The 141987-nt window shown below is 42.4% G+C and overlaps 8 protein-coding genes across 15 annotated transcripts in view; 6 read left to right on the top strand and 2 right to left on the bottom strand.

Moving 5' to 3' along the window:
* ITGAE (integrin subunit alpha E) overlaps window positions 1–7557 on the top strand; it is a 58789-nt gene extending 51232 nt beyond the window's left edge. The window contains exons 31-35 of the mRNA XM_029912532.1: window positions 959–1033; window positions 1956–2054; window positions 2897–2992; window positions 5259–5369; window positions 6101–7557. Of these exons, the coding sequence (XP_029768392.1) occupies window positions 959–1033; window positions 1956–2054; window positions 2897–2992; window positions 5259–5369; window positions 6101–6157 (438 nt within the window). The 3' untranslated portion in view covers window positions 6158–7557. The remainder of the gene's footprint in view (window positions 1–958; window positions 1034–1955; window positions 2055–2896; window positions 2993–5258; window positions 5370–6100) is intronic.
* A 12974-nt stretch (window positions 7558–20531) lies between these two features.
* On the top strand, window positions 20532–39934 carry P2RX5 (purinergic receptor P2X 5). Its single transcript, XM_024211209.2, has 12 exons — window positions 20532–20668; window positions 23904–24054; window positions 27484–27555; window positions 30324–30399; window positions 32093–32189; window positions 32754–32834; window positions 34092–34230; window positions 35391–35527; window positions 36335–36428; window positions 37112–37177; window positions 38459–38541; window positions 39746–39934. Exons 1-12 carry the CDS (start codon window positions 20532–20534, stop codon window positions 39852–39854), a joined length of 1242 nt encoding a protein of 413 aa, XP_024066977.1. The 3' UTR covers window positions 39855–39934.
* Window positions 39935–40825: 891 nt separating this feature from the next.
* EMC6 (ER membrane protein complex subunit 6) lies at window positions 40826–46876 on the bottom strand. Of its 3 annotated transcripts, none has more exons than XM_024211214.2 (3): window positions 46797–46876; window positions 45918–45989; window positions 40826–43939 (listed from the first exon to the last, which is right to left on the bottom strand). In XM_024211214.2, the coding sequence occupies exon 3, from the start codon at window positions 43900–43902 to the stop codon at window positions 43570–43572; it is 333 nt and encodes a 110-aa protein (XP_024066982.1). In that variant the 5' UTR covers window positions 43903–43939; window positions 45918–45989; window positions 46797–46876; the 3' UTR covers window positions 40826–43569. The 3 variants fall into 3 exon arrangements, with proteins under 3 accessions (XP_024066982.1, XP_024066984.1, XP_024066983.1); XM_024211216.2 differs by having other exon boundaries at window positions 46807–46828; XM_024211215.2 differs by lacking the exon at window positions 46797–46876 and adding an exon at window positions 46385–46481.
* Window positions 46877–46933: 57 nt separating this feature from the next.
* Window positions 46934–59245, top strand: TAX1BP3 (Tax1 binding protein 3). Its single transcript, XM_024211212.2, has 4 exons — window positions 46934–47059; window positions 52016–52135; window positions 52458–52535; window positions 58219–59245. Exons 1-4 carry the CDS (start codon window positions 47021–47023, stop codon window positions 58354–58356), a joined length of 375 nt encoding a protein of 124 aa, XP_024066980.1. The 5' UTR covers window positions 46934–47020; the 3' UTR covers window positions 58357–59245.
* A 2353-nt stretch (window positions 59246–61598) lies between these two features.
* CTNS (cystinosin, lysosomal cystine transporter) lies at window positions 61599–71898 on the bottom strand. The gene is made up of 10 exons (XM_029912506.1): window positions 71731–71898; window positions 70277–70355; window positions 68940–69024; window positions 68730–68833; window positions 67442–67573; window positions 64164–64263; window positions 63953–64072; window positions 62905–63075; window positions 62323–62440; window positions 61599–61848 (listed from the first exon to the last, which is right to left on the bottom strand). Exons 1-10 carry the CDS (start codon window positions 71795–71797, stop codon window positions 61718–61720), a joined length of 1107 nt encoding a protein of 368 aa, XP_029768366.1. The 5' UTR covers window positions 71798–71898; the 3' UTR covers window positions 61599–61717.
* A 989-nt stretch (window positions 71899–72887) lies between these two features.
* Window positions 72888–84192, top strand: SHPK (sedoheptulokinase). Of its 6 annotated transcripts, none has more exons than XM_024211223.1 (7): window positions 72888–73460; window positions 74995–75136; window positions 77617–77800; window positions 79892–80044; window positions 81245–81420; window positions 82046–82156; window positions 83335–84192. In XM_024211223.1, the coding sequence occupies exons 1-7, from the start codon at window positions 73266–73268 to the stop codon at window positions 83727–83729; spliced, it is 1356 nt and encodes a 451-aa protein (XP_024066991.1). In that variant the 5' UTR covers window positions 72888–73265; the 3' UTR covers window positions 83730–84192. The 6 variants fall into 6 exon arrangements, with proteins under 6 accessions (XP_024066991.1, XP_024066990.1, XP_024066992.1 ...); XM_024211222.1 differs by having other exon boundaries at window positions 82046–82246; XM_024211226.1 differs by having other exon boundaries at window positions 73379–73460; window positions 74995–75075; window positions 82046–82246.
* A 10049-nt stretch (window positions 84193–94241) lies between these two features.
* On the top strand, window positions 94242–106051 carry TRPV1 (transient receptor potential cation channel subfamily V member 1). The gene is made up of 15 exons (XM_024211218.1): window positions 94242–94558; window positions 95183–95349; window positions 95683–95835; window positions 96351–96491; window positions 97352–97650; window positions 98311–98487; window positions 99141–99305; window positions 99590–99685; window positions 100422–100492; window positions 101261–101426; window positions 101961–102027; window positions 102520–102836; window positions 103622–103749; window positions 105132–105247; window positions 105820–106051. Exons 1-15 carry the CDS (start codon window positions 94242–94244, stop codon window positions 105969–105971), a joined length of 2532 nt encoding a protein of 843 aa, XP_024066986.1. The 3' UTR covers window positions 105972–106051.
* A 17070-nt stretch (window positions 106052–123121) lies between these two features.
* The window catches only part of TRPV3 (transient receptor potential cation channel subfamily V member 3), a 22350-nt gene continuing 3484 nt past the window's right edge, over window positions 123122–141987 (top strand). The window contains exons 1-15 of the mRNA XM_024211229.1: window positions 123122–123246; window positions 123862–123984; window positions 127682–127786; window positions 129517–129603; window positions 132487–132644; window positions 133346–133522; window positions 133740–133880; window positions 135003–135283; window positions 136683–136859; window positions 137742–137900; window positions 138407–138508; window positions 139208–139281; window positions 140217–140382; window positions 140947–141013; window positions 141459–141730. Coding sequence (XP_024066997.1) covers window positions 123122–123246; window positions 123862–123984; window positions 127682–127786; window positions 129517–129603; window positions 132487–132644; window positions 133346–133522; window positions 133740–133880; window positions 135003–135283; window positions 136683–136859; window positions 137742–137900; window positions 138407–138508; window positions 139208–139281; window positions 140217–140382; window positions 140947–141013; window positions 141459–141730 — 2214 coding nt within the window. The remainder of the gene's footprint in view (window positions 123247–123861; window positions 123985–127681; window positions 127787–129516; window positions 129604–132486; window positions 132645–133345; window positions 133523–133739; window positions 133881–135002; window positions 135284–136682; window positions 136860–137741; window positions 137901–138406; window positions 138509–139207; window positions 139282–140216; window positions 140383–140946; window positions 141014–141458; window positions 141731–141987) is intronic.

The raw sequence follows: 141987 nt of genomic DNA, 5'->3' as shown, positions 1-141987 counted from the left end.
CCCCCTCCCCCGTTCCCGTCACCCCTTGGGTTCCCCGTGCCCATCACCCCCCGTGGCCCTTGTCTATCACCCCTCCCCCGTGCCCGTCGCCCCTCGGGTGCCCCGCATCGGTCACACGCACCATACCCGTCGGGTGCCCCGCGTCGGTCACACGCACCATACCCGTCGGTCGCCCCGCGTCGGTCACACAAACTGTGCCCGTCGCCCCTCGGGTGCCTTGTGTCGGTCACACACACTGTTCCCACCTCTGCGCTCCCTGAATGACTTTGTCCCACCCCCATGAGATGATGAGGCTCCTTCGCTCTTAGTGCTTCCCACAGGGCACTTGTGACTCTGGGAGGAGACGGACTAGTCCTTCACTGCTTCCGCCCCATCGAGACCCTGCTGACAATGGCCATGTTCTGTATTGGACCAGCTAAGGCCTTCAGGCTCTCACCTCCTGGGGCAGAGAGCTGTGTCTCCAGGACTGGCTGTACAGCACAATACATGCTGAGCGCGGACAGCACTATATAAACAACAGAGCACCCACCCTGAATGTAGTGAGTGCCGAAATGTTGATTTAGCTTTGGCTTTATCATATAATCCAAGAAATAGTCTCTGCTGTAGTGAATTCTGTGGACTCCACTATCCTACAGTGCAGATGAGTCCTTTGTGCTCCAGGCAAATCCTTGGGGATAGATCGCCAATACACTTGCCCCACATACTGCAAGTAGGTTGTGGCCACACATCTCTAGGTGAAGACAGCCAGACCAGGGACACTTTGGAGTTCATCTCTCCTAAACTGACCAATTGGTGGTGTAGTGAGCATCTGACCCTGAGCCTCCCTTCCTCTGCTGTCTTGGGAAGAAGGTGGCAGACAATGGGATTGGGCTTCTGGAATTTTGTGCATTTTATTAGGCATGCTCTGGGCAAATGGTGTGTGAGAAACTACCAAGACTGTCCACTACTCTCTTTCCAGAATACAACAGTCTGCACAAACTGGAAGGATTTGGAATATCATCCTCAATTCTGTACTGGAAAGACCAAAGTACAGGTGAGTGGTTTCTTGGTATTTGCTGTTACACAGATGTACTAGGGAAACACAAACTAATTACTGTTGGTCTTTCCAGAAATGGGAACTGCAGCACCCAGCAGATACTCTGCTAGTCAATCTACATAGAATGTAATTACACAGGCTCTCTATGGTGCAAGCAGTGAACTAAATCCAGGAGTCAGTTTAGTTTGGCTTTAACACACAGGCGCATAATGGTTCTGGATGTTTAAAAAAAAAAAAAAAAAGGAAAGTCCTGACCTGATAGACTATATTTTTCTAGATCCACATAGTGATCTTGTAACTTTAACGTTGGGGCACTTGTTTTTGTGTATCTGATTACTTGATTTGAGCCTGTCATGGTGCTTGGTATGTAGCCCTTTAGTTTTCTTGGTTTATGATATTAGGGTTGCTGGTGGTACTGACAGCTACTGCAGGGCTGTGCAACATCTGCTGTGCCATGCATATCTAAGCATTAGAATAAATTCCCTAGGGAGGTTGTGGAATCTCCATCATTGGAGATGTTTAAGAGCAGGTTAGACAATCATCTGTCAGGGATGGTTTAGATCATACAGTACTTAGTCCTGCCATGAGTGCAGTGGACTGGACTAGAAGACCTCTCAAGACTTTCCAGTCCTATGATTCTATGCTGGGACAATGGCTTTGTAGTGGCCAATGCAGTGAGTCACATGACATTATTGAAAAGTGGAGTAACAAGTGTTGCATGCTGTACCCAAGAATGGCTCGCTTTTAATAGACACACAACATGCATTTAGTGAAATGGCTTGTACATTCTAGAAGTCTCAAACTATTTCCATGCAAACTGCAATCGTGAACCCCCTGCTTAGAGTGAAATAGTTAGATTCCATGCCATACATTTTGCTTTGAGAAATATTTTCAGTGTTGATATCCCTTTCTCTTTCAGGCCAGCAAAGGGCAGTACCAACATGTGCACTGTGCTATCACATCCGACAGAGAGAATGTTACTGTGATAGCTGAGTTGCCTTTAATTGATTCTCAGCAGGTATACACAGAAGCTGTGTTTCTCTGTCTTTTCTTGCTAAAAATCTGTTAACCCACATTTGCGGGATAGAATCTCTTCAGGGACATCTCTGAAATCCTTACCCTGAATGACATTTAGATACTAAGTCTCAGAGGGGTAGCCATGTTAGTCTGGATCTGGAGAAAGCAACAAAGAGTCCTATGGCACCAGAGCAAGGGTGGAGTTTTTAATCATGGTGCTTTCAGCTCTCAGGAGAGACTCTGTTCCTACGAGAGATGTTGCCATCTCCTCTAGTCATCCACAGAGGCTATTCCTCTAGAGGATGGTACTTCCAGTGCTGCAAACATTGATTTTCTAGGTACCGTCTTATTATTGATACTGCCATAAGTCCAAGCAGAGCAGGGGGATGCTGGGTAACACAACCTCAGCACATTAGAGTCTCAGTTGTGTGAGTGGACTGCAGTTATCCCATTTTAACACTCTGGCTAGAACAACATTCAGCAGGTCTTAACAGACTTGGAGGTGAGAGGTCTGAGATGTAGGGGGAAGAGATGCTCCTTTTGTGAATTTCTTAAATTGATGAGCAGTCCCCGTAACTAGAACTGCAAAATCTGGGCATCTTGGGTGCAGTCTTATCTGGAATTTGGTCAGTCCGAGCTCCAGTACGGGTTCGAACACACTCAGTTGATTGGGATGCAGTGGGAACTGGCTGACACAGCTGAGTTCTGAGTTTGGAAAACCACCATGTTTGTGGAGGAGGCAGAGGACCTCTTTGCTAGACTATGATTGTGCCAGCTTTTCTCTGAAGAACTGAAAGGTCTAAAATAATAATTTGCTTTGTCTTTTCCCTCCCTCTTTTATAGTTCTTAAAAGACAGAACTGATCTTCTGGTCATTGGGGAAATCACCTTCAACAAACATCTATATGAGGGCCTGAAGGAAGAGAACCACAAAGCTGAGGTATCCAAGCACCGTGTAGGCAGCTAGGGCCCTTTCTCAGGATGGAAATGAAAGAAGCAGCTGAGGAGAGGAATGCAAATGTTTTTGCTGAACTCTTAAAATAGAGTGATTTAGGAGGGCCTGGACTGATTGGTTGAGTTCAACTGAACCAGGATTCAGACCACAGAGAGAACAAAAGGGAATGAAGAGAATGTATTGGTGCACACAGAGAAGTTATCTGCCTGGTTGGGAATATGCCTACTATATTCCCAGTCATGCAGAGAACTATCCTAAGTCCAGAAGGTAATTTCTAGTTGGAAACACAAATATATGTCAGCTTCAAAGAAGTTTCAATTATAGTAGATAGATTTAAGCACCTCCTGGAAGCCTGATGGGTGTGGGGGAGTGGGGAATACAGCCAATTAGGGTGAGCAGCTGTTTCATCTTAAAAAGAACAGGAGTACTTGTGGCACCTTAGAGACTAACAAATTTATTAGAGCATAAGCTTTTGTGGGCTACAGCCCACTTCTTCGGATGCATATAGAATGGAACATATATTGAGGAGATATATATACACACATACAGAGAGCATGAACAGGTGGGAGTTGTCTTACCAACTCTGAGAGGTCAATTAAGTAAGAGAAAAAAAAAATTTTTTTTGAAGTGATAATAAGAGAGAGATTCTCCCCTTGTAAGTATTCTCACACTTCTTATCAAACTGTCTGTACTGGGCTATCTTGATTATCACTTCAGAAGTTTTTTTTTCCCCTCTTACTTAATTGGCCTCTCAGAGTTGGTAAGACAACTCCCACCTGTTCATGCTCTCTGAATGTGTGTATATATATCTCCTCAATATATGTTCCATTCTATATTCATCCGAAGAAGTGGGCTGTAGCCCACGAAAGCTTATGCTCTAATAAATTTGTTAGTCTCTAAGGTGCCACAAGTACTCCTGTTCTTTGTGCGCATACAGACTAGCACGGCTGCTACTCTGAAACCTGTTTCATCTTAGATGAGCTGCATTCATGTTCCCTCTTAATCATCTATTTGAATCTAAATCCCAACATTTTTATATATGTCAGGTGGAAAATTGGCCACTTGCTACAGTTATATTTAATAGGCCCATTTGTCCTCTGACATACATTGATGTAATTCAGGAGAAACGCCAGGGAAATCAGCAGGGTTGCATCGGTGTATGTGAGAAGACAATTCACAGTTCAGTAGAGGCTGTTAAAGTAGTGAGAGAAACTCAAGCAGTGTATAACTGTTGTGCTTTGAGAGATGCACTAGGTAGCATCACAGAGTGATTATCAGAAATATAGCTCTGTTCATGCTCTGATGCCTAGTGTGAAGAAAGACAAGGGGCGTATACGGTGGTACTGGAGCATCATTTCAATAGACAAAGTAACCTGTGTCACTCAACTGTATTGTCTCTATTTTTCAATGTTTCTTTTTAGTTAGCAAATACTTGAGCCTTTTCCTCCCATTAGTGGAAACCTTTACCAGTGAGCTCAGCTCAGTAGAATCTCCTTTCTTGCCAGCATCGCAGCAAGAGGAGTTTGAGGTATTTACTCCTTCCACAAAATATGGCCACATCTGTATGTGGAAACAAAGTGTATTTTGAACACGTTAACTAGGCTCCTTGGTAGGCTTCAGCTAATGTATTAAAGCTACAACTGCCTTGTGTTCACTAGGATTTCAATATGTGTTAGTTAACATGTTTTAAAGTTGCACCTTTTTTCCCTAGTGAAGACAAAAACTATATTGTAATGGGTTGTCATTAGGGGACACTGATACAGTCACTTCACCCAGAGACATGTTAAGGAGTCTGAGTGAGTTTAACTAGAAGTAAAATGATACAAAATTAGGATTGCACCCGTTAAATGGATTAAAACTGTCTAATTGAAAAGGACTCAGATTGGAAATGGGAATCTTCATCGAACAGGTGTTATTCTAGTAGATGCCTGTGAGAACTGGTTCTTGGCCTACACTGCTTAATGTTTTTTATCAATGACCTTGAAGAAACCATAAAATAATAAACATAAAACTGAGAAAGTTTGCAGATGAGACAGAGATTGAGGGAGCAGTAAATAAAGAAGAGGAACAGGTCACTGATACAGAGTGATCTATATCGCTTAGTAAGCAGGGCACAAGCAAATATTATGAGCTTAAGATGGCCAACTGTAAAGTGTCCCTTCTGGCATTATAATCTGTGAACTCTCTCTCCTAGTTAAGACAAAGCAATTAAACTGGAGCATTTGCTAAACCACCCTTGATTCTATTCTAGATCACTGTCGTCTTGTTGAAAACACAAGTAATCAATACCTTGCCTGTTGTCGTAGGAAGCTCTGTTGGTGGATTTTTGCTGTTGGCTTTCATTATTTTCATCCTTTTTAAGGTAAATATATTTGTTGACATGATTACAAGCACATGTCATTCTTGTTGATTAAGATCCCAGCAATCCAGCGAATATACTGCCCTCAGTGAGAGTTCACATTCAGCTGTGGATATTCTGATATGGTTTACTGAGGGAGGGAATGCAGGTCATTGGGGTTCTCCCTTACAGTTTTTTCAGCAGGTATATTAATACATTTTTAAAGTTTCCCTGAGTTATGAAAGAACTTGTTTTAAAAAACAAACAAATCCTGAAGGATCCCAAGGTCTTTCATGAGGCCTCACTGTCCTGGCCAGATTACAACTCAGGCAAATGAATACAGCCTCATAAAATTTCCTCCACAGTTACAGCTGGAGACAGTATTCATTTTCATTTTCTCTTAAACTGTTAAACAGCTGCCAGGTTCCACTCCAGAAGTGGCTTCATTTTAGTAGAGTGTGGGGGTATGTGGAGGCGGGGGGAGAAAATCGTGGCAGGGGGTGATTCCATATCTACGTGCCTATACCTTTTGACGAGTTTAAGGATGTAAGGTGCTATAGAACTGTAAGACATTATAATTGGGCCAAATTCTGAGTTCCTTACTCAGCTTTTGCTTAGTCCTTAAACTTCCACTGACTTACTGCGACTTTAACTGAATAAGGGGAACTCAGAATTTAGCTCATTGCTATAATGTATATACACAAACACAGAGGGACCCAATAAATGTTTTTAATGCTCTTCTTGATGTCTTTCAGTGTGGCTTTTTCAAAAGAAACTATAAAAATATGATGGAGGAGCAACATGATTCCTGAGGATCAGGCTGACTAGAGCAGGATTCTGTACAGGAATTGCACACTCTTCCTGAGAGCTCCAATATCAAAGACCAGCCAGAAGCAAAGCAATTCAGTCTGTGAGCTGGGATGGATCTGAGGGTCCTGAATTTTGAGACTGCCATGGTTTGCTCCTGGTTTAATTTAGGGATTTTGCACTCTCGTATGACCCAGCCACCTGCTTGTGCAGCTAGCTTGGATTTGCTGACTACTTGTCAAAATTGGACTTTCCTAGATTAATAAACCACAGAATCCTCATTTCAGATTTTGCCTAAATGTAAATATGCTGGAGACAATTTAGTTTGGATTGTGTGTAATTTATGCATTGTTATCGCATTCTTTGTTGTTTTGATGCCGAGTTGGTTTTAAATGGACTTTAATAGCATACAGCCTCAAACGAGTTTGAAAATAGAAGTGGTTGAATGGAGGCTCCACTCTGCTCATTGCGAGTGAAGTTGGCAAAGCACCTCTGATGCATGCACGCTTGTACTTGTTTGATTTAACACAGCAGGGCAGGCTCGTTGCTCTCAGCCATTATTCTGTTAGTGGGATGTGTGGATTCTTGCCGATTGGAAACATAAGTGTGTACAGAGGTGACCATGTAAACAAGCAGAATGGTTATAGGAGAAAGACTCTCCTCCCCACACCCAGAACAAAGAAGGTTCTTGTATGGCCTAGTAACCCAAAATGCTTTTGTGTTTTCCATTGGGATCTCCAGAGTCCCATGAGAACAAAAGGTTAAAAATCAGATTCATGCCTTTCAGTTCTGGGTTAATTGTTTTCAAATTCTGATTAGGTCACAAGTAAAAATGAGTTTGTTAGGTCTCATACTAGGTCCTGATGGACTATTTCCACATCAGAAATCACTACACCATGGTGGCATGACTGGCGATGCCTGCTCAGAAGAGTACAAGAACTAGAATGGTAGCAGTGTTCCAGGTCTTGAGTCACTGGCAAATCTGGAGTTGAACAGAGCAAGATTGTTGCAGGTCAGGATTGTGATTTATTGCATAGCAATGTGGAGTCCCAAGACTGGAATAGCAGGTCAGAGGTAATTGCATTTACAGAGCAGTGTGCGTGGGAAGTTTGCTTAACAACTGCCTGTCCTGTGGTTGGCTCTAGCCAGCACCTCAGTCCTTGTCTTTTCTGAGCACTAAAATGACCACTGACCTCAAACATTTTTTTGAAAGCAAAAATACCTTTAAATATTTCCACATTTGGCTGTAGTTGTCCCTAACTGTGTAGTTTGCTGTTTTATTTCTGTCACATTTACTTAACCTAAAACCACTGAAACTTGAGTGTGTTCGCTTGAAACTGACAGAATTAACCTAGATGGGGGGAGGGATAGCTCAGTGGTTTGAGCATTGGCGTGCTAAACCCAGGGTTGTGAGTTTAATCCTTGAGGGGGCCATTTAAGGAACTGGGGTAAAACTCTGTCTGGGGATTGGTCCTGCTTTGAGCAGGGGGTTGGACTAGATGACCTCCTGAGGTCCCTTCCAACCCTGATATTCTATGATATGTTTATTCTAAGAGGAGGAAAGCAGATTAGCCCACCACCTGCTCTTGTCTTAGCCAATACACACCATTTCATGGTTAGCTAACAGCTTCTATGTAGCCTGTGGAAGCAGAGAAAAGGATAAAGGGAATTTGAACGCAGATAGCCTGACTCTTACTTTATTCCTAAAAGTTAAGCTAACACTAGCTCTAATAACTTGAGATTTCAGGCAGGGCCTGGGCAAGTGGAAAGCGAGTGGAACAAAAAAACTGTAAGAGATACTGTTTTTCGACCTTGTGTTAGATAAGAATGGAATACAGACTAGCAGGAACTGCTGAGAAAAGTAAGATATCAGAAGGAATACGTATAAACAAGATGCGGTTGTTGATCATTATTGTCTGTAACAAAAGGTATAAATGCTTGCCCTAATTGTTTATCTAACGGAGACCTGCCTGGGACGGGGGGAACCCCTGTCCGGGTGTACTCCCTCCTTGCAAGTGTCAGGAAAATAAACTGTCTCTGACTTGTTGCAACCAACCTGAGAGTGAAGACTCTATTTTCTTCCACACTGTGCTGGGTTTTTTTTTAATGTCTTGGTGTAGCAGTTAGTATGTACTGTTTCGTGAGAAACTAACAGCTGCCATGTGGCCTGCACTGGAGTGTCTTTAATATCTTGGTGTAGCAATTGGTCGGATGGCAGAAGTGAGCAAGTCTTTTAAAAGTTATAACAGAGGCCAGGCTGTGATTTGGTGGCAGTGCAGCATGACAGGAACCTGAGTTTAAGTGCAATGTTGGGTCTCCTCAGTCTACGCAGGTCTGAGAAGGTAACAAGATACTCTGCAAAAGCATGTCCTAATGGGCAACTCACAAAACCACAGTGGTAATGGTTGTTGAGTAGACAACACATCTGTTCCCTCCAAGGTAGAGCTTAAGCAGGAGTTTTGAAGCTGTGGTCCCAGGATATAGAGGAGCTTCAGAAACCTGCCAGGCCTTTGGTTAGTGCCAGAGTTGGCAATCCAAGAAACTCATTTGTGGTTGGTTGGTAGGGAGGTTAAAATCCCCATAGAACATCAGATCAGAAAAAAGACAGACTGTTTCTTTCTTTTTGGGCTCTAGCTGTGTGTCACAGTTCAGGACGAGCTGTACCTCTCATTCCCTCTCCCTTTCTGTCCAAGTGCCTCCCCCTTGAGGTCTCAGGCTCATGCCTTTACCTCTCTGGGATGGAATCCTGTGAGTCTCCCACACTTAAATCAGGGTACTAGGTTACAACCCCCCTGCGTACCATCCATGCTTACTCAGCATGCCCAGCTGGACAGAGTACCTGCAGTTCTTCCCTTCAGGGGTTATGACCAGTAATGAATACAATGACCCAAACAGCCTTCTAAAGCAAAGTGTTATTTAATCTTAACTGTAAGAACACAGCATAACAGGAGAAAAGAATTAAAACAACAAAAGGCCTACGCACACATCTATTTTATCAAGAGTCATTCCATCTGCTACATAGGGAACCTGGTAGGTCTGTCTTCCTAGACATCTCCAACCTCTCCTGGACTCCCTTTTAGTCAACTGAATTCTTGAGAGCCTTGGTGTCTTTAAACCCTAGTGAGTCTTTTGTTCTCTTCCCCCCCTCCCCCCCTTCCTCACAGGACTGAGACATTGCTGGAGAAACCTGCTTAGCAAGCCTACAGGGGGGATCTAGCCAGAGCATCACAGCACTGTTCTTCAAATGTTGGTCCCTCTTTTCTGGGAACATTTCTTGACAAACCCGATAGTGAATTATCACAATGTATGAATACAGTACACAACTTTACAGTACTAAGACAAACTAATAGCACATATAGTATTTATCGATTTATTGCACACAAATCCCAAACCATCATACTGTATGAGGCATGAGTGTGGTCCTGCTGCGTCACCTTTAATAAAGCTCCTGAGAGACGGGTCAATTGATGGATGTGAACACTGCCTATGAAACAGAAAAGAATAATTCTCAGCCATCTGATTTCTGGTTGACATCAAAGGGAGTTGAGGGTACTCATCACCTCCCAGGATTAGGCCATTTGTATGACCTTTGGGGCAGACACCTGTTATCTGTTTGGCACTGACCCACAGCTTTATAGTGCTGTGTGCTCTACAGCACTATATAAATTAATAATAATAAAAGCAACATTATTTACTGCATCAGTATTTCCAGTGAAAATTGACCGGCAGAGGATTATTCATTCTGGTTCACAGGCAGGAATCACATCCATAAAACAATAGCATCTCTTAGAGAGCATAATTATATGTGACTCAGCTGGCCACATGCGCATTTCTAGAGATCATTCAAACAGATGGTAACTAGAGAGGGAAATGGCTTCCTCCACCAAGGAGAGCTCACAAAACGATTAACCTTGTCATTTTGTGTGTGTGGGGGGGGAATAATGGCTTAACGTTGTCACTAATTACAGTCAAAATAGATGTATGCACTATTGAAAAATATGTACCGGGAATATTGCAAATAGCTCAGGAAGATATTGTAGTGGATGGGAAAGAGTTCTATCTTCTGTTGACTCCTTGTGGGTTTGAAGCTAATCTGTTCCTCCCCTCTCAGTTTCCTAGAGTGGTCTGTTAGTCAGCCCACAGGAGGCACTTTGGTACGGTGTCTGTTACCTTCAAAGACTTGAATAGACCAGAGGCACAAGGTTGGTCCCATGTTGCACTGCCACCAAATTATGTAAACTTCTTCCATACAAACTATCTCTGTGGATGAAAGCAGAAGGTGCTCAGCATGTTGTAGGTTTGGTCACTAGTGGCAAAAGTGAAGCCAACCAGAACAAGAGAAGATCAAACACAGGGTCTGAACGTGGAGTAAATCTTGGGTAACTACGGTAGTTATACCAGTGGGAGGCTAGCATCAGGCCCATGGAGCAGTGGGTGTTGTAGTGAATGTTGATTCTGGTTGACTTATTTGTGAGGCTTTCAGGTGTCATGTCCCTGAGAAGGGACCTGATCACCGAGAAGAGAAGAGATGCTCTGATAACCTATAGTGTAGATGAGCCTATTTGTTCATGTCTCAAGATTTATTAACATAGCCATTCTGCTTGACTGCATTTCTGTGACCATCACCACAAGCTGTTCATATAGGCCCCAGCAGAGAGGGAGTTAATAGCTAAACTAGCCTGCTCCCCACACTGGAGCAGGTGCAAAGGGTTGAGTTAATGAGGCTTCCTAGTGAGGACTCAGAAAACAGTTTAAGTGAGGGAATCAGCTAACTTAGGTTCTTTAGCAAAAGTGGCTCTGTAGCTGAGCTTGGAAAGCCTGTGTTTTTGTTTAGCCTGAATGGCCTTATTTCCCTCTCGGTATAAAATCTCCTATTGTTTATTTTTAAAATCTGTTTAACTGTGGCTTCCTCACAATAAAAACCTGCAAGAGAGCTCTGTTTGTGCATGACTTTACTGCTGGCTCACACTGGCCCAACCTTGGGGATATGCTGGGCTTGTGCAGAGCAGATGAGCTGTGTTGTGACAACCTGTGATGTTCCAGGGTAACTGGAATGTAGACTGTAGGAGAGGCACTATCCACACTAGTACTTGGAGTGGAGGAATAATAAAGGGCTGCCTTGTTTTGAGGTTTCTTAAAAAAAATTTTTTAGCTGATAATCAGATGGACTCACTTTGGGAGAGGGGAGTCTGTTCTCTGCTTTCTCTCCAGCAATCGGCAAACCTCACAGTGTTTGGAAGTTCAGTTCAGACAGGCATCTATGAATATTTGACTGTGAAGAGACTGAAAGAAGCCACCAGTTCTTCCAGCAGGCTCTCCTTGTTTCCAGTTTTCCCTAAATCACTCAGCACCTTGTTACATTCAGATACTCTCCATTTCACACAGAAGAGACTCCTGCTGTGCAGTGCAAGACCGCTGAGGGGGATATCTACCGTAAGATCATATTTGGTAAGTCTGGAGTAAAAAAAAAAACCACCCTGATATATGTCTCTTGGCTGCTCATCACATGAAAGAAGGTTATTTGTAGAAGGACATGCTAGGAATAGGAAATGAGTTAGTGGTGCAAGTTGGGGTCATGTGGTAAAGGGGTTTCTCAGATACAGTCCCCTCTTTTCCCAATAAGCAGATGATGATGATAATCTAAGTGCTCTAAAACTTACATGTGTAGGGAGAGTGTCTTGAAAACTGGTATGCTGCAAGAGAGGCTGGGGTAGAGTTTGATCCCGAATGCTGAGTTCAGCTACACTTAAACCTCTAAAAACCAAGAAATACATAATTAAGGTGCATGCCGCCCTTGCAACTCAACCTTAACTCTGCCTCCTTTGAGCAACACACCAATAACACACATGCTAGCCCTCTACCCTTACAGATGCGACAGCATTCTTCAGGAACAGAGCACAGGAACACTAGGGCAAAGTAACACCTCTTTGCTAAGGCAAATCTCGGGGTTAAGTCAGCAATCGATAGCTAATTGCACCTGGCCTACACTCAGACACTGAACTTACTCCACCCAAACCACCCCAGACTTACAAAATGTTCCCACCCCTTCACCTTGCCCTGAGGATTCCTCTGAAACATTGCCTTCACTCACCTCTCGCTAAGCCCTGGAGACCACTGTCATGTATCCCAGCCTGATTGTCTTCTTGCCATGGGGATTGTCAGCACTCTTGTGCATCTCTGCTGACACAACCTATGGAATATGGTGTTGAAATGAGGCATACTTACACCGCTCCGCATATCACAATGACAGCTCTTCCAACTTGATCCAACTGATCCCAATGCAGCTACGTGGCATGGAATGCAGATAAATGCTGGATTTCAAATTTGCGGAGTGGAACACAACACAAAGAATGACATGTTCTTATAGTCCTTCCTCATGTCTGCTTATTAATGGAACCACCCTTTCTGAGCCATTCCCAGTGGCAATTGCTAGCTCAAGGGGTCAGTGTTAAGGTGGCATTGCAAAGGTGGTATTTACCTTAATGTTGTATTTCCCTGGTTTTCAGAGGTTTTAAGGGTAGCTGCTTTCCAAGTTCTGGAAGGGCACAAGGCAGCAATGGCAAACCTGAGTCTGTGTTAGCAACATTTTGGGGCAGCTAATAGCATCTTACTTATGGTGGGGCCAATTGTCAACTTTAGAGATGATCCAAAGCCCATTGAAGTCAGTAGAAAAACTCTCATTAATGGGCTTCAATGGGCCTGGGATCAAGCCCTTGCCAGAAAGGAGAATAGTAATTTTCTACTAGTTCTGTACCTAAAGGTTGCTGACTCCAAGGGTCGGGAGAGGAATTCTTCAGGGTCATTCAAGGGGTTGTAACTACGAATAATGGGATAAAACTAACCAAAGAGAATCTAGTGGGGGACATAATGGAAAAAGTCCTGAAAGCGAGATCTGCATCACTGGGGAATAGCTTCCCAAGGGAAATAGTGGTACCAGAATACAGGCCATATTCTGATCTCAGTCACATCAGCTTTAAATCTGGAGTAACTCCATTGACCTACTCTGTATAACTGAGGTTAGCACATGTCCAGTAGTAGTACTGTAAACCAATCTTGCATTGGGGAAGTGGGTACATTAGTTCATTCAATCCTTATAGGCCTCGCCCCTCTTTAACAGCTCTGGTTCTTTACTCTGGTGTTCTTGCATCTTCACCAGGGCTTTGTTTTAGATTATGTGTCTCTGGAGTTTTGCTCTATGAATCCCCAACCTTTAACTTCCCTTCTGCATCAAACGTGCCTTTAGTACAAATGAATCTGTTGTGCTGTGCATTGATTCTGTTCCATCCATCATGTCTCGATTTCTTTATTTACCTTTGTGATATTGGTGATGGATGAACGAGGAACAATATATCTTGATCTTTCTAATGTCTGCTGTTCTTCCTGCAGCATGAATCCTGCTTTGGCAAACGGTACCTGGCTGGAGCTGGAGTTTCCTACATACAGTAGGAAACAGGCTTTGCTAAATGTATAAAGGACTTATTTTCCACTCTCTCCTATAGTCGTGTGCACTGTAGTACTGCAACAGAATAAGGGCTAGTCCACACTGGGAAATTGACCAGAATAAACTATTCCAGATATAACCCCCCCATGTGGACACTCTGATTCTGGAATAAGAGTGTCTTTTTCTGATTTAGCTTAATCCACTTTAGAAGCAGATTAAGTTAAACTGGAAAGAGGCACTCTTATTTTGGAATAAAAGTGTTTACATAATTGGATTATTCCAGAATAACTATAGTGCTGTAAATTCACATCCTACTTTATTCTGGAATAATTTCCCTGTGTAGACAAATCTAATCCTTGCTGTGGTAAGGTGTTCTGTCCCCAACAATGGCCATTGCTAACTGCTTCATAGGAAGGAGCAAAGCTCCATTTTATGCTGAAACATGCTAATGGTTTGTCCAATAGGGTTTGTTGATGTATAAGCACCCAGATGAGATGTTCATTAAGGAAACTTGTGTGGGTTAAAGTACTCACCTTTGTGGGGCACTTAAAGCTCTGAGGCTCCTTTGAATTCCAAAACAGCTGCACAAAAGGAAAGTTGACAACCAGGTTCATCTTGGAAGGCCACAGAGGAGGAGTTTTGAGTTGAAGGGGTTTCCCAGGGAAAATCCTCAGGAGTTGGGGGCAGGGAGAGAAAACTGTATTTAATAGTTAGTTTTGTGTGAGACCCTAGAGAAACGTAGAGGCCCAAGGCAGCGGTTCCTTTCCCTAGGGTTTCTGAAAAAGGGGAGTTGCCCATTTGTTACCAAGGAAATAAAATGGGTGTAGATCTTGTAAATAAACAAGTTACAAACAAAATACTTGATTCCATTTCACCGATTTCTGCTCCAAGCTGGAAACTGACCTGTGACATCCTGCAGTCTGCTTCTGCTCCTGCTCAGCAAAGCGGCAACAGCTCTACAACACAATTAACAGTGCAATACTATACTATGGAGGAAATGCATGAGTGGGAGAAATGGTTCCTAACTCCAGTTGATGATCAGCAGATTATGGCTTGAAACATGAGGATTTTTGGTGTTTGTGTATAACTACAGAAGCAGTTCTTTTTAGGCATCTAATATTTTTTGCCTCAATGACATCCTGCAACAGTGAGTTCCACAGTTTAATTCTGTGTAGCTTTTTAAAAAATAGTTCCTCTTATTGGCTTTGAACTCACTGCCTTTTAATTTCAGCATGTGTCCCAATATTCTTGTGTTATGGGACAGGGTAAAGGGGAGCCAGCCTTCTCCATACAATTCATTATTTTATTATATCGCCTCCTACCCTTGTCCTTTCCAGTGTTCCCTTGTATGTAACTTCCCTGATGCCTCCAGTCACTTTTGCTGTCTTCTCAAGCTGTGAGCTGGGAGTATGGCTCTAGCTGTGCTCCAACCAGTTTTCCTTTCAAGCAGCTTTTCTTTATTAAATGCATTATAAGGCTCCTTGACTTGTAAACTGGACGTGCCCTATCTGATGATTTAATTCCCCACAGTTGCTGCTGCTGTAGTGAATGCCAAATCCATTCACAGTGATTGGATAGCACTAAAGAGATTAGCCAGGACTGCCAAGATCTTCTAACAACCCAAACCGCAATCATGTATCTCATAGGATCCTGTGTATTCCCCATGGAAGCTTTGCTGCATTTTTTTTTACTTCAGTTACAATTAAAAAAAACTCACCAGCACTGAGGTTTGTATATACATAGTCCCCAAGAGTGTGGTTAAGATCAATTCCAAAGCCTGACAATCCCCCCCGTCCTGCAGGAAAGGGAGTGTTGGGCTGTTATTACATTTTCATTTTGCATGAGCTCACTGTTATTCAGTGGAATTCTCCCCCCCACTCCCGCCAGACGCGTGGACCACATAGGGAGTGGTTAAAACAGGAAAGCCAACTGGGCTAAGGTTAAAGGCCACTGACCCTTGCTCTTTATTGCCTTCTCAGTACTTACGCGCACACACAAGGCAGCCATACCATTATAATATAGTGGATTTGTGACACAGCCATATTCCCATTTGGGATTAGACTAAATTCACCATATGTCCTGGCGTTACCTTACCCTGGACTCTCTTGGAGAAAACTTAGCCAGTTAGTGGAATCCTCATCCCATGGCTGGACTTGCTTTGCGACCTGCTGCCACCTGAGCCAAGCCTCAGTTTAGGGCTCCCATCGTCCATAGGTGGGTGGCAGTGACGTCTTTCCCTGTCAGATGCAATGCTAGGCTTTATCTGAGAGCCATTGTGCACCATCACTTTAGGTCTTCGGTGATGTCAAACTGGTTCACACTCTACACCTTATTCTCCTATCTTATTCAGCCATCTTTCCCTATTGATTTGCTCAGTCCTGTCAATACACAGTGAGGATCCATTCTAAAGGGAGCAAAGGGAAAGAGGCTGCTCTCTCTGCTGAAGTTGCCATTCAAGAATAGAGACTTGCAAATGACATTCAGCTTCTTTAATTGCTGGACCCTAGCTGGACTCACTCCCAGCTGCTTGTATTGGGTCTGTCCTCCCTGTCCCTCTCCCCTTCCCCCACCCCAAGTATTGGTAGAGTGAAAAGATATGCTACAGTGGAGATCCTGAACCTCCCTAAGCATTCAGGTGGGTTTGCAACGGTGCAATAGGATGTTACCCAGACCTCCTACACAGGGTGATGCAGGGCTTAAGCTTTCCATGCAAAAAGGATTCTTGATTCCTGAGTGAGCCACAAACAACCTATCTAGTGTGGGCCATACCTTAACTCCATTCCCTGTGGAGAATGCAGTCTGTACTAGGTAACTTAGAAGAGTATATGCTATCTAAAGAGCAGCCCAGTAACCTACAGGGCACCTCCTGTTCAGAATTCCAGAGAGCACTTAACAGTGCTAAGAGGTGACTCAGCAATGCTAAACTTCCTGGAAGCCAGTGCTCATGCTGCATCTGTGAGGTGGTGAACATGTGTGAAACTAATTGGAGAGTAGAACATCATCTGTAGGGCACTCCAGAGTTCTGTTGCAATTGGGACATTTGAGCCTCTTGCAGTGATTCAGTAGCATGTAACTTGCTCATTGCAAATATTCCACTTCTGATCATCACTCTGCATAGTCAGCCTCCAGGTTTGAGACAGGATCAGAGGGGACTGATTGGCTCAGAGGATTGCTAAGGAGACAAGAAACTTTTTCTTATCCAGGTCACAGATTTGAGTCCTGCCTAGGCTGAGTAATGACTGGAATGTGTTACCATCTGATGGTAGCCTGTGATGAAGGAGTTTGGTGAGCCTAAGTCCAGTTCCTAGAAGTATAACAGGACTAAAATCACCACTACTAGTTTGGGTCACCTTGTTGGCCATCTCAACAGAGCAGCCATGGGTTGCATGAACTGTGAAGATTGGATTCCTTTCTCATTCCTCCATGTCTATCATGAAGCATGTTGGCAAAGAGGCATTCGTGTACACACTCCCCGACTTACACAAGCGTTCTGTTCTGGAACGCCTTGCGTAACTCAAATTTTGCGTAAGTCGGGAACGTATACATGACCATTATGCCAAAAAAACCAAAAACTATTTCTAGCTTACGGAACGTTTTCAGTAAGTGTGGATTTGCGTAAGTCGGGTTTGCGTAACCCGGGGGGCGTCTGTACTAACAAGTGGAGCAAAGACCTGCCACACGTAGACAAGAGCAGGATTTTTGCCTTGAGTCATTAGTTTAACATGAAGGCAAGTTTTTATTAAAAACTGTCAGTTTTCAGGCCACTGATTTAACATTTCCCCCAACAAGGCGTTTGTTGGCTGGCAGTAGGAGGTCAAAGTACTGGAATGCAGCATTGCAAAATTATGACTGTTCCGTCTACTGCTGCACTCAGTCTTCCGAATGATTTTTTGTGTGTATTTTTATTTCATTTCAGTTTCCCGATATAGTACCAGCAGTTTAATCCTTCAAGCACTGTCTTATGAGAGCTTCCTCAGCTCCACAAAATTTCCCCATTGTTTGTTCACAATCCTTCTCCACTGATACCTTGGATCCCCGGGAAGGGGGAGGGGAAGTAGCAAGTACTCAAGCCGGTGATGGTAAAAAGGCCTTGTAGAGTGTGCTACATGCAATACAGATAATTCAAGGACTAAGAGAGCACGGGAAGAATGAGGACATGATGTAACCTGAAAGCCGGTGAACTGTAAGGTAGCTTGTTCTTTAGGTTGGGTCAGCTTGTACATAATTAAAGGGTATCAGCACAGCTGTTGGTGAGAGATAGTTGTGTCACAGGTATTGTTTCACCAAACCAGAGTATTAACAAGACTGGGAAGCAACCTACAGAGCTGAGATTCAATTCTGCTCTCTTGGAAGCCAATGGGTGTTTTGTCATTTGGTTTAATGAGAGCAGGATTGGGGAGATAACTCAAACAGAAAATACCTGGCTGTCTCCTGGATATGCTCCCATTCCCCACCCTCGCAGGCAGGTTTGGGTGCCCCCTTGGAGAGATGGAATCCCAGTTTTTTTGGCGTGTTGCCACTCACTTTCCATGGAGATGCCAGAAGATATTTCCAGGTGCTCCTTTTCCAAGAGCCTCTGGGAATGAGATAAAATAATTCACTCTGCCAGCCAAGGTGGAATTGGTCCCGTTGGTTCAACACTACAAGGAAAAAAAGAAATGATTCAAAAAGTAAAAATGCTCCAAACACCTTTTCAGTGTTTCTCTGGGATTCTGTCTCCTTTTCCTTTACAGACCCCATGATTCAAGGACATGACCCATTTGGGTCGACACTAGTTAGAAGGACAAAGGTTGCAGTTCATTTTATCAAATTTCATTTTCATACCTCTGATTTAAAAAAAAATCCTTTTACTTTTTTATTACCATGGCACCTTGCAGCCTGATTCTGATTTTCATTATGTTACACAGCACTGACTGCAAAGCCCCAGGCAGAATTAGAGGAGAAATCCAATGGATTATATTTAGAAAATTCTGCCTTGGCAGATTACGCTTGTATTTTTCTCTGTGCTCTATTTCAACCAAACGTCCTCTCCAGAGAGAACCAGCACTCTGCACTTGATGCTGCTATTTTTCACCCTGTTTTATATTTCAGTGTGCACATCCTGTAGTCTTAGAGCAGCCATCTCTCTCCATCCTAAAAATATCACATTGTGTGAAGAAGGAAAAATCACTAAGGAGGGAGCCTCAGCCATGAGTGTTGGTCCCTTGCCAAGATCTGCAGCTCTGGACCAATGTTGGGCACAGCAGTGTCCTAGATAGAGAAAATATGTGGCAACTCCCATTTACATGCGTCATGTTCTCTGCCTCCCATCATCTCAAGAACCAATCTGCTCCCCATCTGTAACTCCCTCCTTCAGAAAAGTGTCCCTGTTTTGGTCAGTTACTTGTTGCAGGAGCTCCTAGAAAGCCTCAGACTCTCTTATCCCAGCTGCTGTGCCTCTGAGGCCCAAAGTTGGCTTTAAACAGACTGATCAGAAAAGGGTGAAGTGAGAACCAGGCAGAAAGTTAACATCTGGCAGAGACTAGTTTGGGACTGGCCTGAGTTCCCAGCACTCATGATCTATAAGGCTGCCCCAGCTGCAAGTTCTTCCAGTTTATAAACAAGGTCAGAGTTGGAGTGGTGTTCCACTGTGTGCCTCCCTGGTGGCTGCTTGTTTGACCACAACCAGAATCTGGTCCGTCTCAAGCCATTGCCATAGAAAAGAACATCATGCAAATGGGGAAAAAACAATTGGAAGAGTATAAGAACAGTATATGGATCTTAAGACCCCAAAATGGAAAATGAAACTCATCCACATTGTCGTGTTTGTATCTTATTTCGGGGCAGGACAATGGCGATAGCTGCTGCCGGAGAAAACAGAATGAGAGAGAATTGCTGAGGGAGTTTTTATTGCATTTTCAGGGTATGCATTTGGACCAACATGTAAGTCTTGTGAAAAATAAGCTTTTCTAAAACCTAAGACCTATAGAAACGTTTCCATTATTGTTTTTAAATTATTCTATCCAAAACAGCCATTTTAAAAACAAATAACCATTCCCCTGCTTGTCTGCAAACCTGGTATTGCAACATTCTTCTAGACAGTTCGAAAATGATATTGACTAGACACTGACCAGTTTATTTTCACCAACTAGTGCGAATAATTGACCTACCAAATGTACAATAAAATCTATCAGTTGGTTAAAATACTTTGGTTTGGTAACCCAAGGTGCTGATTGTAATATAAGTAAAATTATTTACTTTTCTAAAAATATGTTTTGTAACCTGGCCATATTTATTTTTATGTTTTTCAACTCCAGTTGTTTAGCCACTTGCTACAGACAATCATAAAATCTGTTAGTCTTTAAGGTACCACCGGACTCCTCGTTGTGTTTATAGAATCTGTAGGTTAGTCTTCTACATTGCTCTTTGTGCTGGGGGAGGGCGTTTCTGCCATGGTGAGATTTGGGATTATTCCAGATGGGCCAAATTCTCCTGACTTCAGCACACTCCCAAGGAAGTCAGTGAGAGTTTTGCCAGAATAAAGACTGAATACAAGTAAGCAAGGACTTTAGGATTTGGCTCCTCAGGTTGAGAGAGAGAGAATACAGCTCTCTGGTTTTAAAGGCTCAGCCCTAAGTCTGTTTTAATGATAATTGTTTCTGGATTGTGGGGAAAGGAATGAGAGAATCCAGCACTTTCTGGGGCTGACAGAATTTATCAGGGACTTGTGCCTGGGCAGGTGAATTCTTTGCTTAGGAGGTCAGTGAGAATCCCTTTCTTGTTACTGCAGTGCTGGCTGTAAGGAAGGTGCTTCTGCTTGCTTGACAGCAGCTGAGAAGGAGGGTGGAGATAGGCAGTTTTTTACAGCGATTGGTGTGATCAGGTTTCAATGCAAAGCACGTGTGAATAATCCAGTGCTGCTTTTTCGATCTGTCATTGATGCAGAGTGAGCAGGGAGAATGGGGCAGGTCGGTTGGAAGGGTCTGTGTCTGTCGCTTTTTGATTATAAAACTGAAAAATATGTCATTGCGAAGAACAAGAAGGTGGGAATTCTCTATCGAGTGGTGCAGCTGTCCATCCTGGCTTATCTGGTGGGGTAAGTGCGGTCAGGGTCACTCTGTGCATATGATACTGTTACTTCGCAATGGAACTTGGTGCCCTGGCTGTTACGAGGGACCGTATGTACAGGCTCTATAATGCTTTACCTGCCTGAATATGAATGCTTGAATTTCCTAATCAAAATAGGGATTTTGTGTAATGTAAGAGGCTAATATCTAGATTCCCCCAGTAGAAATACTTAGCTTTCCCCTCCCCCATTACCATTTAAGATTATCATTAGGTTTAAAAATAGAGCAAATGTTATTATTGCCTTACGATGTATTATTTATATCCTATTTCAGTATTCTGTAATTATGGTCCCAAGCCACTGTAGCTAACCTCTATTAGAAGCTGAAGTGTTTGTGGCTGTTATTGCTGACACTCGGGATGTGCCAGGTGAGGTTTGACTCCGTGTGACTCTATTAAATGCAGGATTCTGGGTGTGATAGTAGCTGTCTGATTGAACTGAGAGCAAAACGGGCCAGTACTGAGTGGCAAATTCCTTTGCTGAGCAAGCCGGAATAGGGGGCAGTGATGGGAATGCGGAGAGAGGTGGCATGCATGTCGATTCAGAGCAGGACTGGTTGGCATGGTGACGGCTCCAGCACTGCTCAGAGAGGATCCAGTCCTACAACATCCTGAGCGCCCTCATCTCTCATTGAACTCAATGCTTTGCGCCTCACAGGATCAGGCCCTGAATTACCAAGCTCCATGTCCCAACAGGCTGATGAATTATGTGTAATGCATGTGCTGTTCCTCCTGGAGTGTCAGGGGCTTCCCAGGATGATCCAGGATACTATTTGTAAGAGTCTTCAACCAAAAACACCAGCTTAGCTGTTTGTCCTTTGAGTGACCCCGCACCAAAACTGAATAACTGTAGCAGAGTCACTCTGCCGCTTGGGTTTATTTATAGAAAGGTGCACAGTTGCTGTCTGTGTGTACGTTAGTTAGCAGAGCAGGGATGGGTCTCAGAAGCCTGGCATGTGTGAGCTGTAAAAGGAGGAATCCTGTAGATATGATACCCCCTCCCCTGAGAAAAGAGGATACTAAAGTGACTTCTGCCTGGGAGACATTGAAAACACTGGGTGAATGGGCTGTTCCCATTGGTGTGTATAGCCCCATGCATCTCTGTAGTACCATATAACTGAATGTGATTGTTGTGTTAACCCCTTTGCTGCTAGGCTGGGCTTGCATCTCAGGCACAGTGATCAATGGCTTTAGTATGATGATTTGATTATTCATCAGTGTGCATTCAGATGAGCAGCCCTGGAGCTCGGGCACATCTGCCCACACCGGATGCCCTGTCACATTCGAATGGGGGAAACTAAAGACCTGCCTCAAACTGGGTCACTGTCAAGTCCACGCTGCGAAAAGCTGGTTTTCTTGGGAAGACGAGGAAGTTTGAGAATTTGCAAGGGGGGCGGGGGGACTTTCTTGGTTTATTCTTAATCTGCCTCTAAAAGCAGGCATGAGTTAGGCATGTGATGTTGCTATCCCCAGCCCTCATGGCAGCTGCTTGCACTTGCTGCATTCAGTGGCATGCTCAGTGCTTGGTGCATTCCAAGGGTTCCTACAGACATTGCCTGCTCCCCGCCTAGTGAAACCTGCAGTCTGTAACCTGGTCATTTAGCTTGCCTGAGGTTCTCCCTGATACATTGTCTGGGTGACTGACAGCTGGCAGGCACCTCACTCAGTTCTGCAAGGGCTTTATGTCTCCATTCCCCCCCAAACCGTTGGGTCGTGGTGGGAATCAGGAAGGGAGGCTAGTTAGAGCTCTGGTGTGCAATGAGAGATTGCAAAGCTGAGGATTCGTTAGCTCGGGAAGGCGAAATCAGAGGGGACGGGACAGCAGTTTAAGACTGTGATGGGCCTAGTGCAGGGGTTCTCAAGCTGGCTCGCGACCCTGTTTTAATGGGTTCACCAGGGCTAGTGTTAGACGTGCTGGGGCCCAGGGCCGAAGTCCAAGCCCTACCACTTGGGGCCGATGCCGAGCCAAGGGCTTCAGCCCTGGGCTGCAGAGCTCAGGCTACAGGCCCCCTGCCTGGGGCTGAAGCCCTGGGCTTTGGCTTTGTTCCCTAGCCCCAGCTTGGGGTGGTGAGGCTTGAGCTTTGGCTTTGGCCCCCTATCCAGGGTGGCCATGCTAAGGAGGGCTGCAGGGGTGATCCCTCCTCAGCTGTGTGGGTTCAGCTTCCAGTCCCTTGGGTCTGAGGACTCCTGTTCGCTACATAGTGTCTTGGTGGGTGGGACTCATGTTCCCAGTCTCTTGAGGAAGGTCTGTGCCACACACTGAAAGTTGTTCCTCATGCTGGCAGCGTCTGAGCCATCCGAGGTACGCGCGTTGCTCAGAAGATGGCATTGGTGCTGAGGTGATGGCTCCAGGATAATGGGAATATTCCCTGTGGATTTCTGTAAGCAAAATCCCTGCCCACCTTCCTGGGCTGCATCTCCCTAGCAGTGACCTGCTGCAGGGCTGGAATTTTGTGGCAGGTTATAAAATGCATCTTGTGTATCTGTGTGATCAGGCAGAGTCCTGGGGGCTGCGTGGGTCTCTCCAGTAAATACATCTGCCAGATGCCAAAAATGACTCTCCCAAAACAAATGTCATCTATAATAGGAGTCAGTAAATCCCAGGTATATAGCAGAGCAGGATGATACTAACAGATAGAGCGAGGGCCTTCACTCATTCCTACAGAAGTCAATGGGAGCTTTGCCTGGGTAAGAATTGCCTGGGCTTGGACTATATATGCTACCAAATACGCAATACCACCCCCTCGACCTGGCTGTGGATGGTCAGCTGAGCAGGGGAGCTGGAGTCTGGAGGCCTGGGTTGTATTGCCAGCTCTGCCACTGAGTTAGTGTGATGCTGGGCAAGTTGCTTCCTTCACTTTTCCCCATGTGTAGAATGAGAATAATGATACTCTGACCCCTTGGCAAGTGCTGTGGGATTGACGGATGGAAAGTGCTGCATATTCTGTTAGCCACAGTATTTTGGGTGCACTGGAAACATTTAGGAGTTGAGGTCATTAGGGGATTTGCTGGACCGGTGACTTGCATCAAAGGGCTTAACCTAAATTTGGAGCTGTGGTTGAGAGGGGTTTGGTATCACTTGTATATTCTGATTTACCCTTGAACTGTGCTTTACCTTGGCACAACCCTTCTCTAGCTAACTTGCCACATTGGTCCATTCGGCTGGCCATCCTGGCTAATGCTGCTGCCTGCTGTGTTGTTCACAGGTGGGTATTTGTCGTCAAGAAAGGCTACCAGGACTCGGACACCTCCATCCAGAGCTCTGTCATCACCAAGCTGAAGGGTGTGGCTTTCACCAACACCTCGGAGCTGGGAGAGAGGCTGTGGGATGTCGCCGACTACGTCATTCCCCCACAGGTTTGCACAGCGGCTCTGTTGCTGAGTCCCCTTTGCTTTATTCCTCACTTTCTTTAGCTAGAAAGACTGGGGGCTAATTCCTGCTCGGTCACTATTGGCGACTGGAATGAAGTTGCCAGTCCCTGTAGCTCTGTGAATGCCCAGGAGAGGGGCTACCAGAGAATCTCAGCTCTGTGCCTCCTTTTAGCTCTTTCCAGCAAATGCTCAACCAGCCTCCTCTCGGCCTTGGATGGATGTCAGGCCAGGGTGCTGATCCAGCAAAGCATTTAAGCATGTGCTTAAATTTAAGCAGGTGAGTGGTCCATTGACTTACTTGAGACTGCTCACCTGCTTAAAGTTAAGCACATGCTTAAGCAACATGCTGGATTAGGCTCTACCTGAACAGAGCAGGCATGAGTAAATGCAGTGCCTATCTGAGAGGGAAGCCCAGAGGAGGAGGCAGAGGAATCAGATGATGGTGGCGCTGAGTATATGAGTTGCTCTGGTTTAACCCTCCTGGCTCCTTGCTCGATTAATTCAAGTATCACACATGCCCATTTCCTTGGCCAGCTGTACCTGCAGATGTGGGCTGGCCCCTGTTTGGGGGCAACCCTTGTGAGTGCACATACTGGATAAGTGAGGACTGGGTTGGGAGCTGTCCGACTTGCACTCACCAGTGGCCGTTTGCACGTCCACTTTTGCTTGCACAGTCAGTTGCATGTGCACAAAAGCCTGTGCAGAAAAAAAAAAAGGGGAGGGGGGGGCACAGGGCTGAAAGTCTGACCCTTCCCAGTCCGTGACGGACTTTTACAAGACAGCAAACGCTGAGGCAGTGCAGAGGACAGTAAAGCGAGAGCAATGTGCTTGGCAGCATGTTGCAGTCCCTCTGTTGCTACCCTTTCTATCCCGTGAAGTTGTGCATGCCAACAAGAGCTTCCATCTCGTGCCCCAGTCTGTACTCACCCAGGTTTGGCACCAGTGCTCTGCTCTGCTCACTAGCCCACCCGGACTTTACAACCAAATCTCACTGCTAATGTGAAAAACGCAGCCTCCAGTCAGACGCTCGGCATGAAACGCGCAATAAGATTCTGTGTGGTAAATGGTTGCACTGCCTGAAACTCTGTCCGCCCTAGGGGGTGTCCAGGACTTTCATGCCCACTGGACCAGGTGTCGGGTGTGTACGCCCATCCGCATGAACCAGGCAGGGACACTGATAGTTATTTTCAACAAGAGTCATGCACCAGGCTTTGCCACTGGCCCTGTTACTATGTCAGGTTTCAGAGTAGCAGCCGTGTTAGTCTGTATCCGCAAAAAGAACAGGAGTCCTTGTGGCACCTTTGAGACTAACAAATTTATTTGAGCATAAGCTTTCGTGGGCTACAACCCACTTCTTCGGATGCATAGAATGGAACACACAGAAAGAAGATATTTATACTTACAGAGAACATGAAAAGGTGGGAGTAGCCATACCAACTGTAAGAGGCCAATCAATTGAGATGAGCTATCAGCAGCAGGAGAGAGAAAAAAAACCTTTGAAGTGATAATCGAGATGACCCATAGAAGGTGTGAGGATATTTTAACATGGGGAAATAGATTCAATTAGTGTAATGACCCAACCATTCCCAGTCTCTGTTCAAACCTAAGTTAATTGTATCTAATTTGCATATTAATTCAAGTTCAGCAGTCTCTCTTTGGAGTCTGTTTTTGAAGTTTTTTTGTTGCAAAATCGCCACCTTCAAGTCTGTCACTGAGTGGTTAGAGAGGTTGAAGTGTTCTCCCACTGGTTTTTGAATGTTATGATTCCTGATGTCAGATTTGTGTCCATTTATTATTTTGCTTAGAGACTGTCTGGTTTGGCCAATGTATATGGCACACAAGAAGGGACTGTACTTTGAAAGGAGAGTGAACGGAGCTGGTAAATGCTGCTTCCCTAGGTCTCCAGAGCTTTTGGTTTATCCTTTTGATTATGTTCAAGGTTAATGCATTTCACTCAAACCCACTCCCAAATGCCCCAGATGCTGCTGGTTGCTGGCCCCAGTAATAATCGATGCAGCAAAACAGGATGTGATGTTAGAGCCAAATGTATTTTTAAAAGCCAAGTAATGTTCCACTAAATAAAGTGTATTCCATCGGCAAACACAGTGCATCAGAACCCCTCCCTGGTGTGGATATAGAACATCTCTTCCAGCATATTTCGCCAATGCCATTAATAATACAGAACCAGGATGCTTGTGTCTGTATGTCACTGCAGCAATTCAAATCTATTCTATCCTATATAGGTTCTTATCCCACGTCCATCACTATAGTGTCTGAGCACTTTCCAGTAGTGCATTAAGCAATGTGACCAACATCTGATGCACATGGTTTAGCCTTTCTGTCGTCCTCTCTCTCCAGGGAGAATTGTATGTGCAGTGGAGCATTTTGTTTTGGTAGCAATTGTTTGTTTTTATGTGCCTGTTGCTCTGAGTTTATATTGGAGAAGGCAGGTCAGAGAAGTGCAGATGGCATTTGGAGCAGGAGGTGGTGAGAATTTGGGATGGTCCTTGGTTCTGGGGGCGTTCATTCCACAGTCTGGGACCAGCCCCCAAAGAAGCACTGTCTCCTGCACAGGTGAGCCTTACCTGTGTGGCGGAGTTGTTGACCACAGTCCTTATCCTGGAGCTTTAGGCTCCTTTACACATACTTATTGAGACAGGCCATTGAGCACCTTGAAGATAAGGACCAAGACCTGGACCTTGACTTGCTGTTCTATAGGACGCTAGTGTAGATAGAGTGGAGGAGAGTTGGCATTTCTTAAGCACAGAAGGCTTCATGCCCAGGTCTATCCCATTGCTGTAGTTCAGATGAGATGTGACCAGGGTGTGTATAACAGGCCAGGTCATTGCCTGCCAGGATGGGACGGAGTCTCCTCATCACCTGGAGATGGTAGAAGGCATTACTTGCTAGTCTACACTGGCAATGCTAAAGCGCTGCTGCGGCAGCCTTTAACGTGGCTTGTGTAGTCACGGCAGAGTGCTGGGAGAGAGCTCTCCCAGTGCTCTAAAAAAACCCACCTCCATGAGGGGAATAGCGCCCAGTGCTGGTGCGCTGTCTACACTGGCACTTTACTGCGCTGAAACTTGCTGTACTCGGGGGGGTGTTTTTTCACACCCCTGAGCGAGAAAGTTGTAGTGCTGTAAATTGGCAGTGTAGACAAGCCCTTTGTGCCAGTGAGGATTCCAGGACCAGGAGCCTCCTAAACTATGGACTGAATCAGATTAGTGGGAAAGCCTGATCAGCTGAAGACGCTACCACCTGAGAAGTGCTAGATAAGAACTAGGTTTTATTATTATAAAACAACACATATGCTGTGATGGTTTCTTATTAGCACTAATGTTTTAAAGTAGATCCTAGGAGTTAAAAAGGGCTTGTAAATTTTCTTTTCTTCTTTTTTTTTTTTTTTTTTTTTAGGGTGAAAACATTTTCTTCGTTATGACAAATCTGATTGTGACCCCAAACCAAAGGCAGGACACGTGCCCTGAGGTAGGAAGAACTGCCCCCACTTCCTTGACTCCCCCCCCCCCAAATATGGATAGGAATGGACAAAGAGGAAAGTTGAGAAACTTGAATACTTGAGAGGCTATGAACGTAGCTGGGAGGCAGGGGTTCTCTCAGGCCTGTACAAGAGTAACTCGACAAGGGAAGAAGTGGATTAGGCCTTGGGGAGGGTAGAATCAGCTGGCTTTATTTTCAGAGGTGCTAAGCACTTTACATCCTCCATTGACTTCAATGAGAAGTGCAGGACCTCAGCACCACTGAAAATCAGGCCATAACAACGTACGGTCATTAGAGAAAGGTAACCTTTTAGCTAAGGGAGAGTGGTCATATGAGGAGATCAAGTGGAGTCCAAATGAAACAATCCTGGGTTTTGCGTAGAGAAGACTCTTGCAGTAATGCCAGAAGAACGAGCCCATAGCCAGGGGTGGTCTCAGAGCACCCCCTCATGGCGTGAGGTAACCCTGCAGGCACCCAGCCTTATATCCCTATTAGTTCTTTACAATAATTTACAGTCAGGCCGGAATACTTAAAATAGGATCCCCCTTTCTGAGGTCTTATCTATTTAGTCTTCTCCCAAATACAAACTCCTTTAGCCCGTTGGGCCAACAACCCTTCTCCTTCATTCTGGACTCCCCAGCCCTCCTCCTGGGGCCTATGTGCTGATTCAAACAAGCTTCCTCTCCTTTGTTCAGGAGACCCACAGACGATCTCCTGGGGTCTGTGTGCTGTAGCCTTAAACCAGCTTCCCCCAGCTTTGTAGTTCAGTCCTTTTCTCGCTGGGCAGGCAGAGGGCAGCAGTCCTTCCGCTATGTGTCCATCGCACAATGTCTACTGCCCTCTTTCCCAGAGCTTGCCTTGGTTGGCTAGGAGAGAGGGGAGCCTGTCCCCATCCTACACTACAAGAGACAGTACCCTGGGTTTTCTGCAAACTCTAATTATTCCCCGAGATCACTTCCTCTCTCCCAACACTTACCTGACCCCTGGTCCCTGCTAGCCTTAAAGGGGACAGTTCCCCTGTTACAGGCCCCAACCTGAGAGGTGCTGAACACCCGCAGTTCCCACTAACTCCTGCTCAGCACCTTTCAGGATTGGGTCCTAAATTAGGCAAGGAACAGGAGTTCTTTCCAGTCCTATCATAAAAGACTCAGAGGAGTCCCAGTTCAATAGTGCCCAGAGCCTGAGCTGGCGGGCTGCTGTCGGTCATAAACATGTAGAAATGTTTTGCTTCATTATTTTTATCATCTCACCAGCATCCTTACTAACTTTGCCCTATCCTGGGCCAATTTTTGTAGCAAACACCAGCAGTGGTTAACCCATCAGGCAGTTGGGAAAGCCAGTGTGTTGGTAACAAGCTCTCAGGGCTGAGGGTCATTTCCTCTGGCTGGGCTCCATATCTGTCTGAAGAGGTCATCTGAAATTAAGCACTCTGGAGGCCTGCTAGACAACAGAGCTTAGTTGGGTAAAACAACACTGCCCTCAAGTGGCCAGGCTAGCACAGCATGCAGAGATGGAAGAGGAATAAGAATGTGTCCAATCTAAGGGTACGTCTATACTTACCTCCGGGTCCGGCGGTAAGCAATCGATCTTCTGGGATCGATTTATCGCGTCTTGTCTAGACGCGATAAATCGATCCCGGATCGATCCCGGAAGTGCTCGCCATCGACGCCGGTACTCCTGCTCCGCGAGAGGAGTACGCGGAGTCGATGGGGGAGCCTGCCTGCCGCGTCTGGACCCGCGGTAAGTTTGAACTAAGATAGTTCGACGTCAGCTACGTGAATAACGTAGCTGAAGTTGCGTATCTTAGTTCGAAGTTGGGGGTTAGTGTGGACCAGGCCAAACAGGATGTGTCTGCTTTATTTCAGAGTGAGAAAGTTTTTAGATTAAAGCAAAGGTGGCGTTATCCCATCATCTTAATAATAGTTTGTTTCCTCCTGCTTGTTTTTAGAGACCTGTGGGAGCCAGGGAGTGCAATCTGTTTTTCTCTCATTTTTCTCTCTCACAATTGTTCAGATGCTAGTGATTGGCATGGCATAAAAAATAACATGATAGAGAGACCCAGTCCCTGGGTACATTACTGGTTTGTTACTGCAGGGCTGCTCTTGAGTGCTAGCATGCACACCCATTTGTTAAACTATAAATTTCCCCCAGGACAATGATATTTTATATGTTATCCCCACTGCATAAGGGATGAACTCGGTGGCTCTTTGTAAGGGTGACCTAATTACCCTACTGAAATCATTCTTGTAATCCTCATGGAAGTATGCCAGAGAGAATTTAGGGATTTCCTAAAGCACCTACATGACCTAGGAGAACAAGGGACTCAAGTTTCTAAATGACTTAGTATCAGAGGGGTAGCCGTGTTATTCTGGATCTGTAAAAAGCGACAGAGTCCTGTGGCACCTTATAGACTAACAGACGTCTGTTAGTCTATAAGGTGCCACAGGACTCTTTGTCGCTTTTTAAATGACTTAGGTATTTTTTGAAAGTCTCACCCTATTACTGTGATAAGGAGGAAGAAAAACGTAATATTTTACTCCCCTATCAAAAAACTTGTTCATCCAGCCTGAGTGAATTTTGGGAGGCTGACATGAGTTCAGACGTATCCCTTTCACTTAGTTCTTCACCCCCACAATGCAAATCTAAGTGTTTTTGGGGTGGCGGGTACATGAAGTTCTATGTGGAGGAGCATTCCAGTGAAAGCACATCATGCTTTCTATCACATGCCTTACTTGCTGCAATCATCTGCTTTGCAGAGTACTGGCATTCGAGACGCACTGTGCAGCAAGAACAGGGACTGCCCTGCGGGGGAAGCTGTGATAGCTGGCAATGGTAAGAGATGAGATCATCCCCCTGCACTTCTTGTGCAATGAGCTTGCCTTCTGTGGAAGACAGTTCTCCACTTAAGAACTTAGCTTGAGAAGATGATTGGAGGAGGAGGGAGAGATTTATGGGAGTCCCTGTCTCAGAATAACGGGGATGTTGCAAGTCAGGACTGAGGTGTCTTGGCAGAGCTTTATGGGAGTCTCTCCGTGAGTAGCGGGATGTAGGTCAGGATTCAAGTGCCTTGGGAGAGCTTGAGAAAGTGGCCATAGAGGTGGACCCAGGACTAGAAGCTGGGGGTCCTGCAAGATGGAGATGCATCAGCAGAGCTGTGGGGAAATCAGGTGCCGCACATGGTCCTAACCAATGTTCTTAGTCTTCTCTTTTCATGAGCACAAAGCCGACATAAATTACATTAATAATGTATTTTACCATTGGTAGCAGCAGCCGGGCAGGGTCAGCTGGCTAAGGCACCTAGACTGGGCCTAATAGGATTCTTGATGCTTGGCATTAGATGTATTGCAGAATCCCCAAGGATCTCCCCAGGGCAGAGATTTCACAGCATGTCTCTGGCTCTGAATGCAGCAGGCTGGGAGTCTGGCTCAAGAGGAGTTGCCCAAGGCATGTGGCATGAGTAACTGGGTAAAGAGCTGTGGAGGAGAGGTGTGCTGGAGTAGTGGCAAGGCCTGGGCACTGACCTGGCCAGTCAGCAAAAACTCTTTGGAGGCCTGGTTGAGGAAAGCGAAGTGGGAAATGATAGAGCATGAGTAATTCTGTCCTTGTGCTTTCCTGCACTTGGTCTGTGCACAGCAGGGGAGGGACAAAGGAGGAACACAAGATGAAAATGTATTTGCAACACATGATATCGGGAACACTCCCTTTTTAACAGGAGATGGCAAGATAAGGGATGTGTCCATTGCTCTCCCTGGGCAAGAACCCTGGGCACTCCAGAGCAGTTGGGACTGTGACCTTAGGTCTGGGCCGTAACCCCAGGAGGTTTTTTTGTTTGTTTGTTTTTTGGTGTGTGGGGGTGTCACTGCATATCCTTGCACATCTTGTTGGCCCTGAGCCATAGATGTTCCTCCTCCCTGTGTGCTGTAAAGGGTGGTTGATGATTCACAGCAGCCCAGCTCTTGCATTCCAAAGTGACCTGGCTTTTCCAAACTGAATCAACTGTACCAGGAGGCCCAGCCTGAGCCGGGCATTATAGCATGGTCAGCAGTGCCCCCCAACAGCCCTGAGACTGAGGTCAGCAATTAACAAAGGCTCAAGGGCTCCTTGGAAGAAAGGGAACCCCTGGATGTGCCATGTTGGACTGCTGTTCTCTTGGGAGATGAAAGCAAATATCATGCTGAGCTGCTGGGACTGTCATGGTCCCAGATGTCTCCAGTCAGTAACTGAGAGGGAGCAGCAGTGACTTCACTCTCAACCATCTTTATTTGAGATCACTGACTTGTTTACAGCCCATTTAAACAGAGCTCTGCTAAACCAAATGGTTTACAGTCACCCTGCCAAGATACCCTGAGGCTGCTCAGAAAAGCAACAACAGAGCAGTTGTTCAAGCAGGGAGAGAACATTTCACAGCTGGGAGGACTTAGGGTTACAATGAAGACAAAGTAACATTTAATCTGCCCTAGTGGGCCAGGGAAAAGGGAGGTGCCAGCCTTGAATGACCTTTTCCATGACCTTGTCTGCCCCACAGGGGTCAAGACTGGCCGCTGTTTGAAAGTCGGGAGCAACACCAATGGGACGTGTGAAATATTAGCGTGGTGTCCGGTGGAGAAAAAGTCCAAGCCCAAGTATGTTCCCCTTCTTGCACTGTTACTGAGCATGAGTTGCCTGGCTTTTGTCTTATTTTGAAGCATGACTTCTGTTTCCTAACAAGCAACTGAAGATAAGTCGCTGGGTTGTATTTGCAGAGATTCCCGTTGGCTTGAACGCACGAGGTTAGAAAACATCTGCTATGTTTAAAATGTGTCAGGGCAGCAGGAAATTCTGCATGAGGGTGCCTTGGGGCCCACACCTTGCTCCTTCTAAAGATGGTGCACATGCTTCTTGCAGGGCATCTTCCAACCCTTGCTATTCCCTGACTCCCTCTAACACTGCCCTTTTCTCAAACAACTCACTGACAAAACACGACAACTGAGGGAGGCTGGCCAAAGGGGAAGAGTGTGGAACAGAACTGCTTCTCAATAGGAGCCAAGGGTCTGGGAGCAGCAGCCCTTTCTCTGTCTTCAGGGGGCATTCTGCAGGATTGGACTCCAATTCTGCTTATTACATGAACATGTCCGTTTAAATGTCTAAACAATGGGCAGAAGAACAATGACTATAAAGCCAAGAGAACTTTGCCCCCTCTCTTTCAGGAAACCGCTTTTAGCGACTGCAGAAAACTTCACCGTTTATATCAAAAACTCGATCCGCTTCCCTAAGTTTAAATTCTCCAAGTAAGTGTCTGCCTGTCTCTGTTTCTTTCTCTCTCAGCAACCTTTCTTTTGTCAATAATCCAAATGGCTTCTGTGTTTTTCTCCTCAATGCATGTGGGCATGTGATCTGAGCACTCCTATCTAGGATGGTGACTGTTTCCTGTTGGTAACCGGAGGACAGTATTTGGTTTCTGGCTATGTAGGAGCAGGGAAGGTAACGAAGGATTTGAGCTTAGGGGAAGATTTTCAGTCTGGCGAGAGCTTCCCAGCCAAACAGTGGCTGGATTTAGACTGTCAGTCATGGAACGTAATCTTTGACAGCTGTCTGGCTATGTGTATCCAAGCTGTCACTGCACTGACCAATGGGATGAATATGACCCATAATTTCCATCACAGGATTGTTATTAATCTAACTGAATAACAAGCCCATGTATATGAAAATAGGGGTATTCCCCTCCCACACCTAGAGTACAACTGGGCTGGCAGCCTACCTAATAGCCTACATGATCTAAACCCAGCATGTCCATCAACCAGCAGTATTCGGGGGGAAAGGGGAGTGGACTACTTGGGCCTTGATTTAGAAAGAAACCAACTCCCCAAGCTGGGGGAAGCTGATGGGGGATCGCGTTTTCACCAATTAGGTAAAAAATAAGAACATTTTGCAGTTTCACCCCAAATTATTATGCTGTAAAAATGAAATAACCTGGGCAAGTTGTGTGGAAAATGCTGATTTTCAATTTTCCACTTGTAAGGATGGGTGTGAAGATAGGAACAGGAGATATTGGCCGTGGCTCTACTTACAGAAACCTCTATCGAAACGAGCATTTTCACATCACCGCTCTGGGTAGCTTCAGTTGTGCATTTCTAGCATGTTGTTATGAGAGAGAGCACGAGATAGAATTGCAATGGGCGGCTCTGCTTAAAATCGGAAGGAACAATCCAGGAATGGTTCCGAAAGTCACCGCCTAAATGGATCTTTCTTTAGAGCCTGATCTTGCCATCAGTTTTGCATGGGTCTAAGTCTGCCTGCGTGGATCTATTTGCGGGGTTTGTTTGCATCCAAGCACAGCAGGATGCATTCATTGGGGGTGGCTGCAGAGATGCTCACAGGATAATAGGGTTAGTGGCATGAATGCCCTTTCTGTCCTATTGGATTATTATGATGGGTGTTGAAGAGGAGACTCATCTCTGTGGCCTTGGGAGAGAATCTTCCTATGGCCGTTCTGTAGGGCAGGCAAAGAGAAAGGTCAGACTGGTTCTGTTGTTTCCCATATGCAGGACTAATGTGCTAAACACTGATAATGACTCCTACCTGAAACACTGCCACTACAGTGCACAGCACCTTTACTGCCCCATATTCCACCTGGGCAAACTCGTGAGCTGGGCTGGGAACAACTTTCAGGACATGGCATCTGAGGTATGAACCTTCCTTATTCTCCCATACACCGCACCAGCTAAACAAACATTCCTCTCTGGAAAAGCTGATAATCCTTCCAGTGACCAAAACTCTTCCCCTTCCCCTCACGAGGACTTCTCATTTCCAGAACTATGGCAGGTCATTGAGCTTTAAAATCATCTTGTCTCTTGCCTATAATAACCCCATGGAACTGAAGTATTTCCACCTGCCCAATTCTGCGTTACTGCAGGGTACCTTGTACATGTCTGGCTGAGCACCCTGGTTTGTTACTGTAGGGCTGCGCATGAGTTGCTCACAGGATTTTTTTTTAAAACATTGTTGAAATGTCAGTTTTGGGTCTATGTAAAGAACTCCTGGACCTTGCATGTTAAAATGTCACCATCCCTGCTCCAGCCAGCTTTAACAGTGTCCCTTGAAGGACAAGGTGGGTGAGGTGATATCTTTTATTGGACCAACTCCGGTTGGTGAAAGGGACAAGCTTTTGAGTTACACAGAGCTCTTGTTCAGGTCCCTTGAAGGACTACATTTAACTATACTCCCTAAAGGGAATGTAGCTTTCATGAATACCCCATTGACTGGTGCTTCCAAGTCCAAAGAAATACAGAATATTTTACTGTTGGTGCTTAGGGTGAAATTCACCCCTGTACAGAGGAGCCAGCACAAGACCTAAGCCCCTCTCAAGTCCCCGCACAGTTAGGGTTAAGTGCTACACAGACCTCATGCTGGCTCTCTGCACAGGGCAGAATTTTACCCTTAGTGAACAAATATCCATTTTGCTAAAGTGAACACGTCAGCTAATAGGAACTTAATGAACACCCTGGGCATGAAAATCCTCATTACAACAGAGAGTACAGATAGGGGGTCCTTCTAGGTGGGGGTGGGGTTGGTGTCAGGGCACTGTGAGGAAGCTCTCAGTGAAACTATCTCCAGATGCCCAGCATGGGAAGAGCCAGGGTGACTGTAGAAAAATATGATTAACCTCAATTGCCTAAGTTTGGCTCATCCTGATCTGAGTATGAGTTCAGGACCAGGGGACCCTACTTCTCCTCTTTTATCTGCCTCAAGGGACACTCAGCAGAGGAGCAGACATGATTTAAAAATGAACGAACCAAGCCAAGCTACAAACAAGCACACTGAAAACATGTCTCTCTTTCATTAAGGGTGGTGTGATAGGAATTCAGATTGAATGGGACTGTGATCTTGATAAAGCTGCTTCTGAATGCAACCCTCACTATTCTTTTAGCCGTCTGGATAACAAGTTTGCAGAAAAATCCATCTCCTCTGGATACAACTTCAGGTAATCAAAGGCAGTGATGGGAGTGGGTACCACTGTGTAATTCTCAGGCACAGGGGCCCTTGAAAATGCCACTGTAACAGTATCAGCTCATAGGTTAAATCAGATTCTGTTCCTAACTATTCCTGGCTAACTATTTCACCTGCGCCTATGCCGGTTCTCCGGTATACAGCCTTTTAAAATGTTCATCACGGTTTACTTACACACACACACACACACACACACACTCTCTCTCTCTCTCTCTCTCTCTCTGCAAAGCTAGTACCCTCCACACACCGCAGACACCGAATTCTTGATGTATTTGCAGTGATTCCTAATCTAGAATTACAAAGATTGTCTATGAGTTTTGCTGAGTCTTTCATATTCTGCATTAAGCACTGCTCCTGCATCATCACCCCCACCAGGGTCAGCCAGCCACTGAGAGTGATCCATGGGTTCCAGTCATGACATCGAACAGGTGTAGGGTTTTTACCTTCCAATTTCCCACTCTAATGATAAGGAAATGTACGCTGAGGCCATTACAGTGATTTCAGTGGGCTTAGAGCTACCCAGCAAGACAGGCTTTCCCATTAGTCTGGCTAAGGCTAGAAATGAAACATGTCAAGAACTGGCTGATACAGAACCCATCCACATGCTCCTCTGAGACCTCAAGTTTAGGACAAGGTCATGCTTGTTAATCAAATATACCCCGGATTTTTAAAGAGAAATATACCTAGGTTTGAACAGAGAGGGTGAATTCAAACTTGTTCTTACATGAGGGAGGCAGGGGACTGGGTTAAAATCAATGTTCTTGCATTCTTTGCTTTCTAGATTTGCCAAATATTACAGGGATGCTGAAGGAGTTGAGTACAGGACACTGATAAAAGCCTACGGAATACGCTTTGATGTGATGGTGAATGGCAAGGTGAGGAGCCTATGCCAGGATATTTCTGGTCCTAGAAGAAACAAGGGTGGAGTCAGACTTTTGTTGTTGGGTAGGTACCACCAGAGTGGGGAAGAGCAACCCTAGGGCGAAACCACCCCCTTGTTTGTGATGGGGCAGGATTCTTGGCAGGCAATGTTTCATTGGCACTAGCAAGTTGACTTGATACACAAAGGGAAGAAAAGAGCCTGGAGTGAAGCTGAAGGGATGCCCTGGGCTGCTCAAAGTAAGATCAATAGATTAGTCAATATCAGCCTGCAGGATCCTCTCTACACCTCTCATGCTCATTGAGGAAACTGGTCCATGTGATGTTCAGCAGTGCGAGGACTATGGAAGCTATTATTTGGTTTCCCTGCCAATACCCACTGTAGTATGAGAGTAGAGCTGGAGAAAGAGGATCAGCATTCAGGAGAGACCTAGTCTGGTGTGACGTCACAGGCTCAGGAAGGCAAGCAGGGCCAGGCTGCTACCAGACAAACACATGCCTCTTAGAATGTAGCACTAGTCTCAAAGCATGCTCAGTAACTCTGCCTGGTGGCTTCTATCACGTATTGCTAACCAAACACATGCATAGAGCCAAATTTACCCTACGTGTAACTCTATGGCCATCAGTTCAGCTTGTGGTAACTGCTCGGCTAGCACTAAGTGTTTTATATTTCTTTCAGGCAGGTAAATTTAACATCATTCCAACGATAATCAACGTGGGCTCAGGACTCGCGCTTATGGGTGCAGTAAGTAAATGTATCATCCTCTTTGGGGATGAAAGAAAAGTATCAGAACCTGAACCATGTCCAAATCCTGTGGTTGAGATGTTTCCAGGATAAACAGTTTGCCTGAAAAAATAGTCACGTTCTTTAGAAAGGCTGATTGGTTGGGTTTGTGCCTTTAGAAGGGAGCCATCAGTTAATACACTTTGTGCTGTGGGCACCCCAGTAGGGAGAATAGACACTGCAGTAATGAGCACAGTATAAATGCTTAGTTTATAAACAGTGCCATAGACTTTCAGTTTTCCTCCTTTAACCAGTGCCCACTGCAAATCAGACCTATTGCACTTGAGAGATGCAACACATGGTACAAGGAAGCAGCTGTGATATGCGGACATCTCTTAGCTCAGATACCATGGTGATGACTATGGTATGAAAGCCTAGACAAGGCAAGATTAATCCCATTATCACTGAATTATTATTACTGAGTAAACTTTACAATAAGCCTCCTATGAATTGTGACTTGGTGTCTTTTTTTTCTCGTTTGTTCCATTGTCTGAAACCAATTTGAGCAAGATACTCCACCTGAGGGAAATTGGCATATTGCTGTGTTAATGAATAAAAGCTAAATAGAATCTCACTACATTCCTGGTCCATGTGTAGAAAATGAGGATGTTGATGTTTGTGAACCCAGTGTGTTTTCCATGCCAACATGAACCTTGGGCAAGTCACGTACTTTCTCAATGCCTCAGTTTCCCATCTGCACAACTGGGACAGATAATACCACTGTCCTGCCTCACAGGGGTGTTGTGTGGTGCTCAGATGCCCTGGAGCTATCTAATTAAGTGATATCTAGTAGCCTAGGGTATTCTGGCCCCATAAAGTGGAAACAATTGCTTTGCTAAAGCTTTTCACATGCAAGGTTGGGATTGAAGACATGATTATTTGCTCTGCAGTAGTGCCTAGAGTTGCCAATCAGGACCCCAAGGTGCTAGGTGCTGTGTACACATAAGGCAAAGACAGTCCCAACCTCAAAGAACTTACAGTCTGAATGTGAGAGAACAGGTGGCTGCAATACGCAAACGAGAGCACAAGGTGACAGTGGGAGGATCGTGATTACCATAATAAGCAACAGTCACGGTACACTGGCTAAGAGTAGCCATTGTCAAACATTTTGTAGGCTTCACAGCACAGGTGAGTTTTCAGGAGAGATTGGGAGGAGGATAATGTAGTGGCTTTGGGGATTTTTACAGGGAGATTATGCATTTGCTTTCAGTTGCTTAATGTGCTGCCTACAATATTTTGCAGGGGGCTTTCTTCTGTGACGTGGTGCTACTGTATCTGATGAAAAAGAGCAACTTCTATCGAGGCAAAAAATATGAGGAAGTGAAGTAAGTGGGACTCTTGTTGCATTTATGTGTGTAGCATTATACTGTCCAATCATTAAATGGACAGAAATATAGAAACACAGGACATTTTAATTGCAGAGGGAGGGCATTTGATTCCAGGAAATTACACGCATACAGATGAGTATAGCCAAGCTGCTCCCTCTGTAAGTCATTGCTGGAGTCAGGGAAATAGGGAAGCTGCTGTGTCATTGTTCAGGCTGCAAATGGCTCCTGGCTCTCCATCCATAATGATGCCAAATGGAATCAATGGCAACTACTAAAAGCCCTGGATGCCTTTTCCTTTCACTTATAAAGATGAAAATCAGAACTCCAGCCCGAGAGCTGCTATGTTAAAGGGTGGCTTCAGGGCTAAGCTAACATAGGCCTGGCTGGGATGCAAAAGGGGCCATGTCCTCTCAGTTACGGCAGACTTAGACCCTGTAGATCTATTTTCTGGGCCACTGGAGTTCAGCCAACTGAGAATGGCAGAGTGAGTCACTCTGCTGCACCAGCGTCCATCTGATAAAACCTCGAGTACAAAGTTCCTGTAATAGAACATTGTCACAGTGTCAGCGCTCCATTGCTTTGAACCCTGAAGTCTGAGCGTCACGTTGACATTTATTTTTCATGTAGCATCCAAGGTCCTTTTGATTATATTTGTGTGCAATCTACTTGAACTAACAGGGAGTTTACAGATCTATATCAATGGAACAACTGACCCCTCTGTTTCAATCATGAAGTTGCCAGAAAATTGTGGGAAAGATTTTTTTTCTAAAAGACTTGACATCACACATTCAGTGTGAGCTTCGTGGAATAGATAAGGTTATTTGTGCCTGTGGCTATGTGCGGAGCTCCAATTAGAGCTACAGCAAGGTGCCCTGAGGCCATTGTGGGCATTATGCAAAAATCTATGACTCAGCGTAGCTTCTGTGATGCACAAATGGACCTTAAAAAACAATCAATTGAAACAACAAACGTTTGTTATGAACACTTATAGTTTAGTCAAAACAGACTACTTATGAAAATGGCTCAGTTCTGTCCATTAGCCAAGCCAGGGAGAAATTTACCCATCTCCAGAAGCAATGGTTTAAACATTCTTTGTCTCTGTCTCTTGGAAATGCTGAAGGTCCCACCAAGACTCCTCTTCTGCTTCACTGCAAGGTAAATAAACGTAAGGTACTGCCATTCTTGCCTTTTGTTCCCACAGGTCCAGTTCAAGAAAGTCTTTACCAGGTGGAACAGCGAATGGGAACCAGAACTCAGAATCGCTGGCTACATTAGAGCAGCTGAGACAACTACAGACAGTTGAGACCTAAGGGTCTGTCAATTGGAAAACATGTTCCATAAAGACTACGATGGTAAAACACAGCAACCAAACTTTGAGGTGGAGACAGCCATGGTCAGGTCTATTGTATCATTTGGATGCCCAGAGAAGGTCAGTTATAGCTATTCTGTTCAAGAGAGCAGTTTGCTAAAAATATCACACCTTCTGACCTAAGGCACTCCTTCCCTATCTTGAGCTGGGGACTCCTGTGTCATTGCTATAGAACTTTTGTATTATAAAGAAAAATGTAGAAGAAACCAGGCAACATTTTTATATGCACATAAATAGATAACCAGCATTATTCTGTAGCCCTGCATTGCTTCTGCAGCCCTGCATTGCTTCTGCTAGTGAAAGGTCAGTGACAAAGACACGTGGAATTTGACATTGTTAAGAGAGTTGAGGTTGGGAAACCAGAATCGCCTTCTGTTCAGCTGCACTGCAACACCAGTTCCCAAGTCCTGTATGATCTACCTGTAAGAGCAGATTGAAATCCTTTGGGCTGGTGTTGAGATAAATAAGATCCGGCGTTCCATTCAATTTGTCTGTAGTTCAAATATCATCATACCAAAGGTAAAGTGACTCTCAAGATGTTTTCACAGGAAGAGCCCTTACTCTATAGACCATGGTATCCTCCTATTTCCATAGAAGCACTTTACCAACCCCACTCCAAAACCAACCAGGCTCAGTGATATTTGCAGTTGGCCTGGCAAAGCTCTCATGAGCAAATTAATACAGAACTTTTGTTAAATCTAGTGTTTAAAAATGCCAGAATAACCTACAGTAAAGGGATGAGGTTTGTCCTCTAGTAATTGGTCCAGGTAACTTGACATTTTGGGGTACAAGAAAACATAGTGTGGCACAGCAGGTAGCTGATCAGGGGAATATTTTGAAACAAGTTGGGTGATGCTTCTAAGGAACTTGACATATGCTTTTATTACTGGCCTGATGTTAACACTTTTGTCTGAATTTTCTTTTGGACAAACAGCCATTGGAAGCTGAATATGGAAAGAAAGTATCAAATATTCAGTGTGTTAACAGTGTGCATCAAGGCATCTGTCAATGACAGCACATTCAATGACCAAGCCTCCCTTCGTTCACCAGTTGGTTTCATGCTTTTCTCAGCAACTCCTTTTTATTGTCACTGTGCTTTTTGTTTGGTTCAGGGATGATTATCCTCTCTACCTTACTTACTGATTCCTGACAAAAGAGGAACTTGATGCTTCTGCCAGTAGGAATGGATAGTCACGGTTACTGGATCAGGCAGCTCTAGTCAGGGACAGCTACTCTGTCTGTTTTGTTATCCACAGTTTGAAATGTGGGTGTGTGGAGAGGAATAGCACCAATTTGTTTCCCACGTCATTCTGTATCTCCCAGCCTACTACAAGTTACAGGATTTATTTAAAAGTTAGAAATCTAATACTTAACTTTTTTTTGGTTACACGGGCTTTTGAAAGGACAATGAGCCTTTGTTTCTGACTCACAAAACTCTATGACCTAAATTCAGATGGTGATATAACTTCCCAAAAGTGGTAGGAAAAAATACTAGGAAGCAAAACCACAAAAGTCAATTCTTCTTGGCTCTGTGCTTCCTTAGGATGAATTTGACTCACTAGCCTTGGATGAAAATGGTAGATGGTGAAGATTAAACTGCCTTGCTTTGAAATACGACATTAATAGCCCCAGGTCAGGCTTTTAACTCAATTCAAAAACAACAACTGGTGAATGACTTTAAGGTGAAACCTGACAGCATTGGCTTGATGCAAACAGGACTGTGTAAACTTAACTAAGCCAACATAACTCGATCTTAACCATCTATACTTAAGTAGTTTTTGAAGCTGAAACAAATATAATACAATGCTATATCACCTCAGACTACGGTATGATTCACTCAAACAGCTTATCACAAAAACAAGGCTAGGCCTGTTCTGTAGTCTAATACTTTAACTTGCCAAAATAATGTTACCTTGTTAGAAAGGACCTAACCCACTTCCTGAGTTGAAGGCTTTAGGTCCCTCATCACAAAACTCAATCCCCATCCTATATATATATTTTTTTTAAGGTAAATCAGTGCAGAGATTAGTCATAAACAGTAACTATCGGATTCTCAGGAGTTTTTCTTTTTACAAAATTTGATATTTTTCCTTGGAGTTAATATATAGCAATGGAATTTGTCTATTGTAGGGCAATGTTGTGTCTTTTCTGTATGTTGTATTATTTTAGATAATGATGATTAACCATATACACGCTGGTTTCCCCATTTTGTTTTGAATTGCATACATAACATTTGAACAGTACAAGTATATTAATAAAGCTGCCCATCTAAGTTAACTAAAATGCCCATGTTTAAAAGATGCATGACTCAATATAGAAAAATAGCTTTGACAGAATTCAGTAACTAGACCATGTTATTTTGCAGGAGACCAAAGGTATATTGACTGTAAATATATAGTATGGCAGACAGTATTTATAGTATCATTGTCAATTTCCCTCTTTCATATATAACTACTTTGTTTCAATATGAAGTAAAGTTTAAAATAGAGGGCGGACTATTTAAAAAAAAGCATTTCAAAGTATAAGTGGGAAAATGTTTTACACTGAATGTTCTGTGTCACTGGTTAGTAATTTATGCTTCAGAATAGGGTGAATTGCAAAAATGCTACTGCTGATTCAATTTTCTCCTTGTATGGAAATACTGCTAAGTGTGCTTTAGAACCCTGTCACCATACAAGTGCAGAGACTATATACCCGCTCACTAAGAAAACTGATGAGGGATTGTAGGGCCTGTCCTATAGCTGAAAGCTGCAGTTTACAGCTCAGTCTGTCCTTGATTTTCTTGCAGAAAATGAAATATTACCACAATAATGCATTGTAAGTTTGGGGAAATACTAAGTGAGTCTATTCCAGATCTCTAGCTGTGGGTTTGTTCATTTTAGCTATAACGGATACTGATTCATAGGACACTGTGGTTTCCTTTGGCATAATGTAGTATTATGTCAGTGGAAAGCATTGTGCAAATACCACTAAAAACCCCAAACAGTGACTCATGACTGTACTACTTATTGCCTTTTATATCTGCCATTACAAAAAGTATGCTCTGCAAAAGCAATGCATGGAAGAGATTGAAATGTTTTAGTAACTTTAATTTCCTAGTTGTAAAGTGACTATACCCAGGATCACAGCACTTACACTAAGGATCCAGACAAATAAGATACTTCTGTCCACTTTCATGTACATTTAATTACATATTACCATGAAACTAACTTTGTGTCAGTGTTTCCTTTCAGATTTCATTGCATTAAGCTTATGGCTAAAGATACTGTTTTTACCAATGCTTGGATGCTGGTGCAAACGGTGACAGTGGGAACACAACATAAAATAGAGCTGCTATTGCTGATCTTACAGAGGCAAAATGTAAAAGGAATAAAGTCAGCCAAGAATGGTGGATAAATGGTGATTTTTAGCGATTCAGGGGATACTTATAAATGTGTGGGAAGCAATTTAAGTGACTTTTCTATAAGACATTTTACATTCAATTTAATTAGACAAATACTACAGAGTTTTGTACTCAGACATAAGTTACTGACCGCCTTAACAATACAAGCAGTGAACAACAATTTAAAAAGCTGGCATAGTTGTTTAGATGAGTTTTTGGCAACAGTCCTCCTATTTCATTAAAACCCATTGCAGCTAAAGTGGTTATTACTCTTTTAGTAGACATGCACCATGCCATAGAGGAAAGTCCAGAAGAGGACATACGTGAAGAGGCCTCCGATAAGCCCCCCAGTGAAAAGTGGCCTTCGGGATTTAAAGTACTTATTCCACCGCCGTCCAGCTTTTAATACCAAAAGCACTGAGAGAAGGACAGAGGCCAAGAAGTAGAAGATGAAGCCATGTAAACCAGTCAGGCCAAGAATTCCTGCTGTTGCTCCTGACAAGGCAGAAACGGATGTCCTGCAATAATCCAGAATGGCTGCATTCCCTCGGACTGCTCCTTCGCTGATGAACTGAGGCCCTTCTCGCTTAGCCACCATTGTAGCCATTGCTCTGGTTTAGAGTCAAGTCTTTCTCCCAACGAGACTAGGTCAAAGGAGAGAACAAACTATTGTATTAAGTCAATTTCATTTTATTTGGGAAGATGGGATGGAACAATTCTTTTCCCTCCTGTCCATAACTAACAGCAGGAACTGAAAGTGAAAAAATGCACAGCTACTTGGAAATTGACCTCTTTAGCACAAATCACCATCAGTAAATTGATGAGTAGTGTCTTGGACAAACTGTATTCCCAGTTATCTGTACTAGAAATAAGTGGTGGTCTTTGAATAACTACAAGAAATCAAGGAGCCATTCACGTGTCTACTAGCTGTTATAACTGATGGTATTCAAAGAGCTGCTAAAACGTTCAAGCAAATCAGGTAGTCTACACTTGGATTTTATGTAAATATAAAATTAACTTGCGTTAATCAGGTAAGTTTACATCTCAACCTCGGAGCCCTTTACAGTCAACACCACACATATAAACAAAACTGAACCAATCTCACTACTGTATGTCTACAGCACACAAATGTACTTGTTACAGTAAGAAAAATTTAGGCCAGCTTTAGTAAGAGTCTAAAAAAAAATGAATTTATCCTTCCAAGTCAGGACAGGTTAGGCATTTTAGAACTCACTACTCAAAGAATTAAATTTAAGTGTAAGAGAAATAAAAATTATGACATGCATACACCAGTCAAAACATTAAAAATAATACACTTTGAAATTACAGAGAATATATGTGCACTGCAGGAAGTACCAAGTAGTAACAACATTAATACAAGTATGTGCTGGGAGGTGAGTGTGAGAGAGAGAGTGTGAGAGACACACAGAGATAGGGTGTGTGCTGGTGATATTTCTGAGATCATAGAATATCAGGGTTGGAGGGGACCTCAGGAGGTCATCTAGTCCAACCCCCTGCTCAAAGCAGGGCCAAACCCCAGACAGATTTTTACCCCAGTTCTTTAAACAGCCCCCTCAAGGATTGAACTCACAACCCTGGATTTAGCAGGCCAATGCTCAAACCACTGAGCTCTCCCTCCCCACTTTGCCATGTGCTGTCTCTTTAAGACACTGAAAGCTCTCCTGCTGTTCTAAGCCCTGTTGTCTCCTCTCCCCTCCTCTGCAGAGATGGGGTACAGGGGCAGGGAGAGTGTGTATGTGAGAGACAGAGAGCTGGCTTCTGGGGAAATCTCAGAAACAGTGCACTGTCTCTTTAAGAAAGGCATTCACCATTCACCCTAGTGCTTCCTGAGCCAGGCTGTGTCCCCTCTGCCCTGCTCTGGCGAGATGGGGTGCGGGGGAGAGGGGGACATCCTGACATCAGCACCCTTCTCTCTCTCCCCTCCTCCCCAGCAAGCAGGATGGGTGTGCATGCTCTGCTAATCACCTGGGCAGCATTTGAATCTCTCCTGGGCAGCCACTTGCCCCAAGCGCACAGCTTCCAGTATAAGACTTGCAAGCCCAATTTATAATGAGGTTACTCATCTCTATGGCCTTCTCCTTCAATATATTGTAGTGTACATACATGTAGTTGTAACAGTAACCCACATTTTAAATTCACACCCTTTTTGTAGCACAAAGAGAGTTTGGGTAAGATTTCCTATTTACACTTAAATTTCTATCATTTTGGTCTGTTCAACAATGCCACTTCTTTAGCTAACTACCTAAATTCAGAGGTTGTAATTAAATCCAAGGAAGAAGTATCGAGACACTACAGGACCCAATTAGCCTCACGTAGCTGCACACTGCATTAAAGCCACTACTTGGCATTTCTATAGCACTTTTCATCCAATGATTTCACTGTGCTTTACTAATATTAAAGAACCCCTCCTCCACTGGGCTTAGACCCAAAATAACTAGATACAGGGATCACTCTACTCAGCAGTGTAATGCAGTGATCACTAGGGTGGAACATGATAGTTGTTCAGTAGCAACCCTACATAAAAGTTCAGGACTGAAAGCAAAGGGTGTTGTGCTTAATTGAAGCTTCTGGACAATTTGGAGGGCCTCATAATGTAATTACCTGAGGTAGAATGCAACCAGAACACAGAAGACTAAGGGTTTGGCAAGCCGTTTGGACCCCAACTGTAGTTTTCTGTAAAAAAAGATTTCACAAACCTTAATATTCATAGACACATTATACAAAATAGCAGTAAAAGCAGATTTAAATCGATATGTCTCCTCCTTTCCCTGGTTAAAGCAAAACCACCCAGCCCCAAGCTAGCTCCATTTCCCCCACGCTGAGTGAAGCACAGAGGAGGAATTTGGAACACTGGTTTAGTGTTCTCTGGGGTCACCGACGCCAGGAGGGACGAAAAGAAAGCGCTGCTTTTCCCCCCAGCCAAGACACCGAGTGCAGCTGCCACTTAGCCCTGAGCATGGCTGGGATACAGGATCAGCCTGGGGGACGGAGTCTCAGTGCCATGGCCGGGCCAGAGGGGACACTGCCCTAGGCCGCAGAACCAGGCTGGCCCCAGCTCGCTCCTGCACCTTTATGGGGCAGAATATCGGCCTCGAAACTACTCTCCGCCCCTCCTGCAGCCTGGCGGCTACACAAGAAACAGCGGGTCCCGAGCGCAAGACCAGCGCCCTCCTGGGCACGGGGGGAGGGGAGGGGCGAGCCCCCCGGGGTGCCCTCACCCCGCCCCTACCCGTACCCAACCCCCGCCCCCACCCTCCCCCGGCCCCCGCCCGGGGGGGGGCGCCGGAGCCCAGCCCCCGCCCTCACCCTGCTCCCGCCCGGGGGGGCGCCGGAGGCCCAGGCCTGGACGGGGGCCGCCCAAAGGACATGCCTGAGGCAGCGCCGCCGGGCTCGGTTTGACCCGAGGGCGAGGCCCGGCACGACGTCTCTACGAACCCCCAGCGGCTGCCCGGCCCCGCCGAGGTAAGAGCAACGACTTACCCGCCCCTACCGCAGGCGGGAGCCCGCCATCTTGGAATAAAGGCTGCCGGGAAACATCGCCCCCTCCGCCCAGCTCTCAATGCGCATGCGCCGGCGCTCCCTCGGCCTGAGGCGGCGCCCGATTGGCTCCTGGGCTGCGGAGCGAGGGGCGGGGCCGGCGGGACCTTTTGTTGGCGAGGCGGCGGGAGCGCCGGCGAGTCGGGCGCGAGCTGCCGGGCGGGGCCATGTCGTACATCCCGGGGCAGCCGGTCACCGCCGTGGTGGTGAGTGGGGTGCGGGCTGGGGGGGGCGGAGTCTGGACCAGCCCCCGGGCTGGGGGGGGATGATAGCGAGGGGGGTCCCCGCCGCGCCCCCCCCCCCGGAGCAGCCCCCTCAGCTCCGGCAGCGGGGCGCGGCTCCGGTCCGGCCCCCGGCGGGGGGCTGCGGGCGGGGGCCCGCCCAGCGCTCGGGACGTCCCCCCTCCTCCCGGGCTGCGCTTCTCGCCGGTCCGTGCGGAGCGCAGGAAACGCCCCGGGGCCGCGCTGCCCGCCCCGCCCTGTGCACACAGCCGGCCGGGCTGGGCGTGCTCGGGGAGCGGGGGCCTGCCCGGCTCCCGGGCCTGGCTAGGGCTGGGGCGGCCCCGCCCGCCCGCAGGGTCGCTCCCGTGTGGCGATGTCCGTGCGGGGTGATCGTGTCAGGGCTGATTCCTGCCCCCTCTAGAAGGGGGGAAGTTGTCTCCCTAGGCGGGCTCTGCTCCCAGGAACACCCCCAACGGGGTGGGGGTGTTTGAAAGCAGCACCACTTGTGTGGGAACAAGTTCTGGGTTAAACCGGTGCAGAAGCCGGGGCGGACCCACTTTCTCCTCCCGCTGGCCTTGTTTCGCTTAAACCGCGTTCGAACAGGTTTGAGCTGAGCTGAAGTAAGTGTCCATGCAGGGGTTTGGATTGTTAAACCGATTCCTGGAGTGGTGCAAGGGTCCGAGCACTCGGCCTGGGCCTTAGGAGAGCTGAGTTCCATTCGGACTCTGCCACTTGCCTGCTGGGTGACATGGGGCAAGTCACTTCACCGCTCCGTGCCTCTGTTTCCCCATCTCTAAAAAGAGGCTGGTAGGGGGAATGGCAAGGTCAAACTAATTCATTTTGGGGGTGTGAAAGGATTGGGTGACAGCTCCCCTTATTGTGTGTTTTTTAATTAAGATTTTAATACAAATATACTCTAGGTTATACCATTTTTCTTACCACTTTCATCCAAAGATTGCAGACAGCTCAGTATCATTCTCCCCTCTGTACACCTAGGAAAACTGAAGTACAGATGTGATCTGACTTGCCCAAGATCATATAGTGAGTCAGTGGTAGAGCAGGGAACAAAAGCTAGTTGTCCTGTCTCCCAGGTCCACTGGATTATGCTGTCTCCGCTAGTTGCTTATGGTTATGTTTCTGATGAGCACAGGACTGCAGGCATGCATGTCACTTTTCAGTAGCCACAGTGGAGGGGATGGAAAAAATAACCTTTTTTGCACAGTCTCTGACAGTCAGATAAGAACAAAGAACTAGAGGCTGTATCTGGTGAGCTGGTGTGATTTCTGCTGCTAACGCAAGCCAGGTTGGATGGGGGCTGATTTGACTCCAGAATCAACCCTTCTCAGTAGAAAATAAACCAGCAAAATTTACCATACAAGTGTAGAGGTGAAAATTTGCCACATATCTGTGTGGCACACACTCTCTGTCCAACCAAGTGACTGTCAAAACAAGTCAAATTTCTGACATCTCCCTGCTATGCCAGGCAGCCTAACTGAGCACAAATTGGGATCATGGTATGTGTTGTACTGTGATTTAAGAGACCTAGCATAGTCAACTTGCCACTTATCAGAGGACTTCACCTCAGATGTCAGACCTCTCTAACAGTATTTTTTTTTTTTTAAACCATTGTGATCTTGATGGAAAGTGCTCACTGTTTAGCTTGGCAGATGTTGTCTTCTGTTAAGGTGCCTCCTGGGATAGAAGATGATGGTGCACAAATCACAATGGGCCCCTTTTCCCATGGGTAAAAACCCTGCATACCATGCTGCTCAAGGAGCGTAGGTTTTCTTCAATTGGAATCTCAGTATCACCAGTTAACAAAACAAAACCAAGAATGTCCTTGTTCAGCTAAAGTTGTGGTGCCTTAAAACCCCCCCACACTTGATAAAAATGCTATGTGACTGCACACTGTTGCTGTTAGCCTTGTTCTCAAAAACCTGCCTCCGAGCCAATTCTAGTGTCGAAGACAACATAAAAAGATATCAAATCTGCTGCCATCCACTTGTTTGGCTGCCAGCCTGGAGTCTGTTCCTTGTCTGTCTCTTATTATGCTATGTGCAATTTTTAGTTTGTCTGTGGAAGTTGTCAGTATTTCCAATGAGCTCATCTGGAGTCTCACTCTTCAATTAAAATATGACTATTTCTTTACTTGGCTAAGTTACAAACACCTCCCTCTTGTGTTCCAAATGGGCTCACTGGACCCAGGGAAGCATTCTGATGAATGGAAAAAGACAGCCATGCAAACTTGAGGGAAGAAAAACTTCCTTCAAAAATCTTACATGTAGCCTGTAATTTTGCCCTCTACCATGCTTTCTTTCCAGGAGTCACTGTCAGAAGGGAAAGCTAGTTACCATACCCAATCTGTACCTAGAGGAGAGAGGCTGTTTCCATTTTGGGTATCTCAAGGGGAAGAACCTTCCCCTGAGCAGGGAAAAACAGTTCCTAATCTCTCAGGACAAAGTGTCACTCTGGTAGCATGACAAGACTTACTGACTGTTCTGTATCCTCCACTAGACAGTGCTGCTTGGTGCTCTTTAAAAGGTTGGAGTGGCATCTGCTTTAGCTATTCTAGTCTTGTGAAGTAGATTAAAAAAAAATTAATTTTGTACTTAAACTATATCCCTTGTGAAAATGAGATGCTAAGCAAGCTTTTGAGAATTAAATCCTTGTTTTTGGTTTTATCTGTAATCTGTGGGTTTGCAATGCTATAGTTAAGAGTTCTGTTACTATAGAGGCAGTAAAAACATAGTAACGATAGTTGGTCACATTTGAGTCCATTAAATTAAGATGTTCTAAAATAGTAATGTGAACTACTTTCCTTGATGAAAGAAGATTGCAAAGCAACTCACTTTGAATTACCAATCCCACTCAAACCAGGCTTCCTGGTGATGTGTATGATAAATCTCATAATTTTGGTGAAAGTAGGTGTCATAACTATAAAGGGAAGGGTAGCAGCCCTCCTGTGTACCATACTATAATCCCTCCTGGCCAGAGACACGAAAATCCTTTTACCTGTAAAGGGTTAAGAAGCTCAGGTAACCTGGCTGACACCTGACCCAAAGGACCAATAAGGGGACAAGATACTTTCAAATCTTGGTGGGGGGAAGGCTTTTGTTTGTGCTCTTTGTTTTGGGGGTTGTTCACTCTTGGGACTAAGAGGGACCAGACATCAATCCATGCTCTCCAAATCTTTCTGAACAAGTCTCTCATATTTCAAACTTGTAAGTAACAGCCAGGCAAGGCGTGTTAGGTTTATCTTTGTTTTCTCAACTTGTGAAAGTTCCTTTTGCTAGGGGGATTACCTCTGTTTGCTGTAATGTTGAGGCTAAGGCTAGAGGGGGGTCCTCTGGGCTCTTTGAATCTGATTACCCTGTAAAGTTATTTTCCATCCTGATTTTACAGAGATGATTTTTACCTTTCTTTAATTAAAAACCTTCTTTTTAAGAACCTGATTTTTCCTTGTTTTAAGATCCAAGGGGATTGGATCTGGACTCACCAGGAAGTGGTGGGGGGAAAGGGGGAGGGGGAAATGATTAGTTCCTCCTTGTTTTAAGTTCCAAGGGGTTTGGATCGGTGTTCACCAGGGAATTGGTGGAGGAGTCTCTCAAGGCTACCCAGGGAGGGAAAGGTTTTTGGGGGGAAGACACAGTTTCCCAAATGACTCAAACTATTTGGGCGGTGGCAGCAAAAGCAGATGTAAGCTGGTAGTTAAGCTTAGAGGTTTTCATGCAGGTCCCCACATCTGTACCCTAAAGTTCAGAGTGGGGAAGGAACCTTGACAGTAGGTCATGCAGCAAAGGCTGCACAAATCATTTGTTTGGCAGAGCAGTTTGTAGCCTGAGGGGATCTGGGCCTAATTCAAGAGGAAAGACTAAACTTCTTCTTTTGCAAAGAGGCCCCTGCTAGACAGGGTTCTGGGTGAGATCATGACTCCCCTTCATATCTCTGTCACTAAGAGCTCCTCATACAAAGTTTTAAAATCTCTTGCTGTCTGAACCTTTTCATCAAGACTTTTTTAGTACTCTTGATGCCAGGGGTGACTTTACAGCTGGTCTTGTGAACCCTTTGGTAGTTGGACTCTCTTCAGCTGAGTTAGTGACCTACACTCAGAGTGTCTTAAGTTTCTGAACTTGTTGCAGATAACAGAAGTCTCTGCCCCATTATCTATTGAGGAGTGGTCTTGCTTAGTTGGGGATTGGTCCTGTTTTGAGCAGGGGGTTGGACTAGATGACCTCCTGAGGTCCCTTCCAACCCTGATATTCTATGATTCTATGAGTGACAATAGTAGGATACATACTCCCATTGGCAGAGCACTAAGGAGGAACTTGTAGTTTTTCCATGGACAAAACAAAATAAGATGTGTGGGTTAGAGAGGCGGCTAGTTATTGACACTTACATTTTATTATTTATGTGTGGGTTAGAGAGGCTGCTAGTTATTGACACTTGGCTTGAAGGAAACTGAACTCTAGTATAATTTTACTGCTAGTGGTGTCGTCCCTCCCTCCATTTCAATTGTGGTAGTAGAGATAGAGGTTAAACTTCTTTAGATGCTTAAGTGGCAAGTCCTTTAGGGATATGTTTGGGGACGCGTATTTCTGTTGTGGCTTGCTAGCAAGGACAAAAAATGCTCCTCAGTTACTGCTGTTAAGTTTGCTTGTCTCTTTGGGATAGACAGGAAATGCTCTCATCCACCAATGGGTTTTAGATCCAGAGATCCCTGCTCATGTTTAAATATAAAAAACATGCTTGTGATATGGCCTTCATTTGTAAACTATCTTATGTGCTCCCTTTGGCTGGAAGTTATACAGTAGCTCACCGAACAAAATCTGTTGTCCTGTCTTCAGAGATAGTTACACGTAATAAAGCTAAACTTAATCTACTCTGGTTGGAGTAGAGGAAGGAATGTGAATCCTACACTTTGTTTCCTCCCATCTCTTTCAGCAAAGAGTTGAAATCCATAAACTCCGGCAAGGTGAAAATCTGATTCTTGGATTCAGTATTGGAGGTGGAATTGATCAGGACCCTGCTCAGAATCCTTTCTCTGAAGATAAAACTGACAAGGTCAGATTCTCTTAAGACCCCCCCGTAAGAGGCTGAGTGCCCTCAACTCACCTTGAATTCAGTGAGTGGCACCCACTTTTTGTAGGTCTATGCTTGGTCCTCCCTCAGTCTCATTGGTCCGTGTTATACTCCCTTCCCACTTAGTCAATGTCGCCAATTTACACTGCTGCTGCATTTGGGCTCTTGTGTAACTTGTCTGTTTTTGAATATCAGACTTGTTTTTAAATGGAATCCATTTTTAACATGCTGTTAAATAAAGGTTATTGCCTTGTGTGCATTTGTAACCGTTCCAACTGGAATAACTAAAACATGACTCTTACAGGGTATCTATGTAACAAGGGTGACGGAAGGAGGCCCAGCAGAAGTTGCCGGACTGCAGGTTGGAGACAAGATAATGCAGGTAAATTCAAAGATAGGAAGAGGAACATACTGGAATGCCTGGATGCAGCCAATACAGGACAATCCCAGCCCAGAAGCTCCCTAGGGAGCACTGCTTTCCAGGCTACTTCAGAGGTAGGGGGGAGGGTGATGGTGAATCTCATCCACTTGCTCTATTCTTGACTGTTTCACCTGCTTGTTGTCCCACTGCTGTATGTGCTAAGGGAAGCTTATAAAAGATCACTGCCTTCCTATATGGATGGTCTTGGGAATCTGTCTGGAAAAGCTTCCATATCTCAAGATAAGAGGCTTCTGGCTGTAACTGCCAACATGAATGCCCCCTGCAGGAGAGTGGAGTCACTTTGATTCATGGTGAACAGCAGTGCAGATAAGTCACAATTGAGCACATGGTCTTGAATGGTCATGAACTCTTGCGAACCTCAAAGCTCTGAAAGTAGTGCCTGGCAACCATTCTGCAATACCAGAACTTGAGGCAGATCATGAGGAAGCAGACTGACACACGTTCTTTCCCCCAACATGCCTTTGTGGGGCTGGTCTTTTAATAGTGTACCAGCCTGGATCCATCTGGGGTACTAAGGGTAACCCACCAGGAAGAAAAATGTCATTGCTACCACGTTAGGCACATACCCAGTGGTCATTCTCAGAGGGGATATAGATGCAACCCTCATGGTGAGGGTGTTTTGTATCTTATGTCTATATGTTATGGAGTATCCAATCTGAAAAAATGATAAAAAAAAATCACAAAAAGGGCCTTTACTTGTAGAATCATAGTCTACTTTTAACAAAATTGGCAGAAAGCTTCTAAATACAATTGATGATGCAAGTGTGTACTCAAAATAGTCCTGTGTGGAAATTTTTTGGGGAAATATTTAGTCCCTGTGTATAGTTTATGCATTTTCCCATACTTTTTTCCCTTCAGTTAAAACAGAAGTCTATAGTCACATAACAGTATGAGCTTGTTTGTACCATGTAATACCTCATAATATTTTTAGAATGGACTCATTTGAGAAGAGTTTTTGTCTGCTATGTTTATGAAGTTATGTAGATAAGACCTCTACCCCTTAATAATAAAGCATATATTTTTCCAGTCTGCTCAGCTGGAGACATTAAGCTAAACAAGCACGTACGATACAACTATCTTCTTACTCTCACTGAATACAATGACAATACATGTATACTATTTATGTAACAGTAAGGGCTCAGTAGCTGGGCTGTAGAATGTCTTGTGTGAATAACAAACTAGTACTCTAGTGTAACTCCTACATACAACTGTGAGCTACTCGATATCTAATGCAATGCCCCTTTGAGCTATATTAACTGACAAAATAGTCTCAGAAATTTGCAGGCTGTTGAAACATTTCTACTGCCCCATCAGAACCTGTCTCCGACGTGTTCAGTGCTCTGTTGCTGCACTTGTCATTGTCACAGCCGCATGCATCAAGCGCACCAAATCTTCCCTGCAGCATTTGCATCTCCTTGTTGCACAGCTACACTGCACAAAGGTGATGTGGCTGCTGAAGCAGCCAGCTGGACCATTGTGTTAGGAACAAGATGTCCCATGCTACCTGTCACCCATCTGGTGCTGACAGGGGACACACAAAGATACTGAACTGTAGCATGATTTTGTATGTCTGACTGATTAGTGGCATGTTTCAGGTGCTGCCTGAAGAGGCCATGGTTGGCAGTTTCTCATTTGTTTTGTTCTTGGCAAACAACTCAGCCATATGATCCAGGGATGGTTGCTTCTTACCCCAATAAAATAAAGACACCAGTGAGATCTGTTGACTAAAAAACAGCAGTTGCCTTGGATTGCAGTTACCTACCTTCAAATCTTGCTAGTGATACTGAGCAAGGACTATTGCTTCAGCTACTGCTTGGTTCTTCATTACCTCTCTGGTTAAGTCAGGTTTGTCCATGCTGTGAATTCAAAGTAATGGTCCTAATTTATAAAGCCATCAACAGGCAGAGATACAGCTACTTCCTAGACCAGAGGGTAGTGAAATATTTTTTGTCAAGGTCCAGACTCCAGAGAAAATAATGAAGTAAATAAAAAGATTTAGGGTTTGTTCAAAAGTGTCTGGTGGTCTGGATTTGGCCTGCAGTCTGCCTATGGACTGCTCCTGGCCTAGACTATCAGATCATCTTTGATGGGTGACCAGGACTCAGTGGTTCAGCTCACGCTGTAGGTAACTGGAGCAGGTTTATAGATGCCTTGCCTGTCTCCCTGGTGGGACTCAGTCTGGTAGGCCTGCTCAGGGACTGCCTAAGGCCACACACAGCAGTCTGGGAGGAGCTGGTCTCCCTTTAGCTTCACGAGCAGGGTACTCACCTGGGATAGGGGCAAGCCTGGGTCAGTTTCCTCCTGATGAGATGGGATTTGAACAGTGAGCTGCCATTGCTCGAGTGCTCAGAGGCGAGGTAGCTCTCCCTCATGACTGTTAACCCAGTGGTTACATAAGAAAGGTCATATGGGTCAGATCAAAGATCCATCTAGCCCAGTATCCTGTCTTCTGACAGTAGCCAATGCCAGGTGCCCCAGAGGGAATGAACAGGTAATAATCAAGTGATCCATCCCCTGTCACCCATGCGGAGCTTTTGGCAAATGAAGATAGGGACACTATCCCTGCCCATCCTGGCTAATAACCATTGATGGACCTCTACTCTGCATTTATCTAGTTCTTTTTTTGAACCCTGTTAGTCTTGGCCTTCACAACATTCTCTGGCAAAGAGTTCTACAGGTTAACTGTGCATTGCGTGAAGAAATACTTCCTTTTGTTTGTTTTTAAACCTGTTGCCTATTAATTCCATTTGGTGACCTCTAGTTCTTGTGTTTGTGAAGGAGTAAATAACACTTCCTTATTTATTTTCTCCACACCAATCATGATTTTATAGACTTATTATATCCGCCCTTAGTTGTCTCTTTTCCAAGCTGAAAAGTCCCAGTCTTACTAATCTCTCCTCATATGTTCCATACACCTAATAATTGTTGTTGCCCTTATTTCCCCCTCAATTCCAGTATCTTTTTTTGAGAAGGGGTGATCACATCTGCACACAGTATTCAAGATGTGGGTGTACTGTGAATTTATATAAAGGCAATATGATATTTTCTGTCTTATCTATCCCTTAATGATTCCCAACATTGTTAGCTTTTTTTTGACTGCTGCTGCACATGGAGCGGATATTTTCAGAGAAGTATCCATCATGACTCCCAAGATCTGTCTTGAGTGGTAACAGCTACTTTAGACCCCATTTTATATGTATAGTAGGAATTAGGTTTTCCAATGAGCATTACTTTGCAGTTATCACTATTGAATTTAATCTGCCATTTTGTTGCCCAATCACTAGTTTTGTGAGATCCCTTTGTCTATTTGCAGACTGCTTTGGACTTAACTATCTTGTGTAGTTTTGTATCATCTGCAAATTTTGCCACCTCACTGTTTATCCCTTTTCCCAGCTCATTTATGAATATGTTGAATAGGACTAGTCCCTGTACAGACCCTGGGGGACACCACTATTTACCTCTCTCCATTCTGAAAACTGACCATTTATTCCAACCCTTTGGTTCTGGTCTTTTAACCACATACTAATCCATGAGAGGACCTTCCCTCTTATCCAATGACTACTTACTTTGCTTAAGAGCCTTTGGTGAGGGATCTTGTGACAATCTAAGTACACTATATCCAGTGAATCCTTCTTGTCCACATGCTTGTTGACCCCCTCAAAGAATTCCTATAGATTGAGGCATGATTTCCCTCTACAAAAGCTGTGTTGACTCAGACCCACCAAATCACGTTCATCTCTGTGTCTGATAATTCTGTGTTTGATTATAGTTTCAACCAGTTTGCCCAGTACTGAAGTTAGGCTTGCCAGGCTCACCTCTGGAGCCTTTTTTAAAAATTGGTGTTACATTAGCTATCCTCCAGTAGTTACATAGTAGACTCTGGGTCAATTCCCCCTTGTGCCTCACGAGAAGGGATTTGAATAGGCAACTGCTATCTTCCCCTGTGAGAGCCCTAATTGCTGCACTAAGGGACAGTCTGATATCAGTTCATCTTCTCTTGGTGAAGCTCTTCCACTTTTAATTAAATGATAATTGGGTCACAGAGACCATAAGAATCACTTAACCCACCCACTGGAGTATAAACTCACCCAGGGTGTGGGAAGAGTCTGGTTCAAGTCTCACTTTGTCTCCTGAGAGGGGATTTGAATAGCCATCTCCCTGCCATGCAAGTAACTGCCCTAAAAGATGAGCTATCTTGCTATGAGGGTTGCTCTGTTTGGCCTCTTGAAGCTGTTCTACTTTAATTTGATGTTAATTAGGCCAAAACAAAGATGTGCTATAAGGAGCCCTCTGTAGTGTAGTGTTAGGTACTATGCTGGGCTGGTGGAGACCAGGCCTCAAGTCCTGAGCTAGGAATGAGCCTCATGTGGAGTCTCTTAAGTCCTTTTTCTTGAAGCTATTCCACTTCAAATATTAATTGGGCTAAAGCAAGACAAACTAGCAAAGAGTCCTCTGTGGTGCGGGGGTTAGGGTAGGTGCCCTGGTTCAAGTCTTGCCTCTGCCTGGGGAGCTTTGCCACCTAAAGTTCTATTTTTAAATTAAAATTGATCTGCATAAAACTCAAACCACTCCTTCATCCCCAGTTGCTAGGTTATTCACCCATGGGCCAAGAGACCCCAGACCACATCCCTTGCTCTGTGAATGGATTTGGACTAGGGCCTTCTACCTCCCTGGCAACTTTGGGGAGGGATGTCCCTGTTCAAATACCCTCCCCTTCTCAAAGGGGAAGAGTCCTCCAAAGAAAGCCAGGGGATTCAAACAGAGAGCTCCCTCCTTGCTGAGGTGTGCCCTGGAAGGCCAAGGATCCCCCTGCAAATCCTTTCTTTAACAGGCACAACCAGGATTTGAACCAGAATCCAACCACTGGACTAGGGAGTGATTCTAACTCCTGGCCTGGCCCAGTCTAAACACTACTTAAGTAAAGTAGAACAGCTCCAAGAGGTAAGACTAAGGCAGCTTCCCCCCCCCCCCCCCCCCGCATAGCCTATACTCCAGTGAGCAGGCAGAGGGGGAATTGAATCCAACTCTCCTACAGCCTGGGGGAGAACTCAAACCACTGGGCTATATAGCAGTCCTAATGCTAGCTATGGCCCACTTACTATGTAGTTCTTTAATTAAAGTGTACCAGCTTCAGCAAGAGCAGAAGAGAAACCCACGCCAGACCTTCCCTTAGTTCTGCAAGGAGGGAACTCACCTGAGACACAGCAGAAATGTATGTGAACAGTTTTTTCCTTGGGTAACGGAAGTGTCCCTGAGATAGTGGGTGCTGTTCAGTAAGTCTGTCAGAACAGTCTGTGCTTCCACTCAATTTTCTCTATATGCCTTCTCCACATTTTCATGTCCTTCAGTGCATGGTCAAACTTTCTCTAAGCTAAGTCTCTTCTCATACACTTCCTCATTCCAGGCAGCACCCGGACTCCTGCAGGTATGGTTGTTGTACTAGCAGCTCTTAAATTGTCTGATACTTCTCAAAACAAACTTTTGAATCTTAAAGTTCACCCTGTCTTCACTTAACCCAGTAGTGCCAAGACAGTGTGATAGACAGGCCCCAGCTTGCTAGTCACCTTTCCCAGGCTAGCTCCATTGACAATAATATTGTTTCCTGATAAAACTTCTGTTGTAGGTGAATGGGTGGGACATGACAATGGTAACTCATGACCAAGCAAGGAAGAGACTGACAAAGAGGAATGAAGAAGTGGTACGGCTCCTGGTGACCAGACACTCCCTGCAGAAGGCTGTTCAGCAGTCCATGATGTCCTAATTATGCAATAGGCTTGGGGGAGGGGGACAGAAGGAGGGATCTATAGAGTGACACTCCCTTGTTCTAAGGAAGCAAATACTAGAGCTGCCCAATAAGGTAAAACATGCACCATTTTTACTCTAAACCAAGAATAGTAAATTCTAGATACTTCAGCACCAGTTTCTCTTTCAGAAAGGCTTCCAGTAGCATATGCTGCATAAAACAGCACCTTACCCTACTATGTACACAAAGCTGTAACAGTGACAGAGGAAGAAGTTAGCAGTTCTATAAAGAACAAGATGCAAAACACTAAAATACTTTTCTTAGGGAAGAAACTGTGGAAAAATGCAATTAACTTAGTGGGAGATGATTCTCCTATAGTGCAAGAGTTCGCCATTGCTTAGCATTTAAAGCTCTGTTAGTGGCTTCTGGAAAGGAGTGAATGATTAACAGTGGGGAGAGGAGGTAGTGTTTTTACTCTAAGTTTTCAAAATCTAATGTTAAGGGTTAGATTATCCCTTGCTAGTTCAGGCTCAGGTTTTTAAGATGCCACATTTAAGTAAAAGTTTGTAGAAGGTCCAATGCTGAGTAATGACATCTACACTACTTAGTATCATGTGCTAGCAAACATTAAGCAGACTATTTTGCAGTGCTTGAGGGATAGTTCACTGCAAGATTTTAGTCTGCTTCACCAAGCAGCTCATCATAAAAGGGACACAAGTTTGAACTAGCAGTCAGTGCATAAACAGATTATAATGGAAGCTGTGTGGGATTTAGTAACAAATTCCAAGACATTACAGTTGCAAAGTACTTCTATACAAAATGAAGTGATGATTGCTTCATAAAATACTTGGGAACAAGGCCAGCTTTAACATGCTATAACTATTGCAACTCTAGGGCTTGTTTTAAAAAAAAAAAAAAATACTGTAAGTGGGAAAGAGATGGAAACGTTTGTCATTGCTGAACATAAAAAGGAGACAGTTACAAAGTTCCACTTCCTCACTCCACATTTAGCAGAGAGAATCTTCAAATAGAAGGGGCAGCTGGTCTGTTTTGTAAGGGGAGACTTATTTAAATCTTGTATTAAGTAGAAATGTGCAAATGAGCTTGCAAACATCTATTGTACCAAAATTCCTATCCCTGCACCTGTGGTAGGCAAACTTACACTACAGAAATCCTTCACAAAGGCCAAACTATGGAGTTGTAGGAGCTTTTGCAGAAAAAATTCCTACAAATCCTTAAAGGGTTTCATACCCTTCAGTGAACCACATTAACACTTTAAGGCATTATACAGGCTAGCTTTAATTACAATTAGCCAAAAAATTGTTTCATCTTCCAGAACTAGTTTTAATGACACTGTATATGACCTCTTTACTTCAACTGTCTTCAGACTAGTTTAAAAAAAAAAATTGTAAATAGAACACTGAAGAGGTTGTAGACTAACTTATTACTGCAGTGCTATTTAGGTTCTGACGTCAATGAATTTTATAAACTTGATAAATGCATCTCAAAGAATGTTCCACTCCGTATCTTTACATACCAGTAGATGCCTCTTTTTATACCGTTTTTTATCTTATTCAGTAATACAAAAAAATCCAAAAGGAATTTTGGACATTTAAATTACAAATCCTGTGTTAGGAAATATCTTAATAGCTTTACAGATAGGCCTTATTTTTGTTTACTGTAGAAAGGTACACTGCTATTTGTACTGTGGTCTCTTGATTTTACACAATAAAAAGAATGAATTTAACAAACTGTCTCGATTAAGAGGACAATGTATGTATTGTTTATACCCTTTTTGTGCAAGCTTTCTAACCCTCCAATTCTTCTGATTTAGGACAGGTTGAGTGCTGCCTGACAACTTTTAGACAGCCATATTACAGTGAAGATAAGATATGCTAAACAGCTAACAGTGAAGTGACAGTCAGCAAATTCTGCACCCATTTACAACTTGGAGCATCTCTGGGGGAGGAGTACATTCTCTTCTGCAATTTTACCATCTTAAACTTTTCAGTGCAGAAGAACAAGTTGATTTTCCCCTCTAGCAGGAGGGTTGCAGGACTAAGTAATCAGACCTTGAACATTAGTGATTCTAAATCTTGTGTTTAAAAGTCCCTTTTACTATACTCTATTCCTTACTCCCAAAGATAAGAGACGGCGTAGTGCCAAGCTGTACAGTTTAAAGTGCAAGAATGTTCAACCATGGTTGGAGATTAAATATCTTACATTCTTTGCATGGATGCTGCAGAGAAAGCAATTCAGAGCACCTGAGCAAGAGTCAATACTTAAGTTTTATTCCCAATTCACCACCTTCCTGCATTTTCTTATGTTAAGGCCTTGTTACTTAAAGACCTTATTTCCCTCAAGCCACCTATATAAAATGGGTATAATGCCTACCTTGCAGAGGGAATCTTGAGGCTTTGAGATCTTTACCTGGAAGGTGCCATGTAAGTGCTTATCAGCTACTGCCTAGATTACTCAGGAAAAGGGAGGAAACACTTAACTAATACAAGTTTTAATCATTAGGCAATTGAACAACAATATCAGACTTAAATATAATATAAATTGTTCAACAGCACAGACTAGGCACTTTAATGGAACCAAATGTGAATAACTTAACTTAGTGCAGTAAATATTCAGAAATTTGGCACTAGATTTAGTACCTTTACTGAAAGTGCTTGGTGGTATACACACGCAGAGATCACATTAAAAGTCATTTTTTTAAGTGTTTAAGTATAGCTCTTGACACTGTCATAGGAACGTGCTGTGATATTAAGTCTGATTAGTGCTGGTCTGGTCTTCATGCTTTTTGGTTAGTGACTTCATTAACTCATTGTACCTACATGTAACAGTAAGTATCTGTTGTTACCAAGTAGTCTCTTCTTGAGCCACTGCTTTCCACTTACAACTTGGTTTGGGAGAAGATGATGAAGGCAGCAGCACAGTTAAGTTCTACTGTCCACTCCACAAAAACCTGTTTCTTGGTCACTACTTTAAAAAGTTATCTGGTTGGATTTTTCACTCTCCAATTGTGTTCAGCTGAAGGAAGCCCAGGTCTTTCCTTGCCCCCCCCAGAATGCTGTATTGGTCAAAGATAGCCACATATTACCAGGCCAGCTCAAGACAGGCTGGCCCAGAATTAGCTTCCAGGGTTGCCAATCTTTTCCAGCTGCAAGGAGTAGGATAATGGAATATCCATTAAGGCATTTGGCATTAAGCAAAAAAAAGTTCACTGTAGTCCCCTACCGAAGAGGAATTCTAAACAACAGCATGACTCTCGAACTAGTCACGCTGGTACCTGGTGAGTAGTCTGGAAATCCCTCAGCCAGTAGAGAGATAAGGCTAATAAATCCGTACTGTTGTGTCTATTCAGGGTGGGGCCCTAGTCCAAAGACTCATATCCCCGTGTTCTATATAGACAGTAATGCTGGATGATAAAGACTATGTCAAAGATGATGGAGAAGAGGCCCAGTCCAAACTTAGTTGGATCTCCAAAGATTAATTTCCATTCATCTGTCAAAAAATAAATAAGGTAGTCTGAAAAGCTGCATTGTCACTCACATTAACCGATTTAATAGACTTAAGCTGGTCTTGGCCATCCCTGGACTTAAGGATAATAGTTATTCCATAGTTATGGGTAGAAGATAAATCATTAAAGTTTGTCACTAAAATGGTTTATTTTTAACAGCACAGGTTATTCATCATAATTTGATTTCACTATATTGTGCGGGTTAATGCAATAAAGGTACTCTGTGCTGCTGTATAGTTACAAAGAACAACAGTGTAAATCGCTTACATAAGACGACAACTAAACACTTATCCTTTGCCACATTTTTATAGCACTGATGGCTGCACGTGCTGCCATGCAGGACACCTAGGTTTGAGAATGACCTTAAGTGGGTCTGGACTGGTAGAAAGTGCTTTGTGGCAGGTTTTTCCTTTAGTGGAAAATGTAGGCCCTAAAAGACACTTCAATTCCATGCTTACCATTGTTGTAAGACTGCAAAAACATCTGAAGGAGGCTGAAGCTTCCACCAGTAAAATCTAGTAACACATTTCCAATGCTCCATCCTTCAGTACTCTTCCGCCGAAAATTCATGTATGCCTACAAGAGAGGCATAGCAGGGAATCAGATCAAAGTGAATTTAAATATGCTGCATACTTTGCCTTTTATAGGTAAAAAAATCAAATATTTTTGCAGATCAAGCAGTCAGACAAGACAAAACTTTTTATTCTACCCCATCAATAGAGAATTCTCCACTTACTTTGACATCAGATAAGCAGATTGACCTTTCAATGCCTCAGTCAACCCCAGCTGTAAGAGAGCCTCGCTGATTTAACAGACTGCAGTTTTCAGACATTGCAAAAAAAAGTTACTTGCATGCTTAGCCAGCACAAAAGCCATCAAGTGATCAAAACATATCACAATTCTAAACTAGCTTAGTCAGCATTCTAGAATCATTTACCACATATTAAAGAACCTGCAGTGCTCTTCCCGGTAGCTGCCTATATTAGCACATGGCATCTTGCTACCCACTTGAGTTAGGAGACATTAGTGCCCATTTTTACCTGTGGAAAGTATTTTATCAGTGTGATTCCCAGTTTAATGTAAGAAAAGAAAAATAAGAACTGTAGCCATGTGATTTCTCCAGCTGCAGCCACAGACAGGGTGGTAAATGTGAAGATCCATGCAATCACAAGCAGCCCAATAGCAACTCTGGACACTTTTTGACTAGCTCTCTGAAAAACAAGACATTATATACATTTAGAATTCATTATACCCAGCTCCCTCCCACCCGTTACCATAGGATGCACAATGCTGAGCATAATATACAACCAAAGCCCATTGCAGAACTGGCTAGATTGACCCCTCCTCCTCAAGTATGATACTAAAACAATGTGGGGATAACAGCTTGCTATAGGTTTATGATAAATCACAATTGCCAAGTCCAATTCCCATGGGAATCTTGTTCAGAATGTTGGCATCCAGGAGGAAGGGGTCAAAAATCTTTCTGCAATGTTTTTGTGGGACTTGTTCTATTACTCAACTCTAAATTAAGACAATTTGTGGGGCTTTATGCTCATAATAGCATTTGTGAGATCATCAGTGATTAGGGCACAGAGAAGCTTCCGAAGTCACTCTTACCACACACCCTGACTTTTCTTGAAACCATCCTATTCTGGCAGAGGGGGCAAGGAGCGCATATACACACACCCCTCTTTCACAACTTGTTAACCCAGAAGAGGTATGAATATTTTTTTCCACCTAGCATGTTTACTGCCTGTAAGTGAACACCATCCACACACATTTTGTAATCGTGACGGCAGTGAACTGAGCACAGAAGTGGAACCCCAGAACACCTCCCAAATCTAAACCTGATTCTGCCAGTCCGCATGGCTTTGTAAGAGTAATAGAAATTGTGCCCCCATTTTCCCTGTAATGGCAATAGTATTCGCCTATCTGAGAAGGATGTTGAGAATTAATGTTTGTAGAGTGCTGTGAAAATGAAGAACCCTATAATTGCTAGATATTCTATTAATATTTAGCCTCAAAGCTTAAACATAATCAACTGTTTTGGCTTCATTTGGAATATAAGAGTATCATAGGTAAACCTACCTCATATATACAGCACTGAAATATTATAAAGAGAGTTAAAGCTACTGCATGGAGACTGAAGAAAACATCATTGCTGTCCACAGGGTTCACTCCATTAGGATACTGGCGTAGGAACTGCTCCTGAGTATTAAAATCCCAAGAAAGTCAGCTACCATAACTCTGTTCTACAAGTAATGAAATATTTCATTGAAAGAATGACAAGTGCACTTACCTTGACGTAGGCTATCCAGAAAAGTCCTACATTAAATACACTGTATGCTATGAAACCAGTGAGGTTTAATGCTACGTAGTCAAAGCTTAGTCCAACAACACTAAAAGAAAGAAAAAGAACCAAAAAAAACCACTTTACATGGAAAGATTCCTCTGCAGAGCAGTATGGTCAGTGCCATAAAGGGACTGACTTTCTGACACTAGAAGGTTCTGATTTAAGGGCTTTCTACATTTACTGTTCCAAGAAGAAACGGTGGCCATACTGCTTTATAAAAAGTCATTTGTACGCAGTGAGGGTTGCCCCTCACACATACTATATATTTTGATAGCGTTTACAATAAAGTTTACTTTCAAAATTCATCTTGCTATGTTGTCTGCCTCAACTCCATACAACTGCAATGAATTAGATTAGATCTACAACCAGAAGCATTACATCAGAAGGAGTCCATTCCTACTGCCCACTGTTCGGTCCTCACATTCCAGGTAAGAGTTTTAAACTTTTATAAACAATCATTTGTTCACTCACTGAGATAAAGAGCCTCAAGTCAGAGGCAAGATAACTCGTCATTGTTAAAGGCATGGATTCTAAAATGAATTGGTTACAAATACGAAGTGTCTTGTACAACAAGGGGGGAGGGGGGGGAGAAACAACAACAACAAAAATCTTGTCAACCATCCATATTACATCATGGTTTAGTGTTAGGGCACTGGAGGATGTACTTAAAAAGTTCCATTCTCCCTCCAATTTATGTGCTATTGAAAGTTCACCAGGGCTGAAATTCACATGTAGTCACACACACAGTTTTTTGTGTGTGTGTGTGTGTGCGTGTGCGTGTGCGTGTGACCACCCTCTCTGCCCAGGTGGGCGGCGCCAGACCCACCTTGTCCTTCCCACTGGAAGTGGATAGATGGGACAGGAAGTATAAAAGGCAGAGCCCCAGCTCAGTTGGATCTGAAACAGTGAGGGAGATAAGACACACCCTGCTTACGAAGGAACTTGTGTCTGCAGGGGAGCTGCCGGGACTGCTACTGGCCACCTACCTGGGGAGACAGAGGACACTCCTTTGATCTAGGTACACCGAGGGGAGGGAAGGGAAGGGGAGGAAGTGGCCAAGGGGCAGCTGGCTCTAGTCTGCTGTAGTGCTGCCTGAAACATGGTCAGCGTGTTGCAGCTGGATTCCCCACCAATGGATCACTCTGCAATTGTCAGGGCCCTGGGCTGGGACCCAGTGGAGTTGGGTGGGCCTGGGTCTCCCTACCCCCTGCCATCCCACCCCTGGGGGCAACCTAACCAATGTAGACCAGGTGGCAGGTGTTAGCCTACTGTCTGCCAAAGCTAGAACAACAGGTTAGCCCTGCCCTTGCGTGCAGGCCTGAGCCCATAGATGGCTCGTTAGCCCTTCCCCTGCCTGCAGGCCTGGGAGTCTGTAGACTCTTTGGGGTTCTGCCCCATTAGACCAGTCAGGACGCTAACACCTGGTCTGCTAATTCCCCCGATACTAGGCAGTGATCCTGATGATGTGGTGAGGCCTCCCTCCAACCCAGAAGGGGAGGGACAACCATATCACCACTGCAGTATGTGTGAGTGTGTTGATCTATTTTAAACACAGTCCCATCTTTCCAGTTACTTATTCACATGGCGATTGAGATTGGGGTACATTTTACAAAAGCACTTGAGTGACTTGAAAATAGGTCTTTGGTTCCTAAGTCAATTAGGCATTTAGGAAACTATTACTCTAGGTGTCGAACATGCAAAAAACCCACTCCCTGCCCTGGAGTAGGCTGTATGTTTTACCTATTTCTACAGTGCCTAGTAGAATGGGGCTGCAGTCTCTAGCTGCCACAGTATAGATCATGAATAAGACTAAGTTTTAGTCACTGGTATTTTTAGTAAAAGTAATGGACCGGTCATGGGATGTAAACAAAAATTCACAGCCCAGGACCTGTCCATGACTATTAAAAATACCGTGACTAAAACTTGGGGGCAGCATGTGGCCTGGGTCCCCCACTGGGGTTGGCTCCCTTCCTGGCTCCATACTCTCTCCCGCCTCCCCCAGCAGCAGCGTTTGGGTGTGGGAGGGGGTAGGGGCACAGGATGGGGTGAGGCGGGCTCCTGGCGGCACTTACCTGGGGGCTCCCCGGAAGCAGCGATATCCCCCTTGCTCAACTGCTAGGCGGAGGTGTGGCCAGGCAGCTCTGTGCACTGCCTTTGCCCAGGGCACTGCCCCTGCAGCTCCCATTGGCTCACAGAGCTGCCTGGCCATGCCTCTGCCTAGCAGCAAGTGAGGGGGATGTCACCACTTCCAGGGAGCCCCCCAGGTAAGTGCCGCCCTGAGCCCACCTCACCCCATCCCATGCCCCAATCCCCTGCCACACCCAAACTCTGCTGCTGCTGGGGCCTGAGACTGGCCTAGCAGTGGCCAATACGCCTGGCGACGGGGCTGCCTGAACTGCCCCTGAGCCAGGTGCACCAGCTGCTGCAGAAGTCATGGAAAGTCACAGAATATGTGACTTCCGTGACAAACTTGCAGCCTTAATCATGAATAACCATTCATTTTAACAGGTGAGAAGTTGTGGACTTAGGCAGAGTGGTGATTAGGGGAAATTACCCTCCTACACATACATAATAAACATGATCTAATTTCCATAGAGATGAGTCTGCTCATGGAGGCATATGTATTAGTGAGTGCATTTTTCTTTGAACTCTGTTACTCACATTTTTTTGCTACAAAGTTGCCAGTATCCTCATGAGGCTACATGGGCTCCCTCTGATGGCGAATTTAAGATCTGTAGAATCCATTATTGTGCTCAAGGGGAGAAAGAAGGGGGATGAGGAGAATCACTTCTCCAGCAGGGAGAGGAGTTGTTTTTTTGGTATTTTTAAATCTTTAGTGACTTAGGTCTTGATCCTGCAATCAGAGCTCCACATGTGAATGCTGCCCATTGGACTTCAATGATACTTGGCAGGGGTCCATTTGGGCAAAACCAATTGCAGGGTCAGCGCCTTGGGGTTCTGACTCGGACAGTTGTTAGGAAAGTAGCTTTCTAGAAAAGGTACTTGAGCTTGCAACAAGAAACTTTATATTTCTAATCAATTCAACTGCTATATTACTGAGATTAATGGACTCTTATAATAATGGGGTTTGGTTTTCTTCCTTAATGGGAATTAACTACATTAAGGGGATCTCTGATCATTCCCCATCCTACTCAGAAACCAGTCCACATATTAATGTTACAAATGGTCAAGATTCAGGCACATTTCATAGCTAGTCTCCTTACCTTTTTCGTCGCCAGTTTTCAAAAACCTGAGGGTAGAAGGAGATCGACCAGGCAAAGAAATAGATCCAGCCAGTCACCTGGTCTATAATCCTCACTATGTTACTATGAATCACTTGGAATCGAATCCGGGGACTGCAAAGGAATTTGTATTAAAATCAGTTTTTAAACAGCCATTCTCTGCACTTCCCATAGATCATACTCCTTCATTCTAATTTGTGGGGCAGAAAACTCAAGGCAGTTACTCAAAATTTAGGGTTGGGTTTTAGTAGAGCAATAAAGCTTTCCCCTTTTTCACACACCCTTGTGGTCTTCCCAAGATTTCTACAAATCCTAGTGATGTCTTGCCTACCCTCAATCCTCCTCCATTCGGTTATATTTTCCCCTCCCTTATACAGGCCTTCTGAAGCCTCTCATCTTCCTCTATTGCTTCCACTCCTCTTAGTATGTTACTGTTGTGCAACAGCCAGGTTTTACTCTTCATGCTCGGCAAGCAAAGCCTTATGATCTGGCTTGTCTTGTGTTCCTGGATATGTTGTGATGTGGGTAGCAATAGCCATGATCAAGACAGTTAAAAGCAGAAGTGAAATGAGGAAGTGATAAGACCATGCATTATCCTGCAGAGCTGTGGTATTAACGGCAACAAGCAAATGCAACTCAGCAGTCCCCATCTCACCAGTTTGTTCTGATATCAAGGAAGAGAGTTCCACCTGTGAACACATGATTCCTTAAGAGACTCTTTAAGCAGGAAGGTTTGTGGATGTGCTAAGTACTTGTGGCTTGCACTGAAGTCTTGTGAAAGCTGTGGGTGTGCAGAGGAGAGTCAGGCTGTTAGCATTCAAGGATAGGATTCTCAGACTTGGAAGCGTGTTAGCAAGATAGGGATAGCAACAAAGCAGTAGCCCACGGAGTTTAGGGCCAAATGGTATCCAGCTTGAGTAGTGTTGTCATGCATGCTCAGACTTTTCTTGTGTGGGATTTAGAGTATGCTGTTGAACCTGACCTATGAATGCCTAGGATTTTAGGTTTAATGATTCCAAGATACATACAAGATACAGAAGCTACCAGTACCACTTTACTTATCTCAACATCATTGTGGGGGGTGGGGGAAGAGACACAGACTGTTTGTTAATCAAGGGAACTTGCAGTGTAATTAGTAAGATATTGTGAGATGGCATATTTGGGGGGAGGGGGGGGGAGAGGGGAGAGGAGGGAAGAGTAGAAACGATTATACTACTTTGGATACCAAGGAGTTGCACATGACCGGGGTTGAACTGTAGTTTAAACTCACCCAGTTTGGTTGGAATTACTGGCATGAAGATAAACTGTAACTTGTCCAACATCTTTAGCTTTCACTTGAAAGCTAGAATTATTTAGACCTGTAGGCAATATTACCTGTCAGACAAGGAAGAAAGGTTACATGTAATAACTATTTTAATGAGGTCAGACTACACCAAGTGCAAGCTTTAGCATAAGGTCTGAAGTCAGTTTTGTTACTCACTTGATCAGGTAGTTCAACAATGGTTCCATTTTTTGACGAATATGTAACATTAAATGTTATCACCAATGTCTCATTTAATGGGGCACTGTGAAGATAGATAAGTCAAATGAAGCCTACAAATCCATGTGTTAAAGGAGGTTTCAGGCCTTCTGGGAGAATTCTGATTCCATGCAGCTCAGGCAATATTGTTTTGGATGGACCACATACAATTTACATTTAATAATCACTTATGGCACCAACATGATACTCTAGAAACAGATACTGTCCTTCACTGACAAACCAATCTGAACTGGATAGAACTTGTATGTCTCCCTTTGTGCCGCCACTAGTCAATTCTAACAGGGGTTTGAAAGATGGATAAACACCTTTAAAAAAAATCTGATATTTCCCTATTCCTCCTCCCACTTCGTAAGCATCCCACCAATCCGCACCACTGCAGTCTTCTCTGAAGTCTTCCTCCCTCCCCCACCCCATGTCATCTCACATTGAGAAGGACTTTCCATTCCTGGGAAAAGTCTCACTATTAGTGAGAGACTGAGAAAATGAGCACTGCACTAGAGTAAATATCTACTCCACAGCTACAGTATGTGTTTCAGCTCTGAAGTGGCTACACTTCTGTGCTGGGAACAGTGACCTCTGTTCAATTTATAAAACATTTAAGTGTTCTTCTAGATACATTTGTACATTAAGCACGTTTTTGTTAGGCTCACAGTAATTACAGCGGGAAGAGGCTGCGTCCATCTCCCTGCCAATGCAGAATTCAATACCCCAACAGAAGACACATGATATTGGATCTTACATCTAGCCAAACTTATCGATACAAAAAAATACAGACTGTTGTCTGAGCTTGTACCTAATGGTGAATTTTCACCCCCATGAGGGCTAGTATGAAGGCTATGTACCACAGCTTAAGTGGAACAGTGGCCTTGTACTAACCCACTGCACATAGATGAAACTCACCCGAAATCAGTGGTTTTCAACCCTCCAGTTGTGGGGTATCACAGACTATGTCTAGGGGGTCCATGAAAGGTTGTCATAACCATAGAACGGTGGCTTTCAACCTCTGGTCCACAGACCCCTGGGGGTCTGCAGACTATGTCTAAGATTTTCAAAGGGGGTGCACACCTCCATTTTAAAAAATTTTTAGGAGCCCACAAATAAAAAAAAAAGTTTAAAACCACTGCCCTAAATGAACAAAGCCAACATCTTTCCTGCAAATCTAGTTAGTTATCTGAACAAGTCTTGCCATTCTCTGTTCTGGTCTGATGCCTGTGGGTGTATCCGGTTGTAACAAAAGCAGAGAATTAAAGGAAGAGAAACTGATGTTCTAACCTTACCTTAGAATCACGGTGACATTTGTCAAGCTACCGTTTTCTAATGAAACCACTTCAGGGACAGATAGCATGAGGGCTCCATCTGGAAAAAGAAAAACATGAAGCTTAAATTTCGACAAAAGGATTATCTCCTTCCTGAAAAGATGAATTGTTTTCCTGTGTGGCGGAAGAAAGCAATTTGAGAGTACAAACCAGTTAGACAAGCTCATTGGGTTGGTTAGCAGGAAGGTTAGAGTGGCAGACAGCCGCGACTAGCAACAGTGTGGAAGCAAGCATCAGCACTTTTTCAAGTGACTGAATAATTGAGACATTAATGAGAAAAGTGCAGACTGAAAACAGTAAATGGGCCAAACAATTGTCTCCTGGAACAAATATATTATACACATGCAATTAGTTACAAATACTTTAAACTCTAAGCTAATTATAAAATGCTAATTTAAGTGTTACTGTTTCTTGCTATGATCAGCAATGGATCCTAATTATCTGTAAGAATCAGAACTCTTTAAAGCCTGTCTGAAAATTGCTGCATGATCCACACGAGCCCAGTAGAATACCAAGAAATTCAAGAACTTCAGCTCGTTAACCTGCCGTTGCAGTACTCAGTCAACATCTTGCTATTGTGCTTGAAACTGTTGCCATTGAAGTGTGTACAATGCAACAATCTATTGATTTTCAGGGTATATTCATATAAGGCAGCTAGAAATAAGATTATGCTTTTCTTGCTTGTCAGTCACTTTATTTAACTGACTAGGGTGTGATTACATTTCATATACAAGCAAGTGTCACAGTATAGCTCAGCCTCTCAGACAGTTTTCCACTCCCCTACCCAAATTCTGACAAATATGTCTAAATCCTGACCTGGAACTCACCACACATACCTGCTAATATCGGAAGCTTATTAAAGCAAAGAATAAAGACATCTTATCTTAAATAGGAGAGATGGGGGAAAATGGTATTTTAAATGCAATATATAGAATTTTAACAAAAATCTCTAAAAATTGCAAGTGACTGAGTTTGGCTGTCTTATCTTGTAGACACGTCTGGCAACTATAAACCAAATAGCTAGCATAGATAGGGTGAATTTGGTGATCCTGATTGCAATATAATGAGGACTGAACCTATAGAGTCTAGCCTACTAACCTAGTCACTTACATCAATAGTGAAACAAGACACTTTTTGTGCTGACTTGTCACCACAAAACAGTCTGAAGGTAGTATACAAGGGAAGAAAGTTCCCAACACAACAATGACAGCTGGAACAATTCCTTGTTAGAAGCTGTTAAATCAAGCCAATACCCTTATAAACACACCACGATTTTACACAGGTCACCTTTAACAGGAGAATATTTGGTTTTCATCACAGATACCCTTTTAATTGACAGCCATTTTAGCTAATAAATAACCAACTGCTGATCTGGTGCACAGCTAGGTAAACTTCCCAATTTGGAAGACACTTACCACAAAGTTTTAGCAAGGAGAGTGAAAAACACAACAGAGAGAGAAGTAGCCATCTTTTCTTCATCATGCTATTCTTCAGACAGCTACAAAGCAAATGAAAGGAAATTTTGTTTAGGCTCCTGCATAATTTCAGCAGCACAGCCCCATCTACCACTCTTTTTCCCACTGTGCCCTGCATCACTTCATCTCACCCATCACCTTGCCAAGGCCATCGTTAACCCACTTCCCCACACACCATGGCCAGTCCAGCACTGCCCCTACACCTCCACACCTAGGCCCCACCCATCCCTGGGGCTGGGGCCACCGTGAGCCTATCTTGCCAAGCTCCCACTTACCACCATGCCCAGTACCCACCTGGCATCACCATTTCTGGCCCCCACCCACCCCAGGGGCCAGGGTACCTGAGCCTAGAGCCCTCCCTTCGCTAAGCCCTCCCCCACCCCCCTACCTAGCCCCCCCCACCCCAGGGCCCCCTGAGCCTAGAGCCCTCCCTTTCACCGCCCCACACCTCCCCCCCCTCACACCTCGTCATCTACCCCAGCGCTCTGCTCCCCCCCAGCCAAGGCACATGGAGGCAGCAGGGGGCACAGGAGGGGTGTCTCAGCGCCCCAGCCGGGGGGGGAGGAGAGAGAGGAACTGGGGGCTCCCCCCGCTCGAACCCCCGGGGCGCAGGATGGTCCCCTCACACCAATGCGCCCCCTCAGCCCCCATGACCACGCGGCGCAGTGCATGCCGGAACTTGTGGTCCTCATGGGCCGCTCCTCCGGAGGGGGGTCCCCACTCCGCTATGCGCCCCGAGGACAGGAGAAACGCCTACCGCTGAACCACTCCGTCCGGCTACCGGCTCCTTCCTCCCATGTGAGGTGACCCGCAGCCGCCTATATCAGGCCTCCCTCTCGCGTGCCGTAGAGCCGCAATGGCTGCCCCAGGCCGCCATCTTGGGTGTGGCCTTTGGTGCTTTGGGGGGCTAGCGACGCCCCGGGGGGGATTCCTTTTTGGTTTAATTAAAGTCTCCTTTAAAACGCTTTAGATATGTTTTTTATGAGGGGATTGGGCCCCGAGAAGCGTCAGAAGTGGGTCGCGGGCGGGCGTTTTGCCACACTCAAGATGGAGGCTCCAGCTCCTCCCCGGATCTACTCGGACAGCTGCTCCCGCCTGCTGTGGCTCCGAGGTTCGTAGTTCAAGGGTCAGCGCAGCCCAGGGCCTAGCCCAAGCCTGTCTGGCGCTGCTGCCCCAGGCCCTCCAGCCCTTGCCCGCTATGGGAGCCCAGAGCCAGTTGGACCTGTGCCCTGGCACTGCCTGTGCATAGGGCAGAGACCTGGGCGCCCCTCGGGCAGAGCCACCCTGCCGGTGGAGAGACGAGTAACCGAGAGCCACCCCAAGGAGCAGGGCTGGAGAGTGGGAGCCAGGCTGCAGGGCTGAGTCTCTGCGCCGGTCCCCTATTGCTGCCTGTGTATTGGGTGTTTACTTGGGCAGCAGGCGAACTGAACACACCCAGTGGTGCAAGAAGTGGCAGCCGCCGGAGGACAACACAAATGATGGCTGATAACCAAGCTATAGGTCTGAGTCCATGTGCCACACCTGGAACTGTGTGTGTGTTGGGCATAGATCTGGGCACCACCTCCGTTAAAGCTGCCTTGGTAATAGAGACAGAGCAAGGGCAAATTGTGGCCCAGAGCTGTTCAAGGGAGACACAGGCGCAGGCTGATAGCCTGGCTGCTGGAGCACAGGTGAGACATAAGCAGTAGCATTGCAAGGTAGCTCAAGACAGAGGCATTGTGTTTCACCAACACAGCTTTGTGCCACTATGTTATGTCAGGTTTCAGAGTAGCAGCCGTGTTAGTCTGTATCCGCAAAAAGAACAGGAGTACTTGTGGCACCTTAGAGACTAACAAATTTATTAGAGCATAAGCTTTCATGGGCTACAACCCACTTCTTCGGATGCATATGTTATGTCAGCGTCAATGACTTATCAGCGTTGTTTTAATGACTTGCAGGATACCACTTGGCTCTTTAGGGGGAAAGGAGGCAAACCAGGCGGTGGTGGTGGCATGTGTGTCTGTCTGTATATCTGAAATCTAATTTAAAATACTTCTCTTGTGTTGTATGGAAAAAGCCAAGCCAAGTAAGAGTAAAACAGTCTGTTTCTAAAAGGTCAGTTTTTAAAAAATCAGTGGTTAGGTACCTAAATGGTTAAGTCAAATGAAGCCAGAATTAGTGCTGATTAGTGTTTCTGGCTGTCCTGTAATCAGTGTGCAGTGGTGTTGTAGCCGTGTTGGGCCCAGGATATTTGTGAGACAAGGTGGGTGAGGTAATATATCTTTTTTTGGACCAACCTAATAAAATATATTACCTCACCCACCTTGTCTCTCTACTATAGGCAATGAATACTTTTTTTTTTTCTAGTGATTTGTGGCGTTTCAAAACAGACACAGCTCTGAGCAATTTCTGAAATGGCACCACAGTTAGCTGCTGTAGCGGACTTGGCTCCAGCATGATCGAGTGAACTTACAGCCCAAACCCAAGTTATGTACTTCGCCTGAGCATCTAGAAAACAGTAGAAAGCCCAGATACTTAGATGTATATTTATCAGAACCTTAGAAAAACTTAAAATAGATTTTTCCCCGCACCTTGATCTTGTATGTGATGCTGCTTCACCGGGAACAGAGGCAAACTGCCCTAACCCATTTTACACTTTATTTCGGGATACAATCATTAACTTCATCAGAGTGCTGCTTAAGTAGGGCATGGTGTGTTAGAAAGAAGCAACAAGATCCTTTCATCTTAAGGGGCTTTTGGTCCACTGTGTCTACTGATACAACCCAGCAAAAACCAGGGCAGAAAGATGGAAGGTACATCTCTATGCTCTTAATGAACTTGTTATGATGCTAGGCCTTGACTTTTGTAGTAGTAAAGGTAGGCACTACAGTAATACAAATAATAAGTAATAATAATAACAGCAGATAAACCTCATCTTTGTTTATACAATCAAAGTTTTATGTTAATAGAATAATTCATATGTATTTGTGTGTGGGTAATTAAACTATAGTTTCTAGCGTATATTATTTAGCCACAAATCATCTAAATTAGTGTGTGTTGAAACTTTGGACTATGTAGTAGTAATTCAGCTATAGTAATAGTATATTGTTAAGCTAAATAATAGATGGTGTTCACTTCTAGCTACTGTATCACTGCTTAAGTAAATGCTGTACATGAATCTAGTAGATTGTCTCAGCACCCTCATAACTGATTTTATGGTTGCAGGGAATGGAGCAAGATGTCCAGAGAATAATAAAAGCCTTGAATGAATGCCTTGCGGCTTTTCCCCAGGAGCACCTTCAAAGGGTTAGTCGCATTGGTATTTCAGGACAAATGCATGGGGTTGTGTTTTGGAAAACAAACCAAGGTAATGTCCATCTTTTGACATGTTTGCTATAAATATTGTAGTATAGAAGCTAAATGGCTGAAGCCATGGAAGATGGATCTATTGACGTTGGAAATCATTTTTAGTTCTGGAATAATCTGTAGAAAACTGCCATAAAACATCTTGATGTTTTATGAAATATAATGGTCAGAAAAAGTCCTGTTAAACATGCATTTCTTCTTAATTGTAGTAGACAGTCATTTACAACCACTCATTCCATTTAATCATGTTGTTGACATACTAATTAAGGATCTGATCTTGTGAATCCTTATGTGACTGAGTAGTCCCAGTGAAGTCAACAGGGCTATTCACGTGAGGAAGGTTTTGCAGAATTGGGATTTGGAAGGGAATTGAGCCTTTACTATTATCTATCAATTGTCCTCTGTTTGTTACCAAATGAAATGTGCTTATGGAACACACAGTACTCTTTTTATCCCATTCCCCACATGAGCCATTTTAATAGTTGTTGCCCAGTGAGTTGTCTGAATACCTGTCAGTAATTCCTCTTCAGTAGAGAGGTTACTGAGTCTATCTTGCTATGAAAAGTTAGCTAGCCTTACACTTTATGGAAATGTACATAGCATTACCCATACTGCTCTGCTCTGGAATGTTGTTTTTAAAGATTCCAGTTTGAACTCAAAATACGAGGAGTGAAATTTAATAAATTTAATATTTGAATTGATGTCAGATGTTTTAAAAAAGCCCAAAACATTAAATGAAATGGTTTTCTTATAAGCCATAGATGACAGATGCACAATACTCTTATTGCTGTTGAGTATCTGGGAAATGGAAATACAATTCTGCATGTGTAAGTAGTTGTAGGATTAGCATCCAAGTCACAAGCAACCAAATCGACCTCTGTGACTTATTCACATAGGCCCCAATTCTGCAAATACTCAAGTAAATGTGTAGCTGCATGCATTTGTTTACAAGATTGGGGTTTTAGATTGTAAACTCTGTAGGGCAGGGATTATAATATAGTTGTTTTTTTTTTCAGCTACACTGGTGTAAACCCATTGAGGTCGGGGCATTACTCCGGATTTCAGAATCTGGTTCCATGTCTTTATTCTCTCTCTAACTCACAATACACTCCTATAGCTATTATTATTGAATATTTTTATTATCGCTTAATGTTGAACTCCCTAGTTGAAGCAGAGATTTGCTGTAGAACATAAAACTGATTTTCCAAAAGTACTTATCATTGTCTGTCAGATATTGGCAGGATCTCAATTGCTTTAAGAGATCCTGAACTATTCACCACTGGGATTTTATTTTAAATGCTAAAATCATCACCAAGAAGTATATCCAAGGGCTGATGGATTCATGGGTCTGTTGCCTACTTTCTAGCTGTCCCATGAGGGCTGCATAACAAAACCTCATGACTCCATCAGCCGCATAAATTCTCATGTGGAGGTGCTTAATATTTCATTTCAGAAAGCCACATGTCACTTTTTGTTTTAAATTTCTGTATTCAACAATATGAAGGAGAATGTTTGCTCTCACTACTTTGAGTAGATTAAGTGAAACCGCATACTCTCTATTGCAAATTACATTTTAATGGCATCCTTTAGGGTTAGCTTTGTGGTTAATAATAGTTCTTAGAATCAATTTTAAAACTAGAAAAATAGATGAAGTGGAAATACAGTTGAAATAGACTTAAAGGAACAGGTATCAAAGGAAGGGGGGATGGTTGCTGTATTGTTTACCTGGAGAGAGACCTGTTTAGCTCTCTCCTTCCACGCAATTGCTAGAGATAATAAAGTATCTGACTTGCTGCAGCCAACCTGAGAGTGAGAACTCTGGTTTTTCTCCGACAGAAAGGAAATAAGATAGAAATGGACTTTGGACACTTCACATAATACTATAGCTTTTACATTTTGTTTAAAGTTGTTCTGTATGAGAGTGAAGTTCAGGAGCTGTATCAAAGTTTCAATTCAGGCTAGTGGAGACACTGGTCATCGTAGAATAATCCCTTCTGCCATGCTTGGTATAAGCTCCCTCTTTGCCAGTGTGGCTTAACTTCTATGGGTGAAAGCCTCACTCCCACTGTGGCTTCTTTATGCTATGTAAAAGGGCTGGAGCAGTGTAAAGGGTCCATAAAAGCCCTCTATCTGGCCAGGGGATGACTTCCCCAGCACAGGAACTGTGGAAGGCAGCTGTAATGTGACATTCTGTCTTATCTCGATCATTACCTGTGCCTGTTCGTAAGGATATTATGGGTACTAGGAGGACAGAGCTAAAGCCTATGGACAGCATTTTTTCCCCTTCATCTCAGGGTAATTTTATGGCAGATTATTCAGGGCTGGAAAACATGATTGGTTAGTTTGACTATAGTCAGTACTGGCATATTTTTTTGAAGTGTTAAATCTGTCTTTGTAGAATAATTTGAGTCACAGGAGTTGAAAAGTGCCAGACCAACTGCAGTTAATTATGCTGTGCTTCTCAAATACTGCCAATTTCAGGTTGCAAATGGGCCAAGAGTGGAACTGGTCACACCTTTCAGCCTGGAGAAGTTAGTCATCTGATTACGTGGCAAGATGGCCGCTGCAGCAGCAGTTTCCTCTCTTCTCTTCCTCAACCACAGTCACATCTCAGCTTGGCTACAGGATTTGGATGTGCCACAATCTACTGGTATTTGAAGAACAGGTAGAAGCCTGTGACTGCAGCTGTATTCATTAGATTTTCTGTATTATGCCGTTTCATTAGCAGTTTCTTGGCTGGAATTTAAGCCACAGTCAGTGTTCTTGTAGAAGGTTAATACCGGCTCAGGGTCCGCAGCTGTATATTTCTTCCTATCCATCATAATGCACTAGCAGGAGGAGACTTGTGAGATGAAGCAGAACTTCCCTTTAATCATAATATTAATTAAATGGCTGAAGATCATTTCAAATGGAAGTATTAAACATTCATCACATACAACTGAGTTTGATATTCTCTCATCCTTCTAATAAAAAATACCACAGAACACTTAACAAGAAAAGAAACACCTCTGGTTATACATGAACGGAAACATCATCAGTTAATATAGTTTGAACCCTATAGTTGTGCCTTAAGCATAGTTCCTATATATACTTATGAAAATCTAAAATATGTTGGGGGAGTTGTTTTGGGCCAATTCCTGCAACGTGCTAAGAGAATTGGGCCCTACATTAGCTGCTGTTCCCTTCCCTCTTAGGCACTAAACAGCCCTACCAAGCCTCTGATGAGGTTTTATACATAATCTGCTGGGTTGTCACATGCTTTGCATGGGACACAGTTTTTAACTTGCAACTTGCCTTCAGCCATAGCAGGCTGTGGAATCCACAAAACCTTTGCGTAGATTCTGAAACCATTTCAGCTTCAATAAGCTATTACATTTCCCAAAGTGTCACTGTCTTCCACATCAAGTAGGAGTTCAGTTGTGCTAAAAGGAATAAAAGACTCTTGATCTTGCATTCCTCCTGAAGTTTGTTTAGATGGTATCTGGAACATGGTTGATCTCTCCACACTCATTTTTATACTGTTATTTTCATCCTTGGTACTTTTGCTTTATTACATATATTGAGCACCCTAATTCAACTGGATGGAATTAAGATTTTTTTCAGATGCTCCAAAGCTGAGAGCAGGACATCTCTGTGCAAGTATGCTGCTGTTTCTCTCTTTATAACAGGCTTTGCAGCTGTGTACTTTGCCACAAAGAACTTGTGTATTAAAACTGTTTCCCCCATCTCCCCGTAGGAATGAGTATTGTGCATGGTAACACACCATAAATCCAATTGCATGGAAAAACTAGGACTTGATCACTGAGTCAGTCTTTATAGTTGGTTCTATGCAATTTTGATTGTGAGATTCTGCATGTTTCTAAAGTTCTCTGGAGTGATAGAAGCAATCTTGTCTTTTATAAAGGATGCAGTTACTGATGGGACAGAGTCAATGTAATATTTGACTAATATTAAGGACCCTTAGGAGTTACTCCTCATTATCTTTACTTAATATTGCTCTGCATCATTTGACTTTCATGGCACTATTTATTTCCTTTTATACACAGCGAGGAATTCAGTAATACTCCTCTGCAACAGTGTAATGAAGTTTTATTGCAAAGTAACAATTCACTGAAGAACATTAGACACACATTTCAATTTTTTCTATTTTTCTTCAATAAGCAGCTTTTTTGTTTTCCCTCAGACACTCACTGTTAAATCATTTTTACAGTAAACCTCAAGTAGCCTATTCAGAATGTTTGGGAAAGATCTAATTGTATTATTGGCCTCAAAACCAGGTGCTAATGGAGTAACTGCAGTGTTGGAGGTAGATGCTAGAGATAGTTGAAATTTTTTCTTGAAAAATTTTTTTTTATCAACAAAGAATGCTGTGTTTTTGTTTTTGTTTTTATATCAAAACAATTTTTTGCAGGGAAATGTCTAATTTCTACTAAATTTTGAGTTGCCAAAAATGATTTTTTTCCTTAATTCGGATTTTTGGTTTTTCTATAAAAACCAAAAAGTTTTGAAGAAAGTTTTTGATAAAAACAATTTTTGTAGTCAAAATTTTTTTTGTGGGGAGAAAAAATGTTTCCTAACCAGCTCTAGTGGAGCTCTTGTTTTCTAAGGATTTCTCTCATTCAATTATTAACATATGTTTCCAGACGGTTTCTTTTGTCATGTGTTTCCGGTTTTGTCCTGAATATCAACTACAAATGGAAACTGTTAGCAAGTGGATGTTTAACAAAGCAGCTGTTGTTTTGTTGTTGTTAAATAGCCCAGATTTTCTGAAGCCTTATGATGCAGCTGGTACCATCCACGACTACGTGGTTGCCATGTTGTGTGACCTGGAAAGGCCACTGATGTCCGCCCAGAATGCTGCCAGCTGGGGATATTTTAATTCCAGAAGTAAAAGCTGGAATACTGAGATGTAAGTGACAGTTATCCAGTGGATTTTATTTATTGTCTGTCCCAGATGGTGTGAATACTCCTGTAGACCATTAGTATGACTACAGCCCAGGCAGGGCGTGGTTGAAAGCTGCTCCCTCTGATGGTTGTTTGGCCCTTTGCTGAATGAGTCTGTGTGACTCACTCCAGTTTGTGGTGGGCAAGTACATCACATAAAACCTCATCACTGTTGGCCATCACTGGCATTGTCATTTTTAGAAACCCTAAGAGAAGGCATTACTGACTGACTCAGCAAAGAGGCTATGGATACTGAATTATTTGCATCCTTCCTGCCAGGGTTCTCTCTAGGGCATGGATGAGGTACAGTGGTGGGACAGAGTGGGTCAACTGTCCATGCTATATCTACATGCTGGTTAAAGAGAATTTCACTCTTCAGTGCCTTCAGCTGAGCTCTTTCATAAGCATTAAAATTCACTTAGTGTCATTTAAAAGGTGTCAGGCTACCGGGCATTTGACGAGACCTCAGTTTTATTCTTTTTTTTTTTTTTTAAATGACTTGCTCTTTCAGGGGGTGGAGTCCAGGGCCCTATACATTTCAGGGATCAGTTTGGGCCACGACTCCAGAGTGAAAAGATCTTCTAACAGTGAAGGTAAAATACTTTCTAGCCCATTGAAAGGGTAACAGAAACTTGGATTTGTCTCACTGAGCTTTTTCTGACTTGAAGTAGTGGTTGTAGTCAAGTAGCCTATACTCACATTGAAGTTTGTTTGTTGTAGCTAACGTTTTCTCTTTTGTTTTTGACCTGCTAACCCTCTGCATGAGAGTTTCCTGGGAGCCAGTGTTCTTTAGCACTTAGTTATATGTCTGTTCTTTTGATTGTCCCTTACCATACTGCTTGACTATGTGACTTTGGTGGTTTGAGCACGTGATCCCTGCTAGATCAAATCAAGGATAAATGTAGGTGGATTTATTTACTCTTCTGGGCTATTCTGTACAAAACTGTTTTAGTTTTTAGCCAACACAGCCAATGGAACTGGAAGTCTGAACTTGGCCAAGGCAGAGCTAATTGAGTGAGCAAAAGATTCTGTAAACCCAGCAGCCACAAGCACATGGTCAGGTTAGCCTGTGACCTCAGGGATGTTCACATAGCCAGGTTGCATGCTGTAGTATTGACTAATCCATCTGTGTGTGTGTATATATATATTTTTTTTTTGGTTGCAGTTTGAGAGAATCTGGCTTTCCCCTTGACTTGCTTCCTGAAGTGGGTGACCCTGGTGACATTGCAGGGAGGATGCCCCATGACTGGCATGGAATACCAAAGGGAACGGAAGTGGGAATTGCTCTGGGAGATTTCCAGTGCTCTGTTTATTCTTGTATGACTGAGAGGACTGATGCAGGTATTATTATACAGCTGGGACACAACAACTACAGTTGTTACGAACACTTCAGGAATGGAGGTTGTTCGTAAATGAACAAAACATCGTTGTTCTTTCAAAAGTTTACGACTGAACATTGACTTAATACAGCTTTGAAACTTTACTCTGCAGAAGAAAAATGATGCTTTTAACCATCTTAATTTGAATGAAACAAGCACAGAAACAGGTTCCTTGCCTTGTGAAATCTTCTTTTAAACTTTGCCTTTATTTTTATTTTTAGTAGTTCAGGTTTATCACAGTACTGTACTTGCTCTCTTTTTTTTTTTTTTTTTGGTCTCTGTTGCTGCCTGATTGTGTACTTCTGGTTCGAAATGAAGCGTGTGGTTACCTGGCCAGTTTATAACTCTGCTGTTTGTAACGCTGAGGTTCTACTGTAAGACCTTTCAATAGGTCTGAGTACCATTTTCCTAGTCTGTGAAAGGACTAATAAAGTTTTACCATTAATACCATAGCATTCTTTTTTGCCTGACTGTTGTTCCTAGCTCGGTATTTATATTGTGCTCAACACCACAGTATGTGGATAACTTATTTTCCTCTTTCAGGGTAGCTTGCTAAAAGATTAAATCTTTTCTTTCTTGTGTTGTAGTTCTCAATATCAGCACCTCTGCTCAGCTGACAGTCCCCATGCCCTTGGGATTCCAGCCTCCAGAGACACCAGATTCCTTATCAGCTGTTGCCTATTTTCCTTATTTTGATGGTAACTATCTGGCAGTGGCAGCATCACTCAACGGAGGAAATGTGCTGGCAACATTTGTGGATATGTTGGCACGCTGGATGGCGGAGTTGGGTAAAGTATTTTGGGGACAGACAAGGCTTAATATGGGAGTTGGTCAGCAAGATATGAGGGACTGAGTCAAAGCAGCGAGTCTTGTACAGCAGTGGTTTTCAACCTGTGGTCTGCATCTCCATTCAAAATTTTCTAGGGGTCTGCAAATGAAATGAGGTTGAAAACCACAATTGTACAGTATGTGTTATCTGTAGCAGAAATCATGTAGCACCTGATTTGTTCCCACTGTAGCGCTAGAATTTCCTACAACAATTAGGGGACACGCTCAGAACAACATTAACAGGAGCCTGCATTTAGATTGTGTCTGGGTTTTGTTTTTGTTTTTTTGTTTCAAGCACTTGAGTGAGTGAGAATATCTTTGTGGGTTCCATTTCAGAAGGAAACATTTTCAAAGGAAAAATTATAGGTCAATAAATCAGAAGTAAATCACTAATTTCCATGTTCATAGAGACTAGAAAGAGTGACTTGATTATGTTAATTGCCTTGAATTGCAGTTTTCACAGAACTTTAAATGCTTAATGGACTTTAAAGAGCCAGATTTAGTGCAGTATCATACAAAACAATCATGTCATTTCCCCCAAGTGCTTTAAAATGTGTTGTCACAACTTCTTTGATATCCTTCCCTTGAGTTGTCTCAGTGCAACAGTAAATTCTAAAATCCTTCCAACCAGTGTTTGTGACCTTTGCACTGTCAGCATAGAAGGTGGATATGATTGCCCCTATTAAGAAAAGGTCACTAGTTGGTTAGTTTCCAAACATGCAAGATTACCTTTACTGTTGCTTTTTCATTTTAATTGAGCCAATAGCTAATGTTTCAGAGAAAACTGTTCCATTACAAGAACTGCAGTGTTTATAATCAGAAAAGACTTCTTGGATCAAAATACTTTGGATGAGGAGGTTTGTATTCCTGCAAAAGTGATCTCCTTAGGGACAGGAGAAGCCAAATACACAGTATTCTGTTGAGCCAGCATACACCACTGAAACAGCCCACGGCATCATTAGCGTACTTTAAGTCTCCAGCATTCATCTCTGACAGGTGAAAGGGACACCAGGCTGACAAAATTAGTAACACCATTTCCTTTTGACAGGGTATGAAGTTCTAGAGTCCAATGTCTATACACAAATGATCAACGCAGCCTTGGCCCAAAATGATTCCAGACTCTCAATCTGCCCAACTGTATTTGGAGAAAGGCACATGCCTGAGCAACTGGCTTCAGTGACTAGTATCACTGCTTCTGATCTCTCTCTGGGTCATGTAACCAGAGCTTTGTGCCATGGGATCATTCAGAATCTGCATTCCATGTTGCCATTTCAACACCTGAAAGAGGCAGGAGTGAAGAGAATTCTGGGAAGTGGAAGTGCCCTTTCCAGGAATGAGGTGCTGAAGCAAGAAGTGGAGAAAATTTTTCCATTTCCTGTGATCTATGGAAAGGATGTGGATGCAGCCGTGGGTGCTGCAATGGTGATGCTGCACAGAAGATAAATCCATAGTTGAGGATTGTCTGATATAAAGTTTTTTTTTCTGGACATATCAACACTTTCTTTCTGTTCCCTCAACGTTCCTGATGTTGCTTTTAATCTACCATCCCACTCAGTATGAAGAAGAACAGCTTGCATTAATGTCCCTCTCTGGTTCCAAATGTACTCAGAGTCCTGCTTGCCCTTACGTTGTCATTCCTAATTGTGCATCGAGAACTAATTATCACATGAAATTTGGCTGCGTGAAGGGAAAAGATCCATTAAGTTTGGGTTGAAGATAATACTTCATCATAGGCTCATTTTCCTGTTAGGAAAGAAGCCTGGGATGGCTAAGAAGAGCCAGTGTCTGTTGGTAATGGCATCTGTAGCCTTTGTTAGAGATGTTTTGTGGTTAAACTATCTCTTTCCATATATATGTGCAACACAATGGGGCCTAAAGGTGCTACTGTAATACAAATAAAATAATAATTTACCATATCTTATACATTGAAGAGTCTCTCTCTCTCTCTCTCTCTCTCTGAAGGGCTGAGCACCTTTTTGGCTCTTAAGTAACAGTAAAATGTTAGGAGGGAAGGTTATAGGATCAGTGAAGTACATTGTTGCTGATCCAAGTTAGATTCATGACTAGCTCGTATAATGACTTTTATAAACATCAGTGCTCACGCTTCAGAGTGCAGATTGGTTACCAGCTGGGGGTCAGGAAGGTATTTCTCTCATGTTTTAATGCACAATTGTTTACAGTGGTGTGTGTGGAGTGGAGCTTCCCCTGAAGAATTCAGCATTGGCAGGATATTTGACTAGATGGTTCATTGGGCTTTTCTTTTGTTCTAGAAAAGTTATAGTAACGGTCCTGATAGATCCATTCCCCTCTCTTCTTACCACAGTTGTTGCCAGGAAGAGGTGAAATGTGCTCACGTGTATCAGCCCAAGAACGTCCTTTCCGTTTTCCTTGATATGTTCTATTTTAAGGAGTTTATAACTCTCTGCCTTTTATATATTGGAAGGAACCAAGCCTTGGCATAGCAACTTGCAGGCTGGATTAAAATCTTTTTTCAGTTTTGAGCATTGTTCATGTGAACTTGCCATAAGTCTCTGGGTTTCTATCCCATGTGCCATGGTCCTAAAGCACCCCACTGATCATTGTACACTCTCCTTTATTTTAAAGTAAAAGCATTTGTATTTTATTTCATCATCCAGGAGAAGTTGGACATGCATTTCCTTACTTGAGAGAGAGAGGGAAGTAAATAAAGTGGTTTCATATTATCTGGGTACAATTTTATTAACTAGAAGCATCTGTTTTAACTGAAATTTGGACCTGCATATCCATCTTGTTCATTAGCAGCATTGGGACTGACTCATATTGTCTTAATGAGAAATCTGCTTCCTATCCCAGAGCTCTAAATCCACAGACTTTAATTAAAGTGATGGATTAATCCCCTGCCTCCTCATGACCAATTTTTTCCATGTGGTGGGTAAAGAGCCATTGGCGTGATCAGGAAACACAGACAAAGTGTAGAACATAAGAACGGCCATACTGGGTCAGATCAAATGTCCATCTAGCCCAGTATCCTGTCTTCTGACAGTGGCCATTGCCTAGTGCCCCAGAGGGAATGAACAGGACAGGTAATCATCAAGTGATCCATCCCCTGTCGCCCACTCCCAGCTTCTGGCAAACAGGGGCTAGGGACACCATCCCTGTCCATCCTGGCTAATAGCCATTGATGGACCTATCCTCCATGAACTTATCTAGTTCTTTTTTGAACCCTGTTATAGTCTTGGCCTTCACAACACCCCCTGGCAAGGAGTTCCACAGGTTGACTGTGCATTGTGTGAAATAATACTTCCGTTTGTTTGTTTTAAACCTGCTGCCTATTCATTTCACTTGGTGGCCCCTAGTTCTTGTGTTATGAATAGTTGAAGGTTATGGTAAAACACCCTATTTTGTAGCACTTTGTTTTAATTTTGCTAGTTATATTGTATTTGTGCATCAGCAGATCTTCCCTTTTTTGAATGATACTGCCAGGAGCCATTAACATTTTCCCCTTCAAAAACTAGGTCTTTGCAGCTGCCGCTTATTAATCCTTGAATCCAGCTGAGCCAGTTTCAGGGAGCTGGTAAAATCTGGAATATGGTTCATTACTGTGCTTCATTGAGACAAGAATTTCCCTGATTAATAGAGTCATAGACTTTAAAGTCAGAAGGGATCTTCATGATCATCTAGTCTGACCTCCTGCACATTGCAGGCCACAGAACCTCACCACTCCACTCCTATCATAGACCCATAACCGCTGGCTGAGTTACTGAAGTCCTCAAATCATGATTTAAAGATTTCAAGTTACAGAGAATCCACCATTTACCCTAGTTTAAACCTGCAAGTGACCCATGCCCTATGCTACAGAGGAAGGCAAACTTCCCCCAAGGTCTCTGCCAATCTGACCTGGAGGAAAATTCCTTCCTGCTCCAAATATGGTGATTAGATAGACCCTGAGCATGTGGGCAAGACCCACCAGTCAGACACCTGGGAAAAAATTCTCTGTAGTAACTCAGAGTCCTCCCCAACTACTGTCCCATCACCAGCTGTGTTTGTTAACGCTCCTAGCATATCTCTTGTCACTTCTGTCTTCTTTTGCCACCTGATGAGAAAGGATGTTTGGTGAGTAAAATTCATTCCTGTGTGCAGAGTTTACTCAAGACCTAGGCACCATTTAAGCCTCAGATGTATGCAGGACCCATTGCACAGGGGTAAATTTCACCGTTTTATTATTTATGTGCTGCCGCAAGTCGACTAATCACATCTAAACCAGGTCCCGGCCCAGTCTAATACAAACAAACACAGTATTTAGGACAACGATTGAGGCATGGGAAAGTGCAGAGACCTTAGTAGGTGAGGCAAGAGCAGGACAGTAGCATCTTCGCGAGAAAAGGAGATCAGAGGGGGAGGGGAGGCCCTTGATGCGCAGGAAATGGGACGGTGTTCCAAAAGTGTGCATCCATGGGTGGGAAGGGTCAGAGAAAGTCTGAAGCCAGGAATGGGAGATGGAGACAAAAGAAGCACTTAGCAAAAAGAGATGGAGAAAAGCCTAGGAAGCGAGATGGGACATGAGAGACATGATCACAGCGCCTCAGGGGTGTCGTTTTTTTTGGAAGTAAAAGGCAGTAATAGGGATAATTGAATGATGACTCTGAAAATCTAGCTACTGCAGCTGAAGCACTTAACTCTCCTGCCTCATTGTTCTGAAAAGCTGGATGTGATTAGCTTAGTGGATAGTCCAGCATAATGAGGTTTACTGGATGTTTCACTGTGCATTGCAATTCTGTTGTGTTGCTGAGACTGACTGCTGTCATGACTCACAGCAATGTGCAGAGCGAGGATGCGAGAGGAAATATGGCCCTGTGGTGGGGGCACTAGGGTGGGACTTGGGACCCATGTTCAAGTCCCTGCTTTGCCGCACGTTTCTCGGGCAAGTCACTTGATTTCTCTATTTGCCTGTGGTACAACCATAATGGGGGCCATGTTGTACTCGCTCTGAAGACTCTTGTTCTCTAGTTATTCCCTGCATTGTAGGTAGATACCAGTAGGCTTGGACCTCACTGCTGTTCTCCATTGTTCAGACATAGTAGGCCTGATTATGTACTTTTTATACGCTCGTGAAAAATCTGGAGTGACTCTCTTGAACTGGAGCTACCCCCATGTAAGTGGGATCAGAATTCAAGCCACTTTGGCCAGCCCCTCCAGCCTTATGCTGAATGCACCTCATCTGATCTGGAGAATCTAGCCTGTTTACACTGGTGTAAGAAAGATCAGAATTGGGCCCTAACCTGCCATTATTATTTAATTTAGGCTCTTCCAAAAATCATCCATTGTGAAATTGGCTTATACAGCAACTGACACTGTTGAAAAGCTTTGGTACATCGTGCATTTTGATATAAAACTGCAGTGTTTCATCTGTCCTCAGGAATTACCAAGAATTCTGTTTGACTTTTGTACAGATGTAAGATCTGTCAAATGCTGCCAGATCTATCAAGGAGGGAATAAGTATGTCAAACATTTTATCTGAACACGGTTTGCTAATAATAACAGAGAAGCTGAAGAAAAACTCACACTGAAATGTTCATGTTGCCCTTTTTTCTTATCTACAAGTGCTGGGTACATTTCAGTCTTCCCCCCCCCTTGTGTGGAATCAGTAAACGTTAGCCCTTCCGACATCAATTGATTCAGCAGTTGTGAGCTCATCACACAAAGCTGACAAACAGCCACTACAGTTCTAGGAGGTTGTATTTTACATGACACTTCCTTCGGGTTATCTGTGGCAATGTGGTATCTTGCATAGCACTCTGCTAGGCAGAGGCCTGGCTGCCTTATGTCCTTCAATATGTGAATCTTCCCCATAGCAGACTTTATCCTGGGGACAAGTGCCCAGGTTGGTTTTGTTTTGTTTTTAAGTAGAGGATCGATTCGATTCTAAAGAAATTTTGTTGGAAACTTGCCTCCGGTGACTCCCGTGAGCGAGACATAAATAGGATAAGCTGTAGGTCACACATTCCTGCAGGCAAGCTCAGATTCTGCAGCCTTCCTCTTTCTTGTGTGTTGTCCCCTCACTTCCCCCCAACCCTCTCTAGCTGTAGCAAACTGCCACTCTGTCTCTGGTTTCATTCACTCCTCTGGCTGCTTTAATTTTCCTTTATGGATACATTGAGACTTTCTGTTTCCAGGATGTCTGAAATCTGGAGATGTATCTATGACCGAACGTGGGCACTGGGTGCTTGACTCTTCTCTTCTCCACTTGTTTAACTCCATTGACTTCAAAAGGAATTGCTCCAGATGTACTGTTGGATAAGCCAGAACAGAATCAAACCCTGCTGTTCGAATATAAACTCAAACTCGGATGGCCAGTGGTAGATCAGGTGCTAAATGCTCACCTGTTCAGGAAATGTACTTGTGCCTACAACCAAATCCCTAGTTCGCTTATATCAGTGAAGAAGTAGTTCCTTCACGTAGCACCAGCTGAGGATCTGGCCCATCATTGTTAATTTATACTTAAGTATTAATAAACAGGCATTTTATTTGTTCTGAACAAAATGTCATAGGCTGTTTTGATTCATGTAATTACAATGTGCTGTGAATATTGCAGCATCCCTTTGCATGCATGTGAAGGCCAGAAAGGGCCATTGCGATCATCTAGTCTGATCTCCTGCAGCGCACGGGCCAGAGATTTCACCCAGTGATTCCTGTGTCAAGTCCAAAGCTTCTGGCTGGGCTAGAGCATATCTTTTAGAATTGCTTTGTCTTTCTAGCCCATTCCTTGATGTAGATATCCTAGACAGAAGGACAGATTAATAAAACCAGCCTGCCTGAGGTAAGGAAATACTTCAAGTGTTCAAACTGCACTTACATTAATTTTTCACAGCTGAGTAAGGTAAGCATGTATTATTTCAATAAAACGTGGTGTGTAAACAGATTAATAAAATGGTGTTTAGATTTTTTTTTAATTGGTTTTCGAAGTTCATCAACTCTGTTTGTAATCAAACTCCTCTTTGGATAGTATGTAGATCTGTATTATAACATCACTAACAGCCACTGCAAAGATGAACCATCTCAGAAAAGATCTCTACAAACTTTCATATTAAGTGATGTGTACAGCTGAACCACAAAAACATTCAGCCTGGGAACGTCAGTTGTGTCTGTGAAGAAGAAATCTGGAAAGGAGTGTCCATTGCTAAATGTCATTTGGAAAAAAAAACAACAACGGGGATTCTTGTAAAGAGCTTTGATACACTCTCGGGAGTAGCTGCTGCTGTTACTTCTGCTTCTAGGATAGCTCTTAATTATTATATTAGTCAAGTTAATGTTCTAGTGCACATCCTCAGACTTACCAAACGATCCGAGTGTAGAACAATCCCGCAGACAAACGAAGTGGAGGGAAGATCTGTGATGTTGCTCCAAACAAATCACCTAAGAAGAGAGGACTCCTGAAAACTGTAGGGGGGAAAAAACTCCTGTAGATCAGAGAGTACTTATTGAGACTGGATTATTTTGCAGAAGGTGGCATTTCTTGGAGCTTTTGTAAGTCTTGCATGTATATTTGAATAGCATGCTTTTGCATTGTTTGTAAATTACCCTTTGGTATTTATCACTAGTTGTGGTTCAATTGGAGGCTCTTATAAGCAATACTTTCATTTATCTTGTTGTATAGGATTGAATCTTGATATACACTGGATTAGAAGAGCCCAAATTAGGTACATTTTATCTGGATAGCACATGAGAAATTTAAAGACAAAATATCTTTCCAGTGAATTTTTAAGTCTTTACATCTTGCAAATTCAGACCTGTATGAGACTGAGTAGCTTTCCTGTCATTATTGAAGTTTCTACCAAGCGTTTTTAAAACTAAAGCTTTTGGAATGATGAAAACGGTTATGGTGTATTGATAAGGCAATGAGAGAAAGGTCATTGTGCTGCTGTCTATACTCTACCTGTTCTGTAGAGAAATAAAGGTCTCCAGGTTCCAGTCTGACATTTTTTGCCAGATGTACATTCGCTTAAAGGAGACAATACCCCTCCCCACAAAAAGAGAAAAAAAAACCCAACCCCAAACCAAAACCCCATGATTATTTTCATTCTTTAAACCCACTGTTGATTATTTCAGGGAACATTATAGTTCTTAAGTATTTTAATATCAAACTGTAAATGAAAAGTTATTTTTTGCATTATTTCTTGTTTACAGAATAATTTAAGATATTAGGAAAAGTTCTTTTTTATTTATTTCTATTTATTTTTGTGAGAGACCCACAGAACTGGAAATTTAAGCAAAAATGCACCCCAAAGCTAAATTATGGTAGATGTCATTTTAACATTTTCTATTTTTGTTTTGTTGTTGATGCTGTATCGTTATTGAAAATTCAAACAAACAACATCATTCTCATTCCATGTTTACTTCCATAGAAAATTGTATAGGTGCTGTTGATTTAGAGGTTAATGAATCCTACTGAACTGAAAATCCTGATATAACTTTAACTGTGGTCTTGCTAACTTGCCACCATAAGCACGTTTGAGGTCACTGGTCAGCTATTGCTTGTATACATAATAATTCTTAGCATGGTGGTCTGTTTATAGCTGAGGAGGGCACTTGTTGTTGCAGGATTTCATAAAACCCTTGTTTTCAAAGCATTAGATTTTCCAGACAGTCTGGGATTTCAGGAAATGTTTCGTAGGAGGACATTCCACACTCTCTCAAATCTGGCTGTGTCAAAGTTCAAAAGGGGTACAGTGAATTGCTTTCTCTACTACTGATCCTCCAGAGTACTTTACATCTAATAATGATATGAGCAGCAGTTCCTACCCCATGTCAGATTCGCCTCAATGTATCCGTGTTTGCCTCATTTCCTCTTGATCACACTGCACTGTTTAAAACACTTTAATGATAAAAGAGTCTAGAAACAGTCTTAATTTTAGCATGGCAAGGTGGATGAGGTAATATATTTTATTGGACCAACTTCAGTCCAATAAAAGATGTTACCTCACCCACCTTGTCTCTCTAATATCCTGGGACCATCACGGCTACAACAACACTTCATTTTAACATATTTGTTTGATTGTGTTTGATTTACAATTACAAGTGCTGGCCTTCCAGATATTACTCATCTATAGTAACTTGTCCTTTTTTTTACTTTTTTAGTGTCCCTGAGGTGACTATTAGCTTCCAAGGACCACCTGTCTAGTGGCTATCTTGACTGGAACTGGTTCTCCAGTCTCTTATGCCAATTATACACCACTGTGACTCCACTGAAGTCAGTACATGGTAATTTCCCATGTTAGCCGAACGTCTCTTTGCTCCTACATGGCTGAGATGCAGCCCTCATGCGCAAAGACACTGGTTGAGGCCCAGTTCACTGGTGAATAGATCAACCTTTGGAGGAATATCCTTAACCTCTACCCACACAAGACTAATTACTACCCATCTAGTTATGTGCTCTTAACAGGCCCATCCACAACAACTTAGCATCTTCTTACAGTCCTGTCCTCCAAATCCCTTTCAGCAACATCTGACATTTCAAACTTGCTGGACACCTGTTTCATTCATTTCTTTAGCACACCTCCTCTCTCCATCCCTTTCTCATCTGCTCTCCCCAGTGTCAGCTCCTTACTTTGTCCTGTTTCTCTTGATTGATGCTTATCCTGCAACTAACACAACTTGCCCTCTCCCCTTCTTGTATCCCCTGACTCTCATCAGATGGGCAAAGGGAGAATGAGAGAGCTTGTTTGTGGTAGATGCCGTGGACCTGATTCTGCTATCACTTACCGACTGGTGCAACTCCTTTCATATAAATGAGATACTCCTGATTTACCCTGGTCTGAGAGCAGAATTAGCCTTCTTGTTTCCAAACAGAGAGAAACTTACTTTGAGCTTTAATTACTCATGTGCAAAGAGATTGTTGTTTTCTCCTTGCCAGGGATCTATCATGTTCTGAGGTGATGTAGTTTGCCCCTATGATCCTGTGTAAAATTTTACTCCTGGGGGAATTCTTCGCTACTATGCAATGCAGAATTTTGCAGAAATTAACGTGCACGCAGAATTTCCTATCCCCCACAGAAATGGACTGCAGTGCTTCTAGCTGCCACTAGGGGCCACTGGACTCGGCAGAGCCCAGCTTGTACATAGAAGACACTGCTGGGGGGAGGGAGAGGGAGTTAGAGGGTTCCTGGCAGCTGCAGTTCCCAGCATGTTCCCTGAGGGAAGGAGAGGGCAGCATGCAGGAAACTCTGTGCAAGCCTGGGACCAAGCATTAGGCTGTTTCTAACGCTGGATCCCTGGGCGGAGAAGGGGAGGGCCTCGCAGATGGGCTCTGCAGGGGAGCGGTTGTGGGTGTCTGGCCCCACGGCTGGGCTCTGGGGGGAGAAGGGGGCAGAGAAAGAGGAGCTGGGTTGTCATAGGGGTTTCTTTAACTCTCTACTCCCAGGGGAATTTTTGTGTGTGTCTGTTTTGGTACAGACGTACTTGCTGACAGGGATTTTGAAATAAATTACCAAAATAATTGAAACTGGCATGATTCTGCAGTGTTATTTTGACAAATAAAATTTGCAGAATTTTAAAATATTGTGTGCGGAACTTTTAATTTTTTTGGCACAGAATGCCCCCAGAAGTAGTAAAAATGATTTTCCACATCAGTTGGTTTATTAATAAGTGCTGCAGCCTCTTCTTTGGTGGATCATCCCAGAGGGCATGTTGCTGCATACTGATTTCACATACGGAGGCTATTTCCTTCAGGTTAGGAGCTATTCGCGTGAATAGTTATGTTGAAGCATGCAGAAAACCCAAGCTGCCTGCCTAACAAAATGCTAAAGGACAGGACAGTGTGAGCTAAAAGTCACTTTCTAAACAGTTCAGTGCTTCATCTGGTGGGGAGTAGCACGTTTGCTGAGGATGGCTTCATGGGTGGTGAAGACCAGATCCTTCGTGTCACATTTCTTCTCTTCATGTTCACAGTAGGATACTGTAAAAATTATTTCATGAACAAAGTAAAAAAAATTATATAGATGAAGACATGAACAATGAAACCTCATGCTTCAGGGCATCAGTGGATTGCTGCAGGGGCGAAGAGGAAAATTTCTCTTCACACTACCAGATACTGCCTTGTTAGCGAGGTTTTCATTTTAGATATTGGTGTCTTCCAAGACAGGATAATAGAACCATACCAAATCAATGTGCCTGTGTAGTAATTTATACCTTTCCATAAGCCTTACAAGAGCTCCATGTGTCTTTGTTTCCTCTTCCTCCCCAGCATGCACAAGGACCTGACATCTGGCCCTGCAGTCTTTCCCTCCTGGCATGTATATATTTTTATTTGCTCCTGGCTTTGTAACACTCTGTAAGTCTGCCATATTATTTCCCAGTGTCTGCCAGGTACTGGCTAGTGGGGTAGGGGGAGAATCTCTATTGAGTTTCCTTCAAGACCTTACCCCTGATTCTTTTACTGTAAGTCAGAGCTTTGTGAGCCAGAAGAGGCTTGGTTTGTCTGTGAAGCAGAATACCAAGTCAGTGTTTATCACCAGAACGGTGGTGGCAGTTGAGCAATGTACCATCCTATAGCTGTTTGATGGGCTCGTATGAAATGAGTTGGAGGTGATGAGGTAATAGAATAGAAAAGAGACAGCCCCAGCCTTAAGTGAACAAGTGACCACATCACAAGAACCATGACCACGATTGGCACCAATTGGCCCCCTTATTGGTAATCTCAGCAGAATTCCTCTGAATTCCTCTCTTAACCCAAAGCAGTGGTTGGTCTCTCCAGATCAGGGATGAGGCACACAGGCCGAGCGGAGCAGTGAGTAGAAAGCGTATACTGCTGCTGTACCTGCTCTGGTAATACAGGATGGCAGCCAGCACCTTCACTTAAAAGAAAAAGAAAGCAACTCATTTTCTAACTGGTGAAGAATCATAACTGAAGCCAGACTAAGCTCCACATAGTTTATCAGGTGGCAGGATTAATGTCACTGGGTTCCCTGCAGCCTGCTGGCCATGTCATCCATCCTTGGAAAGATGAGGAAACTTGGCAGTTCTGATGTGGAGGACTCTGAAGTCACGGACGAGCACACAGATGGTGAGGATTCCATTCTGGGAACCCCTGAAAGCCTTCAGGGAAGCCAGAGCACAAAGGTACAGCAGCTGCCCAAAAGCAACATCTTCGCTAGACGAGGCCGCTTTGGGATGGGGGATAGCGATAAGAACATGGCGCCTATGGACTCCTTGTACCAGATGGACCACCTGGGGTCTGCTCCCATCATCAAGTTTAATATCAATATGGAAAGGACAAAAATACACAATCAATTTGCCAAGTAAGTTCCTGATATATTGGATATATATTATGACAGGGGTTGGGTTGCATAGCTCAGCATTTATCCATTGCACCACAGTATTTGATTTTACAGCAGATATTTCAGTATTTCCTATGCTTAAAGAACGGGAAGTATCCCAAATACTATGGACCATTTAATGACTATTGCCCATCCTGGAGTTCTATCTCTGAATGCAATCTACTCTCCAAATGAATCAATAGTGCCTCTAGGAATCAAACTCTTTGGTGTCTTACTCAAAATTAGTGGGCACCTTTGAAAATGTTGCCCTGTATCATTTAGCCAAAGCTATACAGTGAACCAGTGGTAGAGCTGGGATTAGAACTCAGAGGAGTTCTTGGCTCCCAGGAGCGTGATCAGATGTTAGACTTAGTTGCTTAATTAGATTTGAGTTCTTGTTCTTAACTTTTCACCAGTAAAAACATAATTTCACCAGTACATCTGCTTGTCTAAACCTTTATGATCTTACAGACGGTACAACTAATATATGTAATATTCACTAATGTGTGTGCCACTGAAAGCCAGTAATAGAAATATAATTGTCTGGTGGTTTTTAAGAGACTTGCTTAATCCTTACGTTTCAGTAACTAAATTTATCTTTGTCAGACTCCTATCTACCAATTCCATTGCAAGCTGCTCAGAAAAAGCTTTCAAGTTCTATGATTGCAGAAGGATCTTTGATGCTGTGGCTGAAGGTGACACAAGTGATCTGAATGACCTGCTGACCTATCTCCATGAGACCCGGAAGCATCTCACAGACAATGAGTTCAAAGGTACCTAGTAGTGTCAGATGCATCCAAAAGCCATTTCCCTCTTCCAGCAGCGTGGCTGATATTAAAAGATCAGCATGGTGTTTACTTAAATACACGGTAAGACATCGCAGGGGATTCTGCGTCATGCAGTAGTTTCCTATAGACTGGGCAATTCTCTATAAAGATGCTGGAAATTTCAGAAAAGTTTGAGAGGTTATTTGTGAAACCCTAAATGTCCCTGGGTTCTTCCATCCATTCAGAAGATCCCAGATCCCTTGTGATTACTGCATGCCTAGGTGTCAGAGGGCAGGTTTGTAATGCCCCTTTTTATAGCTGTAACCCTTTGTGTTACAGAGCCGGAAACTGGGAAAACCTGCTTATTGAAAGCCATGCTGAATCTGCATGATGGGAAGAACGATACCATTCCCCTGCTTCTGGAAATTGCAGAGAAGACCGGCAATCTGAAAGAGTTAGTTAATGCAGAATATACTGACAACTACTACAAGGGTAAGAGAGGCAGCTGGGAGAATGTCTGGCCTTGCCTGAGACTACGTCTGTATAGAAAGACTGGAGATAGGCTACACAGGACTGTCTGAGCCCTTTAGGCGTTTCTCTGAATGTAACCAAGAATGAAGCTCTGGTTCTAGGAAAGCAGAATCACAAACTGCCGGAGAGCCTGGCTATTAGTCAGCACTTGTGTTCCTGAAATACCTGGATCACATCGGCTATTTCTGCCAGTGACATGTTTGGTTAATGTGGTCTAATTTTCTTCCTCTTCTAGATGTACATTGGTGGGATAGGGTTGGGAGCACATTGGCAGGGGAGCAATGAAGCCTGCATTTGCTGCCTCTGTTGTCTCCATTCTGTTGATAAATAGAGCACTTCAGTCTCCAGGGCTGTTCAATTTGTCCCTTTTCACCAACATTGCATTAACCTCAGAAGAAGGAGCCTGTAGTGTCTGGCAGCTGTTTCTCTGTGTTATGTGAAGTGAGATTTCTGTGGTCTGATGAGTGTTTCCCTAGGTCAGACCGCTCTCCATATTGCCATCGAGAGGAGGAATATGTACTTGGTGAAGCTCTTGGTCCAAAATGGAGCAGACGTTCATGCGAGAGCCCACGGGGAGTTCTTCAGAAAAATCAAAGGGAAACCTGGCTTTTATTTTGGTAGGGAAAACAAGGAGCATGATACATGATTTCAGTCACTGATCAAGTAACCAAGAGAGTTGTCCCAAATGTGAGCTGTTCAAATACTCCTGATTATGGGGGACCAGATGACCCACAAATAGCAGAGGGGCTAATCCAACCTTCCCAAGTATTTCCCTAATGGGGGCTGGGATTACAAAGGAGCTAAGGCAGTTAGGCATGTATTTCCCATGGCTATTCAGTGCAAGATGGGTACCTAACCCCATTTGTCTTCAACTACCTCTGTATCTCTTGATGGGTTGTATCATTATTAAAGGCACTTTCTAGCCCTGCACTCAATATTTCTATAGCCATCTATTTTCAGTGGGAAGAGGATGTTATAATCCAAGCATAATTTTTTTTTTTCTGCCTAAAACTTCTTGTGTTTGGACCTGACACACTAAGTCTTCTTTGGGGGAAAACTCCCTTAACACATTCAGTCCTTTTAACCAAAATACATAGGGACCATTCAATGTGCATTTCTAATTTGAGAATTCTGGTTTGTTTTTGTTTTTTTCAACTCTTCATATGCTGGGTCCAGATAACCCCTGTGTATCGATCAGCAAGGTATGAACATGTTCACTAGTGAGTGAAATTCACCCATGTTTAGAGGGCCTGCACAAGTTTTATGCAGTGCTTAAGTCCCATAGGGAAATACAATTTTTACAATGAGACTACGATTTGGTACAGTATTTGATGGAGAACTGCTCACCCGTCTGGTCATGGTGGGAGGTTTCAGACTTGCAGAGGTTTCAGATTCTCCTTTGCTTTTAGGCTCATAAAGGTGACTTTTGTACATATGGTGAGTTTTCTGACCAGTGGTTCATGTTGCTTGCCATTAGGTGAACTGCCTCTTTCCCTGGCTGCCTGCACCAACCAGCTAGGTATTGTGAAATTCCTCCTCGAGAATCGGTATCATCCAGCCAATATAGCTGGCCAGGACTCTATGGGCAATACAGTTCTGCACGCCCTTGTGGAGATTGCAGATAACACCAAAGATAACACCAAGTTTGTAACAAAGGTGTATAACAACATTTTGATCCTTGGTGCCAAAATTAACCCGATGCTGAAGCTGGAAGAGATCACTAACAAGAAGGGACTGACTCCTTTAACCCTGGCTGCAAAGAAAGGGAAGATAGGGGTAGGTGGACACATACCTGTTACCCTTTCAAATGACACACAGTATAATCAAAACATTTACACTGGGTACATGTCATTACTTGCTGCCTGGGCCTAGTAGACTGAGATGGTGGAAAACTTTGCAGGACTTAATGCTGGAGTTTAAAAAGCAAAGCATTGGCATAATCTAGGTAATGTGTCCAGAGGGAGTCATGTAGTATCACTACACATATGTCAGCCTCGATGGAAACAGTAAAAGTGCCCTGGCTGCTCTCTCAGGTGGAGTAGGAAGTGCATCTTTGACTGGCTGACATGGCCAATTCCAAAACATTTCCCATTCACCAAGACAGTGACCTCAAAGGGATACAAAACAGGTGCCTCTAGATGTCTGCTTTAGGTTTGAGAGGCCAAAGATGGTCATGAATCTTAACTGGAAGAGTCCAGAGAGACACTTCTTTGTGCTACTGCATTAGCCCGTTTGCCACATTCATATTGCCCCAGAACCCAATGAGATCACTGGCTTTTGGATATTGCAAGCTGTGAGCTGTACAGTATCCTAATGGCTTGACATCAGTGCAGTTAAGCCAGGGAGGAATCTGACCTCCTGTGTTACTGAGAAACTGAGTAACAAAAAATCTACCATAGCTGAAATGTTGGTCACATATTCTTCTTTTATGATCAGATTTTCGCCTATATCCTTAGACGAGAGATCAAAGAGCCTGAGTGTAGGCATCTGTCTAGGAAGTTCACCGAATGGGCCTATGGACCCGTCCACTCATCTCTTTATGACCTGTCCTCCATAGACACGTGTGAGAAAAACTCAGTGCTTGAGATCATTGCGTATAGCAGCAAAACACCAGTGAGTATGAAACCTCCTCTACACTTTTTTACTGGGTTCAGTGGTCAGCTGTGTTCTGTATAGTGCATGTCTCTGAAGGTTTGCACCATTTTGCAGAGCTTTGTTACAAGTAAATAGTGATCAGGAACAGTGCTGAGTTGTAATTTCTTGGCACGAGTCTATGCACTGACATTCCTTTTGCCCACCTGACTGTGGAAGTTAATCCCAGGACTCTTTATTGCAAATATTCCCCTTTGGCTTGAAGCCAGCAGTACTGTTCACAGGAGTGCTCGCTCAGACAAGTAAGGGTACAGTCATACCATTCAGCAAGCCTCTGTGTTGTATGTCATTCCCTGGCACTCCTTTGGGCTCCTGAGAGAAACATTTTAGTTAGAGCAGGGGACTGGGAGACAGGCCTCCTGGCTTCTTCTTCTCAGCTCTGCTCCTAACTCACTGAGCAACCCTGGACAAATCATTCTACTTTAGTTTCCCTATCTGTGAAACTGGGATAATGACACTTCCCTGCCTTCCGGGGATTGGAGAATGTGTTCGCTGGGGATGAAATGAGATTTCATTTACTGTTTGCAAAGACCTTTGGCAGGTGCTCTCTCATCTTATGTGTGTATTGGCTTCTTTGGGACTCGCATTCCTTCTCTCTCTCATCCCCCTCGCAGAATCGCCATGAGATGCTACTGGTAGAGCCCCTGAACAGGCTGCTGCAGGACAAGTGGGACCGATTCGTCAAACGCCTATTTTACTTCAACTTCTTTGTTTATGCTATGCACATTATCATACTCACCCTGGCCGCCTACTTCAGACCTGTGGAGAAACATGGAAAGGTACTTCACTGGTCATGTTCATCAGTGTGACCACCCCGGGGATGAATTCCCAGGCCTGCCTGTCATGTTATTGGTGCCAGAGCTTAAAAGGTTCTTCCTTCTTTCCCGAGTGAGGGGGAGAAAAAGCACAGAGGAAGGATTCCTCCTCCAGCCCCCTCCTTGGAGAATGGAGGAAGCAGTGCTTTTAGGGACCAATCCTAGGGAAGCCAAGCACTTTCAACTGTCAGCTGACAGGTCCTTTTCCATCTTCAGCTGTGCTGATCCTTTGCTCCTGTGTTATGCAGCCTCCCTTCAAATTTGAATACACCACCGAGGAGTGTTTTCGTATCATTGGAGAGATCCTGAGTGTGCTGGGAGGTCTCTATTTCTTTTTCAGAGGGGTAAGAGCTTTGAAATTTCTCCTTAGAGCCATGTGGATAGGTGGGAGCCAAAAATAGGTGCCCCCCTTGATTTGGGCGAGCTGCTATTAGAGTCCATCCCTCACTCGAAAGCTACAGATGGCCAGGAGCTGTCAGGTTTCTACTGAGTTACAAAGCTAAGGTGCAGTTGCCTGTCGTCCTACTGTATGAGAGGGAAGGCCCTACAAAGTCTAGGAGTGCCTGAGCACAGATACAAACCTAGGCAAGGCTTAAGGGGGTATTGAATATAGCCAGGGCCTGCACCATTAAGGACTTTAGAGATCATCAGTGCTGTTTTAAACACAAACTGCTACTGTATGGTGGCCAATGTAAAGAACACACAGCAAGTATAATGTGATCACAGTTGCTCAAACCAGTGAGCAAATGGGCTGCTGCTCCCACACAAGCTGCAGGCTCCAGAGTAGTGCTACACTGAGGGGATAACCATAATTGAGGCTCCTGCTTACTGGAATGTGTGTTGCTTTTGAGAGGTTCTTGTGGGCTAACTTAGGGTGAGCTGTTTCCCTTTTCCCGGCTTGGACCCAGCTCAGCAGACCTTCCCAGCACTTAGAGGGGCAGTGGTTGCAGCAGCATTTCCAAGAATTTTGACCCAGATAACGGTCAGCACTTAGATACAGAGTGATGGGTCCCTGGGAAGATTCACAGTGGAAATGTACTTGCCAACCTGAAACTGGCCTTTCGTCTCCCTTTTTTGCAGATACAATATTTCCTGCAGAGGCGGCCCTCGTTGAAGACTCTGCTAGCTGACAGTTACAGTGAGGTTCTTTTGTAAGCTTCTCAGCAACTTCTTTCTTTGCGTTTGAATGTGGCATTTAGGAGCCTGAGGGACTCATGGCCTTGGCTTGAGCCAGGCATTGCATGTGCGGGCTTTGAAATAAGCACAGTGCTTTTCATCCCCCAGTTCTCCTAGCACTTTACACAGGTGGCTCCAGGTCATAACCCTCATTTACAGGTGGGGAAGGTGAGGTGCTGAGAGGTTAACTGTCTGGGTCCCGCAGCAGAGCCAGGAATTGATCCCAGGACTCTTGACTTGCAGTCCAGTGCCCTGTGCACTGGGTCATGCTGAAACCTCTCTTGTCCCCAATGGTACCTTCCGCTTTATGCTATTGGAACCCTCTGCCTTCCCCAGTCGGAAGGCTGCTACACAGGGCAGCTCCCTGAACTGCTGCCAGTTCTGTGGTGAAAGAGAGGGAGTGCCAGAGAGAGTAGCACTCGAGGACAACAGAGAATTGTGGCTTGTCTTGCTGACATCCTGCAAGGCAGAAGAACAACAGCTGGGTTGGAGAAACAGGGGTATGCGGGAAACTCGGGAGTTATTAAGGGGAGAGGAATTGTGGAGGGTGCAGAAGACAAGTGAAGCGTGAAAGGAAAGAATCTTTCAAGGGATGGAGTTTGGCCTAGGAGGACATGTCTGTCCAGATGGGTTCTAATGTGCTTTTGGGGAGTTCCTGAGTCCACTGCGTATGCCTTCATCCCTCCTTTCTTGCCTGCCTGGGAGGATCTGCACTCTATGCTTGGACCATGCTTGTCTTTCAGCTTTGTCCACTCACTGTTCCTGTTGAGTTCAGTGGTGCTGTACTTCTGTGGCCAGGAACTCTATGTGGCATCCATGGTGTTCTCCTTGGCCCTGGGCTGGGCTAACATGCTGTACTACACCCGAGGCTTCCAGCAGATGGGAATTTACTCTGTCATGATTGAGAAGGTCAGTCTAGGGAGCAGCTGGCAAGCACTGCTGAATTTTCACAGGCCTGGAAAGTACCATCACCGACAACCTTGCGGTTTAAACCAGGGAGAGCAGCTTTGTTTTCACCTTCGGGGGGGAAATCTACTCACTGTTGCCAGCGAGTCTGAAAAGGCTCATGTCAGTTAACTCTACTCTCCTCGATTATCTTCAGGCCTTCTCCACAAAGAAGTCTGACCTCTTCATGTGGTCTAGCCAAGTAGTCTATAGAGGGGGAAAAAGAACCACACTGTCTTAGCTTGATTCACACATGAAAGGTTGAAAATATATTTGGCATTAGATATATTGCATATGCATCTAATAGGTTTTATGAATAATGCAAAGGAAATGTTCTCTATATTGAAAGCCAGTACTCGGAAACTCAGTCATGGTGTAAGGCAAGAGCAGTGGGTTCACATTGTATAGTTCCTTCTTGGAGCCAAATCAGGACTTTCCACCACTCTTGGTTGCAGTTTGTATTAGATTCCTATAAAATGTTCTGTTTCCATGTTGCAGATGATCCTGAGGGATTTATGTCGCTTCATGTTTGTCTACCTAGTATTTCTCTTGGGATTTTCTACAGGTAATGTCACCCTGGGAGTTATTTTTTCTTAGAGAATCAATGAGATTTAGCAAAAATTATCTTTTCAGTTAATTTAGAATTCCCTTTACCAACTAGAAACTAAGAAATCTACATCACGCCCCCGTACAAAATCTCTACCTCCATACAAAAATAAAGAATACTACTACTTAGTATTTATATGGGTTTTTTTACCATAGATCTCAAAGTGGCTGGCCAAGCAGCATTATTCCCATTTCACAGATGGAGAAACTGAGACACCACATTTTCAAGTAATCTCTAATTTTGGATGCCTCCATGTTGGGTGCCCAACTTTAGAATCCTGGGGACTGATTTTTCAGAGCTTCTGACTCCCCACAACTCCACCTGCAGTCAATGGCCATCAATATATTGTGTCTAATCAGATACATCTTTGCAATTTTTCATTGTTTTCAAAATGAGCATGGTTTCTGAGTATCTTTTTCTTGTATACATGGCTCCTCCCATTTGCAACAGCTGTGGTGACTCTGATTGAAGATGACTATGAGGGACATGAAAATGACAGCTGTCTCTGCACCCGATCAGGCCAGCTGAAGTGTGGCCGCACGTCATACAACAGTCTGTATTACACCTGCCTGGAGCTGTTCAAGTTCACCATTGGCATGGGAGATCTAGAGTTCACCGAGAACTACAGGTTTAAGTCTGTCTTTGTCATCCTGTTGGTCCTCTACGTCATCCTCACCTACATTCTCCTGCTCAACATGCTGATTGCGCTGATGGGGGAAACTGTGAACAAGATCGCACAAGAGAGTAAGAGCATCTGGAAACTCCAGGTTTGTCGATCCCCCCCAAGGGTTCTGGTCTTCATGTTGGAACTAGAAAGAGAACTTGGGGGATAAGTGCTTTAAGGGGAATCTGGAGGGATTGGTATGTTTCTAAACTTGCAGATTTTCATGTCTTTCATAGATTCAAGGACTGGAAGGGACCTCGAGAGGTCATCGAGTCCAGTCCTCTGCCCTCATGTCAGGACCAAATACCGTCTAGACCATCCCTGATAGAAAGACTGTGATAGATAAATGTCTATCTTTTGATTCCTTACCCACGGGCACAAGCCTGTATGACTGTCCTTGGTCCCTTTCCTCATCTGGTGTATGATGCACTGTTTAAGCAGATGTTCTTGGTATACACTGAATATTTCACAGATGTTTGCAGTTTAAGAAAATAAATATTTTTATTATTAGACAATAACAGAGTCAAAAAGCTGAAGGCATTTAGGCTCTTGACACTGGAAAACCATGATCAGAATACGAAAAGATAGAGATTATGCATTGGAGGAAAGCAAGTGCCTTCTGCCAGGTTTGCAGATAATGCCATGTCAGCTTTTGTGTACGAAAAGAAACCCTGTAGTTCTGACTACATAACAGTAATCATCTATCATTTTAAAAGACACACTTCTAGAGAAATTGTATGATTTGTGGTTGGTGTGATCATTGCCCTAGGCTGACAATGCAGGTGAAAGTTCGGGGATTCTTGTTTTATAAAGAAAGGACTCGACATTTGTATAAATATAGTTACATGCCAGCTGTTCCCCACTCCCTTTGCTTTTTTCAATTGGTAGAGAGCCATCACCATCTTGAATATCGAAAATAGCTACCTGAACTGTATGATAAACTCATTCCGATCCGGGAAGCGAGTCTTAGTGGGAACCACACCTGATGACAAGGACGATTACAGATGGTGTTTCAGGTAACCTGGTTTTATCTTAAATAGATAATCTTTTACAGAAACACATCTACAGGCCTGGGATGGCTCAATAACTGGTAATGAGATGTAGAGCTTTTAAACTTAGGGTGACCAAAAATTACACTAAGTGATGGTTGTTCAGTGGCGTGAGTGAAATGGGTTCTTAGTCCAATTTGCAATAGACTTGGTCCAGCCTGTGGGGTCTGAGATGCCAGAATGCCAAGCAGACCTTCTATATTAAAATAGCAGCATTATGTCCCCTCATCGCTGTCAGTCTCAAAGCAGCATCATAGCTCAACTGATAATGAACAGATACTGCAGCTGAGCCTTTTTCTTTCCATATCTGATTCTATGTTGCTTTACTTCTTGGGCCACTGGGACACAAATTTCTCAGTGTGGAGAATCCTGGCCAGAGTGTAGAGATTGAGTATCTGACCTATGCAAGAGGGACATCTATGGCATTCCCCTGCCAAACCATGAAGCATTGGCAGAACTGTTACACAGCAGGCCTGCGATAGCCCAAACTCTTCCTTGTATGGTGATTGGCCAGTGGATCTGCATAGTCATGGATTCACCAGCCCACAGCCAATCCTCTGCCCTGGGACACAGGGACAGAGTGTGACTATGGAATCCCTTGGTGTTTCTCTGCATAGTATGATATAAATTTAATTGGCCTGGTCTACACTACCCCCCCACTTCGGACTAAGGTACGCAAATTCAGCTACGTTAATAACGTAGCTGAATTCGAAGTACCTTAGTCCGAACTTACCGCGGGTCCAGACGCGGCAGGAAGGCTCCCCCGTCGATGCCGCATACTCCGCTTGCCGAGCTGGAGTACCGGCGTCGACGGCGAGCACTTCCGGGATCGATCCGGGGCACTTCCGGGATCGATCCGGGATCGATTTATTGCGTCTTAACCAGACGCGATAAATCGATCCCAGAACATCGATTGCCTGCCGCCGGACCCTACTGTAAGTGTAGACGTACCCATTGAGTCAGGTAGGTTTCTCCTCAGGTGAATGTTACAGAATTCTTTATGGGCAGTTGCCTTAGTCCTCAGGGTGAGAGTGGCCTTTTGCAAATATCCAGTAGATGGTGAATTTTATTTGGTATATTAGGGACTTTAATACAGAACATTAAAGCCACAGGGAGATTAGGCCAGCAGCATTCTGCAACACTTCACTTCACAAAAATTCTAGGATTATTGCTGTGAACCTTGAGTAGTAATTACTATTCTACAAGAACTATCTGAGTAGCTTGTTCACACAGGGAACTGGTTCCGTAACAAAGTTATACTGTGCGTACGGTCCTCGAGACTCTAGATCCTTTTCTGGAGAATAAATTAGATCCCCTTCAACATGAAATCACTTTTGTTCTCTCTCCAGAGTCGATGAGGTGAACTGGTCCACATGGAACACTAATCTGGGCATAATCAACGAGGAGCCCGGATACAGCATGGGCTTGAAGCGAAACTCAAGTTTTTCTTTTAAGTCTAGCAGAGGTGAGGAATCCAGGCATGAAAACCCTCTGGTTCTTCCCATATTCTGACAGTATTAGACTATACATTTGGTTATAGAGGCAGCATAATGTAGTGCAAGTTTATACATCTCTCAGTGAAACTTCGAATAGCTACATGAACTGCTGTTCAATGAACACAGTGGGCAAAAGGATTAAAACGAACTAACCCTTTATTCATTTTGCAGTTTTATTCTTTGGAATTCTTTAGCTCCCTCCAATTCCTCACTCTGGATGTTTGCATGGTGTGTAATGAGCGGCACACCTTGGTGAGCTGGGTAGAGATGGCAGCAGTGTACCCTAGGAGCCACCCTGTGATGCCCCAACCCCACAGTGCAGTAGCTCACTAATCGGCGCAGAAGAACCCCAGTTCATAGATCAGTGGGTGTACTTGTCAGCTTAAAAGAATGGAAAACTGACAGAAGAATAAAACTCTTAGAAGAATAAAATCTTCACTTGTGCTTTATATTTATGTCAGCTTCCCTCTGTGTTGGAAACCAGGAATATTCTGGTCTGTTTCTATAGGAAAAAAACATTAATAGCCACTTTGCTTATAAGTTTCAGGGAAAAACTGGAAGACCTTGGTTCCACTTTTGAGAGATGGGAGCAGGCGAGAGGAGGCACAGAAACAGCCAGAAGAAGCCAAGTTAAAACCCATTTTGGAACATGATTATGAGCCTGACGACTCTGGGGCAAGGAAGTCTGTGTAGTTTTTGTTTTTGTTGTTGAATACAATTGTTCTTAAGAAGAAGGTTAATTATAAGTGTACTGTCTGTGTTCACAGACAATGGACTTGGAGCCCTTTATGAGAATAGGGCATTATTGCAAAAGGACTGAGGAAGTTACTGTATGTAATGACTCGTTAAACATGCTAAGTAAACAGCTTGTTAGTTAAGACCATGTTTCCATAGTTATTTCCAACATAAGTCTGCCAAAAATTGGTCATTATGCCTCTGTTACTGGTTAGGTATTTATCTCCAGATGAACCACACTAGAAGGCTCTCTTGAGCTTTGTACATCACACATGCTGATTAAAAGCAGGAAATAAACTTGAGTATTTTTGCTCACAAGGAGTTTTCCTCACCTCCCAGTGGAAAAACTACAGACGGCCTAGACCTTGAGGTTTCCTACCTGGCCCCAAACAAGAGACACAAAAGTCTCTGCTGGATTTCACTGCTTGCTCCCCATCTCCACATCCTAACTGACCCTGGGAAGGCTTCTCAACTGCTTGGTGGAATGCTCTATAGCAGTCTTCTGCCTGTGGGGCTTGTCTGGGATAGAGAGAATGTCACAGCTTCTAACACAGGTACTCAGGCTGCAGTAAGCTCGATTTAAGTTTTCAGTCATCACACAGTCTGTAGCCTTGATATAGAAATATGGTTTTATTGAATAGGTTTTATCTTAATCTTTACCATACCCCAAAATTATAGCAATCACTGTTGTTTTGGTTATTGGATACAATCTATTATCAACTCCCTGAGAAACAAACAGTCACCAAAAACTAACATCTATTATGCTAGTACAGGTATGAAATATCAGCGGGTATGATTTGTAAAACACTGCATGGATACAAAATGTGTATCTGCGGATATAAATCAGTATCTGTGTAGCTGCGCAGTGCCCCGCACTGGCAGCTCCTCCAGCATGGCCACTGGGGTGGGCACCTGTGGGCAGGGAGTCCCATGGGCAGGGCTGGGGGCAGTTTTCTGATAGGCTTGTCTGAGCTCCTTGACTTTCACGCAGCACTGCTCTGAGTCCCTATTGTGGCTTCTCTCCATCATGCCCTTGGAGATTTTTTCAAAAGTCTTGGCATTTCGTCTTCTTGAACGAAGTTCTGCTAGCACTGAATCCTCTCCCCATATAGCGATCAGATCCAGTACCTCCCGTACGGTCCATGCTGGTGCTCTTTTTCGATTATCGGCCTGCATGGTTACCTGTGCTGATGAGCTCTCTGTGGTCACCTGTGCTCTCCTGTGCTGGGCAAACAGGAAATAAAATTCAAATGTTCGCGGGGCTTTTCCTGTCTACCTGGCCAGTGCATCCGAGTTCAGATTGCTGTTCAGAGCGGTCACAATGGTGCACTGTGGGATAGCTCCCGGAGGTCAATACCATCGAATTGCGGCCACACTAACCCTAATTCGAAATGACAATATCGATTTCGGCACTACTCTGCTCATTGGGGAGGAGTACAGAAATCGATTTTAAGAGCCCTTTCTTTCAAAATAAATGGCTTCGTTGTGTGGACGGGTGCAGGGTTAATTCAATTTAACGCTGCTAAATTCGAATTAAACTCATAGTGTAGACCAGGCCTAAGCTACTACTAACCATACCATGTGATCACTCCTTTTCTGCTATGGGCCCTATTCAGCAGAAATTAATTTTCTACAAGTTCTGGCCATGAAAACTCTACTGGCTTCAACTTGACACCTTTGCACACTAATTCTGATTCAGTAAGTAAAACCTCTATGTGCTGTGAATTGCTTACTTCATCTTTCTTTAGCCTCATCCAATAAATTGTTTCAGAAAATGAAGGTGTGTCTCTCCTAGTGTAGGGATGGTAACTCCTCTGGAAGATGTGTTGATCCTCCAATGGACAGAACACAATGACGTACTTGTACAGGGAAGGGTTGACCTAATATACACGAGGAAACCTTAAAGGCAAATACATAGCGCAATAGTACATGTCTACTCTAAGAACAGATATTCCCAGGCTCTGCATCGTGATATTCCCAAATAGCTAAGCAGACATTCTAGCCAGCATGGGCACAGGAAGGGGAGTAAGAGGAGGAGAGTGGTTTGTAATAAATTTTCTTTTCCCCCTTTGGTTGTCTTTGGGAGTTACCATTGAACTTTGACACAATATTTTCCATGGCCCACAGCTGTTTTCTGATAACAGGATAATCATGTGTAAAATCCAGATCAATTCCATGGCCTCGGGGAGCCTCTTTAATGTAAAATTTGTATATTGTGGTCATTGAATAGGATCCTATGACGTTACCTTGTTCTTGTTGGAAATCCAATTATTAAATCTAAAATCCATGTATCACCTGACAATTATATTTCTGTTATGTAGTCTCTTCAGTGGGTATTTACCTCAGTGGAGTTGTATTTAATTGCACCTTATGTGGTTACACCTTAAATACTTAGTCATTTGCACCCAGTTAAATAAATGCCAACTAAAATCATCCCTTATTTTAAAGTGGCTGCAGGTAACGTGACTGGACCATGATTATCACCACGACTGATGATAACTGCCTACAAGTATTTGAAGGGTGGAAACAAACAAGGGAGAAGAACTGTTCTGAGATTAAATTAAGACATAGAAAATTTAGGCTGAATGCTATGAAAAACTTCCTCATGGTGTGCTCCATTAGGCTGTAACATCGTCTCGCAAGGGAAACGATAGAAGCGCCATAACTCAAGACATTTTAAATTAGGCTGGAAAAGGTATTAGAAAATAGCTGGTAGGGAACAATCTTATATTGCCTAAGGGATGGACTAAATGAGCCAATGGAACTTTTCGCTCTCTAATGTGTCTATGATTCTGTGAAAAACCACATCATCATTAATAATAATACCTAGCAATTCAATAGCCCTTTACACCTACACAGCGCTGTAAAAACATTAGCCAATTAATATCTAAGAAGATCAGCTGAAAATTCCAAGGTTACACAATCATTGTGTAAGTGGGGGAGTGGTTTCACTATTGTGGGGAACTTTTCTGGCTTATACACTACCCCACTGAAATTGGCTATTGAAAGGATCTGAGTCGTCGCTCCCCCTCATTTTACCGAGGCCTGCCTGACCTCGAGAGCTCCCCTTCCACTCTCCTGTATGGCAGAGTCCTTGTAATCCCGACAAGGCTGGGCCCAGGATTCCTAGGTGACCAACCCCGAATCTTATTGTGGTCATTTAGGACAGGGGCTAGGGTGCTTCCACTCCAGGGTACTCTCTCTGCTCTGGACACGTCCCTGACCCACTGATCATTGCATACAGTTCAAAGCAAATGCAATTTATTAAACAGAAACCAATTAAAAAAAAATAAGGAAAAAATGGGAAAGGTTAAAGGAAAACACATAACCCCGGCACAGGGACACCACAAACAGCCGTCTCTGGAATGTCAGGGCAGTTCACAGTCCGTTCCTCACATGTCCCAGGCCCTGGCAGTGCTGCAGGTCAGACACTTGCTCTGGTGATGGCCACATGCCCTCAGGCACTACTAGATAGCAGGGCCCTTCTCCCCAGTACCAACTAGAATCATAGAATATCAGGGTTGGAAGGGACCTCAGGAGGTCATCTAGTCCAACCCCCTGCTCAAAGCAGGACCAATCCCCAGACAGATTTTTACTCCAGTGTCCTAAATGGCCCCCTCAAGGATTGAACTCACAACCCTGGATTTAGCAGGCCAATGCTCAAACCACTGAGCTATCCCTCCTCCCCCACATCAGGGTTATGATCCCCCTTCAAGTTCGGCCTGCAAGGCCTCTTGGCTGGGGGCGTCTCCCTGCCCAGCAACCCCCTCACTTTGCCCAGCTGCTCAGCGCACCTGGCTCCAGCCCGCGCTCCACTCTGCCAACGCGCTGCTGCTCTGCCTCCAGCTCAGCTCTCTGGGCTGCTCCCCGGCTCAGCTCAGGCTCCTGCTCTCGCCTTCCCTCAGCCCCACTCTGGCCTAGGCAGCTCCAGCTCACACAGAGGACGGGACCCCCAACCTCCTGACTCCTTCATTGGCCTGCCTGCTCTGTCAATCAGGCTGACCTAGAACGTTGGCCTCTCCCCATTGGCCCTGAGAATTGTTAGTCTCAGGGTCCTGATTTCATAGATTCATAGATTCTAGGACTGGAAGGGACCTCGAGAGGTCATCGAGTCCAGTCCCCTGCCCGCATGGCAGGACCAAATACTGTCTAGACCATCCCTGATAGACATTGGCCCTTCCCCTTTCTTCTGGTACTGGGAGGTGACCAACCAAAAAAACCCCACTGAGTGTCAGTAAGGGACCAACAGTCCCCTTACAATGGTAAATTTCAGAATGAAGATACACCCCACCCTCACTATAAATTCTACACCATGGGCATTTTTAGAATTAACAAAACTCTAAAGTGAAAAGAAAACTCCTTTGCCAAGCCATCCTCTTCAGACAACGCAAACTAGCATTTTTCCATTCCTCACTAAGCCAGGTGGCTCCATGGCCTTTACCGGTTTTAAATGTTAGTCAACTGATGGGCAGCAAGAGATAACAAACCTACCCAATTAGGGAATTCAAAGGAAGTCTCCCAGTGGCTCACTCAGTATTCAGCCTGTCTCAGCTAGAAGGAAGTCATTCTTTTCAAATCTGATGCAGTAGGTTTAGCCCAGGCATTTCCTTTTACTCCAAAGGGGGAATGCACATAGGAAATCACACAAAGCAAAAGGATTACTCAGCTGCCTGATATTAGCATGCAGTTAGTCAGAGATGAAAAACCAGTAGTGTATAAATGGGGTGGAGGGAGGTCCAGAGAGGCATCTAATGATAAAATAATTTTGGACTGCGTGGGACCAAAGGTACAGGAGCATTATATTTTTAGAGAAAGTGTTATTAGAATCTGGTCATTCAAGCAGAGTCAAGTGTACAGATTGTTATTAGAGAGACAAGGTGAGTGAGGTAATATCTTTTCTTGGACCAACTTCTGTTGGTGAGAGAGACAAGCTTTGAGCCACACAGAGCTCTCAAAAGCTTGTCTCTCTCTCATCAACAGAAGTTGGTCCAAGAAAAGATATTATCTCACCCACCTTGTCTCTCTAATATCCCGGGATGGACACGGCTACAGCTACACTGCATATAGTTTGTTATTGTCATTCTTCTGGTTACAGTCACTGCATTTAAGAATCTCAGAAATACTAATTATTCAGGGATCTGTTGTGCTTTACACTTGAAATCAGATGAAACATACCAAAACAAGCTAAATCCAGATTTTTAGCATTCATCAAAGTTCTTCTCCCCACCCTTCTCCATGTAAAAAATGCCACATGGTTGTAGATGTTTAACAGAACCCCAAATAGGAGGCTGATAAAGCTGAAAAACAGCATTTGTGAGAAAGTCAAGGGCAATTTAGAAGTCTTTTATTTTCTATTAATTGGTTTGCTTTATTTTCACTCCCCGTGTATTGTTTCTCTATTCACCCTAGTATGGCAGCTGAATGCAAAGTCAATATCTGGTATAAGCTACAGCCAATCATTCCATGTGTCATTTATTTGGATACTGAACACCTTGCATGTATATTTTTAGGAAGTAGATTGTTGGTATCAGGTTTGGGTTGGATATTTTGTCCCTAGGATCATCTCTGCACCAAGTTCTTGAGAAACTCTGTCCAGCCAATCGAAAGAGCAAACTATATTGATAGTGCTTTTTATTTATGGACTATTGAAACATCATTCAGGAGGATCCCAAAGAATTTACAAAGTGTATGGACAGATTTACAAATTAACAAATTATTTCATACACCAGACCATTGCACCCACTTCTCCAAATAAAGGAACTTGCTATAAAGTTTATGAAGGTCTGATAACACAATCTTTGCTCACTCTCTGTGAAAAGGTTACTGTAATCTCTTTGGCAGGAATGTTACTAATGTTTTAAAGCAGTGTAACTGGTAATCCCGAAAGGGATTTAAGGGTGAGAGTGGACAGCAAATTATACATAAATTTGCAATATATTATGGCATCAAAAAGGGCAATGTAATTTTGGGCTAGATACCCTGAGGTGTCATATTGGAGAGCAAGGAGATAGTAGTCCCTTCTCAATACATCTCTGCTGTGACTGCACCTGGGATACTGCATTCAGAGCCAGGTCCCTCATTACCAGAAAGATACTGAAAACTGAAGTGAGTTCAGAGAAGGGCAACAGAAATTTTGAGGAGACTCTTGAGGGACCGATTTGCAAGGACAAAAGAAAGGAGTTAATTAACTATAATTTAGCTAAACACTGATTAAGGCAAATATAATCTACACCAAAAAGAGAGAAAATAATTCACATAATAAAAGTAGCTTCAATGAGGCGTAATAGGATTAAATTTAAATAAGGAAATGTAGCCTGTAAATATCATGTAATTCTGATATGTGTATACCGATAATGTACACTCCATTAGTCTGTGGAATTAATTACTTGTGGAAATGGTGGAAACTCCATCTTTCAGCACATTTAAGCAAATATTTTTACTGTTGTCACATCTATGGTTGCATGGGATGCACAGGTTTAATTTCTCACAGCTTTGGTGAACCAAAATCAGTGGATTTGGTTTGAACCTGCTGATGTTCACCTGCAATTATTCATATATTCCAAGGCCAAAAGGGACCATTGTGATCACCTCTCTGACCTCCTATACAACACAGGCCACAGAACTTCCTCAAAATAATTCCTAGGTCCAATCTTTTAGACAAAAATCCAATCTTGATTTTTAAATTGTCAGTGATAAGAGTATCCACCACGATTATGTGAGCTCAAAAACAAAGAAAAACTTTGTTGCAGTTATTTCCACAAAGGGCCTTTATTGGGTGCAGTTGTTATGAGAAATGAGTGTACCAGGTATGATGAATTCTGTGCAGATTTTAACTTTCAGTTTGAAACATGAAACCAGGTAAGTTTTTCTTGGCTTCAGATTTCAACCAAAAAGTTTTTACAGCTCTAACCAACTTTTCATAGTAGAAGGACCATTCCAAAGATGTAGGGGGAAGGTGTGTATGTGGAGGGCTGCCACAAAGACAGGCATTTTATTATCTCCAAAGCAATTGCATTATCAATTGAAACTGAGATTATTGTCATTTCTGAAGTACCCACCCCTAGTTTTGGTAATCATCATCAAAAGGCTGCTTGAGTCAAATGATAGCAGACTCACTCCGGAGAAAAAGCAGCAGACAGCAAGGCGGGGCACATCCTGCTTGTGTGTGGCACAATCCCCTGAGCACTTGAATATTGCTCAATTCTTGACTTTTGCCAAACATACAAAAAATGAACACCACAGTGAAGGTTTACCAGGAGTACAGAGTCATGTTGTAACAGCTCAGGAACTCCCCCAGCCAAAGCTGTGATCTGGTGCATTGCATGTCAGATTTGGGCTATCCAAATCTAGCTGATGCTTTGAAAGTCTGATTAAATTGCCTCTCATAACCACATCTGATGAACAGTTTTGGGGAGTAGTTAAATATGTTTTAAAAATCTAAGGAAAACAATGGGAGGTACTTGCCTAAGTGATTTGTTTTTATTTGTCCCTGAAATAGAAGCACCCAAAAAGCTTGAGGCCAAATTTTCAAAAGCATGCATTCAGATTTAATTGCATATGCACAGACCCTGATTTACACATGCATATGGGTTTCACCATAAATTGCAGTTTCCATCTGCACAAGCTGAGTGCACATAAAAATTTGCATGTGATTCAACATGCACACTTTTAAATATTGGCCCTTGATGTCTGGTGAATGGTATGACATTTCTCCCACAGATCAGGCTAAGGAAGTACACTTTATTTATTTACTCAATAATGCTCAAAATGTGCTAAGTGCTGGACAGACATATAGGAAGACACAAGTTCAGCCCTAACTAGCAAACAATCGAAAAAGACAAAAAACAGACAAAGGAGAAAGGGAAGCACCTTGCAAGCAGCAGATTTGTCAGGGTGATGATTGGTACAAGTCTTGTTAATTCCATGTTGTTCTTTTTATGACGTGAGGACAGAGGGAATGGTGGGTGTATGCAGGGGGGGGAGTTAATAAGAACAAAGAACTAGGAAAAAAAAGAAAAACAGGATTAACCGTTTAACTGCTGTCATCATTTTTTATGTATTTATTATTATTATCCTCAGTTTATTCAGTTCCCAGCCAGTGCTTGGTGGAGCGAGGGTTAAAAACAACTTGAAGTCAAATTCTGGTGCCACAAATGTCAATGGGATTTTTACCACTGATTTCTATTGATACAGGATTTGGCCATCTGTGTCTGAGCATGGGATTGGCAACAGGTGCCTACCCTCATTGCAGGGATTGCAATGAAGTTCAGTGATGGGGGGGCGGGGAGATGGCTCTGGGCACTGGTGGAGATAATTGCACCATCAGGAAGAGAAATCAGCATAAGAAGAGAGAAGGTGGTGCACTTTTTTCTTTTAGCAACCTAGCTGATATAAGGAATGAATGCTACCTGAGCTATAGGACTAAGCTTTTTCCTTTCTCTTCTTTTTAGAACTTTGGCTTTGTGAAGCTATTTATCTTAGGCCATAGGAAGATTGGTTGTAGAACGTAGCAGCTAATTAGGGTGCATAGCCACAGCTAGTTTGTGTCAGCCGTTCGCCATATGCCTGTCCAATAATGCTGTGTTCAAAGTTTATTCCTTAGAGTCATAGATTCCAAGGCCTGAAGGGACCATAGTGATCAGCTAGTCTGTACACACAGACCATACATACCACCACAACACTAAACAAATGCACTATGTTCACATTCAGTTCTTATACTTTTGTTTTAAAAATAACTTGGTCATTGTTACTGCTTTCACTCCAACTCAATCACAAAAGGTGTAACTGAGGGAAGCATAGAGAGCAAATAAGTGCTAGAGGCCTCACAGAACATTCTCCACCCCTTAAGGAATAGGGCTTTGTGTTTTCTCCCATTTTGTGTTCATGGCAAAAATTCTTGAGGGACAAAACCTAAAGGCACAGGCGCTATAAGGCTGTGCTGATGATATTGCTAGAGAGCGCTGGTTTGTCTTTTCAATCTACCAGATTGCATAAAATGGCAGATATTATCCTACTTTGAGATTTCCCTAGAGTCTATTTCCTACTCTATAAAATTCATACACACAGAGTCTGAGGTCTGCTGCCTTACAACTTAGCTGTGCAAAGTAAAATGCTATTTTCTCTACCCATAGACAGTGGAGAAACAGGGCCTACGGGAGCACCTTGCTACCCTTAAAACATTTTTCAGAATGGAACTTCTTGTTCTCACAGCTCATATTCATAAACAGACACCTCAGTATGTGCCAGTATTATTCAGTTGGTCAGGGATGAAAAGCTCTTCATGTGTGTGTGGTAGTATCAAGAGCTGATCCTATGAGAATAAAATTAATAGTGTGGGACTTAAGGGAGTTTTATAATAGGGAGAATGTTACTAAAGTTACATAGTTACATAAACAAGTCTACATTATTGTCATTCTTCTGGTTGCAGTCATTGCATCTGAGAATGTATTAAGTGCTAGTTCCTTGGGGATTTCATGCAATGTATATGCCAAAAAGTCTGAAGCAAGTTCAGTCCAAATTTTTAGTATTCCTCAAAGTCCCTTGTTACTTTCCACCCTTCCAAGTAAAAAGAACAAAATAACTAGTGTGACTTTCAAAAGGGGGCAAACAGGGCAGAAATTGATGAAAATGAGTCAAGTACTACATAAATGTGTGAAATGAACTTTTCTTTTATTATAGGGTGTTTATATTATTGATGTGAGAAACTGACTACCAAGTCTTTTGATAAATCAAAATATTATTTCCAAGAGAAAAGATGAATCCATCTCAGCAGGACTCTAAAGGAATGTACACATTGCATGCATGGAGTATTGTCATGAAAATAGGAGACCAAACTACACGCAGCAAAAATCCTCTACTCTATTTCAAGCCAGTAGTCATTCATTATATTGTTTTAAGGGAAAATGAGATGTTTAACAATGTTCATTTATATGATCCCTTTTTCATTAGATTTTTTCTTAAAATGTGGATGTAAGATGCCATATGAAGGGAAGTGTTATGGAACAAGATAAGTTTGACAGTATAGAATGGGGTGACATATGTTTTGCCACTACTATATTTTCTGATGGCACAAAAGAAAAGTTTCTTCTGTTGTGGGAGACAGCTGGCTGCTTATACCACAGTTGACTAAAGAGAAATCAATTACATGAATCCCCTCAGTGCTAGAGTGGGATGTGTTACTGAGAAAATCTGAGTCCAAGAATCGAGAACTTGATACTAGAAAACAAACTGATAAAATTAGGGACAGTCAAAATCTTGCCTTAGTTTAACAATAAAAGCACGGTGGGTGGAATTAACACAACTTTTATACCTTCTAAAAGCCTATTATAAACAATGGACCTATCCAGCTGTGCACATAGCAAGCCTAAGTAGCACTGATCTCATTGCTGTCACCTTTATACTCTTTCCACACTTCTTTCCTACAGTCTATCTCTAACACTCGCTTGCTGTGTCTTGTTCAGTTTAGTTGTAAAATCTCAGGGGAAATGATCTTCCTGTTGATTTACTGTATAAACCAACTGTGTATATTGTACTAGCACAATCGGGGCCTTTGGGTGCTACTGCAATATATATATATAATACTAATAAGATTACAAAATCCTTTAAAACCATTAGATGTTTTTTCTTTATTATTTGTAGATCCCATCCATAACACACACAATGTCCTGAACTGATTTGATTTCCACATGAATTAAGGTTAATGCCTGCATACTGAGTGAAAAATCACAAAAGGCTCTTGAAAATCAATTAAATATTGAACTAAAAGGAATTTGCCAATATTATATGGAAAGTAAGGTTGTGTAAAAATAATGAATTCAAAGTTAAATTAAGCAGTTTCTCTTACAGAAGGCACTCTTGGGAATGGAATGCTGACAAGTAATTGAGAGTTATCCTGTTTGTTACTTTATTAATGTTATATCTTTTAGACAATGGCTTTCCTTTTAATGAGTCTCTCTTGGGGAATGGAAAAGCAGAGAGTTAAATATAAAGTTTGACCAATTCCCTTTGTGTTGCACGAGTTTGACTAGGATCATGTCATGGAAAAGCAGAACTGACAATACAACACTGATTGTTTGGTTTCTTGCCATATTAGATCAAACTTTCAGCACCTCCCACAGAGGGCTCCTTTTGCTCTGTTTATTCTAGTCCCCACATGTAGCCCTTTTACTTTGCCCATAGACCACTTGCCAGAGAAACAAAAATAAAAGTTACATGTCCCAACAAGATCTATGGTATCAACCTCTAAACTGCAGAATATCTACTTTTAAAGTTACAATCTGAAAGCAAATTTTTTCATAAGGGGTGCATGAATAATTATTCATGCAGCTCTGTCCTTCATGGCATTATCACTGATAAGTGGTAAAGAGACAACAGATGGATACAGGCAGACAGATGGCAAAGTACAAGGAAACAATGAGACAAGCATGAGGGGCAGCATGGGAGAAAGTACAAAGGTGCTTGTTTGAAAATTTAACAAGTGTGTGATAGAGGCTGGTACCATGGACCCACCTAAGGTAGGAGTTGCCATTTTGATAGGGAATGAGAGAGAGAGTGGGGATAGGCCATGATAAAGGGTCTTGAAAGTGAAGACAAGTATCTTATAAGAACATCCATACTGGATCAGACCAAAGGTCCATCTAGCTCAATACCTGTCTTCTGACAGGATACTTCTGTTTGATGCGATAGAGAAGGGGAAGCCAGTGGAGCGATGTGAAGTCTTTCTTCAGACTGCAATTTACTAAACCCAGGAGTTACCTTCTTAAGCTATTTATAAGCTTCCATTTCCAAATCCTCTCCATATTCACTTTTTGTTTGCTTTTCAAACTTTTGATGCCTTCCAGCTTCCTTTTATAACATGAGCCATTTGTCCATTAGACTCACCTGGTTAAGTACACAACTCCCAAGCTCCAATGGAGTTGTCACTTCAGTGAAGTTAATTGATGGCAGTCTTAAGTATATCTCCCAGGCATGGCTACATATACACACAAACTTTTAAAAATACTTTTCCCTGATAAAGGTAAAACCAAGAGAAGAGGAGGAAAACTTGGGGTCACACTGCTATAGGTGCCAGAAGGAAAGAAGTCCATTGTGTTAATTATCACTCAATTGCGAAAAACAAGCATGGCTGCAAAATTCCATTCCTTGCAATTGGCATTACACAATGAAAATGAAATCAGCATTGCTGATACAAAGCATGTTAATTCATATCCCCATGAAGCCTAAAGATGCACCTTAACTGAATCCCTTTAAAGACAGGGAATGCTTTAAACACATCTACAGTACCCTCACTAACATTACTGTTTGGAAATTAATGTGACTCTAACCTCTCCATGTGTTCTGAAAGTAATATTTAACAATATATATTTTTGCTTCCTTAGCCTCTCAATTTGCAGTGCTCTCAATTTATCTTTTCACTTTTGTTCTGTGCTTTTTGAATAGGTAACATAGTTACATAATATACAACAAATGAGGCATGACGTAAAGAAACATGATTTACAATATCAGTGGATATGTTTTAACCAAATTCTCCATAATACAGAATATGGAAACTAAAAAAGCTATGGGTTTCAGATGTGTATCCTTTTACATATTATACAGGTGTCATTACATCATCATTAAATGACTCAGATTAATTAGCAACTCTTTTTAATATATAATTATTGGCAGTGTTTTATCTTCCCATTTTGTCAGCTGTACAGCAAAGAAATTGTTGTCTAGCAAGTTTGTCTGTCTCCTACCCAATTTCAGGCGTAACCCTGTGGTGTTGCAGTTTTAAGTACTATACTTATACATGGAAACTGCACCCAAACAAACCAGATGATACAGGAAGGGTGCCTTGCATTTTTAGGATGGTTTTAAGCTTCAAGAGACATTTTTTGTTTATTGTGCTGTTTCATCTTTTTTAATACAATAGCGGCATTGGCAGCAACCACTTTGGAGTTATTTCTTACAACTATAAGCCACCTTTTCTATACATGAATGGGAGCTTCCTAACCAGGGTAAGTCATCTGGATACAGATTGCAGTATGATGCTCATATGGAGAATGAAGGCTTCATGTGACTCTTCCATTCTTTAAAAGGCAAAGGGTAAAAGGGTTCCTGATTTTTAAATGGAGTAATTTTTGTGTGTGATTTATTAACCCAGGGCTGTGTGACATGACAAATCTTAACTCCCTAAGTGTGTAGAGGTGAAAACGGATAAAGTGCTTTTAGTATACTTATCTGATCCATGGTGACATTTTGTAATTTGTAATCTAGTGAACACGGCTTTTCACAATTCTTTTGGGGAAAAAACACCAAAAATGTCCCCTGGACCAAACTAATTTTTTTAAATATTTCCATCTTTTTTCTGAAGCACTCAGATGTTACGCTCACTTCCAGAAGCAGAATGGTAGTCAGATCAGATCCTTAGTGCTTCTATAATGCTAAGATCTATTAAAAAAAAAAACTCTGATTGATAAATCCTGTGTTTTGTAAGGAAGAAATTATTTTTCCCCAGAGGATTCTGCCATTTTTGTAAAAATAGCTTTTCATGGGAAGACTAATTTTCCATTAGGGAAAAATTGGGTTATAGTTTGGTGTGTCAGCCCCCAACCACAAAACTTCAAAATACCCACTCCAAAAACAGTGTGAAAATGTTAAGGAAAGAGGAAAAACAGGACCAGATTCTTTCCCCAGTGAGGGTTGTTTTGTACATGTTTACAATTTATGCCAGTCAGTCACATATTAGAGAGTTCCAACTTATTAAAGGGAGTGTGAATATTGTTGTGCAACACCTAGCACTGATCCCTGATTTGGTTTTTTTAGGTACTATGGTAACACAAATAATAACAATAACTGAAGAACAAAAATAACAGCTTTATGGCAGAAATTAAAAAAAAATCATAACAAGAATTAATAGAAATCATTGCAGGTAGTGTGTTTTTCCGAGACTCTAAGAAAGAAGAAGAGGAGTCTACCATTCCTCTCTGCCCCACTTCACTGTTTGTTTGTTTTTTATTTGTTTTTTCTATATTTCTTAACCAAGAGGATTGTTGTTACACTGTAATTGATATATACATAAGGTTACTCAACGTGACTGCTTGCAGGATAAGGTACTACTCACTGTAAGGATGGCACAATCAGGTCTTGGTATAGTAAATTATGCCCTTACCTCATATCTAAAGTACAAGAGATATCTGCTATGCTCTAAGTATACTCACTGTCCACTTAAAATTATTTCTTAATGCTAAGAACCAGCAGAATATTTTTATTGTCACATTCAATTCTGCAAATAGGTCATGAAAGAAGAGTCTGATAAATAATGATAGACTAGGTGGTCGGAGTAAAAAATAGAAATGCACAGAGAATCTGGAGCACATCCCCTGTCAGTTTATGACAATAAAGCAACCCGACTTTAGTTTGTATAGCGTGCATCATACAAACTGTATCTCAAATCATTTTACAGATCAAAATTATGTAAGGTACTGGAGAGAGTATGGTATAAACTACAGAAAATAGTAGTGCAAAGAAAGGATATTGAATGGTGAACAGATTAGCATTCAGTCATTAGACCAATAACACAGAGAAGGAGAAATTAAGGACACACTGGCATCCCAAAATTAATGATGCACACATTAAACTTCCACTGTCTTCAGTGAAAGTTGAATTCTATGGGGCATATTTTCAAAGGCCCCAACCTGGCCTCTAATTTTTGTGCTTATTTTCAATTGGTGCAATTACAGTTGGGCACTAATGATTAAACTTTAAATCTTCAACTATCTACTTCTCAGGCACAGTAGTTAGATATTTCCATTCTACCATTTGTGCCTTGCCTACATTCAATTACTGGTGCAAAATTAGATCTATCATTTAAAAACGTGGCCCTATGGATGAGGTTGACCATCCAAAGCCCCTAAATAACTTTGAAAATCCACAGCTGAGATATCTAGAAACTTTGTCTCATCTTTCCTCCCAGATTCTTCCTTCTGTCTCCTTTCTTTAGCATCACTGACAACTTCATTATCCTCCCCATCACCCAGATATACAACCTCAATGTCATCTTTGAGTCCCCACTGTAATCTGCTCCACCCCCTGGTATTTTGGCTCTTGCTAAAACCTGTCACTTTTAAGGGCTTGTCTACACGGTTAAGCAGTTAAAATCTGTCCTTTCCTCTGTAGGTCCATGCTTTGGTCGTCTTTCACCTCACCAACTGTAACTACCTCCTTGCATCTTGCCTCTCATCACTCCAATCTATACAGAAGTCCATTGGTAAATGGACATTCTGACAACATCATTCGCCCTCTGTTCCCCCTTTGTTTCATTCCTCACTGGAACAAAACCAAAACCTTTCAAACATTTTTGTGAAACAGAATTGCGTTGAAACAATCTGTTTTTGGATTGAAAACCTAAGCTTTTTGATTTTGTTTCTTTTGTTTCTCTCTCCTTCTTGAAGTGATCTGAGAGTCTTCCCTGGACCTCGGAAACCTTCCCATCTAAAACTTCATCAGAACCAATACATATCTGTGAAACATTTTGGCTTCGATAAAACAACATAATATGATGAAAAAAAGTCTGTCAAAAATGTTCCAACCAGCTCTACAGAGCTTTGCCTATACTCCTATTTCCTCCTACTCTTAGTCTTGCTTCCATAACTGCTCTCTTTGTGTGCTTCTTCCACTCTCAATTTAACATCACCTTTCATGCTGGTCTCTATGCTTGGAACACTCTCCCACTTCTTTGTCTACTAGCAGCTCTCTTCTTTTTACTTCAAGTTCTTCCTTAAAACCCATTTCTTTTATGAAGCTTTCTAATGCTAATCTCCATATCTATCCTTTCACTAACTTGTGTTTGATTTATTTATTCAATGTATCATATTTGTCTCCTCCTCAGGATAGAGACCATGTATTTTATGCATTCATAAATTCATAATTCACTCTGTATTCTTATGGCACTACAGAATAGATACATAACAATATTATTTATGAACTAGACAAGAACAGTAATCATTTGTTCTTGGCTGGGTTAAGATCAAATGTATCAGTTTAATAACTGATAAATCATGTATCTGAGGACGACTGTATGTACTACATTTGCAAGGTGATGGACAATGGCCTATTTTCCCCCTCATCTAAGTTCTCTGAGCTCTAAGTTCTATTTCTACGCACCTTTAGTACCGTAGAGGATAGTATGTTTATATAACAGAAATATTGAGTGAGTAATGCTGCTATTTCTATTTATGAATGATTTCTATGCAGGTATGATTTGTATTTATGATACTTATCCAAGTGTTGGTTTTTTTGAGTTGCATTTGTTTGACTACATATTCTTCCTGTAAACATATATAACAAAAACAGAATATACAATAATATTTTATTTCTGTTTGAGTGTTTTAAACCCAGACTACTGAGCATTTCTGAGTTCTTTTACACTCCAACTAAAGACAAAAGAAACAGCAAAAAGAGTTCATTCACAGGTGTTAGCATTTGCAACTTATCTATTCCCTATACATGCTGAATGATAGATAATATTTCCACACACAAATGCATATTTACCACATTGATTCTTCACCCATCTATTCATGCATGCCACATGTTCACCTTGTTTATCACTCCAGCCATCTTTGGTTTTCATGCACTCTCTACAATCTCATTTTGTTATTCCCATATTACAGGAATCACAACACTGAAGGAATGCACTCCCAAGAATGTAAAATCCACCTGTACTCCTATCTAGTCAGGAAGAGTTGAGGCCAAAAGTTGGGTAGAAGAGATCTTCTTTAGGTTCACCAGAACCATGGAAATTTGAGATGAAAAATAACTATTATTTGTAGCTCATCTTGTCCATCTTCTGCCAGTCAATTTCCCCTACAGTACATTCTTCTTGAGTACCGAGGGTGCTTTCACCATTTTCCTGGATAAACTACTCTGTCACATCATTTAACTTTCTATTTCTATTTATAATAGAAGTATATCTTAAAAGATGCTACAATTAACTTCTTAATTTGAAATTATCCTTAGTGATTGTAAGTGGTAACCTAGAACCTAGAACAATGACGACAAATAGTAATTACTTCTTATGAAATTAATGTTCTGAATGTTGATGGGCAGATGCAAGCACCAAAGTGCTTATGCTTCATATGGTGATGACCATTATTCATATATTACAAGGTCATAACTTTTCTTCTTCTTCTTCTTCTCTCTGTACTAGTTTTATGGGAGTGGCACCAGAACTCAGGAGTCCCTGGAAGTCCAGGTAAAAGGCTTAATTTTTCATTGAGCTCTGCCCCTGGTGTTAGTATTGTCTACTCAGACCTTGCTTCTGCTGATCCAACACTTTGCAGAATTTCTGCTTCCATCTAACTTCAGCACCTTTAGTGTCTGGCACCAACCTTCCTATATTTGGACCTAACAGATTTAATATTGCTTGACTACTGGAACGTATTGGTTTTCTAAAGTTATCTAGGTTAAAGTATAAATAGACTTTTACATCAATAGCAGGCTGCAAACCCCTCAGTATTGCTTATAAAAGTTACTCTGTTCCTTCTGATACTTGAAATAATATCTATTGCCATATAAATGGATGGGATCCCTTCAATTAGGAACTGAGAATATACCTGAATCTGAACTTTTCCTGGACTTGTGGTGTCATGTCATCCTTGATGCTGCTCATGTTGAAACCTATTTTAATCAAAGATACCCCAAACTTGAAATCTCAATCCCCAATATATTAAATAGTACATCTTTTGCAAAGGAAGAACCTTGAAAAATATTAAGATTTGTGTTTGACTATTTCTACTCCTTATGCACACAATCTGATCATGTGATGTGTTCAAATGAAATTAAATAACTATGAATCTATCTATTACAGAAACATGATTAAAGATAACAAAGAGACTATTCCACTCATGGGCAAGAGAACAAATACATCAGGTCCTCCCACTACAAACCACCAGGAGAAAAAGCCATCTGAAAACACTCCCACAAGGAAAAGGTAGAACACAATACCTTCACAAGACCAGCCTTAGACAATTTATTAGAAATGGCAGATTGGTGCTATTTGTAAATCCTTTTATTATCTTTATACAACAGATACTAAGATTGAAATAATTGCTAACAGCACACATGTAATGTATGAATGAGAGAGTTGTGATGAACGTAGTGTATGTTGAAAAAGGAACTGATGTACTTATGATATTAATAACAATAAGCATTTATATAGCTCTATAAATGTATACAGTGCTTTAGGAAATGTGGACAAAGACATAGTGCTTGCTCTGAAGACCTTACAGTCTCAGACTCCCTATCTGAGAAGCTCATGCCTCATGTCAATGAGGCTCGCTCTCTGCAGGCACTGGGGACAGCCCACATGTATGAGCTTGCAGGATCGGGGCCTCACAAAGATCAACAGTTCAAATATGGGAAGGTTTAGAGATCGTTTCTAATGAGATCATTTAGGGAAAAGCTGGGTTTTAAGGAAGCATTTAAAGAAGAGAGCAGTGTTGGCAGAAAAGAAATGAGAGGTTCTCTCAAGTATAGGGACATACGGATTGATACAAGAAGGTGTGAAGTCAAACGCGGAAGGAGACAGGGAGTGGTAAGGGATGTAGCATATGGTGTGAGAAATACCCAGAAAAACCTTCATACATGGAGATTTTCAGTAAAATCTTCAATTCACTCTATTTTTCATGCTTAATAACCCATATCACCCATGTTTATTTTTATGCATATTTTATACCAGTTAATTAATATTCTGATTAAATATTTTGTCTATTATGAATGGAGAAATACAATACAAGTGGTTGTATTCATCCTTGATGTAATGCCACCAAAGTCACTGAAGTTACTGCAAGATAGGGATGAATTTGGCTTGTAAACTTTGACCCTACAACTGTTTCCTTTTATTTTGTTGACTGTACAACACAAAATATAGCCCAATCAGAAAGGCCTTAGGCCCCAAGAGAATTGAATATTGCTTTAGCATCCATGATAATTTTGTTAATCATCTGAGTGATCACCTTAAGCAGAAGTGATGCAAGCAGCTGTCACAATCTGAAAACTCATGGGCTGGCCTGACTTCTCCCTCTGTCATTAAATCCAAATGGGGAAATAACACCAGTTGATTTTCTTTTTCCACCTCCCCTTCGTCTGGCATCATTGGCCTTCCAAAGTACAAGGGTAGTCCTACATAAACCTAAATTTGAATCAAAGTGTTTGTAGTGCAATGTGGGCAACAGGAAGGATGTCTGAATTGGTCACAATATATACACCTAATGTTTCAAATAGAAGCAAATTTGCAGAAGACTGGCAAGTTACAGCAAATATGTGTGGCCATTAATCATAAGTTACTTAAGTTCATTTACCAGATTCAGGCTTTTGGCATCTGTAGTTAATAACCTTAGGATGGGCAGGCTCTCCCATCTTACGTTAGAGCTAGGGTGTGGCACCAAACATTCCTGCTATATAAGAAAAAAGATCACATGAGTTTTAATTACAAACATTAACATACTCCGTTTAATTATATGTTTCTGTACTGGTATATGTCTAATGCTTTTAAACATTTCAGTCCTTGAGTATACCATCACTGGCAAGCTCAGAGGTGATTTCACTCTCACCTAAGCAACATGTCTCATTCTCTTATACTTTATTTTGGCAACATATATTGTAAAAAGTACAATTTATTTCTACCTTCTTTGACTCAATGAGGCACATCATTAAATACAGGAAGATCTACATGTGGACTGGGAGGAGTGCTGCAATGATGTTTGAGTATGACTAGGTTGCTTTCATGGCTAGTGTTTCCTGTGGCGTGGTTTGAATATGTAAGCACATAGGTATTTGTTGGCAGTTACTCATTTTTTTACTCATGGTATGTCCCAGAGATGCCATTTCCCCCATAGAACAGAGAAAAGGCTTCAGGCCTCCACGTTATGCCAACCTCCAAGATACATGTGACCCAATTCATTACAGCCTTGTGGCTCGTTTGTGCCAGGTATATTGACGTAAAGGAGCTGTGAAGACAGCAGATCCTGCCCTGGGGAATTCCCCCAACACAGGGCAGTTCTCTCCTGGTGTTGAGCTAACATAGTCAGCCCCTGAAGGAGCTCCCAGTCCTCCCACCCAATGCAGGGGCTGTGTCATGGACAGCGCCAGAGTGCCATGTGAGTTGGGCATTCCTTTCTGCCCTCGAGGTTCATTGAGGCCATACACAGTTGGTTGCCAGTCAGGGCAGTCCTAAGACATCCCAGGACAGGGGGCACAGAAGAGTGGCATAAAGCCACCTTTCTTCCACCCTTTGTCAGCCGCTGTGCCAAGGTCAGATTTCAATGGAGTTATGGTGATTTACACCAGCTGAGAATCTGATCCATGGTGTGTAAGTAATGGCAAAATAGGGCCCTGTTTCAGTCTAGGTACTCCTGTGCTATGAACAACACTTATCCTCAATATAACTTCAGATACACATTCCTGTTAAATATAATAGGTATTTTAATCTTTGTGTTGTGGAAATACGCTCGCATGCACGTACAAAATGTTAAAAGGTCATTTAAGTTTAAAATACCACATGCAGTGTATTAACACTTTCCTCCTCCAAAGATGGAAACTATGTTAACCAGGGATGATATTACATCACACTATTTTTGACATATATCCACTGGTTGCTAAGCAGCAGCATTCTGTAAATTGACACTAGGGTGCTTGCTTCAACTGCATCTGAATATTTTGCGAGGGGGATTAAAAAAAAGGAGAAATAATTAGTACCCTACTGAGTATGTCATATATTATGTGAACCAGAATATTTTTCAAGGTGACTCTCAAAGCATTTTAGAAATGTAGAAAAACAATTTACAAACTATAACCCATATAGAAGTCATTTTGCCCACCAATTAAATTCAGCCATCATAGGTAAAATGTGACAGCTGTTTGAATGGCACCTAGCAACACCAACCATTTGCTGCTCCCTACCAACTCTCCATGCTTTTAAAAAGCTGGTCATCAGAGTTCCTCATGAACCCTTATGCTATGTTGTTCAGCATTTCATTTATCTTTTCCACTCCTCTGTCTATAAACCACAATGCACTAGCTAAACATAGTAAAAGCTCATACTCTGAGGTAGCACATTTCAGTCCTAGATGGTGGAAAGGCCTTGTGTTATTTAATATGTGATCTCTCAATCTTTCTGGTTCATTAAGTGTTCATCAGTGTCAGTGGGTTGAGGCGAGATTCCTTCCCAGTTCTTCTTGGATGGAATGATGATGGCTACAATGCAAAGGCTGCAGTGAGCAGATTAGAGTGTGCATGTGTGTGCATTTTATGTGTGTGTATTCTTTGGAGTAACATTTTGTGGAGTTCACGAAACCCAGATACAAAGTTGTCTCTAGGTTGCAGTGGTGCCACTGATAATGTCTGGATTTGGGGCCCTGTCTCCCAAAGACATCTCAGAATCTTTTGCCTTGTCTGCCAACACAAAGGATTAAAAATGTTTGGTTGGCAACATGTGTAGGGGTAGGGATCTTCCATTACCAAAAAAGGGTAAACACTATTTCAGCACCTCATCAGATGTGATGCCATGCAGCATATCACCTGTACCTAAAGCTGGTCTTAGCTGGGCATGTGCACAGTTTGTGTTATGTTTATGTTACATTTTGACTTGCTTTTCCACTAATAAACTTTTAACACAATGTATTCAACAGTTCACAGTTTTTCTTTGAAATTGAAGGCTTTGAAAGCAATTCATCTCCAAGACAGACATCTCCTCCTGTATTTTCAAAACCCATGGATTCAAATATTCGCCCATGGTATGTATAATATACGGTATATTCCTTAACCACATTGCAAACATGTGCAAACATACAATTGCTCAAAAGTTCTGCATAGACGACAAGTGGCCTCTCATTTTGGTTGCCTCAAGGGCAAAATTCCCATTGACTTCAGTGGGCCCGCATTTTCCTTGCAGTGACTGCCTTAATCCTGAATTTTCACACTTCTGTCATTATTTTAAAAGGGCCACAGCTAAATAGTTTAGGCCCAAAATTTGACCAGTCTTAAAATTGATATAGTCCCCTGAAGTCTGAATGATTTTTCTTTTTAGCACCTTGTTTCTAATTAAGAGGGGAAAAACCCCACTGTTTACTTGGTTGTGTCGGGCCTATGGTAACCCAAGACTTGCCGCAGAACCAGCAGAGGGAGCACAAGTAAACAAAAATCCCTATTAGATCGTTTCTGCCATCATCTGTATTGGTGATAGCCAAAAATGTTTCAAACAAAAGAGAGACATGACTGTTTGTGCCCAGGAAATTGAAAAAAAGACATTTATGACACATATTTTAAAAAAATGAGTGCAGAAAGACCCATTCTATTTTCAAGATTTTCAGTGGTTATTTGTATTATGGGACAAATTTAAAATTATGAAAAGGGAGTCTGGATGGCAAAATATAAATCAAATCAAAGCCAGGTTAATAAAGACCAATTGTTTTTTTCCAATGACTATTTGGTTGTTTATATGGAATTAGTTGACGAGCTTGTTTTAGTTCCCAGAGGACTGGAGCCCAAATCACCACCAAAAAATAAATAAAAAATCATCATAATTATATTCCTTGTTTTTTTTCAGCAGAGAGATCAGACTGTATTGGAATAGAATCCGAAACACCATCTTTATTTTAAGGGTGGTCCCTCTAGGTTAGGGCAGAGGAACATTTGTAGGGTAGTGTGGGAAGCCTCACACTATTGTCTATGTATCCATTTTGTAGATAAATAGCAGATTTCAGTCTTCTGAGTTTTTAGGTTGGGATATTCCATCAGCATTCAATTTGTTACAAAAGCAAGTTAAAAAGAAACCCAGCCTATGAAAAAGTAATTGCCAGTGGTCCTTTAAGTCAGACCCAACACTGAGAAAATCTGGAAAGGATGTACAGTATTTACTAAATATAAACTCCATTGCAGCCATTGTTTTATTGTGCAAACACATATTTTGCCCCTGGTCTTGAACTGCTTATAGGCAAAGCTTCCACCAAAGTCAGCAGTAAGGACTGAATGAGCGACCGCCACAGAATACTGCATAGTAAATCTTTATGTATTTCAGTTTGTGTGTGTGTGTGCGCGTGCACCCTCCTCACAGTAGCCATTTCAATATTTGTCTTGTGGAAGATGTCAAATTAATAATGAACACATTGGAAAAAAGAAGAGTGTAAGCTTTACAATGTAGCATCAAGAGTGATGTGATTAAAAACAGTGTGAAAATGAAAAATACAATAGTAGAAGCCTGAGTGAAATAACATGGAAAAACACAAAGAAGGGTTTCAAATATGAAACTCGTTAACATGATAAAATCCTGAATGTCTTTTCATTTTTGGCCTATATTTTAAAACACACACAGTGAGTTAAATGATGGTATTAAAAAACACATTGTCAAATTAAATTAATTTCATCTCTTTTGTTGATATTGCCTCCCATTATCGAATGAGTCTTAGCGCAATTTGCCAAGATGTCCTCCTACTTAAGCACTCAACCTTTTCTGTATTTTCTACAGTGCATCTGGAAATGGGGAAGATATGGATTCCCCACAATCTCTTCAGGATGATATTACTGAGTATGCCACAAACGTAGACAGTTATTGGTAAGTGGAGACCTAATGTATTTCTGTAGTGCGTTTTCTATGGATTAAGTGTATGACAGAGTGGATTTACTGATTTTTCCTTGTCGTGGTTTAAAAATGAGCCCATAAGACTTCAGGGGATATTGATTTATACATTTGAGCTTTATCACCAATAAATAAATTCTTTAGAAAGTGTATATCATGCATCCTCATATTAAATATCTGAGATCAGAGAAAGCCAGAGCCTATAAAATTGCTGATTCCTAGTTCACTGAAGAAAATGCTGCACCTAAATGCCATACACATTGAGCAGTGAGCAAGTCCAGTGCTCAAATACCACTACTATTTGTTGGTAACTGAACGCTTTTCATTTTAGAGGCCTTTTCTTAAAAGCAAACTACTTTAAGATGTCATCTACATAGAAAACTATTAATTTGGACGGAAGATATTGATGTGGACACAAGCAGCAAAATAAGGATAGACACACACATGGATTTAAGCAGCAGGCCACAACTTTTATTAAACTTTTAACACAAGGGAGGGATACTACCCGCCCATACCCTTACTCTCCTATATCGGTCATTTAATTGGTCCCAGTTGGCCAATGGGAGAAAAAATTCCTTCCTGACCCCCTAAACAGGTGATTGGCTAGACCCATAGCATCTGTCAGGCTGGATTCCCAGTCCTAGTTCAGGTGGGTAGGGTGGGGTGCTGGAATGGAGCTGAAAGAGGCTTCACATGGCCCTTGCACTGGGCTAAATCCTGGGAGCTGGGGAATGCTGTCCAATCAGCACCCCTCTCCCTGAGCTGGCCAATGGGTGCCAGGCACTCCCATGAGAGGCGCTACCTATTGTCCCTTGGCAAGTGCCTCCCTTCCTTGCTACTGGGACTGTCCCCCTTTCACCATCAGCCCTATCAATTTCCCCCACCCAGTTGATGCAGGTGAGTGGCATTTGCCCTTCAGTTCAGCCATCCTAAGAGACCGAGGGGGAGAGAGAGAGAGAGAGAGAGATGGATGGGAGGATGGAACAAACACAACATAATATTATTTAACTTCTAAAGAATAACTACGTATAATTTCTGAGCTGATTTTGGAAAACCTCATTTGGTAGGGATAGGCTTAGTTAGCACTGGAACAGGAAACCTCCAAGAATACCCCAGAGTGCTGAAAGAAGAGCAGTGTTGGTGATTCAGTAGGTGGCACTGATCCTCCAGAGTGGTGTTAGGAACCTTTGTGCTGTTGGATGTGCTGTCTAAACCTGAAACCCTAACTTTGGTCACTAAAGTTCCCATGTTGCTTTTTGCAGAATATAAATACACCTCTACCTCGATATAATGCTGTCCTTGGGAGCCAAAAAATCTTACCACGTTATAGGTGAAACCGCGTTATATTGAACTTGCTTTGATCCACCGGAGTGCGCAGCCTCTCCCCCCCCCGGAGCACTGCTTTACTGCGTTATAGCCAAATTTGTTTTATATCGGGTAGCGTTATATTGAGGTAGAGGTGTATTAGCCACAGAGTTGGCCAAATTCTAATTTGGTTAACTAATGTATCCTGCTTACTTAAATTCCCACTGCACTTGCAAATGGATATGGCATTCCTTACTACTTCCTATCCTAAATTGTTGTATAGTATTGTTGCGCGCTGTTAAACAGCTGCCACGTTCCACCCCACAGGCAGCTGCATTTCAGTGGTGGGTGAAGTGATTCCTGTACATATAGTTTGTAAAGAGCTTTGGGATCCTTCGGGATGAAAGACACTATATAAATGTAAGTTATTATTATTTTAAAATAGACTTTGTGCACTAAATATTGAAAGAAATCCTATGAGTTTCCTCTCACTTTAATTACTAGGTACAAGATTAATCAGTAAAAGCAGGACTTCAGGGATTTTATATACTGAATTTGGTACTATATTCTTGGAGATTGCTTGGACAATCTTGGAACAGTGTTCAGATAAATCCAATATTCTGTGACAGAATTTTGTCATAATCTGCAAAATAGAAGGACCCACCAAGTGATTCATCCAAATCTCAGCCACATTGGAGTGCATACTGGTGGAAACAGTTCATGGTCTGAGATATGCTCATTCAGGATGGCAGAACTGAACACAGATGAAATTAGCATGAATAGAGTCACAGTGCTAGCGGAAATGTCTTTTCTCATTGATATAGAATATCATCAAACCATATCAGTTTTGTAATAAAATGTTCAGCAAATATTCTGAAAACTGATGAAATTTCCTTCCACCATCTCAACAGCAGAGCAAGTACTTTGTGTACAGTGAAGATAGGTGCAAGTGGAGTGGTGGTGTAGGGAGGACTCTGAATTCACTTATTACTGTGGCGGTTGTTGGAGATGGGCCAGGGAAGAGGCTATTGGATCTGCACTTACATGGATCCAGGAGCCCAATACCCCTGCATAGGGGTTGCAAAGAGGCAACAGCCCCTATATTCTACCTTCTCAGCTGGAACAACAGTTGTGGAAAAGGGTGCACCACTGCCCTGTAGTCTCCCCTTTGTTGTAGGATTTGAATTCCACTCTTTGTCCCTTCTGAGTGCTCCCCAGAAAGCCAAATTACTTCAGCTTTGAGTGCGAAGGGCTGAATTTTATTCTCATTACACGAGAATAACAAAAAAAATCACTTGTAAAAGATTAAGCATATCCTTCATTAAGTTAAAATTTGCTTTAATAGCCATTTCTCACCAAATAAATTATTTGTAACTATTTTTGGAGGAACACACAAACATTCTTTTGTAATGATGACTTTTTAACCTGTGGTACGTAATTACATTTATTTTTCTAAATAAAAAAGAAATGATGGAAATGAAATTAAACACATTAATATTAGCTAAATTTAACCAAGAATTATGATTTTTTGGTTGTTTGTTTTTGTTAATTCAGTACAAACATGTTGCAAGGAGATCACCAGAACAATGCCCGAAAAAAGCTGAAGAAGTATATGTTTAGGGCAGTATCTGAGGGGAATATAGAAGAATTACAATGTCTGCTTATGGAAGTGAAGGAAAGGTCAAATGCATGTAGAAACATGACTGTGCAAGGTAAGCTGTATAGAGTATCCACAGTCCCTCATTTTGTACCATATATGTGGTAGAGAATTGAGTAATGGTTTTATACATGAGCAACTAAGCTCTGCATCCCAAGCTGGCGTTTGTTGAATATCATGGTTAGCATTAATATAGTAGTCAGGTCAGGCCCCAGATAAGCCACCTACTGGCAAACAATTGAAGCAACCTTGAAGGTGATTTCTGAGGGCACAGCACACCAGCATGAATATTTGTACCTTTTCAGGGTGGATATGACTGAATGCTGCAAAAGAAGCTAATTGAATATAGCCAGCTTCTTTTCCCCCTTCTTGCTGAACTGAGATGCATGTGATCTTGAGGAATGAACACAGAGCTGGGAGTTAGGAACTTCTGCATTCTCAACCCAGCTCAGCCAGTGAGAGTTCTGACTGAATAAGGACTAAGGACTTCAGGGTTTGTTATGCTTTGGCAGAATTGTAGTATGTCAGTAATGTATATATCCATCTAGTGGGGTTGTTTGTTCATGAATACATATGTCCTCTCACTAAGTATGTATGGAATATAAAGTTAAATTAATAGTGTGAATAGATGTAGAGTAGTTTGGGGAATAGTCTATATGCATGTGTTTCCCAATAACATGAGGTTGGAATTCTTCCTATTCCCCTTAAGACATAATAAAACCACCTGTAATTCAATCATAAAATTCACTTTTGTAGATTATCTGATGAAAAAATTAACAGATTCAGATACTGGTAAAACCTGTCTGATGAAAGCCCTTTTGAACATCAACCAGAACACAAATGAAATAGTGAAAATGCTGCTCTCCTTTGGAGAAGAAAATAGTTTTTTGGAAAGGCTTATCAACGCAAAGTACACAGAAGAAGCGTACAAAGGTATTTCCATTCAGTAGCCATTTAGAGTGTATTTTTGCATGTATTTTAATGCCACAACATATATTTTATATTGAAACATTCTAAAGACAATTAAAATGATTGTTTATTACTATTAATTATTATTGCTATTTGTTATGCATCATCACTGAGCTCAGCACTGTACAAGATACAAAAACTGGACTTTATACTCTAAAGATTCGTGTCTATGTTGTTGCAGGCCAGACAGCTCTAAATATTGCTATTGAAAGAAGACAATACGATATTGCTCAGACCCTCATAGAAAAAGGAGCAGATGTCAATGCCCATTCACAGGGTGTGTTCTTTAACCCCAAACACAAGCATGAGGGATTTTATTTCGGTAAGTGAAATGTGATCTCCATGGAAAAATTGGGTTGGGATGCTAGAACAATGAAACGATCAGGCAGTAGGGGAGGTTCAGGAGTGCAGAAGATAGGTCTTTCAAACTCGCGCAAGATATAAAAATGGCCATGGGCTTTATCATTTTCAGAACTAAATGCAAAACTCATTTCATAAGCTTTGCTCTACCTCAATAAGTTTCTCGTACCCAAAACACCCAGTTTCTTTCACCCACACACAAACAAAACAAATTACCAATTAATCAAGTTATTTCTTCTACAGGTTCAGAAGGAAAAAAAGCAAGATTGACATTATTACTCATAAGATGCTCAGTTTCCACAGTGATGCACACAACATAAGCAGATAGGTCGGTAATAACCCAAACTACATCTATTGTACATACAAAACTAGACCAAAAGCCCACTGAAGTCAATGGGAGTTCTTTCCCATTTCAATTGCCACACTAACTAAGAAACCCCACCTAACTGAAAAACAAACAAACCAACAATCCAAACTCACAGTTCCAGCAAAACTGCAATTCAGAATACTGAAGGACTAATTACTCTTCATACTTCCAGAATGAATACTTGCATGAGAGAAGAGAGAATTTGATGAATTACTTACACAAAGTACAGCTAGTGGCTGAACAGAGTGCAGGCTAAAATATTCTTCTCCATAAATCTATACATATCACATAAAGACAAGAAAGTGTGTATATTTATCTTGTTTAATTGGGCATTTAGTGTAAGTGCTGAAATAACATATCAAATATTGGGAAATGTAACATGCAGTAGCAATTGTATTACAAATTGCAACATAGTAAATAGAAAGCAATTTTCCACAGTACAGTAAATTACAAATATTCAGAAATAGTTGAAAGGTAATTGTTTGTAAAGACTTAAATTGTCAATAAAGTGTATTATTGTGTAATTGTAGCTTTTCCTCAAATAACAATTTCATGTAAATTAAGTTTTTTTTCTAAAACAATGTAATGTAATCAACCTTATCCTTAATTTGTAAACCTGTTTTAATCTCATAAAAATGTCAAAATAATCATTCGAATACATTTCTGATACTCATAATATTTGAAAATTAATAGTTATTGTGCATTGTATTTTCTTAGGTGAAACTCCACTGGCATTAGCTGCATGTACTAATCAACCAGATATAGTTCAACTGCTGATGGACAATAGGAGGACTGATATTACCTCACAAGATTCCCGAGGAAACAATATACTGCATGCATTAGTCACTGTAGCAGAGGATTTTAAAACACAAAATGACTTTGTAATCAGAATGTATGATATGATTCTATTGAAAAGTAAGAGCAGAACTTTAGAGACAATGAAGAATAAAGATGGTTTAACTCCATTGCAACTAGCTGCAAAAAGTGGAAAGTTAGAGGTAAGGCTCTATTGTAATAGCCTACAAAAGAAATGAAATAGAGAGACAGAGTCTAGGTTGCCTACATGTACTTAAACCATAGGTGCACAAATTTGCACTCCACCATGGTGGTTATCTTGTATTGTAAATTAGTGGTAGTTGGTTGAGTAAGATTATTTACTGTAAACCACTGCTCCATTATTTCTGTTGTTTCAGCCTGACAGATTCTCACAGGTTTTCCTCAATGCCATTACTACAAAATACAAATACTATTTAAAAATTCAATATTACACACCCTTGATAATTGCATATCTTCCTAAGAGGATAATTATCCAACAGGAGTACAAGCTCATTTGGACCTACTGAAGCATACACGGTGAGAAACAGGTGTTGAAGCCATGGACCCAATCTCAGAGTAGCAGAATTGTGGGATTCCCCCTTGAGCAATGTGGAGTGGAGACCCAGAGACTATCACTAAGAAGGGTACACTCCTAGAAAGATTGTGAAAGAGTCGAAGGCGTAGCATACCTTATAATATCATGACACTTCCATTAATAGAAATACTTTAATGATATATAAATTAAAAATCAGTTTTGTTTGAATTTAAACTTTTCCCTGCAGTATTTGCAACTCAAGCACTGGAGTTCTGCACTATCACATGATAACCTGAAACTAAACAGTCTGTTTGCATGGTCTGAGCTGAAATAAAAAAATTAAACAAATAACATAGCATAAATGGTGAACAGTAATTTTTAAAAATTCTTTTGGTTTTAATACTATCAAGGGCTGTTGATAGCACACATTAATATTTTTGAATTACATGATAGTCTCTCTTACACAGGTGTAACTCTAAGGAAATAAATTGAATTAGTCTGACTTATAACAAAAAGTAGAATTTGGATCTCTGAAAGCAAAAGCTTGGAATACCTGGTTAATGATTAACAAGGGATAAATTAGAAAGTCACCAGTTAAAGAAAAGTTTATGCAGTGGAATGCTTTCATTAGAAAAAACTGCAGATCTAATAGAAAATTCAAGGCAATTAAAGAAAACTGTATTTATTTCCAGGGCCGCCCAGAGGATTCAGGGGGCCTGGGGCAAAGCGATTTGGGGGGGCCCCTTCCATAAAAAAAAGTTGCAATACTATAGAATACTATATTCTCGTGGGGGCCCCTACGGGGCCCGGGGCAAATTGCACCACTTGCCTCCCCCTCTGGGCGGCCCTGTTTATTTCCCAGGGATGGGTCATCTGTAATGCCTCCCCTCAATTACCCAAAGGTTAATTGAATTACAAAATACATTTAATTGTGCCATTTTGGCAAATGTGTTAGTAAAAAAGTAAATTTCTGGTAAGTGTGCACACACTCTTTCTTCCATTTAGAAGACTTAATTTACTTACATGTGATTCTATTAATGTTTTAGATTCTGAAATACATTCTCAGTAGAGAAATAAAAGACAAGCCAAACAGAAGCCTTTCCAGAAAATTCACAGATTGGGCTTATGGTCCTGTTCAGTCTTCCCTTTATGACCTGACAGAACTAGATACGACTGCAGACAACTCATTACTGGAGATTATTGTTTATAACACGAATATTGGTGTAAGTTGCCTGTCATTAAAGTCAATATATTTTCCAGCAATACATTCACTTATTTTTTTAAGCTATATATTATCTGGAGAACTTGAAAAACTAATAAAAATATAACTTTTAGGTTTCGGTCTTTCAGCAGGAGCCACTAGCATGAACCCTTGTGCTCTTGCAATGTCCCATTAGGAAGGCACCTGGGTCCAGATCCCAAAGAAGGAACTGGGGAAGTAGTTTGGCCTGCATTTGGGGCATTAGTTTGTTGTACTGTAGTTTAAGTTTTCTTCTTGGGACATCTAAAATGGTCTTAGACTAATGGTTCAACACACCACATTTTATCTCTAAGATAACCAATTTATATCATATATATCCTTTATTTAAAAGAAAATATTATTGGGAGGCAAGGATACTATAATAAACAGTAAACTGTCAGTTTACTATACACATAGGTGTTTTATGCATAGAAGCAGTGCATAATTAAGAAATTTTCACTATTTAAAAGCAGAATTTGGCATGTTGCTAAAATTCAAATTATTGAAGTGGCAATTCCTGAAAAATAAACATACTTTGTTAGGAGACTGGTACAGAAGTTAACACTTGGATTTTAACACAATCATATTTTCCACAGAACAAGATAAAATTTGGCAGATAATGATCTCGGGCAGATCTTCATGGTGTGAACTGGTGTAGCTCCACTGGATTCAGTAGAACTATACCCATTGACACCAGCTGAGGAGCTGTCGCACGGGTCCTTGAGCAAAGTGGTATTTCTAGACTGACAAGAAGAGACCATAAAATGAAATGTTTAAAATATGTAGTTGATATTTTTTTATTTGTCCTACCTCCAGTTTTCTCACAAGTCACAAATTTGGCTTTCTCTTTGTTTTTTTTCTACAGAACCGTCATGAAATGTTGACTTTGGAGCCCCTGCATTCACTACTGCGAATGAAATGGAAAAAGTTTGCAAGGCACATGTTCTTTATGTCATGTTGTTTTTATTTCATCTACAACATAATATTAACACTGGTTTCCTACTATAGACCCCGAAGAGATGAGGTATGTGCAGCAACTAAAAATCTCATAGAATTTTGTGTTCAAAATGCAGTAACATTCCCTAACTCAGATTTAACATGTTTGGTGAATAAAAAATAGAACTGGAGATTCTAGGATGAAATCATTGTTCCATTGAAGTGAATGAGAGTTTTACTATTGACTTCAGTAGGGCCAGAATTTCCCTCCATGGGTTTATCACTTGAGGAGGGAGCAGAACAATAAGGAGAGAAGAGAAATTCATTTGAGTTATGAAACAAAAAAAAAAACCTGTTTTAAAAGTTATATTTTTAATGATTGAGAAAGAATAAGTATATATTTTAAATAATCTCACTTCATTTTGAGGTTGATCCTGCAAGTCCTCAATGAAGAGCACTTAATTGAATTCAGTGGAATTTCTGCACATAGAGGGCTATAAGGACTGGGTCCTTTGTCTGGGACCTTTTACTTTATTGTGCCTTCAAATAACTAGCTTTAAACTCCCACTATTCTTTTCTAACCCTCTTTTCCAGGCTCCGCCCTACCCATTAGCTTTGACACGTAACATGGGATGGTTGCAGTTGCTGGTACAAGTGCTTATTATGATAGCGGCAATATTTTTAGCCATAAAAGAGGTGAGACACTTTCAGAATTAATATAAAATAATTGTATGCATAAAGATCTTTTGTGGATTTGTAAAGAGTCTGTGACAATTTTGATCATTTTATAAGTTATATGTTTTATAACGTATATGTTTCATAATGTCTCGCATTGTACAATTACTAGGCTAATTGCTAATCGTGCATAAATGTGTTAATCTTTCTTGATGGTCCAAATATATACTAATATAACTGTAAGATATTATATGAAATTGATGTGAGGCCTTCCTTTTTGAAAGACTGGGAACAAAATGGGATTTGAAATATGGTGATCATACTAAATTCTTACTCAGCAACATACTTAAGCAATGTACTTTAAAGTCACGAAGTAAATAGGATTGCTCGTGTACTTAAAGTACTGTGTTAAGTACATTATTGAATAAGGATCTATATCAGAAAGGACAAGCACATCTGACTTACTTCCCAGTAAGACATTTAAAGTTATTTATTAGTAACATCTATTAGTAAAGTTAACTGTTAAACTATTTTAAGTACAGCAGAAAATCAGGACACATTTAAAAAAATCTGGAAAAGCATTTTTGAGGCACAAACAATATAGAAAGAATGAAATTCTAGATGCTGTAGCTGTTTTGAGTAGACTAGTTGGTTTTGAATTTTTATTCACCTTTTAATTTTTACTATTTTTAATCTGTTTATATATATCTGTCTACACAGAGTGTAGCCATCTTTCTACTAAGACCCTCAGATCTTCAGTCAATTCTGTCAGATGCATGGTTCCACTTTGCATTGTAAGTCTGGCATATAAATTGTTGTTTCTGAAATAACATGCTCTCTGTCAGTTACATTTCCTTGCTTCACAGAAAATGAATTCTTTTAACTGTTATTCACTTGTTATTTTAGACTGTCAGTTGTCAGAGGTAAGAATATAATTTTATATGCAGTTTTACTGTAAGACACCAGGTATATTTCTGGCATTCACTGACCAGTAACGCTATTGTGGATTGGTACATACAAACTATTTTTATCTTTGTAAGCACTGCAAAATAGAGAATTGTATTTTGTTTATAAAGAAACAAGTCAGTTAGCCAGATTTTGATTACCCATTCCATCTTCTGTGTTGCTTTGTTAACAAAAAAATGGCGTAACCAGCTGTTAGGGATGCCCCCAGTGTACAGGAATCCCTAAGTGGCTTAGAGCCAGCATAGCTGGCCCTATACTGCCCTCTCCTGTTCCTGGCATAGGAGATATGACTGGGGAAAGAGGGTGCAGTCAAAGTGATGCTGCGTTTCTGTGATCCCTGACTCTGGAATGATCATTTGGGGGACATGGCACAAGGCGTAATTTAGAACAGTCCTAAAGTTGCTCTAAATTACGCTGGGGGCTAGCCTGGCCCCAGGACTGAGGAAAATAAAAAGTGATATAGAGCTACCTTTATAGTTTTCCCTAGCTGCAACAAGCACAGTTTGGACACAGGGTGGAAAGTGAAATTGGAAGTGAAACTTGAAATAAGGAAGTCAAGTATCAGAGGGGTAGCCGTGTTAGTCTGGATCTGTAAAAAGCAACAGAGAGTCCTGTGGCATCTTTAAGACTAACAGATGTATTGAAGCATAAGCTTTCGTAGGTGAATGCCCACTTCGTCGGATACATGCATGCATTCCACTATATTTTGTACATTTCTGTGCTGTGTAAAAGAGTATTTACAATATTTGTTTTTTTTCAACAGTTTTATACAAGCAGTGCTTGTGATCTTCTCTGTCTTCTTGTACTTGTTTTCCTACAAAGAACACCTGGTGTGTCTTGTCTTGGCTATGGCACTAGGATGGGCAAATATGCTGTACTTTACCAGGGGTTTCCAATCCATGGGAATTTATAGTGTCATGATCCAAAAGGCATGTATATAATTTTTAACTCTTGTTATATTATCTATTTACTCTAGTTGCATTATCTAATTCATGTACATTCTGCAATTTAGATGTTGCTTATATTATAAGTAATCTACACTGAAATTTCCAGTTTCTTCTCTTTAAGATATGTTTTATTTCATTAGAATGTACTATGTAATTTAAAAAATTAATAGTGGTAACTAGCTAATTTGTTCAAATTATGCAACATTTATTTTTAAATCTCTAAATTGTATGGTATTTTTCAGCTAATGGAGTTATGATATTTAATTGAATCAGACAGTGTAATGCTTACTCTTTTCATAGAGTTACATTCACCCCTTGATTAATGTGTTTAACACACATTAATGCATAAGAGAACAGGACAAATCATGGAGAATCAGGCCAACTAACTTTTCAAAATGTCCCACTTGCTAATGTGATCACTTTTAAAAATATAAGTAGATTTAACCACTCTCGTATCGATTGTATCACGTCTTCATCACTGCAAAACATGTAACTGTAAAGAGAACTTACTGAAATTGTATTAATCATAAACATTTTAACTTTTAGGTGATCTTACAGGATGTGATAAAATTTTTAGTTGTATACATCGTGTTTTTGCTGGGATTTGGCGTAGGTAAGTATAATTTATTGACTATTACTGGAGAAAAGCATTGATATTTTGTGTGAGTAAAAGTTTTTTGCACTGTTATGAATAAGAACAACATTGTGACGGTCAGAACATTACTTCTTTCAAGCTGATGTCAAGTGCTAGTTGTGGTTATTAAAAAATCCATAACAATTTTTGTAAGAGTGCTTAAATCTAGTGTTCTGGCTAAATACCTATAAATATAATTACATTTTGTCTAGCTAAACTGCCCATGAGTTTCAACTGTATATGGTATTCTTAACTTCGTTTGCGAAACTGTCATCTTCTGTTGCTGCGTGTTGCCGGACAGTTGCTGCATTTGTGTCTCTCTATAGTTTATATTGCACTTTATTATTCTTTGGTATAAAAGATGTTATATAAATGTAAAATATTATGATAACTAAAATGGATTTTTCATTTGCTTCTTATTTAGCTCTTGCTGCATTGATTGAGACGTGCCCCAATGACAGTAAATGTCATTCACACAGCAGTTTGGGTGCCGTTCTGATGGAGCTTTTTAAACTTACCATAGGACTGGGAGATCTGGAGATCCAACAGAATTCAAAATATCCTGTGCTGTTTCTTCTTCTTCTCATAACTTACGTATTGTTGACTTTTGTTCTCCTTCTGAACATGCTGATTGCATTAATGGGAGAAACAGTGGAAAATATTTCTAAAGAAAGTGAACACATTTGGAGACTCCAGGTTTGTTTGCAATATTAAACCATAGACCAGGGGTAATCAACTATTTTTTGTCAAGGTCCAAGTTTTTCTGTCAAGGTATAGTCAAGGTCCAGACTTCAGAGAAAATAATACAATAATAATAATAATAATTATGATAATAATAAAAAAAATATTTTCGGATCCATTCAAAAGTGTCTGGAGCGCTGGTCCGCCTATTGACTACCCTTGCCATAGACCTTAATACTCTTTGGCTTGGTCAAGACCCAGACACTTTTACA

Source organism: Terrapene carolina, unplaced genomic scaffold (assembly GCF_002925995.2).
Source record: "Terrapene carolina triunguis isolate 2854851 unplaced genomic scaffold, T_m_triunguis-2.0 Scaffold231, whole genome shotgun sequence".
NCBI lineage: Eukaryota > Metazoa > Chordata > Testudines > Emydidae > Terrapene > Terrapene triunguis.
Note: the sequence above shows the minus strand (reverse complement) of the source record. Positions and strands in the feature narration are given on the sequence as shown.

Coding starts and splice junctions, on each gene's coding strand:
- TAX1BP3 (XM_024211212.2), top strand. CDS start 47,021: ATGTCGTACATCCCGGGGCAGCCGGTCACCGCCGTGGTG. Junction 47,060..52,015: donor AGCCGGTCACCGCCGTGGTG/GTGAGTGGGGTG, acceptor CATCTCTTTCAG/CAAAGAGTTGAAATCCATAA. Junction 52,136..52,457: donor CTGAAGATAAAACTGACAAG/GTCAGATTCTCT, acceptor TGACTCTTACAG/GGTATCTATGTAACAAGGGT.
- EMC6 (XM_024211214.2), bottom strand. CDS start 43,902: ATGGCTACAATGGTGGCTAAGCGAGAAGGGCCTCAGTTCATCAGCGAA.
- CTNS (XM_029912506.1), bottom strand. CDS start 71,797: ATGATGAAGAAAAGATGGCTACTTCTCTCTCTGTTGTGTTTTTCACTC. Junction 68,834..68,939: donor TTGTTGAACTACCTGATCAA/GTGAGTAACAAA, acceptor CTTGTCTGACAG/GTAATATTGCCTACAGGTCT. Junction 62,441..62,904: donor TGATAAAATACTTTCCACAG/GTAAAAATGGGC, acceptor CCTCTCTTGTAG/GCATACATGAATTTTCGGCG.
- SHPK (XM_024211222.1), top strand. CDS start 73,266: ATGATGGCTGATAACCAAGCTATAGGTCTGAGTCCATGTGCCACACCT. Junction 75,137..77,616: donor GTTTTGGAAAACAAACCAAG/GTAATGTCCATC, acceptor TGCCAATTTCAG/GTTGCAAATGGGCCAAGAGT. Junction 81,421..82,045: donor GACTGAGAGGACTGATGCAG/GTATTATTATAC, acceptor CTTGTGTTGTAG/TTCTCAATATCAGCACCTCT.
- TRPV1 (XM_024211218.1), top strand. CDS start 94,242: ATGTCATCCATCCTTGGAAAGATGAGGAAACTTGGCAGTTCTGATGTG. Junction 94,559..95,182: donor ATACACAATCAATTTGCCAA/GTAAGTTCCTGA, acceptor TATCTTTGTCAG/ACTCCTATCTACCAATTCCA. Junction 103,750..105,131: donor GATTACAGATGGTGTTTCAG/GTAACCTGGTTT, acceptor TTCTCTCTCCAG/AGTCGATGAGGTGAACTGGT.
- P2RX5 (XM_024211209.2), top strand. CDS start 20,532: ATGGGGCAGGTCGGTTGGAAGGGTCTGTGTCTGTCGCTTTTTGATTAT. Junction 34,231..35,390: donor TTCAGGACATGGCATCTGAG/GTATGAACCTTC, acceptor TCTTTCATTAAG/GGTGGTGTGATAGGAATTCA. Junction 38,542..39,745: donor AAAAAATATGAGGAAGTGAA/GTAAGTGGGACT, acceptor TTGTTCCCACAG/GTCCAGTTCAAGAAAGTCTT.